The 144,179-nt window shown below is 40.0% G+C and overlaps 8 protein-coding genes, 1 long non-coding RNA gene and 2 pseudogenes across 14 annotated transcripts in view; 4 read left to right on the top strand and 7 right to left on the bottom strand.

Moving 5' to 3' along the window:
• Positions 1 to 295, top strand: part of LOC115667290 (NDR1/HIN1-like protein 3) — a 1,004-nt gene extending 709 nt beyond the window's left edge. The window contains exon 1 of the mRNA XM_030588890.2: positions 1 to 295. This exon is cut by the window's left edge and continues 709 nt beyond it. Coding sequence (XP_030444750.2) covers positions 1 to 80 — 80 coding nt within the window. The 3' untranslated portion in view covers positions 81 to 295.
• Positions 296 to 16,568: 16,273 nt separating this feature from the next.
• LOC115665106 (NDR1/HIN1-like protein 3) lies at positions 16,569 to 17,581 on the top strand. The gene has a single exon (XM_030586998.2). It carries the CDS (start codon positions 16,664 to 16,666, stop codon positions 17,363 to 17,365), a length of 702 nt encoding a protein of 233 aa, XP_030442858.1. The 5' UTR covers positions 16,569 to 16,663; the 3' UTR covers positions 17,366 to 17,581.
• Positions 17,582 to 54,525: 36,944 nt separating this feature from the next.
• LOC115687941 (cytokinin riboside 5'-monophosphate phosphoribohydrolase LOG7-like) lies at positions 54,526 to 59,191 on the top strand. The gene is made up of 7 exons (XM_030613652.2): positions 54,526 to 54,696; positions 55,817 to 55,914; positions 56,839 to 56,869; positions 57,261 to 57,360; positions 57,473 to 57,543; positions 58,441 to 58,584; positions 58,865 to 59,191. The coding sequence occupies exons 1-7, from the start codon at positions 54,565 to 54,567 to the stop codon at positions 58,958 to 58,960; spliced, it is 672 nt and encodes a 223-aa protein (XP_030469512.1). The 5' UTR covers positions 54,526 to 54,564; the 3' UTR covers positions 58,961 to 59,191.
• A 4,991-nt stretch (positions 59,192 to 64,182) lies between these two features.
• LOC115687940 (2-Cys peroxiredoxin BAS1, chloroplastic-like) lies at positions 64,183 to 67,371 on the bottom strand. The gene is made up of 7 exons (XM_030613651.2): positions 66,978 to 67,371; positions 66,051 to 66,125; positions 65,812 to 65,893; positions 65,601 to 65,680; positions 64,966 to 65,091; positions 64,648 to 64,761; positions 64,183 to 64,520 (listed from the first exon to the last, which is right to left on the bottom strand). The coding sequence occupies exons 1-7, from the start codon at positions 67,203 to 67,205 to the stop codon at positions 64,404 to 64,406; spliced, it is 822 nt and encodes a 273-aa protein (XP_030469511.1). The 5' UTR covers positions 67,206 to 67,371; the 3' UTR covers positions 64,183 to 64,403.
• Positions 67,372 to 68,552: 1,181 nt separating this feature from the next.
• Positions 68,553 to 75,187, bottom strand: LOC115687942 (synaptotagmin-2-like). 4 transcript variants are annotated; one of them, XM_056315083.1, is made up of 6 exons: positions 70,371 to 70,717; positions 69,615 to 70,101; positions 69,425 to 69,481; positions 69,216 to 69,290; positions 68,966 to 69,041; positions 68,553 to 68,847 (listed from the first exon to the last, which is right to left on the bottom strand). In XM_056315083.1, exons 2-5 carry the CDS (start codon positions 69,810 to 69,812, stop codon positions 68,991 to 68,993), a joined length of 381 nt encoding a protein of 126 aa, XP_056171058.1. In that variant the 5' UTR covers positions 69,813 to 70,101; positions 70,371 to 70,717; the 3' UTR covers positions 68,553 to 68,847; positions 68,966 to 68,990. The 4 variants fall into 4 exon arrangements, 2 of the variants coding, with proteins under 2 accessions (XP_056171058.1, XP_030469513.2); XR_008817280.1 differs by lacking the exons at positions 69,425 to 69,481; positions 69,615 to 70,101; positions 70,371 to 70,717 and adding exons at positions 73,307 to 73,439; positions 75,029 to 75,187 and having other exon boundaries at positions 68,558 to 68,847; XM_030613653.2 differs by lacking the exon at positions 70,371 to 70,717 and having other exon boundaries at positions 68,585 to 68,847; positions 69,425 to 69,526; positions 69,615 to 69,754.
• Positions 75,188 to 87,640: 12,453 nt separating this feature from the next.
• LOC130139104 (uncharacterized) lies at positions 87,641 to 93,150 on the bottom strand. 2 transcript variants are annotated; one of them, XR_008817328.1, is made up of 2 exons: positions 92,124 to 93,150; positions 87,641 to 88,621 (listed from the first exon to the last, which is right to left on the bottom strand). It is a non-coding gene; the product is annotated as an uncharacterized LOC130139104 (long non-coding RNA). The 2 variants fall into 2 exon arrangements; XR_008817327.1 differs by having other exon boundaries at positions 92,129 to 93,150.
• Positions 93,151 to 93,193: 43 nt separating this feature from the next.
• Positions 93,194 to 94,422, top strand: LOC115687946 (transcription termination factor MTEF1, chloroplastic). The gene has a single exon (XM_030613659.2). The coding sequence runs from the start codon at positions 93,364 to 93,366 to the stop codon at positions 94,369 to 94,371; it is 1,008 nt and encodes a 335-aa protein (XP_030469519.2). The 5' UTR covers positions 93,194 to 93,363; the 3' UTR covers positions 94,372 to 94,422.
• Positions 94,423 to 96,013: 1,591 nt separating this feature from the next.
• Positions 96,014 to 98,144, bottom strand: LOC115687947 (putative HVA22-like protein g). Its single transcript, XM_056315632.1, has 6 exons — positions 97,985 to 98,144; positions 97,733 to 97,831; positions 97,290 to 97,346; positions 97,115 to 97,178; positions 96,814 to 97,026; positions 96,014 to 96,423 (listed from the first exon to the last, which is right to left on the bottom strand). The coding sequence occupies exons 1-6, from the start codon at positions 98,014 to 98,016 to the stop codon at positions 96,196 to 96,198; spliced, it is 693 nt and encodes a 230-aa protein (XP_056171607.1). The 5' UTR covers positions 98,017 to 98,144; the 3' UTR covers positions 96,014 to 96,195.
• Positions 98,145 to 107,684: 9,540 nt separating this feature from the next.
• Positions 107,685 to 109,021, bottom strand: LOC115687948 (uncharacterized; annotated as a pseudogene).
• Positions 109,022 to 114,208: 5,187 nt separating this feature from the next.
• On the bottom strand, positions 114,209 to 118,900 carry LOC115687943 (uncharacterized). 2 transcript variants are annotated; one of them, XM_056315046.1, is made up of 4 exons: positions 118,796 to 118,900; positions 118,020 to 118,204; positions 115,677 to 115,790; positions 114,209 to 114,601 (listed from the first exon to the last, which is right to left on the bottom strand). In XM_056315046.1, the coding sequence occupies exons 2-4, from the start codon at positions 118,176 to 118,178 to the stop codon at positions 114,437 to 114,439; spliced, it is 438 nt and encodes a 145-aa protein (XP_056171021.1). In that variant the 5' UTR covers positions 118,179 to 118,204; positions 118,796 to 118,900; the 3' UTR covers positions 114,209 to 114,436. The 2 variants fall into 2 exon arrangements, with proteins under 2 accessions (XP_056171021.1, XP_056171022.1); XM_056315047.1 differs by lacking the exon at positions 115,677 to 115,790.
• Positions 118,901 to 122,540: 3,640 nt separating this feature from the next.
• Positions 122,541 to 123,619, bottom strand: LOC130139072 (ATP-dependent zinc metalloprotease FTSH 2, chloroplastic-like; annotated as a pseudogene).
• Positions 123,620 to 144,179: the final 20,560 nt, after the last annotated feature.

Genomic DNA, 144,179 nt, shown 5'->3' with positions numbered 1-144,179 from the left:
CTCTGAGCTCCTCGTCATCGGCCGCCACCACCGCCTTCCAGACCGAGAAGTGCGACATCGACTGGAGGATCTTTAGATGATCATTCTATGGGCCGATGCCTTGATTTTTCTTGGGCGTCTCTTAGTTCTTGGTTATGTTGATTGTATTGCTTACGTTATTCTTTCATTATCAGCGCATTAGGACGTTTGATTTGGCCGTCGCCTCTCATGTTCATGGTATATATACGGATACATACTTGTATTGATGTTCATGCTTTGGTATATAAATAAAGGAACTCACTGAGTTCGATTTTCATAGCATTCGGCTCGACTCGCTACGATGCCATGATTCGAAATTGAATGTCGTCATGCTTCTCATTCGTCAAGAGATAATGGAGGTGGAATGTGGGAGTTGGTGGTGGGGACTTCTTGGAGCGCCATTCGTCGATGTTTCCCGTCCATTATAGAATTGAGCGAATCGGACAAAGAGGAGAATTTGAGAGAGATAACGTTCGAATTTGGTAGCAAGAGATGTCTTTTGGAAGCTTCAATCGGGGACAAAGTCAAGTGACGATTGGACGTTCTCTAATTCCAGTGGGTAGAGAGTGCCTTTCGATTTTATTCTTTTAAGAGTAAAAACTAAGCAAAGTAATGACGTGGTAATCCGGTGGGCCCATAACTGCTGGGCTGAAGCGTTTGGATCGACCCCAACGCTATGCTCACAAGGCGCAAGGAAGAGCGAGACGGGACCAAGAGGAGAGCTAAAGAAATCACGCTTATTTATTGTTTGGTCTACCACTACAAAAAAACATGTAATTTGCGACGGAAATTTACGACGGAAATTTGCGACGGATTATATTTTCCGTCGCAAATTTGCGACAGAATTTGCGACGGATGAAAAATCCGTCGGAAATTTGCGACGAAATTTTTATCCGTCGCAAATTTCCGACGGAAAAAAAAACCGTCGCAAATTTCCGACGGAAAGAAGTTCGTCGCAAATTTGCAACGGAAAATAAATCCGTCGCAAAAAGTTCGTCGCAAATTTCCGACGGAAAAAAAAACCGTCGCCAAATCCGTCGCAAATTTGCGACGAAAACGAATGTCCGTCGCAAATTTGTAGTTTATCGGCCCGTGATATTCCAACACTATCTCTCTCTCTCGCTGTCTCTCGCTTTTCTCCCTCTTTCATATGTCTGAAATCAGCAAAATCCGCGCACGAACATATTAATCTCGGTGAAGCTTTTGTACCGGTAAGTATCATAGCTAGCTTCGTGACTATTCATCGTTGAATTGTAATTTCTTTTATTTTATATATGTTTATGTTTGTTTTTTTTTTCGTATCTGCATCACCGGATTAACGACCAGCGACTGGCGACACCTCGCCGGCCTTTGGATGAGGCCGAACGGCCAATTTGCGACGAATAAATGAAAATTTGCGACGAATAAATGAAAATTCCGTCGCAAATTTGCGACGGAATGAAGGATCCGTCGTAAATTTGCGACGGAATCAAGGATCCGTCGCAAATTTACGAGGGATGAATTCCGTTTCCATCGCACATTAAAAATTATTAAAAAATGATTCTTAAGTGATTATTCTTTTTGGGTATATGTCTAATTGAAGGTCTCGCAATCCAAGTGAACGTTGCAATTCTCATCAAATTGACCACTTTCTCCTACCAATATTTCTGTCAAATATTTGGGTAAGTCTTCTTTACATGGTAATTTTTTCTATTTTTGCAATTTCATATTAATTGTTGCGTGAATAACAAAAATTATAATTTCCAAAATTTTATGGTTTTAATTAAGAACAATAGATATGATATTTTAAATATTTTACCAGAATTTTTTATTTTAATACAGACACAATGCAAAGAGAAAGGGCTTGGATGTATAATAATAACTTACCTGGACGTCAAGGATTGCCAATTGAGTTTCGTACTGGGTTGGAACTATTTTTAGACTTTGCTAGTAGTAAATATGAGTTCATGGATGGAAATAAGTTAAGGTGTCCGTGTAAAAAGTGTGGTAATGGTAAATTTCTTGTGTGTGATCAAGTTAGAGAACACCTTACTAGATTTAGGTTTAGTCCGAACTATTATAATTGGACTTCCCATGGTGAACCATTTATATCTGATGAAGGATATGGAAGAAGTGACCAATTTTCAGTTTGGGAAAAATGTGGCTATTATGAGAAATTGAACCTATACGAGAGGATGGTGATTGATGCAGCTAGTTATAATTTTGTCACAGAATCAAATCATGCAAGTACTAGTTTTACTCCTACACGTGAACAAGTGGGTACTAGTCATGCTTCACAATTGGAAGATATAGGAGTAACGGGTTTTGAGGAGAATGTGTATAATGAAACTTTTCAATCTAATCAGTTCTGGGATGTCTTGAAAGCAGCAGATGAACCTCTATGGGCAGGTTGTGAGGACCACACTCAGTTATCGGTGACAGCCCGATTATTAAATATCAGGGCAGAGCATAATGTGTCTGCGGGATTGCTTCAACTCTTTTGTTGAAGTAATGCGGGAATCATTGCCTCGTGATAACAACATGCCAAGTGATTTTTATGATATGAAAAAGCTAGTGGATAACTTAGGTCTTCCGGTTGTAAGGATTGATGTATGTAGTAGGGGTTGTATGATATATTGGAGAGATGATGAAAATGCAGAATCTTGTAAATTCCAGAGCCAACCTAGGTACAAGATTAACAAAGCAGCCGGGTCGTAATCGAAGCGTAAACCATGCAAGCAAATGTTTTATCCGCCCTTAATCCCCGATTGCAAAGGCTTTATGCGTCTAAAGCCACTGCTGAACACATGACTTGGCATGCAAATCATGAAACAGAAGATGGTCTAATGTGTCATCCTTCAGATGCGGAGGCATGGCAACATTTTGATAGAACATACCCTGAGTTTGCGATGGAGCCTCGGAACATCAGGTTAGGTCTCTGTGCCAATGGATTTGCTCCATTTGGGAAAATAAGAAAAAGTTATTCATGTTGGCCAGTTATCTTAACGCCGTACAATCTTCCACCTGGTATGTGCATGAAGACACTTTATATGTTTTTGACATTGATCGTGACAGGGCCGCAAAATCCGAAAAAGTTGATAGATGTTTATATGCAACCATTTATTGAGGAGTTACGACGGCTATGGGTTGAAGGTGTCCCTACGTATGACGTTTCTACCGATCAAATATTTGTAATGAAGGCTGCCCTTCTTTGGACGATAAATGACTTTCCAGCTTACGGAATGTTATCTGGATGGAGTACAGCTGGGATCTTAGGATGTCCGATATGTTTGGAGAGGTCAAAGTCATTTAGATTAAAACATGGAAAGAAACCCAGCTATTTTGACTGTCATAGACAATTTTTACCGCCAAGCCATCCTTTCAGAAGGAATAAGAAAGAGTTCACCAAAAATAGGACTGAAAGAACGTGTCACCATTGAGGTTGACCGGCGATCAAATTTGGGAGCGTGTGCAGGACTTTCCAACTGTTGTTGAGAACCCGCACGGCACGACTTTTGCGTACGGAAGTACACATAAGTGGACAAAACGCAGTATATTTTGGGATTTACCATATTGGAAGGCCCATCTTATTCATCATAATCTTGACGTCATGCACATAGAAAAGAATGTTTTCGACAATGTCATAAATACTGTGATGTATGTCGCCGAAAAAACAAAAGACAACTTGAACGCAAGAAAAGATATGAGAGATATTTGCGATCGGCCAATACTAGCTGTGGATGCAAGTAGCAGGGGACCAAAACCGAAAGCAGTTTATACATTGGATAAGGAGCAGAGGCGAGTTATTTGTCAATGGTTGAAATCTGTGGGGTTTCCTGATGGATATGCTTCGAACCTCGGAAGATGTGTTGATTTGAATGAATGCAAGTTCACAGGTTTGAAGAGTCATGATTGTCACATCCTGATGGAAAGACTAATTCCAATAGCTTTGAAGGAAGTTCTACCGAACTTTGTATGGGGCGCCATTAAAGAGTTAAGCAATTTCCTCCATGATATTTGCTCGACAGTGTTAAAAGCATCGCACATGGAAAAACTAGAGAGAGATATTCCAATTATTCTTTGCAACTTAGAAAAGATATTTCCTCCAGCGTTTTTTGATTCGATGGAGCATCTCTTAGTTCACTTGCCTTATGAGGCCAAAGTTGCAGGTCCCGTCTAATTTTGATAGATGTATCCATTTGAGAGGTAATGTTTTTTTTTAAAATACAGTTCAAATTAGTTTATCATATAATATGTTCCGATAAGCTTCTTTCTATTTCAACTAGATTCTTATATCATTTGAAGAAAAAAGTAAAGAATAAGGCACGTGTTGAAGCTTCAATTTGTAATGCATATATTGTGGAAGAAGTGACAACATTTGCATCATACTATTTTGAGCCGCACGTTCAGTGCAAGAGGCGGAGAGCAAAGTGCAGAAATGATGAGGGCCCCATTGATCCCAATTGCACAAAGATTCTCTATTTTCAATTATCTCGGTCGACCAAGCGGCGCATGTCGGCTCGCTATTTATCGCCCGAAGAATTTCATGCAGCCCGTACTTATATTTTACTGAACTGCCCAGAAGTCGAGCCATACTTCAAGTAAGTGTAAATTTGCAAATATATGTTTTGTGTGTCAAATATTTGCTAATATTTATATGGTTTTTAATAATAGGATTTTCCAAACTTCAATGTTTGGACTACAACCAAATGAGTTTGACCGTTTGTGCGATGAACAATTTGCAGCATGGTTCAAGACATATGTAAGTTGCCTATGGACCAAAACCAAGTTATTAAAATTATATACATCATTTAGTATAATATATATTATTGACTTTGCATGTGTAACCTTAGGTTCACAGTAATTATGATGAAATTGGAGGGCAAGGATTGCTATATCATCTGTCATGGGGTCCACAGTGAAGAGTTCGAAGTTGGCCAGCATATTTCATAAATGGATATAATTTTCATACTCAAGAATATGGAATGGGAAAATCCACAATGAAGAGTGGTGTGTCTGTTCGGTCATCCAATGGTGGCAGTTCAGAAGATGATTTTTATGACTTGTTGGATGAAATCATAGAGATAGAGTACCCTGGACTATTAATGATACGGGTTGTGTTATTTAAGTGCACGTGGTTCAACCCCGTCAAAGGAATGAAGGTGCATACGAAGTTCAATTTGGTTGAAATAAATCACAAGAAAATGTATATGAAGTATGAACCATTTGTCTTGGCACAACAAGCAATTCAAGTATGTTATGCATCATATCCTAGTTTGAAACGTGACAAAGCTGATTGGTGGGTTGTATGTAAAATCAAAGCACAGAGGAAAATCGAGGAACACTGGAAGGATAGAGCCTACCAACAAGAGGAATTGTGTAACACGGTTGAAATTGAGGAATATAACATACCAACTTTACGAGATCCGTGTGGAGCAATGATAGATGTGGATCAAACTGAAATTTGCGAATTAAATGTACAAGAATGTTCAGAATCTGATTTTCAGACAGATGACGAAGACGAAGATGAAGATTAAAATTTTTGTCACAAAACACTACAGATGTGTAATTATTAATGCTACAAGTGCTATTTTGGCTGTTATCATTATTGTTCTTGTTATTATTGTTATTGTGCTTTTTTATTATTGTTATTGTCGATTATTCTTTTTATTTTAAATGATCGTCCGAAATTTTGTCCCTAAATGCCGACAAGTCAAATATTATTAACGTGCCCTAACATTTTCGATATTCTAATTTCCATTGCAAAATTTGAGATGCCAAAATTTTGGACTGAAAAAAAGACGTAGCAAATTTAGGACCCAAATAAATAAGATGCTAAATTTTTGACCGAAAAAAAGACGTCACAAATTTACAACGATCATGTAGTATGTCCATATTTGCGACGGACCAGTATAGTCCGTCGCAAATTTGCGACGGATTTTTATTTCCGTCGCAAATTTGCAACGGATTGTTTTTTACGTCGCAAATTTGCAACGGATTTTTTTTTACGGCACAAATTTGCGACGGAATTTTATTTCCGTCGGAAATTTTTTGTCGGTCGAAAAATTTGCGACGGACATAGAAAGTCCGTCGCAAATTTGCGACGGACTATAGTGGTCCATCGCAAATTTTGCGAGGGAGTTTTTACCGTTCGAAATTTGCGACGGATAATTTAATTCGTCGCAAATTTGCGACGGATTTTTATTTCCGTCGCAAATTTGCGACGGATTTTTATTTTACGTCGCAAATTTACGACGAATTTTTATTTCCATCGGAAAATTTTTGTCGGTCGAAAATTTGCGACGGACATAGAAAGTCCGTCGCAAATTTGCGACGGAAAGTGTAGTTCCGTCGCAAATTTTGCGAGGAAATTTTTACCGTTCGAAATTAAATTTACGACGGATTTTTATTTCCGTCGCAAATTTGCAACGGATTTTTTTTAACGTCGCAAATTTGCGATGGATTTTTATTTCCGTCGGAAATTTTTTGTCGTTCGAAAATTTGCGACGGACATAGAAAGTCCGTTGAAAATTTGCGACGGACTATAGTGGTCCGTCGCAAATTTTGCGAGGGAATTTTTATCTTTCGAAATTTGCGACGGATTTTTATTTCCGTCGCAAATTTGCAACGGATTTTTTTTACGTAGTAAATTTGCGACGGATTTTTATTTTCATCGGAAATTTTTTGTCGGTCAAAAATTTGCGACGGACATTAGGTCCGTCGCAAATTTGCGACATTATTACCCCCTCCTCCTCCTCCCCCCCTTCCCCGACGCCTCCCCAGCCCGATCTACGCATCTCCTCCGCCGCCGTCGCCGTCGCAGCCGTTGCCGTCGCCGTTGCCGCCCAGCCTCACAGCCGCCCCGCAGCTCCCCCCCTGTCGATGGTCGCCCCGCAGGCCCCCCCGCCCGTCGGCGGTAGAGGGCCGCCCGCCCCGTAGCCCCCGCCCGTCGCCCTCCCCTCCGCCGGTCGCGCTTCTTCGCCCTCGCCGTCGCAGCCTCGTCGCCGTCGCCGTCCGTCCAGCCTCGCAGCCTGCCCCGCAGCCTCCCCGCCCGCCGCCGGCCGCCCGCAGTGCCCCGCTTGTCGCCGGTCGCGGCCAGCCGCCCCCTGCAGCCCCCACGCCCGTCGCCCGCCCCCGCCGATCGCGCCCTCGCCCGCCCAGCCTCGCCGCCGTCGCGTCCGAGCAACGGCCCGAAGCCTCGCCGCCGCCGACCGCAGACCGACGCCGTCGCCGCCGCCTCGCCGCCTCGCCCGCTCGCCATGAGCCCCCCCACGCCGTCGGCCCGCAGCCGCCGCCGCCGCGCCGCCGCCCACCATCGCCCGACCGAGGCTCTCGCCGGAGCAGCCCCGCCCGCTGCCGCCCTCGCCGGAGCACAGCCTACCGCCGCCGGCCAACCGGCGCGACGCTGCTGCTACTGCCGCTGCGCCCTGGCCGCTCGGTGTCGCCGTGCCGCCGCTAGCCGCGGCCACCCGCTCCTGGGCGCGCGGCCGACGCTGCTGCTGCTCGATGCCGCTGCTGCTGCTGAAGCCGCGCTCGACGCTGCTGCCGCGCCGACGCTGCTGCTGCCCGACGCTGCTGCGCCGACCGACACCGGCTGCCGCTGAGCTCCGCTGCTGCTCGCCAGTGTCGTGGCCGAGCACCGGCCGACTAGTCACCATTTGGGCCCACGCCCGTGTCGGGACCGCCACTGTTCGATCGGCCGGTTTTTGTTGTCCTTGAACCAAGTAAGCAACTCCCTAAACCCTAGTTAGTATATTAGGTAATTAGTCGGACTTGTTTAGGAATTATTTAGGATAACTTTTCGTTGGCTAAGTTCCGGGTCGATTTCAGGATTGCATGTGGCTTCGATCGATGGTCGACTGGTTAATTTGTCTATTATGTGGATGATTAAGCGTTAAATGACGATAGGGTGATTGATTAAGCGTTTTCACAGAAAAATGCTTGAAAATTGAACAATTCTATAAAAAATCATGAAAAATTACGGAAAATTAAAAAAACGGTATATGTTGGCAACAAATATGAAATTTGACCGTAAAAGTTTTTTAAAATTTTTAAAAAACTAAAATTTCATAATATCACAAAATAGCAAAAATTAATAGTGACCATCCATTTTGAGTGAAATTTAGATTTTTTAACGTTCCGGGACAAAAAATATTAAAATATTAAAAATTTTCATAACCTTATAAAATGGCTTAAAATAAATGTGGTCACTCATTGTGAGGGAAATTTTTATTTTTTTTGGGTGAAAAAAAAAAATTTAAAAATATAAAATGTCAAAACTGCATAGAATTGCCTAGAAAACATGTGGCCATCAACTTGCAGTGAAATTTAAATTTTTGTAGGTGGCCAAAAAAAATTAGAATTTAAAAATTTTCAAAACTTCACGGAATGACTTATAATACCTGTGGCCACCCACTTTTAGTTATATTTAATTTTTTTAACGTGCCCTAAAAATTATTAAAATAAAGAAGGACAAAAATTTTGGAAACTTTACCTAATAGCTTAGACTACCTTTGGCCACCCAATTTTAGTATGTAAATTTTTTTTTATTTCACGGAAAAAAATTTATATTAAAAAATAATAATTTAAAATTCTAAAAATTTTTAAATTTCAAAACTTTACAGAATGTCTTAGAATATCGGTGGCCACCAACTTTTAGTGAAATTTTTTTTTTAGGTCCCAAAAACAATTTAACAATAATAACAATTTTTCTCTTACAAAACTTTACAGAATGACTTAGAATACCTGTGGTCACCCATTTTCAGTGAAATTTAAATTTTTGTACGTGGTCAAAAAAATTTTAATCAAAATGAATGCGATTCATATAGTGATGTTTGATACCCGTGGCCACCCATATCGTGCTCATATATTGATGTTTCATATCAAAATGAATGGGATTCATAGTATATTTGTTCGTAGGAAATTACACGTCATAAGCACTCGACATTGGCTCATTTCAAGGAAACATTTTCTCAGTCTTTCCATCAAAATGGTAAGCTTCGTCATGTACATCATTATGTGTCTGTAATACGTGTCAATAGTTCTTTACATATTCGCATAACCTTCCTACTTGTCAGTATAAACGTGGAGGTCATTCGTATAGAAGACAAGCCTCTTCCTCGTCCTCGTCCCCGTCCCTTTCCTCTTCCCCTGTCCCGTCATCTAACCCTCAACCACAATATGGTCCGTCACAATATGGACACGTTGGCCCTTCCTCCAACACTCAACAACATGTTACGGAACTTGGCCACATGCGAACTGAATCTCCTCCAGTTCAATCTCCTTTAGCTCCCTCTCCTTCCGTTCCACCCCATTATTTGGCGAAACAATCGAATATTGACGAAAACACAGGTCAAGAAGATAACCGATTCTTCATATGCCCATTTGGAGATTCGTAAGTACTTCATTTTTATTTTAGTATATGTAATATTTAGGGCTTTAGATATTGATGTCAACTGAATTGTCGATGTTGCACAATATCCGTATGATTGCGATTCACGGATGTCTGGTCTGTTGTGAGGGAATTGAACAAAATAGTAAGAAACTTTTGGATGGGAGAGTATATTACTTACAGAAGTGTTCCACAAGAAGTGAAAGAAATGTGGTGGAATGAGTTCAAGGTAAGTTTTACATATTTTATTTTCTCACCAATTAAGTTTGGTGTAGTATATTGATGGTCAAGAATGATGTAAAGGGACCAGAATAACTCTGTAGTTTTCGATACCTAAAAGACCAGATATTTTCCCCGACATGAACTTTACAAAATCTGTCTATATTTGTCTGGTGCATGGTTATGGATATGTGATCATCATAATAACTTTCAATTTGTGTTTTTATTCATTGCAGCGGAAGTTCAAGTGGGAGGAAGCGGAAGACAATGAAGTGAGAAGAATTTTCGATAAGAAAAACGGTGATTTTATGCGAAATGTCATGAATAGAGCGAAGATCAAGCAAGTGAAGCCGTCTTTCTTTATAGCTGACAATTGGGCGGCAATTAACAGATTTTGGGCATCTGAACAGAGTCGGCAACTCTGTGAGCAGAATAAGAAGAATCGATCTTCTAGTTCTAGTGATGGGTCAACCACATATGCTGGGGGCTCTATCAACATTGCGGAGCATCGCAAACGACTGGTAAGTCTGTTAAATGAGTTATAAGTTAATTTAATTCAATTACTCATGTTTACATTTTGTAGGCACAAGAATTGGGGACGGAACCGACATTTGCAGCTACATTTGAACGCACATTTCAAAAGAAAGATAAGACATGGACTGGTGATCGAGTAAAAGCTGTTAAGGTATGTAAGGTTATACTTTGGCTTATATGTAAACTATAATGAAAACCGTGAATGCTTTCAATATTTATGGTATATATATATAGTGATTTTATTTTCATCTACATTGTTAATGTAGGAAAAATATGATGAACTTTTAATGAGCAGTGCTAGTGGTAGTGATGATTGTCCTGAGTCTGGGCCATCAGTTGATAATATGACATTATGAATGGAGGCAACGGGTGGGGTGAAAAAGGGAAAATATTTGGGATGGGATCGTTGTCAAGGATGTACATGCCGAATAATCCTGGAAGTTCATCATCCACTGCGATCGGTCGAAGGAGGTCACGACAAGACGAGCAATTGACCCAAGAAGTGCATCGTCTGAATAATTTACTTGTTCAAAAGGACGAACAAATAAATAACTTGGAACAACAAATGAGACTCGTTATGCAACACCTTAACCTCAATCGCTATGACGATCCTCCTGTACCTCCAGCCAATCCAATAGGTGATGGGCACAATGATGACCAACACATTGATGCCGAGAATGCTGATGATGATTTTCTCCAGACTTTCTAGTTAAAATTCTCAAAATCGGGGGTAAGCTTGCTTCATAATCTTGGTTTTTCATAATTTCACTCATATTCATATGTAAGAACATTTATGTTCGTCCTGAAACGTATTTTTGTTAACCCTCTTGTTATTTTACACCTAGTTCTACATCCATGCATAAACGCTTCTTTTATATTCTGGACTGATTTATGTATCGACATTTCCTCAGGTCTCGACAAAATAGACTACTTTTGGTGTCCTGCCATCGTACCAAAGCTGCGTCTTCTTGTGTATGGTTTTTCTGCGTCTTCTATGGTTGTCCCGTCTCTTAGTCCATGTTTTGAATGTATTGTAAGATTGGATATCAAATAGCATCATGTCGACTCGCAACTTTCCTTCGCTTATTTGTTTCAATTATATGTCATTGTGGCTGGTTTGTCGAATCTATGGTTTGTTCGTTTTTCTGTTTCAATTATATGTCACTGTCTCCTTTGTTTGATATGGACAAGAATTTATGGCCGAAATGATGTAAAAATAGCGACGAATATTTTAAGCCAAATTTTGCGATCATTCAGGTATCGCTAATTTGCGACGAATACATTTTGCAACGAATTTTGCGACGAAATTTGCGACGAAATTTTGCGACGAATTTGCGACGAATTTTGCGACGAATGTTGCGACGGTTCGTCGCAAATTTGCGACGAAATATTTGCCACGAATTTTGCGACGGATTGTATTCGTGGCTAATTTGCGACTAATTTTGCGACGACGATTTGCGACGAATTTTGCGACGGATTGTATTCGTGGCTAATTTGCGACTAATTTTGCGACGAATTTTGCGACGAATTTATTTTCGTCGCAATTTTGCGATGAACTTTTAAATTTTCCGTCGCAAAATTTTGCGACGGCCTAGTAGCGACGGAATTTTTTCCGTCGCAAAATTCGTCGCTAATTCGATTTGCGACGGATTTTTCCAAATTTTCCGTCGCAAATTTCGTCGCTAATCCAGTGTTTTTTTGTAGTGTACCCTAAAATTGAACGATAGCTTACGGAAGGAATAAAGTGACAGGTTGCGATAAATTTTAAGACTTAAATGCACGAGATGAATAAGCTAAATAGTCTTTCAATTTAGACCAAAAAGATAAATAGTCATTCAATACCATTCAAAAGTTTTTGGAAAAATTACCAAAACAGTCCCAAACGTATTTCAAATGTGCCAATTCGGTTATAAATCATTTTTTTTGTCAATTGAATCTTAAGCCTTTTGTATTTGTGCTAATTCATTCCTTCCAGTTTTGTTGGACGACGTTGACATGAACGCCAGCCGTCGTACGTGGCGTGGCTGACTCTAATGTGGACAACTTTCAATATTATTTTAAATTTTTAATATATTTTTTTAATTTTATGTCTCTTTTTTTTTTCTTCCCTTCTTTCTCTAGATAGTCACCGGACCTCAGCTACAGGTTAGAGGCGAGGGCCGGCGAGGTCGACCTCGCAGGTCACTGGTGAGGGCGAGTCTCGCCTGACCTTGTTAAGGTCGATCTCGTCAGTGGCTGGCTAGGGTGAGCCCCGCCTAGTCATGGCGAGGCCAACCTCGCCTCGTGACGAAAATGGAGTCTTCAAGGTCTCAAGAAACACTAAGCGGAAGGGGGATTTTGGGGATGCCAAACTGGTGGCGAAGAAGCCGAGGACCGACAAAGACACAGAGGAGAGAAGGATCTAGGGTTTTCGAGATCGAAGCTAATGTGGTCGAGGACAGGGGGTTGAGGCACGCTAAGGAAGACGTGTGGGTTTTGCTTAAGGACGCTAGACTGGAGTTCATTTGTTGATTATTTCAATCTATCGACCTCGCCGTCGCCATGCCCTCGCCCTCATCCTCACTAGTCTAGCCTCATCCATCCATGGCGAGGTCGACCTCGCCGGCTCTCGCTGAGGTCCGACGACGGAATAGAGGAATAACAAGGGAAGAAAAAAAAGAAAGAGAAAGAAAAGAAAAGAAAAAGTAAAAAAGTAAAAAAAAAAATTCGGAAATTTTTTTTAAATGTTATTAAAAATTGTTTACGTCAGCGCTGGCCGGCGTCCATGTTTGCGTTGGCTTGCTAAAATTGGCTGGATGGATTGAATTGTTAGGACTCAATTGGCAAAAAAAAAAGGTTTTAGACTGAATTGACACAATTGTAATCGAGTTATTACTTTTTTAGTAATTTTCCCAAAGTTTTCAAAATATATTCGCCTAAATTTTAGAATATCTTTTCATTTCCAATCCATTTCATAAATCAACAAAGCATCGCTATCTTTTTATTGCTCCTTTACCTTTTTGATATTACAATAATTCTAGGTATATTTTATCTCATGATCTCTATAATACTAAAAATTGCAGCACTTGTGATAGAGAAGCAACTAATGGAAGGAGAATCTCTTAAGGAGAAAACAGGTGGTGAGACTATGCACTTATTCTTACGGAGAAAGGTGGACAGGGAACACAAATCTTGTTGCTTGAATCTCCCAGCTTAGGTTCTTCCTCGAGGTCTTTGAAATAAGGAAGAACCGGGCTAAAAACCGCTTTGCCAAAGAAGCTAAAGAGATTCAATCAAGGGAGTAATTCTTGCTCATTAATGATATGAATTACTTGATACTCCCATTCAAGTGGTGGAAGGAGCGAAGGATTGGGCTTTGGTGGCTAGCCTTAATAATCCACCGAGATATATATAAAATTTTTGAGCTGGAATTATCAAGGGTTGGGTACACCATTGACATTCCCGTCACTTAGAGCCTTAATGGCTCTTGAAAGGCCCAATGTGGTGTTCTTGATTGAGACGAAGAACAAAGAGACAGTAGTGGATCGCGATAGGTGATGTCTTCAATTCCAGAACTTTAGTGGTGCTGAATCCAATAAGATTTGTTGGAGGGATAGCCATTATGTGGAATGTAGAGGTTTAAGAAGTACAATCCAACACCGGGGAATTTATTGATGTGATAAGTAGAGATCTTGAAAGAGGAAGTTTGATGGAGATTACCTTTTTACATGCATTTCCAAATTATCAAGAGAGACTCCTACTATGGCAACGGTTACACATTATCCATTTCATTAACCATCTCCCTTAGGTTTGTATTGGTGACTTCAATGAAATTTTATCAGTAAGGCTGGGAAAAGAAAAACGGACCATTATAGGTTAGTTGCATTTTGTGATCTTTTGAATGACTCTTCCGTTATGGACATGGAAAGTAAAGGATGTGCCTTCACGTGGGCAAACAATAGAGATGAGGATGCTCTTGTCAAAAAAAGATTGGATAGGGTCCTATGAAATTTGGATTGGAATGTGATATTTCCTAATGTCAAAGCCTATGCTTTGCCAGCGATTTGTTTCAACCATAGCCCTATGCTTCTCTCTTCTTTTTTTTGGTTAAATCTATGCTTCTCTCTGTCTCCAGCTTCAGTGAAAAGGAAGAAAGAATTCAAATTCGAAGCCTTCTAGTTAGAAAATACAGAGTGTAGTAAGATTATTAGAAAGGTCTGGATGACCCAAATTTGAATCAAATGGATTTTATTGGCAAATCCAAAAAGATTTCCGATGAAGTGGTAGAATGGAGCAAAAGGAAATTCTCCAATGCATTGGTGCCAAATTGATTTTCTCAGGAAAAAACTTACAGATCTCACTCATCGCAAAACAGATGATTCGACCAAGGAGGCTACTCACAAAATCATAGACCATATTGATATATTATGGAGGTTAGAAGAAATGTAGTGAGAGTATGAGATCACGAATTAATTAGCTCAAATGAAGAGAAAGAAATACGAAATATTTTCATGCCACTACATTTCAAAGAAGAAAACGGAACAAGATTTCTCTGTTGAAAATTGATGACCTGAATTGGGGTCGCGAGCCTTGTATGTTGACACAACATATTGTCAGATTCTATCGGTTATTGTATGAATCTGGTGTAACGTTTTCCTAATGTGAGTTACATTAATTGAGATTGTTATTATCCGCTTACGGTCTGGTCTAATAAGTTTGGATATAAGGTTTCTTAATTGGTCAGATATGGGCCCGGCTTGTGTGGGCCGAGTTCGGCCCGGCCCGTTATGAGAGGGCCTGGCTGGAAACTTTATAAATAGAGCTGCAGGTCCCTCCTCTGCACCTAACTCTCTTCAATCTCTCTCAAACGCTCTCAAACTCACCTAAGGCTTCCATGAGTTGGCTGAGGCGGTCTCATAGCGCCGGGACTTCGGGGGTGACAGGGGAGAAGACCTACGGCACCGGTTCATCGTCATTTCCGCATCCAAGCCGATGGAATCCAAATCAGGTGCACAAATTCTATCCATTCTTTTACCGTATCGTTAATATCTCGCTATAGTGATCCTAGGGCGCTCGGCCGAGCCATACGGGCCGACCAACATCTGGGGGTCCCAAAAACTCAACCAGTCATTGAGCAATGTCCATGTCTAGTTCCGAAAGGTATGAATGGGGCTTTGATGACTCAGGTGAATTTAGAGGAAGTGAAAGAAGCCATGTTCCAAATGTGTGTGTCGAAGGCTCCAGGACCGGATGGGCTTGATGGGTAGAGTTTTATCATCATCACTGGAGAGATATTCAACAAGATGTGTTTCGAATGGTTCACAATTTCTTTGACTTAGGAATTCTCAATCTCAATCTGAACATAACCCAAATTGCACTTATTCCCAAAGTTTCAAACCCTGAGAATATAAGTCAATTTCGACCTATCAGCTTGTGTAATTATAGCTACTTATGGAAAATCGCTTGAAACCTTGGCTTCCTAAACTGATTGCTATGGAACAAAGTGTCTTTGTTAGTGGAAGCTAAATTCAAGACAACATCTTGATAGTTCAGGAAGTGTTGTACCAACTGGGGATTAGGAAAAGAATGAAGAATTTCTGGGCGATACTTAAACTTGATATGTAGAAAGCTCATGATAGAGTACAACGAGAGTTCTTGATTGCGTGCCAAAAAAGTCCTAAACATTTTGCATTGATGCCAATTTAATTCTAAACATAGGCAGCCTGATACCTTGAGATAAAGTAGTTTTATTTCGACCCAAAAAAAAAAGTGTCGGGCTTCTGCTTCACATTCCAACACGTAATGATTCTATCAAACTTTGAGATACAAAGGGTAAAATCTTGGTATTAGACCATATAAAATAAGAATTTTGAATTCAAATGATGTCGAGCGTAACCGAGTAAAAGATCAAACGGTTGTGATTTTTCTTTTATAATTATTCATGTCGGACTAATTTGATTTGATATGATGAACTAGGACTAGAAAAACGGTAATAAATACCGAAACCGAATCATAAAATTAGTTTACCAAACTCATCCACCGCTCTTAAATGAGAGCATTCAATGCCACGCGCCAATTCAATTTCCGGCTTTCACTTTGCAATTCATAACCCACTTTTAAGAGACAAAGATCCTCTACTCCACATGTTGTGTCCAAATTCAAATCGGTGATTAAAGAAACCTTAATTTCATAAATTAATGGTCGACATATGTGGAAGTACCAAGGTGTAACACCACGCGGGATAGACCTAGGTTGGTCCCACTTTCAACACAATCCTGCAGACAAACGAGTCGACGGAAGTTACCGCACGCCATCCTCCCCTCCTAAAACTCGCAGCCAAACCGCGTTGACGCGTGAAAAACTCCACCTACGAAACCAACACTACGGCGACGCAAAGTTCCCACTTCGCACTCAACCCCTATATATAAACCCTAGCCTACTCCATACTCATCCCTCATCTTCCATCTTCCATCTTCATCTTCGTCTTCATCTCAGTCCAGCGTCGTCTCCATTGTTTTGCTTTCGTCTGCAACTTCCTCCCCCATGGCTGAGAAGCAAGGCCACCTCAATGGCACCTACTACGGCCCCGCCGTGCCCCCCAAGCAGCACTCCTACCTCCGCCCTGGCCGCGGCGGGGGCTGCGCCTGCGGCTGCGGCTGCTGCCTGCTCAAGCTCATCTTCGACCTCGTCCTCACCGTGGTCGTCGCCGTTGGCCTCCTCGCCCTCATCTTCTGGCTCATTTTCCGCCCAAACCTCGTCAAGTTCCACGTCACCGACGCCGAGCTCACCCAGTTCAACCTCACCACCGGCAACACCCTCCTCAACTACAACCTGAAGCTCAACCTCACCATCCGGAACCCGAACCGCCGCATCGGGATCTACTACGACCGGATCGAGGCGCGGCCGTTGTACGCGGGCCAGCGCTTCGACTCCCAGTATCTGACCCCGTTCTACCAGGGCCACAAGAACACCACGACGCTTAGCCAAGCGTTCGAGGGCCAGCAGGTGGTGGTGCTCGGATCGGGCGGGCTCAGCGACTTCAACTCCGAGACGGCGGCCGGGGTGTACGACATCGACATGAGGCTGTACCTGAGGGTGCGGTTCAAGCTTGGCAGGATCAAGACGTTCCGCATCAAGCCGAGGATCAAGTGCGGGTTGAAGGTCCCTCTGAGCTCCTCGTCATCGTCAGCGGCCACCGCCTTCCAGACCGAGAAGTGCGACATCGACTGGAGGATCTTTAGATGATCATTCTACGGGCGATGCATTGAGTGTTTTCTTGGGCGTCTCTTAGTTCTTGGTCATGTTGATTATATTGCTTACGTTATTCTTTCATTATCGGCGCATTAGGACGTTTGATTTGGCCGTGGCCTCCTATGCTTCTGGTATATACGGATACATACTTGTATTGATGTTCATGCTTTGGTATATAAATAGAGGAACTCACTGAGTTCGATTTTCATAGCAGTCGGCTCAACTCGTTACGATGCAATAATTTCGAAATTGAATGTCGTCATGCTTCTCATTCGTCAAGAGATGATGCCGTGGAATGAGGGATTTCTTGGAGCGCCATTTGTCAATGTTTCCGACCATTAATTCAATCGGATAAGAGGAGAAGTTGAGAGAGATAACGTTGAAATTTTGGAGTAAGATTGGACGTTCTCTAATTCCAGTAGGTAGAGAGCCTTTCGATTTTTTGTTTTTAAGAGTAAAAACTGTTGGAAATATGGGATAAATTGATGGGTGAATGAATGAGAAATTGATGCTCAAAGAACACCCTTGAGTTGGAAGTGGGAAGTGAAAAAACACTATTCCCACGTCGGAAAAGAAAGAAGGCTATGGAGTGCTTTATATACAGTTACACTTATTTGAAGTGGTAATTATCATAGCACAAACTCTCTGCCTCGCGCGCAGGCGCAGGGGGGGTGCAAATCCGACGCCCGACAAGTTGAAACTTGGGCACGATTGCAGGACCGAAAAATGGGCCTCGCGACGAGTCCAATTTTGCCTTCTGATTTATTTTTTCAACTCAAACTGTCCGTTATTCGTATTGATTTTATAACGGCAGATTTAATCGTCCGTTATTCGTATTGATTTTGTAACGACAGATTTAATCGGCCGTTATTATTCCCGAAATGCTCTCCCCTGCGTTCTATTTTTATCGAAATCATTCTTCCTCTGTTTTTACACGCTCTCTGCATTTGCACTGTTTTCGGTAGTGTTCATTTCGAGTTTGTTCAAGTTCGCCGGAAGCTTGGAAGTGCCGTGCTCTCTTCTTCGCTGTCAACCGTTGTATCCTGGGAGACAGACGTTCACGAAACCTCGATCGCGTACTGGGAGGGAACGAATCTGTTTTAAGGAAACTGTGTCAAACACAGGCCTCGGTATTCATTTGTATCGATTCCAACTTTGTTATTGCAATTTCGTTTCTTTACAATACTGTATTGTTTGTAATATTTATGCTAATGCCGAGTTGAATTTTCGCAACAAAAACTAAGCAAAGTAATGACGTGGACATCCGGTGGGCCCATGACTGCTGCACTGGATGCCTTTGGATCGACCCCACCCCAAGGCTCCGCTCACAAGGAGCAAGGAAGAGCGAGACAGGAACAAGAACAAAGAGGAGAGTCAAAAGAAGCAAGAATCATGCTTATTTATTGTTGCACGAGATGAAAATTTTAGGATTCAAATTTATTATCGTAACGAGTTTTAGGAATCCCTTTGCAATTGCCCTTTCAAATTAACATGGAGAGAGGATGCTCGCATTTGGCTGGGAGTTTGCACTCGAAGACTTCTCTGTTGTATGCACCGCGAGGAACTATTTCGGTGAGCTCAACTCACCGGCAGTATTAGATCAAGTGAGTTGTACTTGGATCTCATCTCATCCAACGGTATATATGAGTTTGGACTCACATTCACTCAATGCAACAAAGCCAAATAGTCCTTCTATTTAGACCGAAGAGATAAATAGTCCTTTGATACTATTCACAAGTTTTCATAATACATTATTGCCCAAATTTTAGAACATCTTTTCATTTCAATCCATTTCATAAATCAACAAATCATACGCTCTCTTTTTATGGCTTCTTTACCTTTTTGGTATTACGGTAGTTCCAGATATATTTTATCTCATGATCTCTATAATAGTAAAAGTTGTAACACTTGTGATAGAGAAGCAACTAATGTGAGGAGAATCTCTTCAAGAGAAAACAGGAGGTGAGGCTTTCCCACTTGCACTTACGGAGAAAGGTGGACAGGGGACACAAATCTTGCTGCCTGAATCTCCCAACTTGGGTTCTTCCTCAGGGTCGTTGAAAAAAGGAAGAATTGGGCTAAAAACCCCTTTGCCTAGGAAGCAAAAGAGATTCAATCAAGGGAGTAATTCCTACTCCATTGATAATGATATGATACTTGATCCTTTCGTTCAAGTGGTGGAAGGAGCGAAGGATTGGGCTTCGGTGGCTAGCCCTAATAAGCCACCAAGGTGTTATATGAAACTTTGAGCTGGAATTGTTAGGGGTTGGACATAACCTTGACATTGAGCCTTAGTGGTTCTTGAAAGGCCCGATATGGTGTTCTTGATTGAGACAAAGAATAAAAGAGACAGTAGTGGAACGTGTTAGGTGACATCTCTAATTCTAGAACTTTGTGGTGATGAATCCAATGGGATTTGCAGGAGGGTTAGCCATTATGTGGAATGAAGAAGTTTCTATAGAAGTACAATCCAACACCGGGGAATTTTTTGATGTGATATGTAAAGATCTTGAAAGAGGAAACTCGATGAGGATTACCTTTTTACAAGCATTTCCAAATTATCAAGAGAGACTCCTACTGTGGCAATAGTTACGCATTATGAATTCCGTTAACCATCTCGCTAGGGTTTGTATTGGTGACTTCAATGAAATTTTATACCAATAGGAGAATGTTGGAATAAGAGAAATGACATTACAGGTTTCTGGTAATGAGCTTGGGCCTCGCCAGATTGGGCGAGCTCACGGCCTCTAGCGGCGAGCCTCAAGCTCGCCCTAGGTCGGCGAGGTTGGAGCTCGTCTATGGCCAGTCGCTGGCTAAGGAAGAAGAAAAAGTATATAAAAATTTTAAAAAAATGAATTATTTTGATAATTTTTTTTCATTACATTTTCTTACCAAATAATTGAAAATAGTTTCCAGGTTATTTTTTAGGGAAAATTACCAAAAAAGTCCTAAACCTTTTGCAATTATGCCAATTCAGTCCTAAACCTTTTTTTTTTTTGCCAATTCAGTCCTAATCCTTTTGCAATTGTGCCAATTCAGTCCATCCGGCCACTTTTGGCCGGCCGGCCGACGTGGCCGCCGGCGGCGTCCACGTGGTAATATTTTAATATTTTTTTTATTATTTTCAAATTTTTTTTCCTTTTTCCTTTTTTTTTCTTTTCCTTCTCCCCCCTGGCTTGTCCGGCCAGGGGAGGCTCGCTGCCAGCGGGCCCAGCCTCCGTGAGGCGAATCGGGCCCCGCCGCCGGGCGAGCCCGCCGCCGGAGCCGGGTGAGGCTCGCCTGGCCGACGGCGAGGGCCCACCTCGCCATGGCCGGGCGAGCTCGCCCTCGCCGCCGCTAGGCGAGCCTCGCCGACTGGGCGAGGGCGGAGCTCGCCAGCCTAAGGCGAGCTCCGCCGCCGGAGCCGGGCGAGCTCGCCTTAGCCGGGCGAGCTCCGCCGCGCCCGTATCCGGCGATGCGGAGCTCGCCTGCCAAGGCGAGCTCCACCTTGCCGGAGCCGGGTGAGCTCGCCATGGCCGGGCGAGCCCGCCCGCCCGTATCCGCGAGGCGGAGCTCGCCATGGCGTGGCGAGCTCGCCGCCGGAGCCGGGCGAGGCTCGCCTAGCGGCGGCGAGGGCGAGCTCGCCCCCATGGCGAGCCGGGCCTCGCCACCGCCGGGCGAGCCTCGCCCGGCCCGGGCGAGGCGGAGCTCGCCTGGGCCGGCGGCGAGGGCCCACCTCGCCGCCGGCCGGACCCTTGCCGGCGAGCCTCGACCGGACAGCCGTGGGGGGAGAAGGAAAAGAAAAAAAAAAGAAAAAAGGAAAAAAAATTCGAAAATAATAAAAAAATATTAAAATATTGCCACGTGGACGCCGGCCGGCCAAAAGTGGCCGGATGGACTAAATTGGCACAATTGCAAAAGGTTTACGACTGAATTGGCAAAAAAAAAAGGTTTAGGACTGAATTGGCACAATTGCAAAAGGTTTAGGACTTTTTTGGTAATTTTCCCTTTTTTTTTTTATGTTGTACCCAAACACTGGAAAATGAAAAAAATGACTTCCTGAAAAGTATTTTCCAAAAATGATATATTTTTTGCGAAACAAACGGAACTCGTATTAATGAAGAACACCCTTCTACACTGAACAATGCAATTTGCACTGACCCCTCTTAGGAATAATGGACCCACTAAAGTCTGAAATTGAGTGCTGCGATTTCTAAGAAAAAGAGAGCATGAGAGAAGAAGAAAAAGAAAAGAACAAAAATCAAAGCATGGGCATTGTCACTGACCAAGTGCTTGATTCAAATAAACCGATGGCAAGTGACAGTCCGTAAACACCGCAGTTCTTGGGTGAAATCGGGCAACCCGATGGTGTGATGGAGGACCCTGTTGGTGCGGTAGTCGTCGGAGTTGGGCCCACTGACGATGCAGATGAGCGGCAGGTTGTTGCTGTACGCGCCGGCTATCGCATTCATGATGCTGAGCCCGCCGATGGTGAACATCACCACGCAGGCGCCCACACCACGCAACCGTGCGTAGCCGTCGGCGGCTTACCCTGCGTTTAGCTCGTTGCTGCAGCCAACGAGGTTGAGGCCTGGTTCGGCGAGGAGGTGGTCATGGCTCATGAGGTTGAAGTCCCCAGGATGGAGGACACATCACCAACGCCGATCTGGTCGAGCCGGTACGCCAGGTGGTGGCTGAGGGTGGCCTCAGAGGGGCGTGGGAGGGTTGTATGGAGAAGGCCACGTCGTTGGGGGCCGCCAACGCCGTTGCATGGGGGCTTGCACGAATAGAGCGAGCCAATCTTGGTGTCCATGCTTGTTGGGTTGTTGACTTCGTAATTAGGTGGATTAGTGTTGGCTTGAGTGTGATCGAGTGGCATTTTGTAGGACGATGAGGGCGAAGGAAACAAGGGGCGTTAAGTTAAGAGGAAAACTCATGAAAATTCAAGAGAGCTATGCTATCCAAACACAATCGCCGTTTGTCCCATCTTAACATACTCTGATCTCAAAAAAGCTTTCTGATTCAGAGGATTCATTGAGAATGGCAAGTGGATAGTATGCTTGCGGGATTAGCTCATCTTTATCGAATCAGGTCTGAAATTCTAGATTTCTAATGACATCAAGCCTAGAGAAGAGAGAGATTTAGAAGAACATTGGAGAGGATATAAAAGTTCGGGAAATTTTCTGCACTACAAAAAAACACCGGATTAGCGACGAAATTTGCGACGGAAAATGTGGAAAAATCCGTCGCAAATCGAATTTGCGACGGAAAAAATTCCGTCGCTACTAGGTCGTCGCAAAATTTTGCGACGGAAAATTCACAAGTTCGCGCAAATTTGCGACGAAAAAATTGTCGCAAATTTGCGACGGCACATAGTCCGTCGCAAAATTCGCCGCAAATATCCGTCGCAAAATTCGTTGCAAAAATCGTCACAAATTCGTCGCAAATTTGCGACGAACTCCATCCGTCGCAAAAATCCGTCGCAATTTTGTCGCAAATTTGCGACGCACGTTTGTCCGTCGCAAAATTCGTCGCAAAAATCCGTCGCAATTTCGTCGCAAATTTCGTCGCAAAAATCCGTCGCAAATTTGCAACGAACGTTTGTCCGTCGCAAAATTCGTCGCAAAAATCCGTCGCAATTTCGTCGCAAAATCGTCGTAAAATTTGTGTCGAATTTCGTCAGAAAATTCGTCGCGAATTTCGTTGCAAATTAGTGACAAACTTTAATGATAGCAAAATTCGGCTTAAAATATTCGTTGCTATTTTTATATCATTTCGGCCATAAATTCTTGTCCATATCAATTAAAGGAGACAATGATATATAATTGAAACAGAAAAACGAACAAACCATAAATTCTGACAAACCAGCCACAATGACATATAATTAAAACAAATAATGTATGGAAAGTGTAGAGTCCGACATGATACTATTTGATATTCAATCTTACAATACAAAAAACATGAACTAAGAGACGGGACAACCATAGAAGACGCAAAAACCATACGTAAGAAGACGCGGCTTTGGTACGATGGCGGGACACCAAAAGTAGTCACTTTTGTCGAGACCGAGGAAATGTTGATACATAAATCACCCGTAATATAAAAAAGCGTTTATGCATGGATGTGGAACTAGGTGTAAAATAACAAAAGGGTTAACAAAAATACGTTTCGGGACGAACATAAATGTTCTTACATATGAATATGAGTGAAATTATGAAAAACAAAGATTATGAAGCAAGCTTACCCCTGATTTTGAGAATTTTAACTAGAAAGACCGGAGAAAATCTTCATCATCATCATCATCAGCAGCATTCTCGGCATCAATGTGTTGGTCATCATTGTACCCATCACCTACCGGATTGGCTGGAGGTACAGGAGGATCGGCATAGCGATTGATGTTAAGGTGTTGCATAACGATTCTCATTTGTTCTTCCAAGTTATGTATTCGTTCATCCTTCTTAACAAGTAAATTATTCGATGATTCACTTCTTGGGTCAATTGCTCGCCTGGTCGTGACCTCCTTCGACCGGCCCCATGGATGATGAACTTCCAGGACTATTCGGCATGTACATCCTTGATAATGATCCCATCCCAAATATTTTCCCTTTTTCGCCCCACCCGTTGCCTCCATCCATAATGCCATATTATCAACTCGTGGCCGGGACTCAGGACAATCATCACTACCACTAGCACTGCTTATTAAAAGTTCATCATATTTTTCCTATATTAACAATGTAGATGAAAATAAAATCACTCTATATATATATCTACCATAAATATTGAAAGCATTCACGGTTTTCATTATAGTTTACATATAAGCCAAAGTATAACTTTACATACCTTAACGCCTTTTGCTCGATCGCTGCCCATATCTCATCTTTTTTTTGAAATGTGCGTTCAAATGTAGCCGCAAATGTCGGTTCCGTCCCCAATTCTTGTGCCTACAAAATGTAAACATGAGTAATTGAATTAAATTAACTTATAACTCATTTAACGTAGACTTACCGGCGTTTGCGATGCTCCGCAATGTTGATAGAGCCCCAAAGATATGTGGTTGACCCATCACTAGAACTAGAAGATCGATTCTTCTTATTCTGCTCACAGAGTTGCCGACTCTGTTCAGATGCCCAAAATCTGTTAATTGCCGCCCAATTGTCAGCTATAAAGAAAGACGGCTTCACTTGCTTGATCTTCGCTCTATTCATGACATTTCGCATAAAATCACCGTTTTTCTTATCGAAAATTCTTCTCACTTCATTGTCTTCCGCTTCCTCCCACTTGAACTTCTGCTGCAGGTATTAAACATCACTATATGAATCGCATTCATTTTGATTAAATTTTTTTTAACAACGTACAAAAATTTAAATTTCACTGAAAGTGGGTGGCCACAGTATTCTAAGTCATTCTGTATAGTTTTGTAAGAAAAAAGTTATTATTATTGCAAAAAAATTTTGGGCCCTAAAAAAATTTTCACTAAAAGTTAGTGGCCACCGATATTCTAAGACATTTTGTAAAGTTTTGAAATTTTAAAATTTTAAGCATTTTTAAATTATTATTTTTAATATAAATTTTTTCGTGAAATAAAAAAATTTGTCCATACTAAAATTAGGTGGCCACAGTAGTCTAAGCTATTAAGTAAAGTTTCCAAAATTTTTGTCCTTATTTATTTTAATAATTTTTAGGGCACGTTAAAAAATTAAATATAACTAAAAGTAGGTGGCACAGGTATTATAAGTCATTCCGTGAAGTTTTGAAAATTTTTAAATTCTAATTTTTTTGGCCATCTAAAGAAATTTACATTTCACCGCAAGTTGATGGCCACATGTTTTCTCGGGCAATTCTCGTGCGATTGAAATTTTATATTTTTTTAATTTTTTTTCACCCAAAAACATTAAAATTTCCTCACAATGGGTGACCACATTTATGTTAAGCCATTTTATAAGGTTATGGAAATTTTTAATTTTTTAATATTTTTTCCCCGGAATGTTAAAAAATCTAAATTTCATTGAAAATGGGTGGTCACTATTAATTTTTGCCATTTTGTGATATTCTGAAATTTTTGTTTTTTAAAAAGTTTAAAAACTTTTACGGTCAAATTTCATATTTGTTGCCAACATATACCGTTGTTTTAATTTTCCGTAATTTTCCTTGATTTTTTTATAGAATTGTTCAATTTTCAAGCATTTTCTGTGAAAACGCTTAATCAATCACATTATCGTCATTTAACGCTTAATCATCCACATAATAGATAAATTAACCAGTCGACCATCGATCAAAGCCACATGCAATCCTGAAATCGACCCGTAACTTAGCCAACGAAAAGTGATCCTAAATAATCCTTAAACAATTTCGACTAATTACCTAATTATACTAACTAGGGTTTAGAGAGTTACTTACTTGGTTCAAGGACAATAAAAATCGGTCGATAGAACAGTGGCGGTCCCGGCGCAAGCGTGAGCTCAAATGGTGACTAGTCGGCCAGGTGCTCGGCTAATTAATCCTTAAACAATTTCGACTAATTACCTAATTATACTAACTAGGGTTTAGAGAGTTACTTACTTGGTTCAAGGACAATAAAAATCGGTCGATAGAAAAGTGGCGGTCCCAGCAAGCGTGAGCTCAAATGGTGACTAGTCGGCCAGTGTGCTCGGCCACAACCGGCGAACGACGCGGAGCTTGGCGGCGACTGCCGTCGGGCGGCGATGGTGTCGGGCAAGCAACGCGGGCGTGGGACGATGACGACGGCGTCGGCAATGCGACGGCGGCGGGTCGGACGACGACACTCCTCGACCGGCGACCGGGAGGCGAATGGCAGTCTGGTCGGCGGCGGCACAAGACACCTAAGGCCGGGTGGCGGCGATAAAGGACGACGGCGGCCGAGGCGGCGGCCGGGCCGACCTTGCGGGCGGGCGACGGCGGCGAGGGCAAGGCGACGGTGGCATAGTCGCTGGGGGACGCGACCGGCGGGGAGGCGGGCGACGAGGTGGAGCTAGGCGACCGCGGCGGGCGGGGCGACCGCCGGGGGGGCGACGGGACGGCGGGGTGGCGGCGAGGCGGGGGCGCGACGAGGTGGGGCGAGGGCGTGATGAGGCGGGGGCGGTCGGCGAGGCGGGGCGAGGCGCGACCGGCTGGGGCGAGTGGACGGGCGGGGCCGGCTGGGGGGCTGCGGGCCTGGGGCAACGGGCAGGGGGCTCGTGGCCGACCGGCGACGAGCGGCGACGGCCGGGCGGCGACGGCGACGGCTGCGACGGCGATGGGCAGGGGGGAATGCGCAGATCGGGCGGGGGGCGGCGTCGGGGAAGGGGGAGGGGTAATAACGATGTAAATTTGCGACGGACCGAGCAAGTCCGTCGCAAATTTTCCACCGACAAAAATTTGCGACGGAAAAATTAATCCGTCGCAAATTTGAACGGCAAAATTTCCCTCCTAAAATTTGCGACGGACTGTGGTTGTCCGTCGCAGTCGGTCGCAAATTTTGCGACGGACTAAGATTTCCGTCGCAAAATTTGCGACGGACTAAGTTGTCCGTCGTAAATTTGCGACCGATTAATTTTCCCGTCGCAAATTTGCGACGGATTAATTTTTCTGTCGCAAATTTAAACGGCAAAATTTTGACGGGAAATTTGCGACGGACAGATTAGTCCGTCGCAAATTTTGCGACGGAAATCTTAGTCCTTCGCAAAATTTGCGACGAACAACCACAGTCCGTCGCAAATTTTAGGAGGGAAATTTTGCCGTTCAAATTTGCGACGGAAAAATTAATCCGTCGCAAATTTGCGACGAAAATCTTAGTCCGTTGCAAATTTACAATGGATTTTTTTTACGCCGAAAATTTCGAGCGGTAAAAATCTCATCGCAAAATCAACTTTCCGTCGCAAATTTGCAACGGACTTTCTATATCGGTCGCAAATTTTGCGATCGACAAAAAATTTCCAGCAGAAATAAAAATCTGTCGCAAATTTGCAACGTAAAAAAAATTCCGTTGCAAATTTGCGACGGATTAAATTATCCGTATACAATTTCGAACGGTACAAATTCTCTCGCAAAATTTGGGACGGACATCTTGAGTCCGGCGCAAATATGCACATACTACATGAACGTTGTAAATTTGTGACCGTTTTTTTTCGATCAAAAATTTAGCATCTCATTTATTTGGGTCCTAAATTTGCTACATCTTTTTTTCAATCCAAAATTTAGGCATCTCAAATGTTGCAATAGAAATTAGAATATCGGAAATGTTAGGGCACGTTAATAATATTAGACTTGTCGGCATTTAGGGACAAAATTTCGGACAATCAATTAAAATAAAAAGAATAATCGACAATAACAATAATAACAAGAACAATAATGATAACAACCAAAATAGCACTTGTAGCATTAATAATTACACATCTGTAGTGTTTTGTGACAAAAATTTTAATCTTCGTCTTCGTCTTCGTCTTCGTCTTCGTCCTTGTCCTCGTCCTCGTCTTCGTCATCTGTCTGAAAATCAGATTCTGAACATTCTTGTACATTTAACTCGTAAATTTCAGTTGGATCCACATCTATCATTGCTCCACACGGATCTCGTAAAGTTGGTATGTTATATTCCTCAATTTCAACCGTGTTAGACACTTCCTCCTGTTGGTAGGCTCTATCCTTCCAGTGTTTCTCGATTTTCCTTCGTACTTTGATTTTACATACAGCCCACCAATCAGTTTTGTCACGTTTCAAACTAGGATATGATGCATAACATACTTGAATTGCTTGTTGTGCCAAGACAAATGGTTCATACTTCATATACCTTTTCTCTTGTGATTTATTTCAACCAAATTGAACTTCGTATGCACCTTCATTCCTTTGACGGGGTCGAACCACGTGCACTTAAATAACACAACCCGCATCATTAATGGTCCAGGGTACTCTATCTCTATGATTTCATCCAACAAGCCATAAAAATCATCTTTCGAACTGTCACCATTGGATGACCGAACAGACACACCACTATTCATTGTGGATTTTCCCATTCCATATTCTTGAGTATGAAAATTATATCCATTTATGAAATATGCTGGCCAACTTCGAACTCTTAACTCGTGGACCCCATGACGATAATGTAGCAATCCTTGCCCTCCAAAGTGTTCATAATTACTCGTGAACCTAAGGTTACACATGCAAAGTTAATAATATATATTTAACTAAATGATGTATATAATTTTAATAACTTGGTTTTGATCCATAGGCAACTTACATATGTCTTGAACCATGCTGCAAATTATTCATCGCACAAACGGTCAAACTCATTTGGTTGTAGTCCAAACATTGAAGTTTGGAAAATCCTAATATTAAAAACCATATCATTATTAGCAAATATTTGACATGCAAAACATATATTTACAAATTTACACTTACTTGAAGTATGGCTCGACTTTTGGACAGTTCAGTAAAATATAAGTATGGGCTACATGAAATTCTTCGCCTGATAAGTAACGAAACTGACATGCGCCGCTTGGTCGACCCAGATAATTGAAAATAGAGAATGCTGTGCAATTGGGATCAATGGGGCCCTCATCATTTCGCCCGCTCTCCGCCTCTTGCATTGAACGTGCGGCTCAAAATAGTATGATGCAAATGTCGTCACTTCTTCCACAATATATGCATTACAAATTGAAGCTTCAACATGTGCCTTATTTTTCACTTTTTTCTTCAAATGATATAAGAATCTAGTTGAAATAGAAAGAAGCTTATCGGGACATATTATATGATAAACTCATTTGAACTGTATTTTAAAGAAAACATTACCTCTCAAATGGATACATCCATCGAAATTGGACGGGACCTACAACTTTGGCCTCATAAGGCAAGTGAACTAAGAGATGCTCCATCGAATCAAAAAACGCTTGGAGGAAATATCCTTTCTAAGTTGCAAAGAATAATTGGAATATCTCTCTCTAGTTTTTCCATGTGCGATGCTTTTAACACTCGTCGAGCAAATATCATGGAGGAAATTGCTTAATTCCGTAATGGCGCCCCATACAAAGTTCGGTAAAACTTCCTTCAAAGCTATTGAAATTAGTCTTTCCATCGGGATGTGACAATCATGACTCTTCAAACTGTCAACTTGCATTCCTTCAAATCAACACATCTCCCGAGGTTCAAGCATATCCATCGAAAACCGCACGATTTCAACCATTGACAAACAACTCGCCTCTACTCCTTATCCAATGTATAAACCGCTTTGGTTTTGGTCCCCCGCTGCTTGCATCCACACTAGTATTGGCCGATCGCAAATATCTCTCATATCTTTTCTTGCGTTCAAGTTGTCTTTTGTTTTTCCGGCGACATCCATCACAGATTTATGACATTGTCGAAAACATTCTTTTCTATGTGCATGACGTCAAGATTATGATGAATAAGATGGGCCGTCCAATATGGTAGATCCCAAAATATACTGCGTTTTGTCCACTTATGTGTACTTCCGTACGCAAAAGTCTTGCCGTGCGGGTTTTCAACAACAGTTGGAAAGTCCTGCACACGCTTCCAAATTTGATTGCCAGTCAACCTCAATGGTGGACGCGTTCTTTCTCGCCTTATTCTTGCCGAACTCTTTCTTATTCCTTCCGAAAGGATGACTTGGCGGTAAAAATTGTCTCAGTGATAGTCAAAATAGCTAGGCTTCTTTCCATGTTTTAATCTAAATGACTTTGTCCTCTCCAAACATATCGGACATCCTAAGATCCCATGCATACTCCATCCGATAACATTCCGTAAGCTGGAAAGTCATTTATCGTCCAAAGAAGGGCAACCTTCATAACAAATGTTTGATCGGTAAAAACGTCATACGTAGGGACACCTTCAACCCATAGCCGTTGTAACTCCTCAATCAATGGTTGCATATAAACATCTATCAACTTTTTCGGATTTTGCGGCCCCGTCACAATCAATGTCAAAAACATATATGGTGTCTTCATGCATATACCGTGGAAGATTGTACGGCGTTAAGATAACTGGCCAGCATGAATAACTTTTTCCTGTTCTCCCAAATGGAGCAAATCCATCGGCATAGAGACCTAACCTGATGTTCCGAGGCTCCATTGCAAACTCAGGGTATGTTCTATCAAAATGTTGCCATGCCTCTGCATCTGAATGATGACACATTAGACCCTCTTCTGTTTCATGATTTGCATGCCAAGTCATGTGTTCAGCAGTGGCTTTAGACGCATAAAGCCTTTGCAATATGGGGATTAAGGGCAGATAAAACATTTGCTTGCATGGTTTACGCTTCTGATTACGATCCGGCCTCCTGTTAATCTTGTACCTAGGTTGGCTACAGAATTTGCAAGATTCTGCATTTTCATCATCTCTCCAATATATCATACAACCCCTACTACATACATCAATCCTTACAACCGGAAGACCTAAGTTATCCACTAGCTTTTTCATATCATAAAAATCACTTGGTATGTTGTTATCACGAGGCAATGATTCCCGCATTACTTCAACAAAAGAGCTGAAGCAATCCGCAAACACATTATGCTCTGCCTTGATATTTAATAGTCGGGCTGTCACCGATAACTGAGTGTGGTCCTCATAACCTGCCCATAGAGGTTCATCTACTGCTTTCAAGACATCCCAGAACTGATTAGATTGAAAAGTTTCATTATACACATTCTCCTCAAAACCCGTTACTCCTATATCTTCCAATTGTGAAGCATGACTAGTACCCACTTATTCACGTGTAGGAGTAAAACTAGTACTTGCATGATTTGATTCTGTGACAAAATTATAACTAGCTGCATCAATCACCATCCTCTCGTATGGGTTCAATTGCTCATAATAGCTACATTCTTCCCTAACTGAAAATTGGTCACTTCTTCCATATCCTTCATCAGATATAAATGATTTACCATGGGAAGTCCAATTATAATAGTTCGGAGTAAACCCAAATCTAATAAGGTGTTCTCTAACTTGATCACACACAAGAAATTTACCATTACCGCACTTTTTACACGGACACCTTAACTTATTTCCATCCATAAACTCATATTTACTACTAGCAAAGTCTAAAAATAGTTCCAACCCAAGATTTAAACTCATCTGTCAATCCTTGACGTCCGTAAGTTCTTATTATACATCCAAGCCCTTTCTCTTTGCATTGTGTCTCGTATTAAAATAAAAATTCTGGTAAAATATTTAAAATACATATCTATTGTTCTTAATTAAAACCATAAAATTTTGGAAATTATAATTTTTGTTATTCACGCAACAATTAATATGAAATTGCAAAAATAGAAAAAATTACAATGTAAAAAGACTTACCCAAATATTTGACTGAAATATTTGTAGGAGAAAGTATCAATTTGATGAGAATTGCAACGTCCACTTGGATTGCGAGACCTTCAATTAGGCACATACCCAAAAAAGAATAATCACTTAAGAATCATTTTTTAATAATTTTTAATGTGCGATGGAAACGGAATGTATTCGTCGCAAATTTGCGACGGAAAAATAGTATCCGTCGCAAATTTTGCGACGGAATTTTCCTTTATTCGTCGGAAATTTGCGACGGAATCAAGTATCCGTCGCAAATTTGCGACGGGTACTATGTGCCGTCGCAAATTTGCGACGGATACTATGTGCCGTCGCAATTTTGTGACGGATACTATGTTCCGTCGCAAATTTGCGACGGAAATAGTTTTCCGTCGCAAATTTGCGACGGATACTTAACTCCGTCGCAAATTTTGCGACGGAATTTCCATTTATTCGTCGTAAATTTGCGACGGCACATAGTATCCGTCGCAAATTTGCAACAGAATTTTCATTTACTCGTCGCAAATTTGCGCCGGAAACTATTTCCGTCACAAAACGGCGTGGCCGTTCGGCCTCATCCAAAGGCCGGCGAGGTGTCGCCGTCGCAGATCGTTAAACCGGTGATGCAGATACAAAAAAACAAACATAAACATATATTAAAAAAAAGAAATTACAATGCAACGACGAATAGTCACGAAGCTAGCTATGACACTTACCGGTACAAAAGCTTCACCGAGATTAATATATGCGTTCATGGATTTTGCTGATTTGGACATGTGAAAGAGGGAGAAAACGAGAGAGAGCGAGAGAGAGCGAGAGAGAGAGATAGGGTTGGAATATCACGGGCTGATAAACTACGAATTTGCGACGGACGTTGTTTTCGCCGCAAATTTGCGACGGACTTACAATGCCGTCGCAAATTTGTGATGGATTTTGCGACGGTTTTATTTTCCGTCGGAAATTTGCGATGAACGTTTTTCCGTCGCAAATTTGCGACGGAAAAACCTTCGTCGCAAATTTTGTGTTTTTTTGTAGTGCTGAACTTCTAACTCCTGGTTTTATGCAAACAACTACCATGCCATATATAGCTGACATTGGGGGCAATAGAGATATTTTACATTACTAGTGTGGCCGACAAGCTTGGCCAAAAGTAAGATAACAAATTCAACGATACAAATTATTTCACAGACAGTGAAGCTGAAAGATTACTCGCGGATTTAAAGTAAGATATTTTACTTTGGGAAGATATGTACAACATTAGCCTCTTGAATGATCTACCATGGGTCTGCATAGGAAACTTCAATGAAATCCCTTATCAATGGGAAAAAGTAGGGAAGCGCATGGCACGCGGAATACTATCGATTCAATGCTTTCCGAGACTTTCTCAATGCGTGTTCTTTGATGGACCTGGAAAGTAAGGGATGTGCTTTCACTTGGGCGAATAATAGGGGTGGAGATAATCATGTCAAGGAGGGATTGGACAGGGTATTGTGCTCCATGGACTGGCAAATTTGTTTTCCAAATGCTAAAGCATATCCATTACCGGCCATAGGGTCAGACCACAGTCCTATTTTATTATCTCTCTTTCCCAAGCCAGTGAAAAGGAAAAAAAAGTTCAAATTTAAGGCTTTTTGGCTTGAAGATGAGGAATGTGGAGACATCATTAAAAAAGTTCGTCATTCGGCAGAATTGGAGAATGAAGACTTGTTGAAAAGGCTGAAAGTAGTATCCTTAGCTCTATCTAAATGGAGCAAAACAAAGTTCTCCAATGGAAATAAGAAAATAGACCTTTTAAAGAGAGAACTTTTGGACATTTTCAACAACTGACACTTGCATTGTGAAAGAGAGAGGGTGCAGTTTCTGAAGAATGAAATCGAGAAGTTGTGGAGACAAGAGGAGATGTACTGGGGTTTGAGATCAAGAGTAAATTGGCTGAAATGGAGAGACAAAAATACTAAAATTTTCCACACCACAACAATTCGTAGGAGATACCACCGCCGCGCCTGCGCTGGCTTCGGGCTCCCTCCCCCACGAAGGGTAGGAGTTCGAATCCCAGCTACGGCGTTAGGGATTCTTAAGCGTGACGTCGTGGTGGTGGGTCCTGCGCTAGCGTCACCCGGGTTTACCTCCTCGGCTGTCGGCCGTGCGGGGAGTTCCCGGTTACCAAAAAAAAAAAAACAATTCGAGATGAGATAAAGGAACAAAATTTTCATGTTAAAAAATGAAGAAGGGGAATGAATTCATGATTTAACTCAACTAAAGTAGCAAACATTTGATTTCTTCAGCAATCTCTTTGAATCAGTTGGCTCTCGAAATTTCAAGCCAACACTAGAGGAATACCCTTGTTTAGTAGGGGAGGACATGAACAAGATGTTGACAAAGCCAGTGACACTAGAGGAAGTAACTGAAGCAGCTTACCAGTTGGGATCTACAAAAGCTCTAGGACCAGATGGTTTAAATGGCCAGTTTTATCATCATAACTGGAAAGAGCTACAGCAAACAATATTCAGGGAGGTACAAAACTTTTTTCACTCAGGATATCTCAACTCAGAGTTGAACAAAACATATATATCCCTCATCCCAAAGATCCCAAACCCGAAAAAACTGGAACAATTTCATCTCATTAGCTTGTGTAACTTTGCGTATAAGATTATATAAAAAAGTCTTGGCTAATGGATTGAAAATAGGCCTGCCAGACATGATTTCTGTAGAGCAAAATGCCTCCGTGAGTGGAAGACAAATTCAGGATAACATCTTAATTGTCCAAGAGGTGCTACATCGGCTGAGAATAAGAAAGAGAAAGAGAACGTTCCAAGCAGTGCTTAAAATTGATATGCAAAAAGCTTATGATAGAGTTGAATAGGATTTTTTGGAAGCTTGCATGCTGAAAATGGGTTTTTGCGATCAATGGGTGAAGTGGATTATGCAATGCGTCACTACTGTGTTGTTTAGTATCAAGCTAAATGGAGAGCCTCTACCCTATTTTCAACCATAAAGAGGAATTAGACAAGGTGATCCCCTCTCTCCCTATTTGTTCATCTTGGTGGGTAATGTGTTATCTTATTTGATGAAAAAGGCAATGGAGAACAGAAGTATAAAGGGGATCAAGCTCAATAGATTCTGCCCCACGCTATCTCACCTCTTGTTTGTAGATGACTCAATCTTTTTCCTTGATGGAACGACTATGGAATGCCAAAATGTTGCAGCTGTTTTGAATCAAAACTGCTTTGCTTCTGGGCAATCAATTAACTTAAACAAGTCGGGGGTATATTTTAGCAGGGATTGTCCATAGAGTTTGAGACAGAATATGACCTATGAGCTTAGAGTTCTAGAATTAGAGAAGACTGGGAAGTACTTAGGGATTCCTTTAGACTGTGGGGCATCAAAGAAACAATTGTTTGCCTGGACACTAGCTAGAGCAAACATGAAACTAGAAGGTTGGAAGGAAAATCTGATGTCAAAACCTGGAAAAGAAACACTCATTAAAGCAGTGCTGCAAGCACTACCACAGTATGCTATGTCTATTTTTAAAATCCTCGTCTCCATTTGCAGGGCAATTAAAAAGAAAATTGCATCTTTTTGGTGGAAAAATGGTGAAAAACAAGCTGGACTGCATTGGAGGAATTGGGATATGCTAAAATGAAGGAAGGATAGCGGAAGACTTGGATCCGGGGATCTAATGACTTTTAATGGGGCTATGGAGGAAAACAAGCAGGGCGAATTACTCAAAACCCATCCTCATTGTGGACTCATGTATTGAAAGGGCTTTACTTCCCTAATTGTGACTTCTGGCATGCTGGAAAAGGGACTTGACCATCATGGGGGTGGCAAACTGTAGTGATGGGGAGAGCATCCATTTGTCATTCCATTATGTGGTCTGTGGGTAATGGGAAAAAGATTAACATTAGAGAAGACAAATGGCTACACAGGAGAGTTGTTGGTGGTCCAGCTAATAGTGGAGAGCCTAAGAGGGTAGCCGAGTTAATTGTCCAGAAGGAGTCAAAGTGGAATGAACCGATGCTACAGCAGCTATTTGATGAACATATTGTCAATGAAATTCTTACAATCCCACTGAGGTCACATGACACTGAAGACAAACTGGTTTGGTTAAATGCCAAATCTGGGTCCTATACAATAAAGAGCGGCTATAACAGGAACAGAGACCTTGCGAAAAAACCAAATCCAAATCAGGTATCTTCTTCATATCAAACCCCCAAAGCTTTGTGGACTAAAATTTGGAAGGCAAACACAATACCAAAGATTCGATTTTTCCTATGGGCAGTATGTCAAAATGCCTTACCAACAAAGGAAAATCAATTCAAAAGGAGTATTGTACCAGAACTGAAATATAATTTATGTCAGCAACATCCCAAGACTGTTGAGCATGTTTTTCTTCTCCACCTGTGGATGAAACAAGTCTGGTCCAATCTTTCGCTGCAAATCAAGATTCCCAATCAAGGTCTCCCAAGAATTGAAGAATGGCTCTTGAACTTTAGCGTCACAACTGTACCTTTCGAGCTCCTTGTGACTGTCCTTTGGCTTATTTGGAAATCAAGGAACAATTTCATATTCCGAAGACTAAAACCAAATCCACAAGAACTGGTGTACTCAGCTCAGTTGACGCATAATGAAGCACGAGGAAGCAATTTAGGAAAAGGAAAAGCTGTTAAAGGTTAAGACTTACCTCAGATTTGGCGAAACTCGAAACCGGGAGTACTGAAGATCAATATCGACACTTCTTTTACTGAAGGTTCAACGACAGGAGCAGTTGCTGGTGTGATGCGAGATAGCCGCAGAAGAATTGTAGATGGATTTGCCAAAACATTGAGGGTCAGCTCTGCAGCTCAAGCCGAGGTCAGTGCTCTTATAGAAATGCTAGTTTTCTTCTCTGAACGTGCTATGGATTGCCTTCAATTAGAATCAAATTTTTTAGACATGGTAAGAGCTCTCATAAGTGCAGATCATTTCAAGTGGGATATACGTGTGCTTATCTTGAAAGCCAAAGATCTGTTGAAAAACTTTTCTAATATTAAGTTGGCCCATTGTAATAGAGAGTCCAACAAAGTGGCAGGCTGGGTAACTAAGACTCAAAGAAAAAATTCCCTACCATAGAATTGGACCCTCTACCCCCCTCCCAATCTTTGGAGTCTACTTTGTTTTGATGCTTTGCCGTTGTACTCGCAAGCTAAGACTTAAGATATGAATGAATATTGTTATTATGAACAAAAAAAAATGCTGCTTACAAACTTAATATTTTAACAAAACGACAAATCGACTTTAATCAAAGCAATGGCCGCACGAATTCTGAAGATTCATTTACTAGTTTCCTTTTCCTCAGACGAGCATTTCTTCTTCTACTTTTTTGATAAAGAGTAGCCATCATCATCATCATCTTGGCGATAGACAATCATCACACAGGCAATCAGTATCCCAATAGCAATGTCCTGTTTGTGGATTCTTGATATAACAAGTTGGAGAACCCTTCAAAGTCAAAAGACTTGATGAGCTTCCCCGTAGGACATCTTGCTGGTTTCTTATATGGTTGCATCATCAAGATGGCGGGGAAAATAGAGGGAGATTCCTCCTTTTCCTTTGAGCGGTCTTGATGGTTACGGTGCCATCTTTCTTCTTGGTGAACTTGGCGTCTACAGATTGGATCGGTCTGATGTTTTGACGAAGCTTTTCATAGCTTGTTGCCCGAGAATGGTGTAGGAGTTTCACCAATTTAGATATGGGCATCTGTCGGGGTGCATGGACATATGATGTTGTCCTGTTGTTCTCAACAAAGACCAGAAGGGCGTCTTCAGCTTCAGCCAAAATTAGATCAATGGCATGGTTCTCAATTTTGTATGCCACCAGGTAATGGAAGGTGGCTCCTATTGAATCTGGAGTGAGGAGCGCTAGTAATTTGAAACTGGTCTTTCAATGCCGGAAAATATCTTAGGTACAAAAAAGCCATACTGAAGTGAAGTTAGGGAACAAGGTGACAAACACATTGCCACCAATCAGGGATGCTTCGATCGTACCAATATAAGCCTACTTGTAGTCAAGAAAACGGGCATCAAGAAGTGCCATTCTTGCAACTACACGCAAGCCTTTTCTGCTATGGAAATTGAGAGCAAGACGAATTGCTCTAAAGTGGAGATAGGTACATCCCTATTGCATCCACGGTCGAGGAAACTTAGAAGGCATCCGAAGAGTAACAAATTATTCTTATTGGGTAGCAGGAATAGAGTGTTGATCAAATTTGGTGGATTAGACGTATTCCTTACCTTCCTTAGGAGTATGTCGAATTAGTTGCTTTATGGATTTAATGAGAGAAAAAGAAGCTGATTTAGCGAAAGTAGAGTGTGGATTTACATGGGTGAAGAGAAGTATAGATAGTTTTCTCATCTTTATTGAGAAAAGAAACATCATCAAAAAATGTAATAGATTTAGGACTTGAATACTTTTTATTGGTATAACAACTAACAATTCTCGAAATACTTTGTCGGATCAAAGGTTTAAACACTAGTTGCTTAGAGGTCTATTTCCCTCGTGGCCGACTCTAAGGGCGCGAATGATAATTATTATATTTTCCTATTTTTTTATTTTTTTGTTTACGGGAACAGGTCTAGAACAAAAATTCGTTTGATAAAACAATTTCATTTTTTTATTTCTGGGATAAATTTTGGCCCAGAAATAAATTTGGAACATAAATGAGAAGTTAAAATTGTATGCTTTTCTATTTCTTGAACCAAACAGAAATAACAACTTTCTTTTATTGCTCACCCTCGCCGCCCACCGCCGCCCACTTGCCAGCCCACTTGCCACCGCCCATCCGCTGCCACCGCCACCACTTGCCGGTCGTCCACCACCTCTCGCCCGTTGTCTGCCTCCGCCCGCCCACCGGCAATTCGCTGCCGCCGTCCGTTGCCCACCCACTGGCCATTTGCCTCCGCCCGTTGCCGCCCGCAGGCCATCCGTCGCCCCCCGTCACCACCGACCGGCTGGAAGAACATTAATTTTGTGTCGTTAGCAAACACTACTGTTGCTTAGAAACTCGTCTAGGGAATAGAAATAATTTTTTCTATTTCTAGCCAAAAATAGGGTCAAGGAAGAGAAATTTTATAATCCGCACCTTAAAGAAACCAATATATATGCTCTTATTTCTTTAGCATCTCGTGATCCCTTTTCGAAAATCCAACACCTCCAAAATAAATTACTTATATGAAGTGGGAAAATTGTCCAAAAAAACATAAACACATTGCATTTTTACCAATTCAGTTCTAAATCTTTCAATTTTTCCAATTTAGTCTTAAACATTTTGCATTTATGACAATTCAATCCGTCCGGGCAACACTGACATGGCAATTTTTTTAAATATTTTAATATAATTTTTTCCTTTTTTTTTCTTTCTTTTTCTTTTTTTTTCTATCCTTCTTCCCCTGGCCGGTCTGACGACTTGCCAAAGACGAGGGCCGGCAAGGTCGACCTTGCTAGCCTCCAGTGAAGCTCGCCCCCGCTGACCACTGGCAAGGGCAAGCCTCACCGTCGTTGGGCGAGGGAGAACCAGCAACGGTGGCCCTGTCTTGGCTGGGCGAGAAAATTCAATATATAGAAGCAATATAGAAGTCGATACCTCATGACTGAGAACTCATTGGAGGGAAATTAGGAAAAATTATCAAAAAAGTCTTAAATCTATTGTAATTGTATCAATTCAGTTCTAAACTTTTTTTTTTGCCAATTGAGTCATAAACCTTTTTTGCATTTGTGCCAATTCAGTCCATCCAGCTAATATTAGCCGATCGGCGTTGACGTGGCGCAACTGGCACTGCCGTGGTGCAACCAACGCTAACGTGGACGATTTTTAATAATATTTTAATATTTTTTGAATTTTGATTTATTTATTTATTTATTTTTCTTCCTTCTTTCTCTGGCCGGTCGCTAGACCGAGGCGACTGGCTAGAGGCAAGGGCCAACGAGTAACTTGCTGGCCACTAGTGAGGCTCACCTCATCGTTGCTGGGTGAGGGCGAGCTAGCGTGGCCATTGGCGAGGCTTGCCCTCGCCGGCCCTCGCCTCTGGCTGGTTACCTCGGCCTGGTGACCGGCCAGAGGAAGAAGGAAGAAAAAACTAATTGGTACTCCAACCACTTTGAATAACTTCTTCTATGACATTACTGATTTAACTTTAGGGGCATCGAAGGATAGACATCTAAGAAGGACATGAAAATTCCGTAGAATTACAAAAGATATGGGAAAAGAGACTTTTACTTGGCTAACGGTCTCGTCTACGATCAGATCAAAAGCAAAACGTTACTCGGGATGTTCGGTCTAGGTAATAGTTTGATAGTTCACTTGCCCAACGCACTTACTATAGCATTGCAGCGATATCGCAGCGATATCTCACTGCTAATGAGAGGTTGAATTCTGATGATTACCTATAAACGAGTATGCATAAAGCTATCATTTCTCTCTCTGTAATAGTAAAAAGCTTGCTTCACTTTCCTTTAAGTTTGAATTAGGAACACTTATTTGAGAAAATGAGAGTATTTCGGGCCCTTATTTGGAATTTTCTCATAAATTAATTGTACAAATAATGACGGATTCAAGAGAGTTCGTCTAGAGCTGTTATCTTCTAATTTTTTGTTGGATAGTGTAAGTATCAAAACCTATGAGATATCATATAATATTTTCATATCAGCCCCCTCTTTCGATAGTTGTATGTTGTGAATTATTTTTCATTTCGCCTATCCTAAAATTTATAAGCTTTTACTTCATCTACCATGGACATATAAGAAGTATGTGCTCTAGAGATACCTAAAAAATTCTCAAAGAACAAGTCGAGTTGAAAATATTTGAAGTTGACATTCACTTTGGCCTAGCCTAGGGCACAACTATTTAAATAAATTTATTTGAACAGTCACTTGTTTGAGCCGTAAACCAATTATAAATGAGCAAGAAACTACTTTTTGGGCTAGTGGAGCACCGTCATTAGGTGAAGTGACAGTGTCCATTAGCTTAGCAAAATAAATTTATTTAAACAGTCACTTGTTTAAGTTTTTAGATGCCAGGGTCATTAAGTAATGCCCAAAAAATTGTAAAATTAGGTTTATCATATCTTTTGGTATCAATCTTTGCATCCCTGACATCAGTTTTCTGATATCAATCTTTGCATCCCTGACATCAGTTTTCTTGAGAATTATGTAATTTACGAATAAATTATTATTTCTACTTTTGAATTTTCCATCTAAAATTTGAAAATGAAAAAAAAATGTATAAAACTTGTAAAAAAGGCTTAGATGACACCCTTTCCGTTAAATAGAAAGACAAATTACGAGAACCACCGGATTAAAAGAAGTAAAAAGTAGAAGTCATGCTTAACATACTTGAGGAAAATGGGGGAAAAATTCGAAATGTTTGTGAGTATGAATAGAGGGAAAATTAAAAATTGTTACAACTTTCTTTGCATTGGTCTTGACCCTCTAGGTGGAGCTCGGGATAGTTTAACAGATGGCTAGACGGCCACGAGTAATCCTCTCATCGAGGCAGCACTTGGATTTCAAGCGGACTCTCTGAAGTCTTACTTACCTCAATTGGATTTCTTATCATTGATTAAGGGAAACTAGATCTGCCACTGGCCTAATCTAGGCCAGTTAGGAGCCGAGTAAGGTGTGAGAGTCCCCCTTTCTATAATGTCACAGGATAGAACATTTATGACCGATGCAAAAGGAAATTTTATAATGTTCATACAAATTTCCCAAAAATGAATCAATGCTAAAGAGGGAATTAATTATACCAAATATTGCAAGTGTGATTTGCAAGGCAATTGATGTATTAAAAAAATATGACCAAAGAACATTCTCCATGTAACGCAAGCCTAAATCTAATACACTCGACCAAAAAAAAATCCAATACAATGGTGGCAGTTTTTTTTTATGTTTCATGCGTTTGCTTTCCTAAAAGCCAAATCTATTCTATATGATAGAATATGTAGGTTAAATCTATATGCAATCCTAAAGACATTCTTATTTTTTATTTTACTTTACGAAAATGCTTTCTAAATTATCAAGTATTAGATACATGAAATTTTTATTTTGTTTCTTTGATGCCGTGCAAATATGGAATTAACTAATGTGAAAATAGTAACAAGATAAATAAAAATAACCAAAATGATCATAAACAAGCATTATGGATCCGCCAATCCGGGGGAGCGGTAAAGCTTCATAGTATCTTTCTGTCCTGATGCAGATAGTCGAAACACATATTTATGGAAATCTCTAATGTTCTACATGATTTTCTACATCTTTTCTTTAAATGTCCTGCAAATGTGGAATTAACTAATGTGAAAATAATAACAAGATAAAATCTTGAGTAACTTGGAGTATGAAATTCTTGAACACGGACAGTTTACCTCAAACGGGGATGTCGTGCAAGGATGAAGAGGACCATGTCCAGGCTCGGCAAGAACGAAACCTCGAGGTGAGTTGACAAATCACCAAATGGATGACGAAGGATCCCCGGCTCGCTCACCCTAAAACCCTACGAACTGAACCTGAAATCTCTCTAACCCCTTGGTTTTCCTAACCATCTGAGCAGGTGATTTCATTAGGTGAATTTGAGGAAATTAGTTGAAATTCTTCGCAGCTGGAGAATGGTATCTGAAGCTCAAAATTCGGCTGAAGAGTGCGGAAATTCACAGTTTTTATGAAATTTGTCATGGCATTGGGCCCGTCTAGGCTAGATATATGGCATCAGGGCCGGCGAGGCCTGACTCAAACCGGGCGACAGGGCCCAGAAACACTAACTTGTAAAAAATTAAGAAATAAAAAAAATCCAAATATTATTATAATGATTTTTTTTTGCCACAAATTGGACCTCAGAATTTTGATCACAATTTTCAAATGATAGTGCAAGAAAACTACGGAGAAAAATTTAGGTGTCAACGACAATTTACACTCTCCTCACGCTTCCAAAAACAGTATAATTTTGATGGGTAGCTAATAATTTGTTCTTAGGTTAAGCATACACTGATGAGAGAGCCATATGAGTTTGTGGGAAGAGTTATATCGCGAACTAATTTAGGACAAATGATTTGACAAAAAGACATCAGCAGCATCGAAAAATGTAATTATTATTGGTTAAGAAAGACATCATTTCATAGAAAAGAAAAGTAAATCCCCTATTTGCTTTAGCTTCAATTAAACAGATCACTTAGATAACGGCAAAAGAAAGAGTGTCTAGGTAATGGCCTTCCTTATCAATCTAGTAATAACAACTCTGCATAAAAACTTATCAATGTCATCCGACGTGGACACCGACGTCATATACTCGATGCTAATTTGTGCACTATGGCATCCATATCATATCTCTCCCCCCACCCTTCAGTGTCTCTCTCAAATTCGAGGTGTGTAAACACAGATATAAAGGCTTCATGATATCGATCATATCCACGTACGCGCGCGTGCGCACACATATAGAGAGAAGGCGCTGCTATGGTGGTGTTGGCAAGGCAATATGGGTCAAGCACTGACTTTGACGATGGTGGCGCTGGACGGCTAGGACGGTGGCGACAATGACAGCGGCGGACTGAGGTAAAACAGAGAAGGGCGAAAAGAACAGGGAAAACACAGCAAAACAACTTGTTGACTCGAAAGAAATGAAATGACGTGTCAGTTCACGTCATTTTTGGCTCACCAAAGTGCTGAATTAGCATCCATTGTCAAACAAATAATGCATAACATGATGTTATATTCGATGAAGGGGCCACATTGAGAGAATTTCTCAAAGTTTACAAACAAAATTCAATTTTTTTTTTGGTCAGATAATCCGGGGCCAAATTGAACAGTTGAAAAAAGTTCAAGAATTACCGGTGCCATTCCTCCCGATACATATATTAGCATTGAATGACACAATGTCCACTAGAACTTATTTTCGATAACTGTCTATGTTGTCCAATAGCTTATTTTCCGTTTCAAGATTTATGAAAGTTGGTATTTTTTTCAATTTTGGAAAATTCAGTGTTTACTACTTTGCCAAATAAAGGGTTGTTGGCAAATTGGACTTGGATGCAAATTTGAAGCGAACTCTTTTTCCGTGCGTGATCTAAGCGTGGTATTGTCAATGAGCAATCATATAGTTCGGGGCACGGGAGATTGGATCATATCTCCAGTGAAAAGGACTTAAAGATTGGTAAATCATGAAGTTCCAAAGCTCTTGATGTTACTGATCTTGATATTTGTGTAAATTGCATAAAGTCTAACCAATCTAAAGAGTCCACCGAGAGCGCCAAGAGAAATTCTGAGACTTCAGAAAATCAAACAGGCTAGTATCTGCCGACCAAATACTGCCTGCCTCAATGGTCTGAGATGTTTTATCTTATTTGTAGATGACCAATACAGCATATGTATGTAGCTTTGTTTTCTATTTCAGAAGGACGAGGCGCCTTCAGGGCTTATAAAGCAGTGGAAAGGTACACAGGACGCATGGTGAGTCCATTTGCAAAGTTCCTTGAAGAAGGCATTATCAGGCAACTACAGTGCCTGGCACACCTCGATAAAACGGGATTGCCGAAAGAAGGAACTGAATGCTCATGGATATAGCGAGGAGAACGATGAGTAACTCCAGTCTGTTTGTATCGTTTTTGAGAGGCATCAAGCACCGCTGTGCGCATTTTAAACTGAGTTCCATCTGAGGCTTTTGCTCAGACTGTTAATGAAGATGAAAACAAACCAGCCCTCACAATTTTCTGATTTCGCAGAAAGAGAGAGATAGAATAGAAGACTGAAAATATTAACATTAAAGCAAAAAAAACCTGTCTAGAACAAGCTTAATAGGAACCTGTTTTTTTGAACTGCACACAAACGTGCAAAAACTGACTTGTTCCACTTCCTAGAAAATAGCTAACAAAGTAACTGTCTAACAAATCAAACTTGACAGCAAAACAGAAAAGACTAAAAAACGACAAGAAAAAAACAACAGCAGCACTGGGACACAGCTCCAACAAACTCCTCCTTGGACTGGTTGCTGCTGCAAACTCCAATTTTCTCCCTTAACACTCAAATCTTTCAACTTGAAGTGGCTTTGTGAACATGTCTCGCAAGCTGATCTTCCGATCTACAATAAACCAACTTAACTTCACCACTTTGTTGCACTTCACGCAGAAAGAAGAATTTGATCTTAAAATGCTTGGTTTTGCCATGGAAAACTGGATTCGTGATATTGCTAAAGCAGCTCGATTGTCCACATAAACTTCAATGCAATCACAAGAACTCAACCACGTATCCTTCATTATCTTCTTCACCACAAAACTTGATTTGCACCGCAGAGCTGCTATAAACTCAGCCTCTGCGGTGGACCGAGCTACAATCTCCCGCTTTTGGAACACCAGGGAGAAACAAGCGAGAACCAAGAGTGAAGCAAACCGGATGTACTCTTCATGTCATCTACCGAGCCACCACCACTATCGAAAAACCCCGCAACTTAAACTTCGGCCTTTCCTAAACTTCACACCAAAGAACAATGTTCCTTTGATGTATCTCAAGACCCTTTTTGCAGCGACCAAATGTAACCGACTAGGACTACTCATGAACCTGGATAAAACACTCACAAAGAAATAAAATATCTAGTCTAGTTGCTTGTGAGATACATGAGACATCCAATTAAGCTTCTATACATTGAAGCATCTACCGCTTCTGTTCCATCATTCTTTTGTAGCTTCTCCTTAGCAAGCTATAGGAGTGCCGACACTTCTACAATCTTCCATCCGAAACTTCTTCAAAATTTCCTTCATGTATTTCTTTTGGCGATGAAAATCTCATGTGAAGTTTGTTTGATTTCCGACCTAGGAAATAAGCCATCTTTCCCAAGTCCGACATCTCAAAAGCTGCAAATAGACCTTGCTTCACCCTCTCTATCAGCCCACATCATTCCCTGTCACCAACAAATCATCTACATAGAGTGACAAATTACAACACCGTGATTCACCTTCTTGACATAAAGAGTGAACTCACTCAAGCTTCTTACAAAGCCAAAATCCCGCAAATATCCTGTCTATCTTTCCATACCAAGCTCTTGGAGCCTGCTTGATCCATATAGAGCTTTCCTCAATCTGTATACCTTTTCTTCTTGCCCTTTGACACCGAAACCTTCAGTTGTTCAACAAAAATCTCTTCTTCGAGCTCTCCATTCGAAATGCAGACTTGACATCTAGCTGAAATATAGGCCACCCTTCTCTCGCCGCAATGACTAATAATAGCTGATTGTATCAAGTCTTGCAACAGCGCAAAAGTTTCGAGTAATCTACTCCCCATATCTCGAGCATAGCCTTTCACAACTAGTCTAGCTTTGTGTTTATTGACAGAACCATCAGGATTAAGTTTTGTTCTGAACACCCACTTAACCCCAATCACATTCTTGTCAGATGGTTTGTCAACAAGCTCCCATGTGTGGTTTTTCCGAATCATTGTCAACTCCTCCCGCATTGCCGCAATCCACTTCGATCCTCCTTAGCTTCCACAAAATTAGCGGTTCAAGCACGCCACATTGCTTCTTTCATAAACTTCAGCAAGTGACCTTGTGCCTCTTATCGCCATATCATCCATGGTATCTTCCAATCCATTCACAACTTCATCAACCCGTGCAGCTTGTTGCAGTTGTTGTTCCGTGATTTCTTCCGTTCTCGCATTCTTTTCTTCCATCCAATTCCACTCATCTTCCTCTAGAAAAACAACATCTCTACTTACAAATACCTTCCCCGTCATAGGCTGAAAAATCCTATAAGCCTTTGAATGTAGATCGTATCCAATGAAGACTCCAGTGCTCGCTTTTTTGATCCAGCTTTGTCCCTCTTGACCTGAGGAACATGCGTATAACACAAACACCCAAAAAATTTTAAATTCTTTACATAAGGTTTAACACCATACCATGCTTCAAAAGGTGTTGACCTCTCTAAGGCCTTTGTGGGCAATCTATTCAACAAGAACACTGCAGTACTAGCTGCCTCAGCCCAGAACTTCTTAGGTAACATCTTCTCCTGCATCATACATCTGGCCATTTCCATAATGCTTCGTTTTTCCTCTCACCGACCCCATTCTGTTGAGGTGAATAGGGGCGTTGAACGCTGCATAATGCCCGCTTCCTCACAATTTAACTTAAACTTGTGAGCGGTATACTCGAACCATTATCGACCGAGCATTTTGATTTTCTTCCCACTCGATTCTCAACTAAGGCTTTGAACTTCACAAACACATCAAGCAACTTCGACTTGGTTTGCGAAAGTAAATCCAACTCATCCTAGTCATGTCATCCGTGAAAGTAATGAAATACCTGTTACCATTGAGAGATGACTCTGACATAGGTCCACATAAGTCTGTGTGGACTAATTGTAGCTTCTCACATGCTCTCCAAATCCCTCCTTTGAAAGGAAATCCGGCTTGCTTGCCAAGAAGACAAGTTCGCACTGTGGAAATTCCTTCTCCAAACTTGGCAAATCATCTGCCAAGCTATTCCTCTGCATAAACAACATGTTCTTCCAGTGAACATGTCCAAGCCTTTTATGCCATAGCTCTGCATTTTCTTCTTTGCACTTCAAAGCCATTTGTTGCATTTCATGTGGCTTGAACAGGAAGCACTTGTCCTTCATTGGCATTCTCAACACTTCCTTGCTATTTGCATTATCAATAAGGCATTCCTTTCCTTCAAACTTCACCTTATAGCCCCTCTCAACTAATTGACCAACACTCAATAGATTCTGGTCAATTTTTGGCACAAAGAGAACATCTCTGATGAGCTTCTCCTCCTGATTTCCTTCAATAGCCACTGTACCCTTCCCTTGCACTTCGATATACTGTCCATTGCCAATTCTGACTTTGGACCTGACTGACCTGTCTAGACTCCTAAACAGCTTCAAATTGCCAGTCATATGATTGGTACAGCTTCTATCCACCAGCCATGCATCATTCTCAACAGGAGAACCAGAATAGGAAGCCACAAACAAGCATTCTTCCTCAGTTTCATTCACTGCTATCTGTGCTTCTCCTGCTTGCTGGTGATTGTTCTCTTTGCAGATTGCTTCCATATGACCTATCTTGTGACATCTTCGCACTTAGCATCGGCCTCCTCCAAAGATCTAAAGGACTCGATGAGTAGTTCCACCACGTGTTGACAAGGCTTCTTGTTCTTCTTCCATTTGCCGGACCCACTAGAACTTCCTTCTTTCCGCAAACTTGGAGTCACCTGCATTTCCTTTTGACGATTCCATTTCTTCCCTTTGCCTCCATCATTGAACTTCAATTTAGCTTGCAGTGCACCCTCTACAGGCTCTTCTCTTCTCATCAATCTTCTTTGCTCCTGTGCCTGCAGTGAACTTAACAATTCTGCAAGCTTTATGTCAGCTAAATCTCTTGTATTTTCCAAAGAAGCTATGGTTGCTTCAAACTTCTCTGGAAGAGACACCAGGATCTTCTGAACCAACCTTTCATCCTTCAAGTCAGTCCCTAAAACTCTTATCTTTTCAGCTATCCCAATCAGCCTATCAGAGTATTCCTTCACCGACTCGAATCCTTCATCTCGCCTGTCTCTCAAACTCCCTTAAGAGATTCAAGACCTTCATGCTTCTTATCTTCTCATCTCCCTCGTATTCATCCTTCAAGCAATCCCATATTGCCTTTGCGTAATCACATCTCATGATCCTTGTGAAAATAAGGGGTGAGACAGCAGCATATAGGCAAGACTTTGCCTTGGCCTTTCTTGTGGTTCTCTCTTTATGGAACTTTATCTGATTCAAGGTCGGATTGTTTGGAAGTGGAGCAATTTCATAATCATTCTCCACAGCCTCCCACAAATCATGACCCTCCAAGAATGCTGTCATCTTGACAGCCCAAACTTGATAATTTTCCCCAGCGAATACTGGAGCAGCCATTGCAGAGAATCCACTTGATCCTGCCTCCATCAACTTTGTCTTTGCAGGCTCGCTTACCCTCACTTCACAGTCCCTTAAGATCCCACAGTAGCTCTGATACCAATTGTTAATGAAGATGAAAACAAACCAGCCCTCACAATTTTCTGATTTCGCAGAAAGAGAGAGATAGAATAGAAGACTGAAAATATTAACATTAAAGCAAAAAAAACCTGTCTAGAACAAGCTTAATAGGAACCTGTTTTTTTGAACTGCACACAAACGTGCAAAAACTGACTTAAAAAACTGACTTGTTCCACTTCCTAGAAAATAGCTAACAAAGTAACTGTCTAACAAATCAAACTTGACAGCAAAACAGAAAAGACTAAAAAACGACAAGAAAAAAACAACAGCAGCACTGGGACACAGCTCCAACACAGACTCCTTGATCTGTGGAAAGGATGGAAACCGAGTTTAAGCCACTTCCGGTTATAGGGTTGTCCAGCTGAAGTGAGAGCTTATAATCCTCACTTAAAATAATTGGAACCGAGAACGGTTAGGGTTTCTAATTTGGGTATGTCATGAACTCTAAAAGATACAGATTTGATTGTCCTGCATGTGCACCTAGAATTGTCGAAGCAAGGAGTGCTAATTTTCTTGAAGATCTTGAACAAAGCCGGAGTATTTTCCCTCGAAAGACAGAAATTGAAGGAATTCAAACTCAACATGAGGAATCAAATGATAATGTTGGGACAATTCTTGTTCGTTTTAGCCAATCTTATCATGCCACTCCATCAAGAACAAGTTCATTCAGATACTGATGTTTCTGATTCACAAAATGAATGGAACTTTGTGGCATTAAGGAGCTCTCCCTGATGATTTTCTTGTATACTCGCAAGAGTCTGACTTTTGTGTTGGACCTGAAGATGACCCTAGCTCGTTTTCACAAGCCATGATTACGTGATGACTCCTATACTTCGGTGTGATGCCATGAAAGAAGACTTGGAGTCGATGGCTGAAAATCAGGTTCGGGGTCTCATTGATTTATCTAAAGGGCTATAACCATTCGTTGTAAATGGATCGATAAGACTCAAAGCTACCTTTGACAATGTCGAGACATATAAAGCCGACCTACCTCAACTTTGACTAAGAGCTACCTTAAATGGACACGAAAACACCTTTTCTAAACTGAGATCTTGAGGGAGAAGTAAACTTGAATCAACCTGAAGGTTTTTCAAATGAAAGTCAACTGGTCTACAAATTGAGAAAGTCAATATATGGACTAAAACTACCTTCCAGATATTGATACTCTGATATTCACATTCACAATGAAATTACCTTGTGAAATCAGGTGCGTATCTTGAGGTCAGTGTGAGCAAACTAATTTTCTTAGTCCTGTGTAGTGACATTTTGCTTGCCAGTATTGATTTGGGTATGCTATCTGAAAGAAGATTTTTCTTTCTCAAATTTTTAAGATGAAGGACTCGGGTGAAGTCTCTTGTGTCCAATTGGCACAGAGATTCATAGAGAAAGATCTACATCATTAGGAATGTCTCGAAACGGCCTTTGTTGAACCAAGGATTCTTATACGAAGCTATCGGAACTCCGATCACCTTGAGGTGGTTGGATCACTAGTGGCCGTGTAGATGCTAAACCTTAAACCTTTGGACTCGTGTTTCATCATGCTAGAGGCATTGCGTCTCGGAGAAATCACAAGCTGCGTAAAACTGTTGCATCCACTGTCGAAGATGGACATATTGCCTATTGTGAAGCTACTTCACAGGCTTTACGGTCAAGGAACTTCCTGTATGGGCTGAAGTACGTCGATTTCATTGCAAACTCTCTAAAGGTTTGCTATGGTAACTCATTCTCAGTGTTCTTTCTAAGATCCGCAACGTTGGGCATCGCGGCAAGTTTATCGTGATAAAGTATTTTGCTGTTAGCGATTTGAAGTGGATATTCATCGTGTTCACGGTGGACTGATTTTGTGGATCTCATATGACCTAAAGATTGCCGGCTATATATAAAGTATAAGGGTCATCAGGAGCATATGAAAATTGTTAATTCATTCAGTATTCGACATGCTTTTCTGATCTTAAAGACGTTATTTCCGCCTTCTTAGAAATATAGTCGGGAAAATTACCAAAAAAGTCATAAACATATTGTATTTGTGTAAATTCAGTCTTAAACCTTTTAATTGTACTAATTGAGTCATTGACATTTTCATGTTCTGTCAATTGAGTCCATTCGACCAATTTTGATTGGAAATTGCTGACGTGGATATTGACCATCTTATGTGGATGTCGACCATCTTACGTGGCACAACCGGTGCTAACGTGAACATTTTTTAATAATATTTAATATTTTTTGAATTTTATATAATTTTTTTGGTTTTTCCTTTTCTTTTTTGTTTACTTTTTTTTATCGAGTGCTAGCGAGGGTTGCTGGCCATAGGCAAGGGTCAGCGACCCTCATCGACTTTGGGCGAGGGTGAGGCTAACCCTAACTTGTGGCTGTCGAGGACAGCCTCGCACGAGTAGGGTGAGAGTGATTCTCGCCTAGGGGTGAGGGACAGCCTCACTTGTGGTCAGCGAGGGCAACCCTCATCCAGGCGTAGCCCTCTTCGACCATTACCGGTGGTTGGTTACCAGCAAAAAAGAAAGAAAAAGCTTAAAAAAAAGGAAAAAAAAAGAAAAGAATTTAGAAAAAATTTAAAAAGTTGTCCACGTCAGTACTAGTATGCCACATGAGATGATTAGCGTTGGCTGGATCACCACGTCAGCATTTTCCGATCAAAATTGACTAGATGGACTCAATTGGCAAAACGTGAAAAGGTTTACGACTCAATTGACACAATTGAAATGTTTAGGATTGAATTGGCATAAGTACAATAGATTTATGATTTTTTTGGTAATTTTCTCAAATATAGTATATTCCATTTTTGTGCACATAAAGCGAGAATGGATAAAGTTTGCTGGACCCTGAATGAACTATAGTGTTTCGTCCATAAAGTGACCTAACTCATAAAGTGCTCGTTGGAAGGTGTCGTGCATTGTAATGCATGGAAGGGAGCATTCTATCAACGACGGCTATGATTCGTGTTGCATCCCTCTACACGAGTGACAGTTTACTATAGCTAGATTATTTGATGGCCATAGAAAAGTACTATCGCCATTGTCCGTTGGTCATGCCACGTGGACCGAGTGGGAGAATGTTAGATATATGTCACCATAAGATAACTTAATACGGTCCGCTTGCCACAACTCTAGCATCTCAAGAACAAGCTAAAGATCTAGAGTAATGTGGGCGATTATAGGGTTAAGCCCTTATCCATCTAGCTATAGATAAAAGTTTATATGTTAGATAATGCTCTCTTGATTATGCATCCGTGCTTCCATACTCGAAGTCGTCCTTAAAGTTAGATTTATGGTTGCGACATCTAAAACTTACTCTCGGACATCGGTATGCTTATTCCAATGCGTATTTGCGAGTAATTAATATTTTTCTTGTCATAAATATTTGCCAATTTGTGGAATTTCCTTTTTCTAGTTAAGTCATGCCCATTCCTTCTTATTCATTCTCACCTCTCCCAAACATTAATGAAAACATGGTAATGGAGCCTTTTCCATCCCCGATATCCGTTTTTATTCCTTATTATTCCAAGTTACCAACCACCATAATGAACAAAACTAAGGTCCCATTCCACTCTTCTCATTGATTAGAGTCATGGTCGTTGGACAGACGACATGAGTGACATAGCTCGTCATGCAACTCGACACCTCTCTCGTATGTCAATCATCCGATGATGGCTCTGTCGACTGTCCTTCGCACAATAAGTTTATGTGACAAAAATCAATTTGGAACGTGATCAATAGAAAAATGCATGATACAAACATTTCATATCAAACCAATTATCCAAAAAAAAAAAAACTCTATGAAGCTTTAGCCCGCGAGTTTCATCCTTTTTTTTATTAAGTCTAAAAAGAAGATATCTATTAATTCATGTTAACATCAAATATAATGTAGAAGAGAAGAGTTTACTCCTCCTTTATTTAACAAAAAATGAATGATTTGGAAAACATTTTTCTATAAATGGTCGCTTGTATCGCACAAAAATATTTTAACAAAAAATATTTTCATCGTCCACGAAAATATTTTAAATATAAATTGTGATTGATAATGAAAACATTTTTCATTGACTAATGATTTCAAGCGATACAAGCTATTATTTTTAGAAATATGTTTTCTAAATTATTCATTTTTCGTGAACAAACGGAGCCTTAAACAGATTCCGCTATTATTAGCTTTACTTCAAAATCAAATTGACGATAAAGATATAAAGTCGAAATTTTACAGTTTTGGAATATTTTTATTTTCTTTTTGTATCAAACTAGCAAAAAACCGAAAAAAAAAAAGTCAAGTCAAAATATTAGTTGGTCGTCCAGATTAGTTTGGAGACAAATTGAAAAACATAAATTCGTTAAAGAAAAAGTAAATATTTGAAAACTTGATTTATATGTACATTATAAGATAAGAAATATTTGAATTTAAACTTTCAAAGTGGTAGAATTTAATGAATCACCTTATTGTTATCTTAACCAATTTTGAATTTCCATATTCATCATTTGATCTAAATTTGTATACTTATGATTCATCTTAACAATATTAAAATAGTAGGGAAAATTTAAAACCTATGCCGAATTTTTGTGTCAATAACAATTAGGATCATCTATTTTTGAAAACACGACTTTGTACATTCGATTATATTATGCAAAGATGCACCACCAAATGATAAATTAATCACACTGGACCAAAAACTCCCGAAATACCATAAGCTCAAACCAAAGAGACACCATACATCTAACCTTACTATAGGTCCGTCGCCTTCCTCTGCCACCTCTAACCACCGCGACCTCGGATCAAGTTGTGAGTTCGTGATGTCGACGTTGTCTGTGGTCATCATGGTCTTTGCAATGTGATCTCGAAGCTGTGCCGTTGCTTCAAGGCCACGGTGGCGGGCAGCAGGTGTGAGGTGCTATGGTGGCTCGAGCGGGGAATTTGTAGATTAAGGTCGTCGGTACGAAGGAAAGGGAGAATAATTTTCAAAAGAAAAATTGACAATGATGTAAAATTTACGGGCACAATTTAGCAAAATTTGTGGTCCGACCTTGTAGTTTGAAAAATAGAGGAATGGTAATTGTATAAAAAAGTTTCAATCATGCAAAACGCGAGAAATATAATCAATGCATCTTAACCTATATAACTGTGTGTATTTTCCTATAATAGTCATGTCCACTTATTGATATTATTTCACATCCTTACAAGAATATCTCGATGTGATTATAAAGCGATTGTCGGTAAAAATAGATGAAAACACGGTAAAAATAGATGAAAACATGTTGATTTGCATCGGTTTCAAATTATGTCATGTCGTGATGTGTGGAGTTCAATCGAAATTGTATATTCGTGTCGTGTTGGGGGGCTGTCGGCTTTAGGGCTGTCAAACCATATCGGTTCTATAAAAATAGGTTTGGTTCCGGTGGAAAGAAGTTTGGTTTCGATTATAAATTCTTGGAACTGATATTGTGCGAAAAGGTTCTAAGTTTTAGGTCCTAAAAAAGCTTCCATAAAAAAAAAAAGAATTTTGGAATACAAAATTTGGGGGTATTCGTAAAAGGAGGAAAGAAAAACTTTATCTTTAATTTGTGGGTTAGGAGTGTGGGTACTAGCACATTAAAATAATAAATATAGACCTATCAGCTTGTTAGATATTTACACTTGGATAGACGAGGCCAAACAGGAAGTTTAGGATTGTTTTTTAGAGATTTTTTTCCTTTTTCCTTTTAACAATCCCACTAAATCGAAGTATCATAATTTCTTTTCCTATTTCTGTAGATTGTACGTACCTTGTTTGTCAATTTTTATTTTCGATTCCACCTTTCCTTCCAAATACTATATAACTAGACGAACACACGCGCACTTCGTTCCCATTCCCAACCCTCCCCTCCTTTCATTTCTTTTCGCGCAGAGGCACAGAGAGAGAGGAGAATGACAGAGACGCGGTCGTCGGCGTCGTCATCGTCGTCGTCGAGGTTCAGGAGGATCTGCGTGTTCTGCGGAAGCAGTTCAGGGAAGAAATCTAGCTATCCAGAAGCCGCTATCCAACTGGGACAAGAACTGGTATTTCTTTTTCATCAGACCCACTTGTCGATATCTCTTTATTTCCTCTCTTTCGTCTTCTGGGTCTTCTCATCTTCCTCCGAAACGCAATGGGAAGCCTTCCCTTTTCCTGTTTTCTTCTTCTTTATGCCACTTTTACTGGTTCGTTTTGGTGGGGGGACTTCCGACCATCAACCAAGCGCAAGGCAGTGTTCAGACTCCATTGGTGTGTCACGAGTTTTTCACACTGAAATCAGACGTTCTGCTGATGTCAAAATCGTTCCTCTCTCACTCATCGTATCTGTAATTCTAAGCTTCTTTAAGGTTTTGTTTGTTTTTACCAAGAGTAGGAGCTAACTCGGTTCTACTCTCGATCCCCCACCCTTTTTGTCTTCGTTCATCTCGTGCTCATAAATTATTGTTTCGACTCAATTCTTTTCCTCTAGGAATAACCAAAAACCTCAAACTTTATGTCTTCATATGAAAAGATTTGTACACCTCTCCAACGTGGGGCTGATGATTGTAATGGGAAATTACACGGGAAGGGTTGATTAGGTTTTGAGGTTTTGGGCATGAGGGGGAATGCTAGCTGGAGCCTGCCTGTCAGTTGAGCAGCCTTCTTGCATGATCTCTCTCGTTCCCTGTAAAAATTTTCCTTTTCTCTTTTTGCCATTTTCCTTGTTGAAATTGAATAATAGCTGTTAAATGTTCTTTTAAGTTGTGTTTTTTTTTTAAGAAAAATTATCACCCATGCCTTTGGTTGGGGAACCAAACGTGCTCTCTCGGTATCATGAGTCGTGTGAGCGTGTTGGCTCCTATCTTGGGCAATTCCACCTATCACCCATGAATTTTTTAATTTTCCAATTTTTTAAAAAAGAATTCGTGGGGTTCCATAAAAATATCCATGTCCCTCGCGAGCCTCTCCTCCTGTAGGGGGGGCTTCTTCACACTCGCACACAGCGACACCATTCCAAGCTCAGTGTTTGTTTGTTTGTTTAGTTTAATTGTTGTCATCGTGTTTGTCTCTTGGAGAAAGCAAAAACATGATTTCTTTCGTCCCGATGATGGTGATGGGCTCTCTGACACGTGTATTGATGGGTTTCTTTTTTATCTGTTTGTGTTAATCGATGAGGAAATGAAGGTGGAGAGAAGGATTGATTTGGTGTATGGAGGTGGGAGCGTGGGATTGATGGGTCTTGTTTCTCAGGCTGTTCATGATGGTGGGCGCCATGTTCTAGGGTTTGTTTTCTCTCTCTCTCTCACTCTCTCTCTACCTACACACACACAAACATCGAAGAAGGACATGAGCATATGCGGGTCTCGAGAGACATGCATCATTCATCACCCATTGTTGTTGTTTTCTTTTTTAAAGACAAAACTTCTCGAACCATGCAAGTTATGAACAACTTTTCATGTGGGTCTCATTCCAGCGCAAAGGCAAACATCATGGGATCAAATGCTGGGCTGACAAAAAGGAACAAATCATGTTCTGTCGAGCAACATTAGATACATTAATATTAACGTAGAAAATTAGTATACTACAGTAATATGTATGCCTAGCATTATTCTTGCAGTGCACTCTTTTTCAACTGCTGTTGGTTAAACTAAAGTTCATCTGGCCGACAGTCACAATACATCTAATAGAGTTGAGAAAAGGTTGCCCTCTTTTTACTGAGATATGTTGGCTTTTTGGAGCAGGCTTTGATCAAAAGTGAATCCATTTCGGTCCTTGAAAATGGCAGTAGTACACACTACTCACACTCGAGAGGCCTTCTCTCAAAAAGGAGGAGACGAAAGGACTCCGTAAGAATGATGAAACTTTTTTCCAGGATAACTGGGGCTAGCCCTGTCAAAACCATTGATTTGGTTTGACAGAATTTTACATGAAAAGGGCAAACACAAAATCGAGCCCCTAGTCTTTGTGTTCCATGATTACCAGTAGAAAGAATGAATTCAATAGGCTTGACATTTTGCTTGAGTTCGAGGGCAAAGGTTACATCAGTCAGTGGAATTGTAACTTGAAAAGTTTCTAAGCAAATTTTTCCGAAAGCTGCCGCTTTGTGGCCTCGATAAGCTGCTAATACTGTTCACACTAGAGAAAAACTGCCACTTTGTCTGGTTTGTGCTTCGTTTTTATTGATCTATTATTTGTTTATTTTGCAGGGTTATTCCGAGAACTCTTATGTCTAGAGAGGTATGAATATGTGCTTTATATCTTTTCTTTGTTTTCTGTTTATTGGTTGTGGTTGTTGCGTGAAGTGTACTAGCCGTAATGATGAGACATCTACTCAACAAGGGCAAATCAAACTGAACCGGGCATTATGCGATGGGACGCTTATGGCAAATGGCTCTGGCAGTCCCCGCTTCATTCCTCTTTCTTTTCCAAAAGTTGATCTTCCACTGCTATGACAGACCCACCAACAATAGAGAGGAAAAATCTCATAAGAGCAAATATCTTTCAAGAGTAGCAGAGAAAAGAAAATACATGCCCTTTTAACAAAATTGCTTTGAAGATTTTAGTGATCGAGGGTGGCGTTTGGTGTAAATGTCAATACGAGGGTTACAAATTTGAGTCTTTTTCGCAGATAGCTGGTGACACTATTGGGGAAATAAGGACCGTGTCTGACATGCACCAAAGGAAAGCCGAAATGGCCCGTCAAGCTGACGCATTCATCGCCCTTCCGGGTACTACTTTGAGTCATTCGCACCAACATCATAATCACAGATGAAACAAGATTTTAATTATCCTTTTGATCATACGATTCTTTCGTAACTAATTAAGTATGATTGTCATCAGGTGGCTACGGCACCCTCGAGGAGTTGCTTGAAGTCATTACTTGGGCTCAGCTCGGCATTCACCGCAAGCCTGTGAGACATTTTCCTTCTATTCTTTTCCCACCTCTGACATCATCATCTATAACTAAAAATTGATACTAAATTCATATTTGTTCTGCATTATTCCCTCCATGTTGGACAAATTCATGTCGCTGAAAAACGCAGCACGATAAATAAGCCAATTTCCTCTTGGATCCTATGGTCATGAACAAGATCACAGCATCCACAGGGAACAGCTGTATCTTACTTACATACACTTATAATCGATTTGGCTTCGTGATATTATAGTAAATGGTAAACATTAGTTAAATCATCACGAGATTATAAGTTGCTGGGCAACTTGTCGTTTGCATGTTCATGCACATTCTAGGGTTTCTTTTTTGCAAAATCTTTAGTTCTTTTGTTCTTGCGGATCTTATGACGTACTAATTTAATCTATCGAGCTGATCAAGATTTCCATATTCTTGGAAGGGAAGATAGAGCGAGGATTACATACTGGTCAATAGATCTTATCGTGTTGTGATAGGGCAAATGAAGGAGAATCAATGCATGTGTAGTTTCATTCGGTTCACGTGGAAAGATAGCACAAGATTTTGTTCATATCTCAGTCGTGGCCGTGCGTCGTGTGATTATTAGGAGCTCGATTGGAAGCATCTCCGTATGAATGGGAGAAAAATTATAGTCTAATTAACCATTGATTAAAGTAGACTTGTTGGTCAAAAGAAGGCTGTCCCCTTCTTTCTTTATCATTGTTGTATTTTTTTTCTCTCTAGCTAGCTCTTGTTTCTTCTAACTTTTTCTTGGGGGCCAATCTGGAGATGCATTTCGATTTTTTGTATGTGCATGGACTGTGGATAATGGTATATAATCACTTACTTTACACATGATTTGATTAATAATTTTTAATATAGTTGTTTGAATGTTGTGCAGGTGGGTCTTTTGAATGTGGATGGGTACTACAATTCTTTGTTGTCTTTTATTGACAAGGCCGTCGATGAGGGCTTCATCTCCCCTAGTGCACGTCACATCATCGTGTCTGCTCCCACCGCGAAAGAACTAGTCAGGCTCCTTGAGGTAACTAAGCAACTTAATTAATAAAAAATATAGAATAATGGGTCGTCAACTTTAGTAATTATGAGGAGATTAAACGTCAAATTACCTTACGTTTCTCAATCCGAAAGCGTCGAAAAACATTTGACTCTCGTCCCGCATTGAAAATGGTGTCCCTTACCGACAACCCTTTTGGTTCCAAAAGGGCATGAACATGAGTAACTTTGAAATTGGTGTTTTATTTTTTATTTTTTTGTTTAAGGAATTGAGGAAGAGAGATTGAATGTTTGAGTGGCTGTTTCAGGAATATGTCCCGCAATGCGAAGACGTGACGGCCAAGCTCGTGTGGGAGGAGGTGGACAGACTGAGCTACGTGCCTGAATCGAGCGTCACCACGTGACGAAAAAGTAATCGATGTGGAAACTATATTGTTTTACTCAGAAGGACTAAATATAATAAAAGTTGGCGGTGGCGGTACAATCTTCAGCACAGGACAGGTTACATTTTGTTCTTTTTGGGGGGGTTTGAAGCAGCGAGACTCTTGTCTCGAGCAATACGGTCTGTGGAAAGGATATTGTAATTTTGCCTTCCTTTTGTTTAATGTCGAAGGAATCATCATCAGTTCAGGCTTTTTGGCTTCTGTCTGCTCCATTCGTTTCGAGTGTTTTTTCTGTTTCTGGGTTGGGAGATGTTGCAGCATCCGAAACTGTGTTGCGTGTGAATGTTCCAAAAGCGAGAGGAAGGGACGGGATCATGCCTTATCACAGAACATAACGCTTAGTTCGCGTAGTAACGCAATCTCCCACGTAATTAAGCTTTCGGTCGGGTCGCTCACTCTCTCCCTTGCCCGTGATTCCTATGTCCCCTTTCCTCTCGTGTTTCGCTCTTACATTGTACTATTAAGTGTTCGCCACCCTGCTCGATTGAGGACTCGAGGATCTCGTGCAATCATTCAAGAGAGTAGCACTTCAAGATCACTTTTGCACACAAGTTTAGGATAAAGGAGTACCGCAATAATCAAAGAATTCAAGGGTTCAAAGCATAATTACGACTGTAGTGCAGCTATTTACAGTGTCACCACTGTTCCTAGTATATGAATGGTAGTACTGTATTTTAATATGGTTCATCCCCATACCTTAAACACACTTTGGCTAATCCCAAGTCATGAACCAGCTATGAACTTCAAAGACGACGTACTTGGACTTTGCTTGCTCTTTTCTCATTCATGTCTAGTCCTTCCATTGCACTTGTTCATGCATGCACATACTGTGTGCATCCCATGTCCCGCTCTCGTGCACTACACTCATATAGCTCTTGATCAGCCCGTTCCAAGCTCATAACACCTAGTTGACTCAGGTCATGACGCTATGGTGCCCAAATATATCTCGTTTTTCGAGATATTGGTGAAAGCTATGGGCATCTCCAGTACTCCACGACAATTCTTGCAGGATCAAAATCTATTGCTACTCGAAGAAGACGGCAGACAGTTCTTCGTGCTGAAGAGGACGGCGATGGCCGATGGTTTGGCTGTGATGACTTGCGTATGTTTGCTCTCCCCTTAGCCTATGTTTGGAAGAGTTTGGATGAGGTAAATGAAAAAAGTGAAGAAAGATAAGGTGAAGAAATTAATTTCTAATTTGCGTTTGGCAAAAGTAGAAAAATGAAAGTAGTGAAAGTGTTGGGAATTAATATCATTAATTTGATTGAAAAGTGAGGTTAACCGGAAGGAAAGAAAGTTCTTTGTGAAAAATTACTTATAATAGTCGACTCTACGTCGTGAATTTTTTTCTTAAATATAGCACGGTTTAACAAAAATGTTAATTTAATTTAATTTTTTTAAAATGTATTTATCGAAATATTTATCTTATCAAGGCAGCAATATATCTTTTTCATTAATTTCTCAATAAGATAAATTCTTTTGATTACATGGTGGGATGGACTCCTCTGAAAACCATTGGTGCACACGTAAACGGGGAGCTCTACCTCTCATACTATCGGTTTTTCTATCACATTAAGAACTAACATCCCATAAAGCGAAATATAATATTTACTATTTTAGAAAATAACTTTTCTATGATATCTGGTGACAACATGTCACTCCAAAAACAAAATTGGAGTGAAAAGAGATATACAAACCCATATATTTTCGTCGATTGATAAAAAAAAATAAAATGAATATCATGATAAAATGATAAATTGGGATATAACATAAATGAAAATTTGTCTATCAAATAATTGAAAATAAAATAGATGACATTGAAGAAACGAAAACTAAATTTTTTTGCCACAAAACTTGTTAGGGAGAAAATATCAAAAAATAAAAATAAAAAGGAAAAGGGCAAAAATATCACCTGAAAAAAGTGAATCCTACTTAGGTAGCTATACATACATATATACTTACTTACTTACAAAAATTCAAATCTACATTCATCCTTGTAGCACACATATACACGAACAAATATGACAATTCACATGTGATGCAAAAGAAAATAACTTAATATTAGTTCATCGTATTGATGATATAGTAATTATAAGTCAAAGAAAATAGAAATTATAAACTTACAATAGCATTTGACAATATTATTTTTTTGCTCAAAGATTGATTTTCATATGGCAATTAAAATGGAGAAAATGCAATAATTCATTTGGATTTGATTGTAATTATTAATAAAGGATTATTAACGTAAAAAGATCGAAGTTAAGAAGAGAAGTATCAACCCAAAACTCAAATGACTTGAGGAGATCTCAATTGGAAAGATACAATTCTATGCTTTAAAATTGGATGTGATATGAAATAGATTAAAAATTGAATATATCTTAAATTAGAGTGGAAGAAAAAATTTAAAAAGTAAAAAATGAAATCGTTGATTTGTTTAGGGTAAATAAAAGAACATGGAAAGAAAATAAAAAATAATACTGAAAACGAAGAAAAGTTCCATTTGTTTCTCGGAAAATGAATTATCTGGAAATTATTTTCCACAAAACAATCGCTTGTGTCGGTTATAAAAATGAGTGAGAGAAAAAAATATTCATCGTCCAAGAAAATTATTTAGACATAAATTATTTCCAATAATGAAAATATTTTTCATTGACTAATTATTTTAAGCGACACAAATTATCATTTTAAAAAATATTTTTTAAATAATTTATTTTCGCGAAATAAACGGAACTTGAATTGTGAATTCTAGACTTAATTATTTGAGTGTATGCTTTCAGCCTGCTAGTAGTGACAGTTGCCTTATCGCTAGGCTCCTTAACTTTCACATATGTGAAGTGGTAGCTTTATATATATTGTTAGCAATAACCAATCATTCATCAACTGGAATCTGTCATGTCGAGCCTCAATTCATTCCCCACCATTCTTTACCCGAGTTTTCTCTCGATCCAAAGAAAGTATCAGATTTTTTTTTAAGGAACAAATGTACTAATAGTGCTAAAACTTATCATGAAAGTGTAATTAAACCCTAAAAATTCATGAAAGTGCAGTCGAGTCCTAAAACTTTCAAAAAGTGCAATCAAATCCTAAAACTTATTAAGTTTGTGTGATCAAGTCCTAAAATTTGACAGCATTTTCTGTTTGTCAAGTTGAATGAAGTTAATGAAAGGACTTGATTGCACCAACTCGATAAGTCTTGGGACTTGATTACACTTTTTGAAAGTTTTATGACTCAACTGCGTTTTCGTGACAAGTTTTAGAATTTCAAGTGTACTTATTTCTTGTTTTTAAAAAGTTTTGACAAAAACAAACGGAGAGTTCCCTTTTTTATTATAAAATTACTTTTTTCTCTCTTGAATTTCAAATTTTAATCTTGTGTCAAGACATCCAACACAAGTATGTGTTCATATTTAGCTTTTTATCCAATAATTATCCAAACAAAGTACCTGATATTACAAAACCTTCTCTCTTCTTATCCTATCTGATCTGCTTCGATCAAATATTCCTGTCGATCAAAGACAGCTGCAATATACTAAGAACACCTTAATTAGTTTCAAATGTCTCTTAAGCCAAGAGCCTTTGGTTACCTCCATTTTCTCTTTTTAATTAGAAGGGTTTCGCTTGTTGAGATAATCTGTGTTCAAAAAAGTTCATTATGTGTGTTGTGAAAGTGGAAACTAACAGATAGTGTAATCAATATCAAACTTGATAAGGTGATGTTATTAGAGAAATTAACAAAAATAATAACTCCAGAAATTTATGGTCCGAATGTCATTGTTTGCCGAAAAGTCAGCCGCAAAAAATCCACTAGTCAATTAGAAAGTTATAGTCATAATCAATTGATCAATCAATCGTGTATTTCTCAATCCTGAGTACACAAATCCTCATAAGCTCTCGTGTTTTCAGCAAAGTTTTGCTAGAAAATCCTAAGATAAGGCACCTTTCAGCTGTGATCACCTTCTAACTAAATTAGGTTAAAATAAGACTTAAAAGCACATGCTTCCGAGGGCCAATCGTGACACTCGAGTGCCCGAAAGAGGGCGAGTATCGAACTGGTTTCTTGGAGCAGTTGCCGGGTGCTCGGCCCATGCCTAGTAGTTCTACTAGGCTGATCTGGGTGAACGCCCACGCCTTTGGCTCGGGTTCCCGATCCCCTTTTTCCCTACAACCCCGACGTCTCCAAGCACGAGTCCGACTTAACTTCGGTTCTCCGAGCTCGTTCCGACTAGGACTTGGCAAGAATTTGAGCCTGAAAATCACAATTTGTATAGACTGTGTTGTCCCCTTGATAGATAGACTCACTGTTTGCTGGCGTGTGTTTTGACTCTTCCTTGTTAACTTAAGTATTTGAAACCATCATATGAAACGTATAATCTCTTCCTCATTCTTAATATTATTACTTGAAAGAATAACATTCAAAATTTTATCCGAAAAGTGAAAAAAGTTGTTTTTTTTAAGGTCGGTCATCCGAAAGCGAAACTGGACAATGGGAATGCTTCGGAAGATATTATACATGCGAAACTTTCTACCTCTTGTAGTCAATCCATACATGCGAAACTTTCTAGTTGACGAAGTCTTTTCGCTTCATTCGCTTTTCACATGGGCAAAAAGACATGGAAATTGGAACTGGTCCGTGCCTCTTTGCACCAGCATTTCATACTGCCCTTCATCTAAGCTGACCCCCCTCCCTTTCTGGGTCAAAAAGGATAAGAAACGCAGAGCTAGTTCACCATGTAGCCGCATCCCCCCTCCTTCAAGGCATTCATTCCTTTCCTCTTCCCATAGAGTCATATCGCAATGATTCGCTTTAATTCATTTTTCTTACGCAGCTATGTTTGACATGGACAATCTTGGACGTCCTGAGAAATGTAGCTAACCTCGTTTAGTCAAGCGATCTGACAGATTTCAATAGTGTATCAAAACAATGAGACCCGTGAATTGGATGATTCATCTTGAAACACCTCTGGGAAATCGCCGCTTCAGTTAGTCAGTGAAATCGCTCAATCTTTTTGACTAAGTTCATAGCATTTACACGAGCCATCATCAACTCTATTCCTGTAGGATGGTGTACCACTTGCTAATGAATATTCATAGTTTAGAGACAAAAGTATGAGCTGACCGGTGTTATTCTGTGCAAAAGACAATTATGGGACTTTGTAGGAGAAACAGAACCAATTCAAGGCATATAGGGCAAAAGCTAAAAACTTGGCTACATTGATGCAGGGGTTTGACTCTAATAAATTTTAGTACAGAGGAGATGGAAAACACCTAGTCCGATTAAATTCATTCCCCAGCAAATGCAGCTAGAAAATTATTTTGACTGATAAAGATGCAACAAAAAAACGAAACAGCAAAGATGATACAAACTCTTTTACATCTCCGAACTAGGCACACCGAGGTTCTGCAACTATATGGCCGCAAAGTACTCCTTGCTGAGCTTAGGGTCTGGCTTCATGGACTTCTCCCCAGGCTTCCACCCGGCCGGGCAAACCTCGTCGGGGTTATCCTGCACGTACTGCAAGGCCTGCAGAAACGAAAATTCACAATGGTGAAGATGATATAATTTGAGCCTATTATGTCAGGGTGACCCTAACTACCATATCATAATAGAGCTGAACTTGGCAGGGCGCGGAGCCACCATATGAAGTTACCTGCAATGTCCTCAATGTTTCGTCAACGCTTCGGCCAATGGCGAGATTGTTGATGGTGGAATGCTGAATAATTCCTTCCTTGTCAATGATAAACAGTCCTCTCAATGCAATTCCCTGATACAGTGAGAAGAAGCTCGTCAGATATATATAATTCCACAAGTAGAACAAAGCAATAGATTTTATGCAGAGGAGATTATCATCTATTCTGGAGCAGCATCAACAAAGAAACATCCCTTTATTTTAGAGTTAAGACCAATCAATGATGCAATCCTAAGCATGAAAACAAACGCCACTTGAGTATCTGAATCAACATCATACCTGATCGGGGATAAGTACGCCATATGACTTCGAAATGGATTTGGTGACGTCAGATATAAGTGGATACTTAAGATCACCAAGACCACCGGACTTTCTATCTGTTTGAATCCATGCAAGGTGGGAAAACTGCAAGGAGGACAAGATTCCATCATTAGCACAAAATGGTACCTTTGCGCTAACATCACCCAAATTTTAATCACTTCAGAAGCCACCAGAGCAAGAAGTTTGGCCATTAGCACACCACAGGACAGGATATAAATGGTATGTACTGGAAATCCTAAAAATACTGATAAAGCATCTAGATGCATCAAGATATGAATACAACAAGAAACTTTGCTGTTCGGTATCACTTTTGGAGAGTGACAGCATTTCACAATCATATTGACATCTCAGTCTCAGGGTGGAAGAAGGAAATCACAACATATCATAATGATTTTGCTAATTTTCCCTCTTTCTGGTAACCACAAGGGAATTTTCACCTGTTCATGAGATTGCATATAACCCCACTTACTCTTGCTACAAGCAAACACTTCTAACAGCTCTAAGCAATTAGAGCAATACTGGAAATTTACCGTGCACCTTCATGTGCACATCAGCTATTTAAAGTTTCAACGTAATTCAGACGAAGAACTTACAACACTGTCAACAGAAACACCCAGTACTTCTGTGTTCAACTTTTCAAACTCCGCATGTCGGTCACTAAATGCAGTGATCTCTACAAGAAGAAGAGAAAAACGAAATTATTTGTAAACAATCATGTTACGGCCTAAACAAACCAAACCAAACTAAAATTAAATTAAATATATTGCAGAGATTAAGAAGCAGTTCTATGCTTCAGCATCTAACCTGTTGGGCAGACAAAAGTGAAGTCCAATGGGTAGAAGAAGAGAATCACATACTTCTTGCCTTTGTAATCCGACAGCTTTACCTAAAATGCAGAATACATATGCAAAATAAGAATAAGTTTCATGAGAGGCCATATAATTGATTCTCCAGGAATCTATCTATTAAATCTCACAGTTGTGACTGTAAAAAAACAAAAAAACGCTTGAGGACTTCAGGAAGTCTTGATTTGAATAACTTACATTGATGAACTCCTGATCAAAGACAGCCTCTGCCTCAAAATTTGGTGCTGAATTTCCAACAAGGGGAAGCTCACTCTGAACAAAGATGTGAGAAGATACATTCAGTTTGAATGCAAATTGAACGTAAAAAGTGAAAAGCAATGATATGGTCAATAAGTATCACAAAGTAAACAGGAGCAAAAATTACATGTGAAGTTTAGAAGTTTGTTTCAAGTTTGGGAAATCTGATTGAGTCAATAACAGGTTATCGAAAAACAATCACATGAGAATAGATTTAGGAGGTTCTGGCGATCTCATTGAGTTCTACACTTAGCCAGTGAGCTCCAACTAAGACTAACAGGCAGGCAGACAGAACTGTGCTTCAATTGATCAAGAACACAGAACCATGAACCTCGTCAATTCAGTAAAGGATAACCTTTGGCTCCACAGTAATGTCTGCACACATTATGAACTCTCATAGCAACTGGCCGGGCCCAATTATCCAACAATGTCCACATTTGAAGCTTAATACGATTACTCAAATCCGTTGTGCAGGGTCACACTAGGAATCTACATCTCTGCAGACCAGTTCAGCAGACAGATAGAGAACCGAGCAGGGCAACCTTATCTAAATGGTGATAAAACTACAACCCGAAAAGAACATACACATACACACACACACACATAGCACAGGGCTGATCACACCATAAACCACTAATAACAAAGAAAACCTCAACCCATTATTTTTTTCTCTTCCAAATGCGCTGATTCAAGGACGACAACCAGCAATCTACGGCAATCCCATAAAAACAAATCCCAGAAACTTCCATCATGACAACCCAAATGCACTCAATCACCCACAGCGGCACAGTCGTGACTCTACCAACTCACACAACCTTCCACCACCAGGACCAAAAAAGCGAACAAGGTTCTTGGAAAAATACGTACGGAGGCCTTGACGGAGAAGCCTCCGCGCCTGGAATTGGAGGCGCGGGAGGGAGCAACCGATCTGGGTATGCGAGAAGAGAGGAAAGGATTGGCGAGGGCGGGGACGGACTTGGGGATGGCGACGCTCCGGGGGGAGGACAGCATGACAGGGGACATGGGCTTCTTGGCCAAGGAGGAGGAGGAGGGGTTGGAGGAGATGAGGGTGGTCGAGGCGGCAGAGCAGGCCATCGTTCTTCGCTTCGCCTTTAGCTTCCCTTTGTCTGCAACAGAGAGAGACCCAGAGAGCAGGGAGATGAGGGAGGGAGCGAGCGATCGTCCGTCCCTTCTTCCCTCTTGGGTCAGTAGGAGAGTGGGTGTGGGAATCTAAGGTTGAGAAATGGTTGGTGAGATGGGGGAGAAGATAAAGTGAAGAAGGTTCTGGGCTTCTGGGTTTGGTGGGGTTTGATCTCGCGAGACCGAGCGTTGCGGCTCCACGCTTTCGGGGAGGACTTGGAAATCTAGGTAAAAGGTCTTCTCCTTTTTCACGTCCTGAGCTGCTTCCATGGCGTCAGCGGCTGGCCTGGTCTTGTTGGGCTTCCGGTTGAATTGTTGATCAGCCCAGCTCTAGGCCTTTAACCCAAATTTTCAAAGAGATGCTTTGACATGGAAAATGGAACAAAGTAACTCAGGTGGTGTGGATCCGAGTAGATCCTCATAAGGCTTTAATCTTAGATCTTGTCCGAATTTCGGGATCTTTTGGACATAAAACTTGCAAAGGGTATTCCCTCTCTCTATAGGAAGATAAAGATACATGGAGAATTGGAGGTGTAAGGCGCGATGACATCGGCATGATAAAATAAAGAACGCATCCATAAAGCCCACCCAACAAGATCGGGACAAGCCACAGAGGCTTCTGTAGGAGTTTTGGTTCCCTTTTCTTGGTGAGGTTACCTCTTAACCAAATACCAAGAATCCCAATAGAAACCCTGATTTTGTTAAGGTTAAAAGCGTTGTGGCTCCATACTTTTGGGAGGATTTGGAAATCTAGGTAAAATCTTCTCTTTTTTTTTTCATATCCTAAGCTTCTATGGCGCTAGGTAGGGCTGTAAACGGTTCGGTTCGGTTTTCTTGAAAAATCGAACCGAACCGAACCGTTAAGGAAGCACCTCTGAATCGAACCGAAACTCGCTCGAACCGAATTGAAACTGAACCGAAAAATTGATTTGATTCAGTTCGGTTCGGATCAATTTTCGGTTTCTTTTTCTTTTTCTTTTTTTTTTGCTTTTTATTCATGGCTCGATTTTCTATTTTTTCTTCTTCTTTTTTGCTTTTTATTCCTATAAAAATATTTTAGTCATTTACGCTATTCAACTATTTATAATTTCGATTACGTATCGCTGAATCGCCATTTCGAATAAGATGAAAGTTAAATAATTCTTTTTAATATTTAACGACATTTATTTCCTAGATTTGAATCTTTAATGTCAAAATGTGAACATATTCATGATATTCTACGTAAGAGAATCATCGATCTTACAAATTAAAATAAGTTGAGTGATTGTAAATATATTACAAACTAAAAACTCATTATTTAAAATTGAAAAATGAAAAAACAAAATCACATATTTAAACTAGGTTCCGACCAAAAAAGAAAAGTACAGTAGCGAATAGAACTTTCTTAAGATTCTGGGTCCTTGACCACCAAACTGAACTCCTCATTCCATTCAGGATTTAGATTGCTATGTTTGACTATTGTCTTCTTTGTGGATAACTTGTCTTCAGTAAGCTTTAGCTTCACATAAGGGTCTGACTTGCCCAGAAGGTCCTTCTTTTTAAGCTTTATTCCCCTCACGACCTTTCATTAAGAATCCCAACCAGTTTCTTTGCAGTTCTGCAGGAGTAAGCAAAAATCCATGTAGTTGGACCAGTCATAGAATTACCACCTTTATATTCATTAACTTGGCAGCACAAATTGAAGGAAGTAACAGTTTGTAAAGAGGAAAACTTACTTAGAAGGATCCAAAATAGGTACTTCTAGGTACTTAGGCCAGAGGTACATATTTGCAACTTGATCTTGATAAGTTCCTGAACACAAGCATAAATATAATACTAAGAAGTCTTATTACAATGTAATAGTTGGTAGTATTTTCCCAAACTATTTTACATCAGCAGTTTACATGGTTATTGCCAACAATTGGTGAAGTTGGAGAATGGAGAAATCTGTTCAAATTATCCTTATAAAAAAGGTAAGAGCATTACCTGGACAAATCTATAGAGGCCAGGAATGGACATAGCATCTGCTCCGAGAAGCTTCAGGCCAAAATCTACATGTGGCTGCACAAAGAAACATTGAATAACTAGACAGCAAACATGATTGGGGTCATCTTATTATGTTAGAACCAAATAGTTCTTGTAAATGCAGCTCCTCTAAACAAAAAGAAGTCTACCCTGGAAATTATTAGACACACCTTCTCCATTAAAGAGACAAATATCTTGGCAAAACAAGGAAAGGTTGGAACCAGAGGCTTCAGAGTGATGCACGGAGAAGCGAACACTTGCAAATCAACCACCTAAAATGCACCGAAATTGAGAGAGAGAGAGAGAGAGAGAGAGAGAGAGAGAGAGAGGGGACAGAATAAACTAGCTATTCATCGATACCTGAACAGTAGCCCTCAACCCGAATGCCTTAGCAGCAACAATGATGTTAGGATTCCCTGCCCACTTCATCGACAGCTCCATTATTAACTCCTTCTCATCAGTAAGACAGACTTTCATTCCTGGTGAACAGAGTAACATAGCATTAAAGATATGCCATTTGAGAAGATGAATGACAACTAAACAGGAAAATGTTATCATTCAGCCCATAGTTCACCGTGTAGTGCTAGGTAAATAAAGAAGCTGTCAACAAGAAACTGGATTGAGTGAAGCAGCTTCTCCCAAACATTCTGGCTGGTTCTTAAGATCCACATTAATGTGCCAATTATGACCCCGATTCCTACCCATTGGAAGCCATCCAGTTTTCGTGCCTTTAATTTTTATTGCAGCTATATCTCCAGCACCAGCCACATTGCTGATCAAGATTGAGATGAAGATACCCGAGCCATCAATTGTAAAATGAATCCCTCTCTCCTTTCTGCATTTGATCCTGCATAGTGACAAAGAAGAACTACAAAATCATATAATGGACTAGCTACAAAAAAGAAAACAGAATCTCCAGTACTCACTTGCTTTCTTTACACATCAAGGAGATGACTACTTCTCTTTTGTTCGTCAATTATCAAGGAAAACCAATATCGAGTTCAACTCCGCGGTCACAGTTGACAACTCTACATTAAATTCACAATAAAAATGAAAATTAAAGTATCTATTGCAATAGTAAATGATATAAAATATTTCACGATAATTTTTTCTCACCTGACTCAAAATTTTCAAGTTCTTCTAAGTCCTCCTCAATCGAAAGTGAAAGTGGTGCGGATCGTAGCCAATCTTGATCACATATAAGAGCCTCCACCATGCTTGGGGTCAAGGAGCTATGAAACACGTCAAGTACATGACCTCCTGTGCTGAATGCAGCCTCTGATGCTACAGTTGAGACGGGCACAGCCAAAATATCTCGAGCAATGGAAGAGAAGATAGGATATCTCGAAGAATTGACTTTCCACCAATTTAAGATATCAAAGTCGGCGCTACAGCGTTCACATCTTTCTTCCAAATACTTATCTAATTCGGATTTTTCTTCCAAATATTCTTGTCCCGTTTGGCTAAGATACATTGTAGTCATAATGTTCGCACCAACCACAGGAGACATTGACACATTCATTGTCTTGTACCCTTTGACCTCAAATTGCTTTGGGGGCATATACCGGTGCGGTATTGCTCGAACAATGACGTTAGAGATGATGTTACTTTATCTCGTAAAATTTCCGCCCGCTTGCTTTCATAAACTTGATTAATCATCCATTTCACATACTGCCACTTATGTCGAGGGTCAAGTATGCATGCAATGAACCATGTTAGATTGATGTTGTTCACATTGCCAAAATACTTAGTGAATTTGGTCTTCATTCTCTTGGCCATTTCCTGCAAACTCCTATCCTCATTCACACAATATCTATCAATCATCATAAAAATCCCGTAGACATCTTTCGCCATATCATTACTAGTGACATAAGAACAACCCGATACTTTTAAAGTCGTATCGTAGAACAACTTCAAGAAAGGAAGAAATTGACGGGCATATTCCCAATCATCACTAGTAGGCAACCCCCCTCACCTTGGAAAGCTCTTCAACAAATTTGCTATCCCGAATATCTAGTAAGATAAAAGCCTTCTGAAACTTCAAAGCCGCTTCCAACATCAGGTACGTTGAGTTCCAACGAGTCTCTACATCCAAACATACAAGACTTTTGGACTCGATATTTTCTAGCTCAATGTACTCCTTAAACAGTTGCAACCTCGCAGGAGAAGACCTCACATAACGTACAGTTGAGCGTATTCTAACAATGGAATCATCTATATCTTTCAAACCCTCTCTCACAATCAAACTCAATATGTGAGCACAACATCTCACATGGAGTAACTCACCCGACAAAATTAGAGTATTCCAAGAGTGGAGTCTTTTTTTAAAGTATTGAACTCCCAAGTCATTTGAGCTCGCATTATCCACGGTGATAGAAAAAACGCTTTTAATCCCCCAACCAGTCAAGCCTTTTTCCACCGCTTTTCCTATAATCTCAGCAGAATATCCCGGAATTTGACAAAAATTCAAGATTTTCTTTTGCAACTTCCAATCACCATCTACAAAATGAGCAGTGAGACACATGTAACTCATATTTTGAGAAGAAGTCCACGTGTCCGTTGTGAGACAAACCCTTGGAGATGTATCGAAAAAATATTTTTTTCAATTTGTATCTTTCCTCCAAGTATAACTTATAACAATCCTCCCTCAATGTGTTTCTTGAGGGGATTGAAAACTTCGGCTGTATCCTACTCACGAATTGCCGAAACGCCTCATTTTCTACAAACTTAAAGGGTAATTCACCAATGATAAACATCGCTGCTAGGTCTTTTCGACTAGTTTCTTGGTCAAATTTCCATGGACCAAATGACCTAGAACTACCAACCCCAACAAGTTGACCCGAGACACTTTTTTGCCTTTTCTCAACGTTCGCATATGGAAATTCCTTACATCTACCTAAATGATTATGCATCGCACTAGTCCCTTGAGAGGTAGAACAATCAATAATAGCCCCGCAATATAAACATTCAGCTTTGTCTGGATTTTCTGTCCTTTTATAGTGTTCCCAAGCAGTAGATCTCGTCCTCCTTTTATTTGTGCCACTAGATTCACTCATTGAAGTAGACATCTACCAATCTATGACAATTAAAACCTGAAATTATTATAATTCAAGTGGCTGTGTCAAGTTAACAAACTTTGTATCACAAGCAAATACTTAATCCAAATAAAAGCATAATAGAAGGGGTAGCCATTTAAGCACCAGGACAGAAGTTGCTAAATAGTTATGATAAATGAACGCGAAGCAAACTAGTTCAACAGAACAAACAAACACAAGGATAGAGTCATAATGAGAAAAGAAAAATACCAAACGAACAGGATGAATTATGAAAGTGACGGAATTACGTGCAAAAACAGATTGCGCATGCAAGAACACCTCTATTAAGCAAGTTTGATGGAATTGCTTTCCCACTTGGTCACAAATACCTTATAACATCCATGATCAATCCCATTAAGGAGTGGATTTTAGCAGCCTAGAAATGAAACTCCCATATATATCCTTTCATTGAAGGACAGAAAAGATGTTTTTGTTGGCAAACAGAAATTAAACTTTTGCACGGATTCTTAATAGAAAATCAGATGACATAAGCCATATGCTCATGCTTTGCTGATTCAAAGAAGTGGGAAGATAAATGATGTAGAATTCGAAATTCAAGATGCAATGCAAATTCTGAAGGTAATTCTTTCCCCAAAAAAAGTATTTGCATTCATCGTTGTTAGCAACCTTTGAAACACAAGGTAATATAGATTGCATATACCTCACTTCGCCTAAATCAGAACAAGTTAACATAAAATCCAGCTCCAAAACAGAGGAATAATAAAAACAAATGAAAACCATTGGACACCCATATAACAAGAAGCAAGACACAAACGAAACCATTGTCCTCGAAAAAAAAATTCACAATCCGACTCGCAATCTCTAAACCACAAAAACCCTCACCAAGCGGACACAAGAACCATCACCGAAGATCAAAGCCGAGATGTACACGAAGACAGAACTGCTGAAGCGAAACCAGTCAAAGACTTGACCGAGAGAAGACAACTGAGAACTCACCAATGGGCGAGAAGCCGGTCCTGGGCCTCTTTGGGTTTGTCGCGGCCGCGAATCAGCTTCGGAATCGTGCAGCAAAATTGGAGCTTTGTCGAACCAGGATTGCAAAAGTACAGGACCAAAAGTACGCCAATACCTGCAGTCAGATCACTTTTCAATTCAGCGAAACAACAATTCGCTATTAAATAAGTATATGAAAATTAGAAGTAATTGAAAATGCCAACTGAAAGAGCGAAAGAAGCTACCACATGCCACGAGATATGATTCAGTATCATTTCAAAGAAAAAAAAAATTAAGTAATGACGAATTTCTACTTCCAAAGAGAGCTGTCAATTTCTGATGGTTTCTCAAGACTGAAGCACAAATACTCAAGAGACAACGCTTTCAACACAACTTGAAATACTTAAAGTACAATGCATATCGACTTGAAGTTCTTGAACAGCAAAGTGACTCCACAAAAACTACAAGATGAACCCTCCCCAAAACAGTATGAGAAAAGGGTATAACACAGCATAAAGTAACAAGAGAGATGGTGGTAAATGTGAACAACACCAAAGACAAGGAGGCTATATAAGCAAAGGCACCTCTTAGTGGAAATTAGTTAATCAAACAACACGGGAAATGGGCTCAAAACCAAAAAACCAGCGTCTTGATTTTCTGCTAACTTGAGAAGACATGCAAGCAAAGAATTTCATCACACGACACCATTCCTCTCCTGAGACGAATGTAGACAAATATGACAACTTGTAAACAACATCAAGCAAAAAACCACGGGTGGTGGCAACAAGTGCACGCAAAATACTGAATTCCGCTTCCCCCCAAACTACCAGGCTATGTAGGACCAGTTAAAAGAAATAAACGAAGAAAGAGAGGAGAAATTATCATAATCTAAACTGCAGAAGAAGTCTCAAGATATTAGTGAGGTAAATGATCAATGCATAAAAATGCCAATTTGCTCATTCTTAGTCATATTCGCAGTTCTTTTGTTAAAGTCACTTTACCAGTGGATTTTCCCACCGTCCTAAAGAAGAACATCTAAGCTCCTGAACGGAAAGACTGGCCAAGGAACCTTGCTCTATTGGTTGCTTTTAGATGCAATTTCTCCCTATCACAACCAAAACAAGTAATAAATCTTATAGTTCCGATATGATATCATCGAGCACTTGCAAGTGTGTTGCAGTTGGTAAGCATTAGAAAGTTCTCCAAGAAAATAACATGTAATTTCTAAGACAAACCACAGTCTTCACAAAACAAGTATTGGAAGGATTGAAGGGGGATATCAAATACTAAATGGAGTTATCTCCCTTCAAAAATTACGCAAGATATTTTTGAGGGACTAGAGACCTAGTATCTGCTAACAAGAACAAGTCTAGACAGCACATGTGGCCCCCAAGCAAACTCACTTAGCCTACAGAATCCACCATTCACTAGAGCACTTGGAAACGGCTCTCAGTTGTACTCCGCCCTCTCGACGACAAGTACAACACAGATCCCATCGAGCCCGAGGCGAAACTACCACAGCAAGAAAACCCAAAAAAAAAAAAAAAGCCCACCCGCGAGAGGTTTCGGGAATTTTCAGACAAAAACCCACGAACAAACCAGCAATGTCGACTCCGAAATAGCAAAAGCGACGTCCTCACCCCATCGCTGCCGCTTGCGAGGAAACAAGATCATCAAAAACGAAGCATACCGCTCAAACCCAGGGCACAGACTACCGAAGCATACCGATTGCGAAGATCACACTCCTCCTCCGCCTCCCTTTTTCCGGCGAGAAGACGATCGGCTCAAACCCACGGCTCGGTCGCGCGGACCAGCGAAGGAAAACACTCGGCTCGGGCCCGTGGTCCCGGCGGGAGTTGCGGCCGGCGGAGGCTACGGCGGCGGGGCCGGAGGGGGAAGTCGCGAATTTCAGAGGCGGAGCGGCGAGGAGGAGAGGGAGAGAGGGAGATGCGAGCGCGAGAGATGGCGACTGAGTGGGCGACATAGGGCTTTTTAGGGCTAAAACCGAAGTTTATTTCAGTTCGGTTCGATCCGAACTGATCCGAACCGAACTGAAACAAATCGAAATAAAAAAAAAATGGTTAATTTTGATTATCCGAACCGAAATGGATGAAATTTTCGGTTCGGTTCGATTTGGTTCGTATGGTTCTAACACCCTGGCGTTAGGGGCTTGGTCTTGTTGGGCTTCTAGTTAAACTATTGATCAGCCCGGCTCTATCCCTTGAACCCAGTTTTTCAAATAGATGCTTTGATTTGGGAAGCAGAACAAAGTAACTCATGTGGTTAGCCTACTGACAAAGGGCTAATCGCACGTGCTTCGTTTATGAGATTACCAGTCCGGCTCATACATTTCGAAAAATCCTCTAACCTAAAATTATTTGAATTTTCCCAAAAATTTTCCCTAGAAGTCAAACCAAATGCACCACCCATTGAGCCGAATCTTCAACAGCTCATATTGCTTTGCTTGTCCATAGCATATTCATGCGAAGAAATTTCCCGACTGCAAGTATCTTAGTGAGGCCATGACGATGATTTCTCTAACCTCAGATCTTCAGGTCATGGATAGTGTGGAGCAGTTATGGCTTAATGTGAACATTTCGATTCCTATGAGATAATTCCCCGAAGTGATGAAAAAGTTGTATTTGAAAGTATATGCTTCTGAAGAACATGGTGCAGGAATTAATTATGACAACCCAGAACGTCACGCACTACACATGTCTTAATCATATTCTTATCTTTTATGTTATTATTTGCATGCGAAAGCGAGACAAAATTTTCATATCATCCAATTTATACAGTAACTCATAAACTTAATATACATACGCATCCATTATAACAATATTTTTACATCATAGTTTCCATAGCAAACATAAAATACAAACACCTAGGATAAGGGTGAGGTCTCCTACCTCCACTACCACACTCCTGTACTCAAAATCCTGTCTATACAACCGTCATTCCATCGCTATGGGTCGATCCCATCAGCAGGCCATCCATCATGGGGACTAGGAGGACCATTGAAATCTCTAAGTAGTCCGATCAACTCACCCTCCATGTTCATGTATCAAGCGACGTATCGGTGAGGGACCCATCCTACAGTCCTACGTGGACCTACATCGTGAAAGTACATTTGGTATTACACTATCTCCCACTCAGGTACAAACACATCCTCATATATGTAATCAACATGTATCGGGCATCCGAAAATCGGTGGCGGCAGAGGATCCATCTTACATGTTTGGAAAAATAAAGGAATGAGTCGAGGTCTAGTAAATGAAAGCTCTAAGTATAAGATAGAAATTCACCTTCGTGCTCACTTGATGTTAACATGCACAAGCAATCAAACAATACTTAAATGCACGAGCATACACATTTTTTTCTATCATGACATACACTATTCCATAACATGTTCATAATACACTAGTATCACTTAGTGCCTTATCATTGTGTGTGTGTGTGTATATATATATATATATATGAGCATGCATCATATTCATTATTTCATTGCATCATGATTCGCTCGTCTTCCCGAATCACAGGGCATCTCAACACCGAGGCATCCCTAATATCTGACAGGGCATCCTGATTCGCGAGGCATCTCAACTCCGAGGTATCATTGCTACGATCTCGTGCATGACGAAATATTTTCATATCATTATTTACATTTCTCATACACATAAATATATTCAAAAATCACATTTTACTCAAATGTAAACATCATGACTTTTCATACATTACTTAACATGTAATAAAACCCACTTATCTCTTGCTTATATATGGACAAAAATATTCTAAGAGTTAATACTACGAAAAATCTCAAACTAGTACACCTGTGACAAATTTACCCCAAACTAATATTTTGACCACAAAAAATCCCAAATTGGTACATCTATTGTAATATTTGCATTTTCTTTTGACCAAGTAAAAAAGTAGTGGTGGGACCCAATATGACGCCCTAGAACGTCACGTGTGACATGTGTAATTACCAATTATAATACATAACTAAAATAACGCATGCGGAAGCTCGATAAAATCTCTCCAACAAAATTCCACGCAAGAAAATCGCATAAGTATAATTAAAGTACATATGCCTCTTTATTTATATTGAACATCAGTTTAAACAACTTTACTACATTATTCAAGCAAAACACAAAACACCAAAGTTCTGGGAAGAGGGTTGAGTCAACTAGCGCCTCTACTCCCACATTAGCTCAAAAGAGAGTCAATATTTAACTCAAGGGTTGATGGCCTCAAGTATCATCTTGTCCCCTTAACCGTTCTATCCATCCTGCAAGCCACAAAATAAAGGAATGAGCCGAAACTTAATAAATGAAATTTCTAGTTTTAAGTTAAAAGAATCATCTTACCACTTCACCTGGCATCAACAAACTGCGTAAGTTCAAGACAAATACAAAATACTCATATAAGACAATGCGCGAGTAATTATTTTATCTTCTCACATCGATGAAACTCAATGATAGTGCTTAAGATCACCCACTCAAATACAAGCAAATGAGATATTCTCTCATATCGTACACACGATATCATAATGGCTCACCACTAGACACAGGAATATTTATGCCCTACTGGTCATGAAGCTTTACTTTAAGTTTATGCTTGTCATGAAGATCACCAACACAGGTAACTTCATACTGATCATGACCAGTCTTATACTCGTTGTGACGATACCAACTCGAGTCATGACGTCCCAGGCCGTCATAAAAAACTATTCGGCTTATTTATCAGGTTTGATGAAAACGCAAGCGGAAGACAACAATACAAAACAGAGATATCAGAAGAACATAACGGACAGCTTTTTATTTAACTTTTTCTTTAGGCGATAAGCATAATTACAACACAAAAGAAATGACAACTGAGAAGCGAGGATTAGTCTACTCCTTCTACCAACTACAAAAAGTCACATCCACGCCTAACTTGAAGCTGTCACACCAAAAGTCTTAAGAGACTACCAGCCAACGATCATGATGCAGCTCAAATAAAAAGGGGTTGGTGCACCAACACCTAGCCTGATCAACCACCGGTCGCAAACCTCCTCATACTCTCGCATGGGAAGGGAACGGCTCCATACAAGCGGCCATCTAAGCGGAAGTAGTCAGATACAAAGTGATACGGCAAACGACCCAAAGGAGTAAAGTAGTCAATCTAGACAGTGGTCGAATGGCGCTCCCACACCACACTAGAAACAACGGGATCGGGACACTCGACAAACAATCCCTCGATATCTAAAACCGAGCCATAAGTAGAAATAGGTTCAGTCGACGGAAAGAAAGCCATGCTAAGAGTCTGAAAAACATGAAAAGCAACAATAGTGAAATGAGCTCAGCAAGTAAATCAAGCCATGACTACTTAATTCAAACAGTTATATCACAATTAAAGAGTCTATCATGAGATCATCGATTGTCATCATGATATGAATAATGACAATATGTATGTGAGAATGCATATGATATGCCCATGAATTCCCCGCGAATACCACTCCATTCGTAACCATCAGTTTTAAGAACCGATCTTCTGCAGACCACACAGCAGCAGACATCTCACTTCTACTCCGAGGTTATGTGACTTACTTGTGCATCTGCCACTGAGACCACGAAGCACGGCCTCAAGGTATACGACCTCGAGCTTCCCGATTTCCCTCGCTGGCTCCCACGGGGTATCATCGGTTCGCCATCTGATAGTCCTTACCGTAATCCTCTCAATGTAATGTATATGTATGAAATGACGGAAATGCAAAATACCACTTCAATGCTCGACAATAATTATATTGATATCGTCAGTAAAATATGCTCGACAATAGTCGAAATAACCATCATACATAGCGTCCCCAGCTATGCTACTAACCGTACCATCTCAATCCCAACACCACCGAAATTCTAGTATTCATCACATCATTGTGATCATCACATCCAGCTCACAAGACATATAGAAAATTGTAAAAGCATATAAGCAATGAAGCTAACCATGCAAAGAAATTCACGTTTGTCTTTCATGCACATAACTATTACACGACCTTATTGTGTTGATTTAACTATGAAACGATTATTTTCTCTTCATCAAGATAAGCACCAGCCGAAACATCAACATGGTCAACTACCATCGAAATTTCCGAATCGACGGAAAATCACATCTTTCTACCGTTTCTAAAGCAAACAATCTCAAATATCATCATCAAAACTCAATCAATGCTACCCCAAATAATATCCAATGAAACATATGGATTCCAAATTTATCAATTGATATAAGACAAGAGCAATGAAGGGGAAGAGATGGGTTCGACCGAGTGAAAGGAGAAGAGAGAGAGAGGGAGACTTTCTTGGCAAAGTCCTCAATACATCTCAAATAATTGAACTCCAAATAATATCTAATGAAGCTTATAAAGTGATGAGGAGAGAGAGAGAGGGCCGGTTGGTCTTGGGCGTAAGAAGAGAGAGAGAGGTAAAAATGCTTTTGGCTTTGTCTCTTGAATTGAAATAATGGAGAAGATGACAATAAAGAAGCTACAATCAAATACAAGAAAGAAGATTGGTGGTGGAAAGATCAACGTGAAGAAGTGGTCAACGGATTCCAAATGAAAATCAAATTTGACTTATAAATGGCCTTTTTTTCCAAAATACCCTTGAAGTTTTCGAAAATTATGATATTGCCACCAAGTCGATATTTACAAGCTAATAAACATCACGAGCCAAAATGCAAGGCGCCATCATCACTAGGCCCTTTAGAATCCACGTCACAACAATAGGACTATATAAAGTTCATGCACCACAAAATCACAATCATCGCAAAATCGATAATTCACAGAAAAAAGGTAAATAAATTAGGAATTAATCACTCAGGATTATTCCTCGATAGCTAACGAGAAGTAGCATAACCAAATGTTATTCTCTGAGCATTAAAATAGATGAGCCAAAATAAGGATGTAACACTCGTGCTCCTCATTCGGTCAATCGGAGTTATTTTCGGGTTGTAGCTCAAATTTCGAAATTTGATGAAATTCAAGCTGCGTAGTTCGATTTTTGAGTTTTTGAGTGGCGTATTTATATAGAAATGGTAGTTTAGGGTGCTATGGGGCCATGGGATTTTACAGAACTCAATTTAGATTTACAGTTTGCCCGAAACGGATTTTTGAAGTTGGCCGTGAGTGGTGAATAATGCACGACAGCATCTTTCGTACTGATTTTCGTCAGTTTTTGGCTCGATTTTTGGTCGGCCAAGTTAGGGGTCTTGTAGTTCTTTGAATGGACTTTCTTTTGACTATAAACTTGCTTGGAACGGAATTCGGTGGAAAGAGTTTTGGCGCAATCAAGTTTCGCGCTCAAGCTCTGCGTTGGGAACGGTTTTGAATAATCGCTTTGGACGAACGATTTGTGGGCACCTTTGAGTTATTTTGTTAGCCTTTAAGTATCGTTTAGTCGTTTCGTAGTTATCGTAGTATTTTACTTGGTTCTGACGTCAATTCTCGTTTAATTGTTAGGATTATAGGATCGTCGTCGTTGTTTGATTTTTCGGGATCCTAGATAAGTGGTACTATTTTTTCTATGGATTTGTAAACTCATGTCTTGAAAGTGATAAGAATTTAAGTATTATATGAGTTATTAAAGTATGTTTGTTGCATAAAAACCTGGATTTGGCATTTGCTACTCTTTGATCATTTGAGAATGGTTTTAAGAAATATATTGCGAATTGATATATATGGGGAGAAGAACACTATAAGTGCCAAAACTTGTGTACGGTGCTCACTTTAGTGTCAAAAATTTTCGCCGATTTACTTAAGTGCCAAATCAGAGGAAAAACGATCACTTAAGTGCCAACGGCGAGAAATTTCGGCCAAATTAATACGTGACTTTTATAATTAAAATTTTAATCTTAGTTGGATTTTTTTTATAAAAAAAATAAGTCTACATGGCATTTTCATGTGTACATTTATATTTTTTAAATATGTTTTCTGATTTTTTTCCTTCTTTTCTTTTTTTCTTCTCTTTCTTCTTCTTCTACCTCTGGTCATCGGCGGTGACCGGAGGCCGGCCACCGGTCACGGCCAGCTGCCTGGCGTCGCCCGGACGAGGCCGTCGTCACCCGCCACAAGCTAGGCCCGGCCGACCCTCGCCTGGGCGAGCCCCGGCAAGGCCATGGCGGCCTCGTCGGATCTGGCGAGTGGAGCCCTCGCCGGGGCTCATCCTCGCCAGATCCGGCGTGGCCGGCCGTTGCCGTGGCCACAGCGACCTCGCGGGGCGTCGCCTTCCCCCGGGCAACTGTCGGCCTTGCCGGATTTGGCGAGGGTCGGCCTCACCTCGCCGGGGCGAGGGCTTGCCCCGGCGAGGTGAGGCTGACCCTCGCCAGATCCGGCAAGGCCGGCCATCACTCGGGGGAAGGCGACGCCCCGCGAGGCCGCCGTGGCCATGGCGACGGCCGGCCTCGCCTGATCTGGCGAGGGCAAGCCCCGGCGAGGGTCGGCTGGGCCTCACCTGTGGCGAGCGACGGTGGCCTCGTTCGGGTGAGGCTAGGCGGCTGGCCACGGCCGGTGGCCGGCCTCCGATCACCGGCGGTGATTGGAGGTAGAAGAAGAAGAAAGAGAAGAAAAAAAGAAAAGAAGGAAAAAAAATCATAAAAAAATATTTAAAAAATCCAAGTGTACATGTTAAACTATGTCGTTTTGATGTGTACATGCTGATTAAATTCTTTGGCGAGTCACATCAGCTTCAGAAATTAATAAAAAAAATGCCACGTCGGATTTCCGGCCAAATTGACCGGAGTTGGCACTTAAGTGATCGTTTTTCACAAATTTTGGCACTAAAGTGATCCAAAACAAACTTTTGGCACTAAAGTGAGCGCCGTACACAAGTTTTGGCACTTCTACTGTTCTTCACCGATATATATGTATTATGTTGCTAGTTTATGAAATGAGTTATAAATGATTTGAGAAACTACTATGAAATGTGCCATGACAGTTTACGTATATGTATTGCTTTGTGAACGGAATTTATGAAATGGTTATGAAAACTTGTTGTGATAAATGGGTTATGAAATGGTTTATGTATTAAGAATTGTGGATTATTGAAAAATGATTGATTGATGCTCAATATCGTTGTGAGTCTATTGAGGGGTATGCATATCAGGTTATGATATCCTTATGGACCAAGCCACTTGTTTTATAGGTGGAGACCTTGACAAGGGGGAATCGTGGTAGCCTTGTTACAAAGCGTTGTATCATGACCATGGTTTGATATTGAATAATAAATTGGTCGAGGACCATCGATGTATAATATGATATGAGATTCATTAATAGAAGAGACCATTGATGAGTGATTTGAAATTGGTCAATTGAATGGACCATTGACGTGATTTTTTATAGAGATTAATCAATGGACTTGACCATTGATGTTTGTCTTGTGATGGTGATTAAATGAGTAATTTTGACTTTCATAAAGTTTTTTTGAAATGAAACAACTCGTATTTGATTTGATATATGTTATATCTTTGGATTGAAGTATGAGCTTATGGTATTGTTATATACATATATATATATATATATATATATATATATGTGTGTGTGTGTGTGTGTGTGTGTGTGTGTGTGTGTGTATGTATGTATGTATGTATATATATATATGTATGTATGTATGTGTGTGTATGTATAGTGGCTGCTCGATCTGCTTAGAAGAGATACGCACTATTTACTAATATGTGGTTGCTCACTCTTCTCTTTCCCAATCTTTTCAAGTTTCTTGATTAGTAGCCAATAGAGCGAGAGCGATGTCGTGGGAACTTTTGGGAGTTTCTTCTTTGGTTGCGGGTTTAGGCTGCGTTCTTCGGGTGAAAAGACGGCCGTGTCAACCCCCGTTCTGGTAGGTTTCGGGGTGAGACATCTGTGACAATTTTACCCTCCGTTAAATTCTGTTAAATTTTATTGTCAAATTTCTGAGTTGGATGACACGTGACAGGTAACGAGTGTACCAATTTAGGGTTTTATCCTCCGTTTGTCCCGGGTATACAAGTTTGTAGTTTTTCATGGTATTAATCCAATTTAATGGAATGTAAGTTTGTCATAAATGTACCGGTTTTGGGTTTTTGGTGGTCAAAAAATTAGTTTTGGATAAATTTATCATAGGTGTTCTAATTTGGGGTTTTTCATGGTGTTAACCATATTCTAATGTACACCTTGGAATGGACAACATACTGAGACTAGAAATTGAAAACAAAAAGTAAATATTTATTTATTTATTTATTCTTCGGCTACTCAAAAATTCGGTAACTCAGAAAATCGGTAAATTTTTGCTAAATTTGGCAACTTTCCACAGAAATCAATAGCTTCATTATTATGACCCGATACTTTCTAGAAAAGTTCATTCAACTTATTTTCAACACTTCCAATTTGACAACTCCTCCATTTGTATACTTTTTCCATCAAATATTCTATCAATTCTTATGGAATATACTAGAATTCCTTAAAAATATGTAAGAACTTATCAAATTAAGTCAAATAAACATAATCTTTCAACACATGATCATGGCAACTTCTTACACCTAGCATTTGAATTCAAACTAAAATCTCAACCATCATACAACCAAGTCAAGAGTACTAAGTAGAATAACCTAACTTAGTTTCAAGATCTTTCACTTACCTTGAGAATGACTTGAGTAAAGATCGAGCTTAGATCCCTTCAAAGCAAAATAAATAAGAATAGAAATTAACAACTCTAACCTTTGAAACGATAAAACCCATTTATGGAAAGTAGAGGAAATTAATGATTTACCTCGTGCAACTTGAAAGATTGGGATTGAAACTTTAATAATATGAACATGGGACCACCGCTTTTACTCTTGAGAATTCAAAGTGAGAATTGAGAGAAAATGAGAAGTTGATTGGTGAAGTAAATGGAGTGGGGTCTTTGCCTTTGAAAGCTCTTTACCGAATTTAATATACTACTTCGGCAAAGAACGAAGGAATGAGCTAAATTAATCATGGTTAAAGTAAATAAATGTTCATAGGGTAAAATCATTAAACCTGATTGTAGAGATGTAAGTTGTTAATAAGAATGCTTCATGTGGTTCTAAGTAAGTAGCTAGGCACAAGTTGTTCAATAATATTAGCCATAAAAGAAGATATTCGGGAAGAATTCATCTCCATCGACCAAGTAAGGAGTGATTTATTAATGGCATTTATGAGCTTAGGTTAAATTAGATAAAATAGCACATTATGTCATCTACTTAGTCTCATAATAATCGTTTGACTTAAATTTTTATTAATTGCTTGACTTAAATCTTCACATGTGACATGAATCGAAACTAAATTCCTCCATATAAATGCAGGAAAATTTTTGGATATCACATTAACTCTCTTCTATGTAAGGATTTTTCTCTCTTCCTTGTAAGAGCTTTCCCTATCCATGGTAATAGCTAACCCCTAAAAAGACCTTAAATTTTTGTGCTCCATCTTTTCTCATGGCATTCAAATTAAACTTGAACCTTCTTACCAATCTTCCTTTTCATGGAATCCCTCCTCTTCATTGATTCTCCTCCCCTTTTCACCAATTCCCGATTTTGTCTTTTCCCTATTTCCTCTATCTTAGAACAAGAGCGAGGTACAAAACTTCAAATCCACAATACCCATTACTTCCAGCAACCACATTTGTCCCTAGTTTTATTCATAGCTCTAGACTCCCAGATTAATCCCAAATCCCAAAACCCTAACTCTTTTTGGGTCGCCAGAGCCCTGTTCCCTTTGCTTAGAGCTTCCTTCATCCATAGATTCTTTTTCCCTTTTTAAGTTTCTCAATCCCGAATTGGCTTGCTGCTTGACTGTTCTAGTAAGCTCGGGTGGGCGTCATGGGTGCTTGATCTAGCTCATGAGATAGAGGTTGTGCTGTCATTTGGCCCTTTTGCTTAGGACTTATCGTGTGTAGTAAAGTCTGGAATATCATAGAGGTAAGCTCCTACCACATAAGAGTAGTGGGTAGTATGGAAGGTGAGATTAATAAAGAATAAAGGCTTGATGCCCTTTGTAGACAACTAGGTAAAATGTGGTTGCTTCCTGAGGAAAAATTGAAAAAATGCAACTTCATTTTGTTGGGAAAACTTTACTTTAGACCAAATATATATTTTCAGATATTCCTATCTACAATGAGAAAAGCTTAGAAAATTGAGAACATGGTATATGACTAGATGGAGCCGGATTTATTTACGTTCACATTTAGCTCGAAAATTGATAAGAAAAGAGTTTTTGAAGCTAGTCTGTGGTCATTTTCAAGCAATTTGCTTTTCCTTCAACAGCTGAGGCCCAAGATTCCTGTTCACTATTTTGAATTTACCCATTGCGCTTTTATGGGTGTAAGTGTTTAGCCTTCCATTAGCGAGAATTATTGAGAATGTGATGCTAGAAGTGGCCTAAAAAATGGGGAAAGTGCTGGACTTTAAGTTAGAGGGGAAAAATGAAGGTCTGTGCAAAGTTGGAAAATTTAGAGTCCTTCTTGACCTTTCGAGCCCACTAAAGTCTCAGATTATGGTGAATTTTGACAAGATCAACTGTGAGTTGATTCTAAGTACGAACATTGCTATTTATGTGGAAGATTTGGCCATTACACTACCAGCTGCAAGGAAATGCCATATGAATAATCCGGGCCGAAGGAAAATGTTGTTGAAACTTTAGCTATAGTTAAAAGCGGAAGCGCGTGAGGCAAGCCCTATATGGAAAGTATTTTATGCGAAAGAATTTCATATTCTTGAGGAGGATGAAATCATAGCACAAACACCATCACAAGGCGATATCTTGGAGGATAAATTACCAATCGAAATTGACAATCAGCTACTGACTAAGCCAATGGAGATTCAGCAAGTTGAGTTATTAAAACATAATGATAAAGGAATAGCTGATGTAATAATGGCGACAAGGGAAAAAAGACAGTTAGGAAGGCAACTCTTGCTCTCATACTCACCCTGGATTGAGACACCATCTAAGAGCCCCACCGAATCTTCCAGGAAAAGCATAAAGGACCACAAAACTCTAACAATAAAGAAAATTGCACTCCTTATAGTGCCCATGGGGCTGACTCTAATGCTTTTAATGAAACTCCGCTTCTTGAAACTCCCAACTTGGTTAAGGATGGAATAAAGGAATGAGCTTTGGTGGCTAGCTTTAATAAGTAAGGTAAGCATGGTTCTGAGGTAGTACTTGAAACTTGACCGATGGGAACCTATAGGTTCTAGGTTCCAAGGTATGTAGGATAGGTTCTATGGGTCCTAAAACCTTAAACCTTAAACAAGTTTTTTGTGTTTTTTCTTGGTCTATGCCTTCGCATGATCTTGCGGTGTCCCATGGCGTTAGATGATGAGTGTATAATCTAGAACTACTAATATGAGCTTTCATTTTATGACTTGTTAATGTTTCATATTTTTCGTGTGTCTAATATAAGTTGTGATGAGTGGATCGTAGTAGCAAGTGGTGGTGATTAAAGGTGATGATTCACTATAATTATTTAATTAATAATACAAGTAGAACCTGAGTAGAACCTGAAACTAACCCTAGAACTTGTGATAGGGTAGGCTCCAAGTTCCAAGATATGTAGTGTAGGTTCCAAGTTTCAAAAAATGAGAAACATGTTGTATCGATACCGACTCGAGCCGTGATGTCTCAGGCCGTCATAAAAACTATGCAGCTTAATTATCTGATTTGATTAAAAATGCAAGCGAAAGACGAAAATGTAAAATAGAGATAATAGAAGAAACATAATAGACAACTCTTATTTATCTTTTTTTCTTTAGGTGATTAGTATATTTACATCACAAAAGAAATGACAACTGGGAAAGTAAGGATCTAGTCTACTCCTTCTACTAGCTACAAAACATCATATCCACGCTTGTCTTAAAGCTGCCATACAAAAACCTTAGGAGACTACCTGTCAGCGGCCATGATGCAGCTCAAACAAAAAGGGGCTGCTGTATCAACACCTGACCTGATCAACCACCAGCCGAGAACCTTCTCACACTCTTGCAAAGGAAGGGGACGGGTCCAAATAGGCAACCACCTATGCGGAAGTAGTCCGATACAAAACGAAACGGCATCCGTCCTAAGGAGATAAAGCAGTTGACCCAGACAATAGTCGAGTGGTGTTTTCACACCACTCCAGATACGATGGGATTGGAACGCTCAGCGAACGATCGCTCGATATCTAGTACCGAACCATATGTAGAGATGGGTCCAGTGGGTAGATGGAACGCCATGCTAATGATAAGAAAATCATGGAAAGCAACAACAGCGAGATAAACTCAGCAAGTAAATCAAGCTATGAATATTCTATTCAAACAGTTATATCACGATTAAAGAGTCGACCACAAGATCATCGATTTCCATCATGATATGAATAATGATAATATGTATATGAGAATGCATATGATATGCCCATGAATTCCCCGTAAATGCCACTCTCATTCGTAACCATCGATTTTAAGAATCGATCTTCTGTAGACCACACAGCAGCAAGCGTCTCGCTTCTACTCCGAGGTTATACGACTTACTTACGCATCTATCACCGAGATCACACAGCACGGCCTTAAGGTATAATGGCCTTGAGCTTCCCGAATTCCCTCGTTGGCTCCCACGGGACATCACCGGTACTCTAGCCGATGGTCCTCACCGTAATCCTCACAATGTAATGTATATGGATAAAATAACGGAAATGCAACATGTCAACTTCAATACTCAACAATTATTATATCAATATCGTAAATAAGATACGAACGACAATAGTCAAAATAATCATTATTCGGAGTGTCCATGACTGCACCATCAACCGCACCGTTTCAATCTCGTCACCACCGGAATTTTTTGAGTTCATCACAACTAACTCACAAGATATATTGAAAGTTGTAAAAGGCATGTAAGCAATAAAAGCTAGCCATGCAAAGAAAATCATGTTCGTCATTCACATATAGTACCACTACACGACCTCATCGTGCCGATTTAACTATGAAACACTATTTTCACTTCCTCTAAATTAGCACCAGCCGAATTATCAACATGAATGACTACCGTCAGAATTTCAGAACCAACGAAAAATCACATTTTTCCACCGTCTTTAAAGCAAACAAACTCATTGTCAAAAAAATACTTCATTTCGAAGCTTCCACCAACGTTCACAAGTTTTGCGCGACTACCAGTCGGCTTTACGTACAACGTACAATCTAAGCTCCGCCTCTAATCATAACATAAATGGTTGAAACAAAGAGAAATGGCGAGAATACTCGCCTTAGATACGATCGTAAAGCTTCTTCCTTTGTCTTTCTCGAGGTACGCCGAAACTCAAGCTTCAGCGAAGAGGAAACAAGTGAGATCTCAAGAAGACAAACGATGAGGAACGAGAGTAAAGAGAGAGCACGGTGGAGAGAGGTGGTTTGGTCGGTGAAGGAGAAAGAAAAAAGCCATAAAGTCAAGACTCATCATCATTTTCAATTAATGTAACTTCAAATATTATCTAATACAATATATAGACTTCAAAGATTATCAATTGAGACAAGACAAAAGAAATGAAGGGGAAGAGGGAGAGAGGTCGGCGTGAGAGAGAGAAAGAGAGAAGAAAAGATAAGAAAGACCTTAGCTCAAAAGTTATCATTATTCACACATAATTGGACTCAAAGCTTCTTCAATAAAGCAACATAAGAATCAAAGAAAGAGAAGAGAGATGGGGTTCGGCCATGTGAAAGGGAGAGGAGAGAGAGAGACTTTCTTGGCTAAATAATCATCACAACTCAAATAATTGGACTTCAAATTATAACAAATGAAGATTATAAAGTCATGAGGAGAGAGAGAGAGACAAAAAGATTTTTGGTTGTCTCCTTGAATTGGACTAATGGAGGAGATGTCAACTAAGAATCAACAATCAAAGACAAAGAAGAAGGTTGGCGGCGGCAAGGACAAAGAAAGGAAGGGGGTCGGCGGATTCCAAAGGAAAATAAAGTTTGACTTATAAATGACCTTTTTTTCCATAAATACCCCTGTAATTTTCAAATTTTACAATATTTCCACCGAGCCATTTTTACTTGCTAATAAACACCAGGAGCCAAAAATGCAAGGCGCCACCATCACTAAGCCCTTTAGATTCCACACCACATCAATAGAAATTATATAAAGCTCATGCACCTTAAAATCACGATCATCGCAAAATCGATAATTCACAAAAGAAAGGTAGATAAAACATGAATTAATCACCCAAAAACTATTCTTCAATAGCCATTGTGAAATAACATTTCCAAACGTTATTCTCTACGCATTAAAATAGGTGAGCCAGAATCAGGATATCACATCTGTTCCCATAGGTTTTAAGTGAAACCTGTACGGAATATGAAACCGCTCACCCTTACTAATAAGCCACCAGGGGATAGATGAAACTTTTGAGATGGAATTGTTAGGGGTTGGGCACACCTCTAATATTCTAGGCATTAAGAGTTCTCGTAGCTCAAAAAAGGCCTAGTATTGTGTTTCTTATGGAGTCGAAGGACATGGAGGAAGTAATGAGTCAAACGATGCGTTATTTTCAAATCTCGCATTTAGTATTGATCGATCTAGTATGTATTGTTGGGTAATAAGCAGTCTTGTGGAATGATGAGATGATAACGGAGATAGTATCCAAAAGTGGGGAGTATATTGATTTAGTTTGTACTATCCAAAGCAGTGACAAAGTCATGAGAATCACCTTTTTATATGCGCCGACGGGTTTACACGAAAGGAAGGCACTATGGGAGAAGCTAAGATGTATTCATTTATCCAACACCATCCTTTGGGTCCTTTGAGTGTGTTTGGGGCACTTCAATGAGATACTAAATCATTGAGAGAGATTTGGGAAAAGAGTTGCGGACCACTATAGGTTAGTTGCTTTCCGAGATTTTTCAAATGAATGTTCTTTGATGAATATCGAGCGTAAATGCTGCACATTTACTTGGACAAACAATATAGAATTGGAGGCCTTAGTTAAGAAAAAGGCTTGATAGAGCGCTTTGCAACATATGATAGAGGGTTATGCATCCTAGTGCTGAAGCGTTTGCATTACAGGCAATAAGTTCTGATCACAGTCCGATTATTCTTTCTTTAGATCTTGAGGTGGCGAAAAGAAGAAATTTTTTTAAATAAGATAAGTATACTGAAAGTTGTAAAACTTGTCATAAAAGTGCAATTGAGTCCTAAAATTTTGAAAAAATGCAACTAAATCCTAAAATTTTGAAAAAGTGTAATCAAATCCTAAAACTCTTAACGCAACACACGGTCTATTTTTTCCAAACTCTCTATACTTCTGGGGGGTCAAGAGACTTTCAACCAATACTAGACCGATGCCCTTGTCTAGTATGAGAGCATATGAACAAAGCTTTAGTGGGTCAGTCATCGTGGAAGAGGTGGAAAATGCAGTTTTTCGGTTGGGAGTGATAAATGCACCGATGGACTTAACGGCCAATTCTTCTAACATCATTGGACTGAAATTAAAGAGGATGTGTTCAAGGAGGTTAAATGTTTCTTTAATTATGGTATTTTTCATCATAAATTAAATAAGACTTATATTTTTCTAATCCTCAAAGTTCCAAATCTAGAAAGCTTGTCTCAATTCAGGCTCATTAGCTTGTGTAACTTTGCAAATAAAATCATCTCCAGGGTCATGGCTAACCATCTTAAACGTTGGCTCCCTGAGATTATAACCATTGAACAAAGTGCCTTTGTAAACAGAAGATAGATTCGGGATAATATTATGATTATCTAGGAAGCATTGCATCGGTTAAGGGTAACGAAAGGAAAAATTTTAAGCAATTTTAAAACTCGAAATGCAAAAGGCGTATGACCGTGTGAGATTGGACTTCCTAGAAGTATAGATGAAGAAGATGGGTTTTTGTGAGAGATGGGTGTCTTTGGTCATGGCATGTATAACATTGGTGACTTTAAGTGTAGAATTTAATGGAGAACCATTAGACTAATTCAGCTCTTAAGAGGCATTGGGCAAGGTGATTCTCTTTCTCTCTACTTATTCATAATTCTAGCTGATGTGATCTCTCACCTCTTGAATAAGGCAGTTGGACATGATAGCATTACACGAATAAAAGTTAAACAGGTTTTGCTCTACCTTATTTCACCTCTCATATGTGGATGAAGATGCCATTTTTTTTCTAGATGGAAAAATTAGGGAGTGTCATAACTTAGCAACAATGTTGAGCCAATACTAATTTAATTCGGGACAGGCCATCAACTTGAACAAATTAGGAATATTTTTCGGTTGGGGATGCTCGGAAAACATGAGCATGAACATGGCCTTAGAGCTAAGAGTCCCGGTGATTAACAATATGGGAAAGTACTTAGGAATTCCCTCCAATTGGGGACAAACCAAGAAGTAAATGTTTACTTGGATCCTAGCAAAAGTGAACATGAAGTTGGAGGGTTGGAAACATAAGCTAATATCCAAAGTAGGAAATGAAACATTGATCAAGACCATTGTGCAAGCCTCAATATGCTATGTCTATCTTCAAAATCCCATTATCTATTTGTAGAGCAATTGAACAAAGGATAGCTTCTTGTCATAGAAGTAGAATGATGTGAAGTCTGAGTTGCATTGGAAGAAATGAGAAATTCTCAAAACCAGAAAAGACAGTGGGGAGAGTGGCTTTCATGATCTTAATCCCTTCAACAAGGCAATGTTAGGTAAACGGGCTTGAGACTCTCACAAGCACCATCGGTCCTTTAATGCCAATTATTCCTAAAGTCCGAGTCTTTCTCTAGAGTGCATGCTAGAATGTCCACTTACCATAGAGAATCTTTACAAGAGAAAAATCTTACCTAACCTCATATGTCCTCTGTGTCACCAAGCGCAAGAAACAATGGAGCATATTTTTCTCATTTGCCACTGGACAACAACAATTTGGGCGAATCCAAGGCTAAAGCTGCAAAATTCAAGCCAACCCATCACTAGATTGGACAAATGGATCGCAATGCTTTGAATCAAATAGAAACCCGTTGTCCAACGAGGAAATCGCGGTCATTCTCTGGTTAATTTGGAAGGTGTGTAATACCTACATCTTCCAATCATGCCGCCAGGACCCAAGCAAGATTATTGATCATGCAATCACTGAGAATACAAGTTTCCTGAGGTGGAATGCGGGAACGAAAAGGAAAAAGGAACAACAAACTCAATTACCTTCTATTTGGCAAACACCGGTAAGAGGATCCCTTAAGATCAACGTTGGCTATTCAAAATCGGAAGGGTCGCCGGATTGTGCAATTGCCGGATTGGCTCGCAACTCCTAAGGTGTGTTGATTCATGGCTTCACAAACTCTATTTATGCTGAATTAGTGATGGCGGTTGAAACCCTAGCTCTGCTCCGGTGTCTTCAGTTCCTGGAAGAAGAAGCCTTTGATCGGAATGTACTTCGTGCAGAAGTGCTTGAACTGGAAAGTGATAATCTTACTTTGGTCAACCGCTTGCCAGCCAGTCGCTGATCAAGGCCCGTGGGATATCGGGTCCCGGAGTTATGATTGCAAAATGAAGCTGATCCACTCAGCTTTGTACATCCGACCCATTGTCCAAAAGAGGCAAACAAGCTAGCAGATTGAGTAGCAGAGGCCCAACGAAAAAAAGAACTCCCCTCTAATTCTCTGTTTCATCCCCCGAAACCGATGTTGGCTATTTCATGCTATGATGTTCACAAACTTGGCTTGAGTTAATGGAAATTTCCAGCATTTGCGACCAAAAAAAAAAAGGGTATTTGCCTCCTAATCTTAACTTTTCCACTTGTATAGGCCACACTTTTAGACATTCGACGCTGTTTCTTTTGGAAGGCCCATGGAAGTTGGACCGGCCCAAATACCTCCTCCTCGTCCTCCTCCCTCTGCGGCTGTGTGCGTCTCTAACTCTCTCTCTCTCTCTCATCTTCCAGGATTCTCCATTTTCATTGGATAATCAGAGGCAATCTGCAAAGTCAGGAAATTTTCATCCCCTTATCCTCACACCCCCACCAAAACAACAAAGCGTCAGCTCCCTCCTCTTCATTCCTCCTCCCCAAAGCCATGTAGCATCATCATGCAAGACCCACTCTCTCTCCATCTCACTCAACCCCATCACTTTCCTTTCCCTCCCCACCCATCAAGAACCCTCCGCCTCCCCCCCGCCGCCGTCTCCTCCAAAACCTCCGCCACCGCCGCCGCCGCCGCCACCACCATCTCCTTCCCTCCCAAACCCACAAAGGCCACCGTAGTCCCCTCCCCTCCTCCTCCTCCCCCTCCCCCTCCTCCCCCGCTCCCCTCCCATGCCGAGTTCGAGGAGAAGATGCTCTTCCTCGACTCCCTCGGCATCGACTTCTTCGCCCTCATCCGCCGCCACCCCGACGTCGCCGCCGCCCCCCTCCCCGACCTCAAGTCCACCCTCCACTTCCTCTCCTCCATGGGCTTCACCGCCGTCGAGCTCCGCCGCGTCGTGGGCATGTGCCCCGAGGTCCTCACCTCCCGGGTCGCCGACGTCCTCCCCGTCTTCACCTTCCTCCTCCGCGAGGCGAGGGTGGACGGCTCCGACCTCCGGAGGGTCGTCAACCGGCGGCCGCGGCTGCTCGCCTGCAGCGTCAAGCACCGGCTCCGCCCCACCCTCTATTTCCTCCAGAGCATCGGCATCGCCGAGGTAAACAAGTATACTTCTCTGCTGTCCTGTAGCGTCGAGGATAAGTTTGTCCCTAGGATCGAGTACTTCAAGAATCTCGGGTTCTCGCATCGGGACGCGACCGTGATGTTTAGGCGGTTCCCGCAGTTGTTCTGTTACAGTATAAAGGAGAATTTGGAGCCTAAGTTCAATTACTTCGTGGTGGAGATGGGCAGGGACTTCAAGGAGTTGAAGGAGTTCCCGCATTATTTCTCGTTTAGCTTAGAGAATAGGATCAAGCCTAGGCACAAATGCTGTGTCGAGAAGGGCGTTTGTTTCCCTCTCCCTACATTGTTAAAGACCAGCGAAGAACAGTTTCAAAAAAGACTGGACATTTGTTGTAACTCATCGATGCCCCTGTCCTCCTCTCCCTTGTGGTGTACAAATTGTGAAGTTTGATTGAATGTATAGAGGATATTGCGATTCTTGCAGCTGAAATTTTTTTCAAAACATGATGTGCTCGTGATTCTGTTTTTGGTCTACATGGTGAGAAAAATCAAAGAGCTGAATTGATTTGCTGTAGGGTGTTCTAATCACTGCATTCTTGAAATGCGAGTTATAATGTCGCAGCGCTTGCATTTGAGCTGGGTGTATAAGGTGCTTGGTGTTGTGTTATGTTGCATATCTTCATTTTCATAGTAATTGCTAAGTTAGGAGTTGATTGCTTCCGACTATTGTGACTGAAAGAAACTGAACGAAAGTGGCAGAGGCTCTCCTGCGGCCCAACATGTGAATGGTAAATGGTGCTTATTAACTAAGCTCAGAACATGTGTCATTCGACTTTAAAGTTCTTGTTTAGACTGTTGATTATGGATTTTAATTGTCTCAGTGACTAGCTATAGCCATTAGCCATGAGTAAAAGTCACCAGGAGAAGAGAGACAATCCTTCACGAGAGTGACAAAAGCCAAAGTTTGTGTGTTTTGGTGGCGTCTTTATTCGACCCATGTAATTGTCAGCTAGTACAACCCACCCCCACACTCCTCCCCCCCCCCCCGCCCGCCCCCCCAATCTTTGGCAGGGTTCTTGTAATTTGTTTTCTGATCTTAACTCACATCCAAACAGCTGCTGAAGTTCTATGCTTGATTGATTGGCATCTTATTCAAGTCAGAAACATCTTTAGTTATTCTCCTTTTTTCACTCTGAATACTAAGGACGCCTTGGAAGAGCAGATTGTCCTCTTTAAGTTATCCCACTGTTATTCCAGCGAGCCATATATTCTATCCAGGTCGCATATGACGGTGAGTTTGGAATGGTGTAAGTTAGATTGGAGCATGAAACCTTGTGGTGTTGATGGTTTGGATTTTGGCCATAGAGATTCCACTGACTTGTAAAAAGTGGTCCTAACCCTTCGGGATGTGGGCCTCTTATTTCATGTAATGTTTAGGAGGAAAACATATGAAGCAAGGGTCATCACAGGAGTGCAAGTTGAAATTTGTGCAGATTTGTTAATGGCTCTTCGAGCATTACACGTGCAGTAGTTATTCTTTCTTTAAAGGTACTGCTGTGTCAGATCATATCTGTTGAGAAGTATATAATTATTCTGTATTCTTCCCAGTCGTTTACCTGTTTATTCTTGCTTATTCCCATTACAGAAATTTTTAGTTCAGGTGTCATTTTTCTAGAAGAGCCTGGAATTGGTTTAGCAAATAGCTACGGCTTTAATTCTCCTAGTTTACACGATAGGAACTTGGTTGCTCCATAGTATTTGCTCTTGAAATTCTTAACACGCTGAGGTGCTTGGACTATTTCATCTCATTTTGGAGGAGAAATATCTCAATTGTAATTGTATGTTTTCTCCGGTGGTTACCATTAAAAAGGATGTGATGATGTCTCACGTTAGTGTAGATCCTTTTTGCAGTATGGTAATCTTGAATTCATGTTCCAGTTTGTGTATTGAGTCACTATTTTATGTAGAATAAAGAGCATGAGCTTGACTTCGAGCTTGAAGTTTAAGGTTGAAAATAGAAGTTGAGCAAATTGGGTTGCTTCAAGTAGGCCAGAATGTCTCATTGATCTAATCCCAAGTCTGTAAAAGCTATCTTGGTGACTAAAACTTCAAACTGTAGTATTTTTACTTGATACAAGCATTGAAAGATACATAAAACTATCTCACACTAATGAAGGAACAACATCCAAGAATTTTGACACTAAGGAATACAAGAAAAAGGTGTTTCAAATTGTGGTTTTTTTACAGTGATTTGTATTCTGCAATGGTGTGGCTCTCAGCGCCTATGATGAAGGTGAGGCAAGTGGAGCTTGCTGCCGAGATGAGATTCCGGTTCTTCTGGCATATTGTCGTCAATAATGTGCATGTACTCTGTTCTGGCATCGAGCTGTTCTTGAACAATGTTTGATCTCGGTGCCTCGTACACATTCTTCTTGGTCTTCCCTGGCCTGAAGAAAGTGGGGGTGTCGTTTGGCGGCGGTACGGGTGGGTTCTTCTTGTTCTTCTGCAAAAAGGTTGAGTTTAAGACATGATAGGCAATCTGGATTAAGTAAGCTATGATCTTCATTTTGCTGTTGTAGTTTCATAACTTACCCAAAGGAGATTCAAAACAGTGGCCATATGTGAGAGGGATGTGTAATGGAACTTTGGAAAATCACAATGCAATCTCGTTATTATATTCACAGTCTCACTCTCTACTCGAAACAACTTTTATGCCCTTATCGATTTCATGCTTTGCGAATGTAAATTCAACTCGATGAACTTATTACTAGCATGAAACAACTTACTACTTTGTTGATGCCATCGCATCAAATCAAATACTAGCATGACTGATGGGCAGTTGGAGCTTTAAGCAGACAACAGGAAAAGGATGAAGAGTAAAGAACAGTCTTACCTTGGTGATGGATTCTGTTTTCTTGCTAGACTGACCAGCCATGTACTCGAGGACTTGGAAGAATGACTGCTGACCCAACTCCGAGCAGTTCTGCCAATAGAAGATGGCCAAATCCCAGGCTTTGGCTCGCCACTGCGTCAACTTCGTCTCAAAGTCCGTCTCATGGTCCGTCAGAAATGGGCGCAGCAGCCTTTCGTAGATAAAGCCGCTTCCCTGCAAAAATAGATTGCTATGTAAGCTCCAAAGCCCACGCTGGATGCAAACAAGACCCATCAATTCCTGTTTGGTTCGGTTCGATTACCTTAGTTTTCGGATACCACAAGTAGATGATAAATGCCAGCTTGAGCTCGCCATACATCGGCACCCTGAGGGATCAATCACATATACATTAAGGAACAGAATCGTCACATCCTAGAACAGAGAGAATTCAGAGCAACCGCGTTATCACTAATCTTTCGAAGTCAGAATTTGCTTACCAGGAGACTACCGCGTCGGCGATTCTCTCCAATATCGTCAGAATTGCCATAATTATCCTGCGTAGTACCGCGAAACACGATCAACAGTTGACTAAAACTGAATCCATGTTTGATAGTCTAGTTAGCTACTCCCTAACCCCAATAGCCGAAATTTGTTTAGACAGGCCATGTACGATTATCATCCAGAGAAATAACTTCAACAGATCTAAAGCTCGTATTAGCAACAAAAGTAATCAGGTAGGTTGAGCTAATTGACTATAGATGACCAACAAATAGAAAGGGAAAACGTGGTGGTAGGATTGCCAAAAATTAGGCTGTTGCCGACCGAATTCGGAGAGGAAGAAACTGACTTTCTTCATAGGAACAAAACAATCCGATCCGATCCAATCCAATCCGCCATAACTACATCACGTAGAGCACGAAGAGGCGTTTCTGGGACTTACCAGTATTGACACCAGAAGCGGAGTTCGTCGTTGTGGGCTCTGCTTTTCTCCATCGTCTTGAAGCACTGAAATGCCGGGTAAGCGTACCCCAGGATCATCCTGCCGGCCCCAACAACACGGATTCAGAGAGATTGACTTGACATTTGCAATCTTCGAATCAGAGATTCGTGATCTCCAACACAAAAGAGAAAAAAAAAAAAAAAAAGAAGAAGAACCGGGGGCATTCAAAAAGTAGGCGAATTCACGACTTACAGTAACGATCTCGTGATGAAATCTTCCACCATCTTCTTCGGTCAGACCGGAGACCCTTTTGTCGAAATCTTCTCTTTATCTCTCTGTCAAAAGGAAGTTAACAAAGATTCTCAATTCAGAGTCACCATTTACTTTGCATAAAGGAATTGGAATTCCCCCAGAGACACTGATCTCCGTCTCTGTAGAAAGATACGCTAAGTTCGAGAGCAGAGTACGTGAATAAGAAAGAACAAATTACCAGCGACCCAACACGCGGTATCCGCCTCTCAAGATAAAAAAACCAAGAAGTCGCCCGGCAGACTCAAGCGGGTTGGGTTCAAGAACTCGTCTTGCTTGCAAAAAACAAAGAACAGAGTTCAGGACTTTGAAGGAAGGACCTCTCTTCTACGTTAGAGGAGAGATTGGAAATGCAGGGAAGGAGGATGTGGACCGAGTCACGGAAAACGAGGAAGATTTATGAAGCGGGGAGCACGTCAACCGGGGGAGGATGGTTTGTTTATTCTGCAATAGGACTAGTCTTATGCTCAAATTTCAGTCATATCTATATATTTATAGAGAGAGAGAGAGGGAGAGAGTCAGAGGCTGAATAAAGTGCCAAAGAAATGGAAGGAGGGGTCGGGTTTTCTTGGCGAGGACGCTTCGGTTTGTAGTTTAACACGCAATTCAGCGAGCAGAGAGAGATTACAAGACAAGGCAATTTCTTGGGGGATTCTTGCTTTTTCAAAACAGGGGAAGAAGGAGAAGACAGAACCGGGAGCAGTTGGGCCGTTCCGGTCCGAACCGGGGGGGCATTCCCGTAACTTCGCCCGTGGCCATGGTGCCACCTGTCCGCCTGCGTGCTTCAACATGTGTGCGCGTGTCTGACCATAATGACAAACTATGCATTAGGCTACTTATCGAAAGGGAACGGCATAATTACCTCTTGTTATGGTAAGGCGTATATCATGTTCCAATTATGTATACATATAAGTTGGTGGAGAGAGAGAGAAAGAGAAAGAGAGGGGGGATTCGTCTCTTGATTGGTGTTGGGTAGCCACGTGTCGCATATTCAACGGTCTCGATATGAAAACACGTGACTTGATCAATCCATGGATAAAATTTTCCTTCTCCCCTGCTATGCCGGTCGGGCGCGCCCTTAAGCCTCAAATTCGAAACTTACGACTAGAACATGTAGAGGTAAACTGGCTTACACCATGGTAATTGATCACGTCCCATGAAGTTTTACTCACGAAATGATTATCGCTCTCTTCTCCTCCAAGTGTCTCGAGCAACTTTTCTTTTTAGTTGCGACTCATAATAATAATGGATCGAAATCCTTTACACTCGGGAGATAAATCAACTCCTAAATAAATGACACATCAGTAGAGAAAACGAATCAGAGGACTAAGTTTGGTCAACGTCTCCAAATTAGTTTAACTCGCTAGAAACCCTAGCCCTAGCTCCTATTCCCTCCTTCCAACATATTCATTTATCTCTACTGATGACTCTTTCACTTCTCCAAACTCGCATTTTGTTGAGCTAATCACCGGTTAATTTCCGTTTCAGCATGCATCGAGCACAAGGTAAGAGTACAACCTTTTCCTTGAAAGTGACATTTCAGGAATTGAGGGTATGAACTATCCGTGAGTCTCGGTTCTTCATCAATTAATCCTATCGGGAAATTGAGTTTATAATTCGCGATTCTACATCAAAGCACAAGGTGAACATGTCCAATTCGACTTTGAAAACTACGTGATGATCATTGGCATTAAGTTAATCGCATAATCATCATAGTTAATTGAGAGAAATCATTCGACAAAAAAAAAAATTTGAAGAGAAATTGACCTGATCCACAGTGCTACTTTCCTCGGACTTTCTCCCTTGGCGGTTATTAACGACCGGTTCCCCGACCCGGTCCAGTCAATTGCTTTTGCTTGCGGCTTTTGTTTATTATTAATTTTTTTTTCTCCTCCTTTTAATCTTTATTTTAATTGCCCTTTCTTTTTGGGACTTTTGGGCTTTAGGTGGGAGTGGGACCCGCGAAAGCGAAGAAACGAAATTATTAAAGTACAATAAGGGCATAATAGTCAATTCAACAAGCCATCGCCCCTTACCGTGCCTTCGCACGGACGAGAAAGACACGCGGTGACCCCTAACTCGCGTTGCGTCAATTTTGGGGGACACCGAACTTTTAAAATTTCTCAGCGCGAGTAAAAAAATGGAGGGGCGGCTGAGAAACTTCATGGGTTTGGTTTGGTTTGGTTTTTTCTTCTTTCTTTTTTTGGGTAAATGCATTCAAAGTTCTAAAACTTGTCACGAAAGTGCAATTGAGTCCTAAAACTTTCAAAAAGTGCAAACAAGTCCTAAAACTTATCACGAAAATGCACTTGAGTCCTAAAACTTTAAAAAAGTGCAAACAAGTCCTAAAACTTGTCACGAAAGTGCAAATAAGTCCTAAAACTTTTCAAATTGATTCAATCAAGTCCTTCCATTGATTGTACTTTTTGAAAGTTATAGGACTTGTTTACACTTTTGTAACAAGTTTTAGGATTTGTTTGCACTTTCGTGACAAGTTTTAGGACTTGTTTGCACTTTTTTAAAGTTTTAGGACTCAAGTGCACTTTCGTGATAAGTTTTAGGACTTGTTTGCACTTTTTGAAAGTTTTAGGACTCAATTGCACTTTTGTGATAAGTTTTAGGACTTCTAGTGCACATATTCCTTCTTTTTTTTTGCCTTTGTCCTATGTATTTTCTCTTTTTTTTTTCCTTCTTTTCTTGCGTGTCGTCGAGAGAAAATCAATTTATCTAATTAGTAGGTAGTCGGCTTCAAATTGCCTAGATTTCGATAAATTAATCGTACGCCATCCATCGGATTTTCCCGTTCGGAAGATCGTCATCGTGCGCGTGTCCAGTTGCGCGGTCCCGTCCGGGCGCGCCCGGGAGGGGCCCGCCCCGCCCCGCCGGGGTCGCGTCTGCGTCCGTGTTTGTTGAGTATTTAAACGTTCGAGCGAGACCCCCCATCTTTGCTTAAGTCCAAAGAAAGAAGCTTCCATAGAGTTTTTACGCAAAGACAATCGGACTTAGAGAGGAGTTTGCTTGACTGCTGGGAGACGAGATGACTTCATTTGATTCCTCCTGTTGCATTTTTTGCTGGGTCTTGCCCCCTTAATTGTCGAATTTACTCCCTAGCCCCACAAATTTGTGTTTAACAGTAAGACAGGAATTAGAATATTAGGGTTGTTGTTCGAATAGGTTCGATGGTTGTTAAGGGGTCAACGAGGTCATCTTCTTAGTTCTTCTTTTCTTGCCTTCGTGCAATTTTGTTTGCAGCATGCACATGCAACCATGAGCATTGGGCAGACCTATAGAAGCTTCCTATAGTCTCGAATAAACCATTAATGTATCACATCTTTGACACATGCATGCATTCACAGTGGATTTCGTGCCCCGTAGTTTTTAACATATTGCAATATAGTGGGGGTAATGACAAAGATCAATATGCATTTGCTCTCGGTCAATATTCGATTTGGTTTTTGAACTTTGATTTTATTTAGATTTTGGTTCTTGTTCCCTTGAATTGAATCAATTTAGTTATAGCTCATGAGAAAAATTTTTTTTAGTTCTAGTCAATATGGTTCTTGTACCCTCATTTGTTGATGTGACTTTATGCACCGTATGCCGAGGTCTCAATGCGGGGGTTGTGGACCCTTGCCCAGTTGGGCGAGGCAAGCGGAAGCGCTCTTGTATTGTTGTTGCACCAACGTTTGCCACCACGGCGCAAGGGTCGACTAACTATCGCTTGGTGGCTGTGTGATGGCCGGCCGGAAAATTACAAACAAAGTTCTAAATTTATTGTTCATATGCCAATTCAATCCTAAATTTTTCAATTATGTTAATTCAGTCAATCCGGCCAATTTTGGTCCGAAATCGCTAACGTGGATGCCGGTTGTCATACGTGGCATGATCGACGTTGATGTGGACAATTTTTTTTGCAATTTTAAATGAATTTTTTGAATTTTTTTTCTTTATTCTTTTCTTTCCTTTCCTTTCCTTTTTTTTTTTATTTTCTTTTTCTATATTCCTCCCCCCGATGGCCGGGGCCTCAGCAAGGGCCGAGACGCCCTCACTAGCCTTTGGGGCAGAGGCCAGTGAAGGATAGATCTGGTGAAGCCAACCCGGCGAGCATCAGCTTCACCGGATTTGGCAAGGGCGACACTTGCCAGAGGCCAATGAGGGTCTGGCAAGGGTGACCCTTGCTTGTGGGTGGCAATCTCCGCTAGAAATATGGAGAAAAGAAAAAGGAAAGAAAATAAAAAACAAGAAAAAAGGAAAAAAATTGAAAAATTATCCACGTTAGCGCCAGTGCCGGCCATGCCACATTGGGCGGCTGGTGCTGATTGGACCATTATATTAGCGATTTCCGGTCAAAATTGGCACGAAGGATTACATTGATAAATTATCAAAATGTTTAAGACTAAATTAGCCAAGTTAAAATATTTATGACTGAATTGACATCCGTATAAATGTTTGTGACTTTTTTGATAATTTTCTCGATTGCTGACTACCCTAGTTGAAACCTCGGCGAGGGTCGCCAGCTCGCGCGAGTGAAGGCGGAACGACTACCTTTCTCCCCCGATTCCCCCCTCTCCCTCTCCAATTTTTTTTTTCCCCATTTCTCAAGTCTTGCTGATGTGGGTCAACAGAGTTTTCCAACATGACCAAATTGATTATACTTAGTAATTCGGTCTTGATTCAAATATTTTAAAGATTAAATAAAACCAAAGTTTAAAAACCAAATTGAATACTAAACAAACCAATCATTTGAATTTCCCCAATAATAGTACTGTCGATGGTCAACATCTCTGGCTATAAACCGAACATGATGGAGTGGTTAAGTTAGGTCGACAATTTGATCAACAAATCGCCAATGATCTTTAACATAAAAAAGAAATTTATAATTAGAGTTCGTACGGATTTTTAATTTTCATTAACTAATCCACATCGATTAATGCTCCATTTATTTAAAAAATATTTTCTTAAAAGCAATCGCTTGTATTGATTGAAATAACTATTTAATGAGAAATATTTTCAATATTGGCAACAATTTATATTTCAAAATTTTCGTCAACGATGAAAATATTTTTCATTTGTTCGTTTTTGTATGTGGTGCATGCGATTATTTTTAGAAAAATATTTTTAAAATTTTTTCATTTTTCACGAAATAAAACGGATCCTAAACATACATGAAAGTTCCTCCACTGTTCGTTCGAACAAAAATCGAAGCGATTAAGGTGGCTCTAAGGTAATCGGTCAACCATAAGACAACAACAACAACAAAATGCATTTTAAGGTAGACCAAGTCAAAATCAACATTAATGACGTCACCCCACTAAGTCAAGACAGTGAAAATTGATAAATTTTGGGTGCATGGTTGGGCTCAAGTTCAACCACTTGATTCCATATAATGGGTCGATGTGACGTGGAAATTTTATTTATTCATATAGTCAATTATCCTTTATTTCGTTTGGTCACGCAATCATTTTCTTGATTTTTCCACTTTATATTTTTTCTAATGAATAAGAGACGAGGAAATTAAGAACGCGGCTTGGACCGAATCAAAGAATCAAGGGCAAATTTGGCAGCACCGGCCGACTTTCGTAGAAACATTCGTATTCGGCAATTTTCGTGAGGTCTTGTTGTATAACCCAAGAACATTAGGACAAAAGAAGAATAATATTTATTTTTTTCCTAAAACTATGTCTTAAGCAATTAAAATTGCCCGGACCGACCCGATGCGACATGAAATTTTCGAGTCTTTTTGGGCCGGGTCTTCTTCATATTTATGGTAGTAGTTAAACAAATGGGCATCAAAATGGTTTCGCTTCGGCTCGGGCTATAAACCCGAAACCGAAGTGAAGCACATTTAAGTGAAACCAGGCGCGGTATCATCTGTCGCTCTCACCCCCAAGCCCTAGCCCCGCCCTCTTCACCATCTCCCTGCTCCTCGACCTCCTCAGTATCGTCGACCGCCCCCTCCTCCCTCCCTTCTCTCACGCCGGTCTCCGCCGGAGGTGCATCCTCTACCTTCATTGCCCTCTTCACCACCGCCGCCTAGAGCGGCGCCGGCGACCCGTGATTCTCGTTCTGAGCCAGCTGTGTTACTTACTTTTACTCTTCTTTTTCCCCGTGCTGTTTAGTAACTGCTATTTACTATAGTCAGCTTACGAAACTCTAGACCTTACATGGCCCTCAATTCAACCGTCACCCAACACGAGAAGCCCCACTCGCCATTATTGCAGCAGCTTTTAACTAACCATCCCTCCAAGATTGGAGATGCGTCAGCTTTAAAACATCAGTTAGTAACGTAAGCACAAAGCGCATAAGTTAAGAGTACTCCTGAATACAGTTCTTAGCGAACTCACAGTTGCAATACAACCATGATAATAATATAAGCCGGAGTTGAGATCGAGGCATGTGGGGCTGCATTGCCCGGAGATCAAATGGCCCCGAATTTTCTACGATGCAACGTCGTACCATACAACATTACTGTTGCCCAATCGTAATTGAGCACCGAACGTTGTCAAGCATTTTCTAATGCGGTATTTTTTTTTTTTTTATATTTACAACGTTGTGTTGCGTTTGATAAGGCGGAATGAAATGGAATCGGAAAATGGAACTGAAGTATGCTCTACCGTAAGAAATCCTCTTGTAGTGTATAATGGCTGTTAAAGCGGGGCCCATCGTCCAGCATGCAAACCGTGATTGCTGGTGCAATGACTTTTTTTCTAATGAATAAGAAACGAGGAAATTAAGAAGGCGACTTGGACCAAATCAAAGAAACAAAGCTTCGATGAAGGTTTGCTCGTGATTTGGGCAATTTGGCTACACCGTCTAGTTTCGTAGAAAACATTCGTATCCGGAATTTCCACGAGAGGTCTTCTTATATGTCCCGAGAACTTTAGACGGACGAAGAATATGTTTCAAAACTATGTCTTAAGTAATTAAGAAAACATTTTGCGTATATCATTTACACCACATATTACTCTCGATAGTCAAGGGGTAAATTGTCCAAAAAGTCCTAAACCTAATGCATTTTCGCCAATTCAGTTATAAACCTTTTAATTGTGCTAATTGAATCCTAAACCTTTTCACGTTTTGCCTAATTGAGCCCATCCGGATAATTTTGGCCGGAAATCGCTGATGTGGATACCATCTATCTTACGTGGTGTAACCGGCGCTGAAGTGGATAAATTTTAATAGTATTTTAATATATTTTTTTTCAATTTTTTTTTTTAATTTTTCTTTTCTTTCTCATTCCTTCTTTACTTTTTTCTAATGGTGGCCTGTGAGGGTCACCGAGCCCTCATTGGCCACGGGCAAGGGTCAGACGGCCCTCCCTCGGCCTTGCCCAGCCCTCCCGACCATTGGGCAAGGCCGAGGGAGGGCCCGACGACCGTTGCCGGCCACACCATCGTCGAAGCTAAGGCTCCTCCACATCATCTGTCATTGCTGTAGCGGCTACTCCATAATCTTAAATTCAAAGTGGACATCTTCGTCCACCATCAGGCCGATCAAGGAGGTGACGACATCAATTAGGGTTGTCCATTGAGGCAGCACTTGCATATTTTGTGAGCACAGTAACTGGTCGAGAGTGTAGGAAGTAAGTTTCGGGAGAATCAACTAACCTGTTCGATGCACGACGAACAAATTTTCCAGGAACGTACGTTGAATCACCAGCGAACGATAGACGAATCTACTTCACGTTGGTTCGAATACAATCACGAGGAAAGTATTCTCGTTCCACAACGTTAATGCCAATTGTGTTATCAAAGTAGATACGAAATCCTTATGCGTCGTTTTTTGATGAAGAGAGGAGAGAAAGAGAGAGAGTTCTATTCTTTAGAACTTACTTATCTCTTGTTAGGTTTTCATGTTGAGGAAGTTACCTTAACTTCCCTTAAGAAACTCCCCTCGCATCTCTTCAAAAGGTGTCTCTCCGACACACTTCTAATTAAGAGCAAATGGTGCCCCTTGGACACATTCATCATGAGCGGACCGACGAAATATAACAGAGAGAAAAAAGAGCATAGAGCTACACACAGCACAAACAACCATGTGGGTTGGTGCAAAGTTAGCTCAAAGAAGGTTGTACAAAGCTCAAGGTGACAAATAGCGAGCCTTGTTATTAGCAAGCAACAAATTAGAGAGAGATAGCGATTTTGAAAAATCCTATCGTTCGCCATCATCTCTCTCCCAAAAAACCCTCCCTCAAAGACATTTCACTTGCAGGCTTCTAAAATTGAGAGCTTGCTTTGCTCTACTTTTCTTTTGAGGCTTTGATTTTCTATTTGTTTCTCTCCCGATCTAATCTGGGAGTCTTTTTACGCCTCGTTTGGTGTCTTCTTTTGCTCATTGCTTCTGTTTTTCTTCACTCATTGTGGTAAATAAATCTGTTTGCAGTTGAAAACTTTGTGAGAATGTCGTCATCAGTCCAATCAGCAAGATGCTCAAGCCATGGTTCTATGACTTCTTTGAAATTCGAGCTCTCCTTTCCCGATTTAGGTTTAGATCTAAATTTGAGAGTTTTTCTCTCCTAATCTAAATCGAGATCCGGGAGTTCCTTAAAGGAGTTCGATCTGTAGTGGTTCAACATGTTATTGTTGTTGTTTCCGTCGTCTCCGTATGGCGATGGTGTTGAGGGTACCGAACCTAAGCTTGCACTGCAAGCCATAGTTTCTGGAGGTGAAAATCTTAGCGTGCACCCATCACTGAGGATACCGAGGATCGGCCACCGATTGTTTTTATGGTGTTGTGACAGATATGGTCTTTAGGAAAGAGAGCATGCTTATAACTACATGCTATATTCTCCTTGTTTTTTTTCTTGTTTTGCAGCTCTTTGGTATTCGCTTTGTTTGGACGCTTTCTATATTCCTCTATGTTTGATCTTCACAAATGAATGAAATTTTCTTTCGAAAAAAAAACCCTGATCATGTAGACTGCTCCGTAATTGGTGGAGCTGAGATATAGGCATAGTAAACTTAGTGAGAACTGACTAAATATCAGCCCGGGCGGTCAAGCCTTCTCTCTCTCTTCAATTGAATGGATAGGGAGATAGGCCCATCAATTTAAGAATGAGGCCCTAATCATTCTCTGATGCACGGGGCAGAGCTTCCCGTGGGCCGCTCATATCATTTGCTCGTGACCGTGATGATTGAGAAAACAGCCCTCACCCCACAATTCCAGTTTCACGCTTCATCCACAAGCAACCTCTTGATCACGCCCCAAAATGATCACCTTCTTTCTCTCTCTCTCTCTCTCTCTCTCTCTCCAACGTTTCTTTCCCACAGCTTGATTTGGATCTCTTGGAGAAAGATTCACATACATTGTGTCTTGAAATGCTTTAGGAATGTGTTATGGGCACTTGATAAGGTGGGGAATCGAACTTGTACGTGACGTGTGTGTAAACTGCAGACATAAGCCCGTTCTCTATATATCAAGCTGACACCGTAAAATTTATTAATCCGACGAAACCAAGATCAATAGGAACCATTAACACACCTGACCACCAAGGAATTATGACACTGTCTATATACTGATGCACAGTGGGACAGTAACTTGATGAATCATGATGGTAGCATGACCTCAAATTCTTGCATATTATCAGCCACCAAGGCTTCTTGCCTTCTCTAATGACACTACTCACACAAGCAAGGCTTCCTAATAAAAGGAATACTTGGCCTTAAGATCAATCTTATGATGAGCCCAAAAGAACAAAATAATAATTAGAGAATATATATACAAGATAAGTAATTTAGAGGAAACACACTCCCATTTGCTCTCTGTTTTTTTATCAATCGATCGCAGGGTGTACGTACAGTTTGTCCAAAGGGAAGAGAAAAAAAATATCGAAGATAGTATGAAGATCATTCATTCTCCTACTAAGAGGTAACTAAGAACAGCATTTAAGATGAATTTTTGTATAATTTTCTTCCTCGGTTTTCTCCTGTGAGAGTCAAGTCAACGTCAAGAAGCCTTGTTATCCAACTTGGGTTTATTCACAACCTTGGGTTTATCAGGCAAGATATTAAGCAAAACAGTGCTATTGCACTTGGGGCATTTGAGGTATACTTCCTCCGAGATCATCACGTACATGAGGCACTGTGGACACCCGACTAGCACCATCCGCGTGACTGCTGGGCTGTTATTGCTAGGGTAGGCGAGTGATGACAACTCATCCGAGTTTACCTCCAGCGACAGGCCTGAGCTTGAAGTCGGCGACACGGCTAAGGATTCAGTTGGAGACTCCATGATCGGGTTTACTGTTGGAGGGGAAAGGTTGAGCTTCAAGTCGAGTTCAGCTCCACCACTGCGGAAATGGCAACTCATATTCTCTCTAGCCTTTGTGTAATAAAACTCACCTGTCTATACACCAAGAAAGCGATTGACTTATGTATATCCAATACAATCTTGTAGAAAGATTACCAGTACATATATGAAAACTGAAATCTCCATTGACACCACGTGTCAAAGACATATATCAAATAATGATTGACGAGGGATCTACGTTCATGAAGAGAGAAATTTTCAGAACGTGCATATGAGGATGGACTAGTTGTGATAATTGAATCCCTACATAGATATCCTGATCAATTGGTGATGATGTAACACAACACATTTTTCTCCAATAAAAGTAGACCTAATAGGAAACCCAGGACACGAAGTAGCAAAGATGGGCTAGGTGGCTGTGCTATACCTTGAGATGAAGGAACTTTTGCCAGCCTAGAGGGAGAGGAGATGGCTTTTCTAGCTCTACATGCAAGACATCACTGAGTGATCGGCGAGGGTCTTACGACGCCGGTTAAGCTGAGGCCGCCACACGAACCGCCTATACTCGAAATTACACCGTGGACTTTTTAGTTTTGGTGGCTGAACTGAACATCTGTGGTCATTTTATACAAGAGAAGTGAGGAGGGAGAGAGTTGGTCTCTGTAAAAAGCTTAAACGAGAAGAGAGAGAGAGAGAGAGAGAGAGAGAGAGAGAGAGGGGAACAAGGAAGTGAAGGAAGGTGGCTTATTCATTGCATAATTGGGCGGGGCCTGCCGAGAGAGGAGAACCAAAGCCAACGGTTTCCACAACTGAACATTAATAATAAAAGTCCAACACCACCTAAAACTCCGATGCAAGACACCGAAGGAACTTTGAACGGTGCAACAGCCTAAACTAATATAAATATATCCACGAAATAAGTCTGCCTGACTCTGATCTTTTGCCTTCTGGATTTCTTTTGCGCTTATCCACGAAATAGGGGTACGACTACATATCTTGTATTAGGTCTCATCCTAATGTTACCGGAAGTTCCCCGGCAAGTATTTGATAGGCTAACTTAATCGATTTTCGAGAATATGTGAAACCTATGCTTGGTCCACGAAAAATTAGAAAAACTATATAGTCTCCGCATTGTGATTGGTTCTGTCCACCACCTCATCCACAGGCTGAGTCTATACATTATCTTCTCACCAGCTGAATTTTCTTGGTGATATCCAAGAGTTCTCTTTTCTTTTCTCGTCAATCTTAGATTTCACCCTTTATCAACCTATGAACAGTGACCACATATTCGCTTACCCAAAGTCGGGTGACATTTGATGCCATGCATGACACAAATGTAGTTCTATCGGTTTGAGAGTGTGCAAGCGAGTGTTTCAACAAATTGGTTTCTTCTAATCACTCTTCGAGAGAAACCCTAACTCCTAACTCCTAAAATGATGCATTCTCCGCAGATATTCTCAAGTCAAGAGGACATATGCCGCGGAAATGAGTATGTCTTTCATTCAATTACGACAATGATCAAGCAAGAGTGAGTTTATGGCGTGGGAAGAATTGCGTTGGACACTTCAAGGCTCCTGATAAACTGCCCAATTATGTGCATCGGAACTGAGTAATTCCAAGTTAATGAAGTAGCTGACTTCGTTGTCAAGGTATAGTTTTTCAACCGCTTTCGGCTGAAGGAATTACGTTGGTCGAAGAGTAAGTTGGATCCTTTCGAAATCTCGAAGCTAATGTACAGAACAAACTACAATCCTTTTCCATATTTTATGACATGCACGATCGGTCTATATTATGATTAGTTAATAATGCTAGAGATAAGGAACAGTACAACGATCAGTAATCCTTTTGAAGCCCTAGTAGCATCAACACAAAGATGACGATGCAGACGATTCCGGCGGTCATGAAATATTATTATAGCAATGAATTCTCCTCAGATATGATCGACTTTATTTACCCCATCGCGCATTAAATAGGAACACCTAACAACTTTTGTTACGTTGCGAACATTTCCAGCGCGTTCAACGTGTTTAGAGTTTATCGAAATGCCAAAACAAAAGTACAAAAACTATGTAGAGTTGCATAAAAATATTAAGCTTGATCTCTATGGTGGCAATAAAAAAAAAAAACCCATCCCACTGAATTTCAAGCTTCCCATATATTAGACGAAATAGTTAGCTGTATCGTTGACCTCCTAGACCTCCACTCGGTGCGGTTATCCATAGCAAATCACTCTCATCAAATCTTTGACCTTTCGATTTCATTGAAAAATAGTTTGACCCCTTTTATTTGTGGATCTCTCTCTAAGAGAATTGGCTATCAAGATCAACTTTTTGAATTATGCAATCAACATCATATCATGATAAATACATCCATCGAATTTTCTATGAGAAAGTCAATGAGTCTTAGCTACCTTTAGCTAATGGCTACGGTTTGATGTTTTGAAGTTGAAGTGATAATGCTTTGTAATGGGATCATTTTTCATTCGATACAAAGTTTTGTAGCCATAGGAATTAATGTTTCACGTGGACTTTTGGGGTTCAGAGGACAATATGCCCAAAAACGAGGGCTACAGTACAACTTGTCTTCCTCAATTAGTCATGTTTTTCAAAGGAGGTAATAAATGAGGGCAACAAATCGATGTTGAACAATGCAAGGATACGAATAAGTTTGTTTCAATCACTTACATCACTCTTCCAAACTACTCTAACCGATCCTGTTTGACTCTACTACATTTAAGGCACTAGTTGACGATGAAAGATGACCCAAGCCTTGATGCATCGATGTTTTATTTGGTTGTTTTTGCTGGTAAGGACAGGAGATCCCCACGTTGTTCTTAGATGAGGAGGAGCTGCATTTGCGAAATTTGCGAAATTTGTAAGATTTCACGAAAGCGGTAATTGTCGAGAGAGAGAAAGATTGGATGCCGGAGGCGTCACTGTGTTGTCCACCATCGGCGACGGTTGGAAGGAGTGAAAATCTTGATGTTCATTTGGTTATCGGGAATGAATCCGGCGGGATGGGAAAGGCCCGCTTCCCTTTCGTGAAATCATTTGGCTAATTAGAGTGAGATGGAATGAAAATGGGAATTGAGAATGGAATTGTGGTTTTGTTAGCTTTTCATTAACATGGGGGAGGTGGGAATGAATGAAGAGGAGTGAGAATAAGTTATTAAGAAGGTCAAGTAGATATATGGGTTAAGGATCATTAGCTATTGTAGGGGATAGATTTTGACATGGTAAAGACACTTGACTAATTTTCTTATAGATGTAGCAAATTGAAACCATACATTCAGACTCTAAAGAGATTGCATTCCAATTCCAATATTTCATCAAATACTGTAGTTTTTAAATTAATTCATCTTTTGATTTCTCATAAATAGTGTCTGTCTACTTAACATAATCATGTCCTATGTTGTCCTTAAACTCGGATATGTTCTTACTCTTGATGAGATTACTAAGTCCGCCTTTACCCTTCATCATGTGGATCTCATGTAAGGCCTAACTTGAGGGTTGATATGAATAGAGTTGATACGAAGATGCACCTACTTCATGCCATGATTTGTCTATTTTCGGTCATAACGTTATTATGTTTCTTCCATGCTATGTCTGGAAGCACCGTGAGAGAAGAAAATGAAAAGAAAACATCCATTATTTTACATTTACTCTCCCTTCTCTTCTCATAGAAATTTTAGAAAATTTTCCATTCAAATTCATTCTCTCCTTTTCCCCATTAAGGACACTGACATCCATATAATAACATTATTCACATGAGATTACACGTGAGGGATTAAGACGCTTGCTTTAGTACCATAAATTTTCAAGCGATCTCGTAACTTTTAGAAACTGATCACTTAAGCTGCGTCGGTGATTATCCATATTTGAAATCATTAATTTACTATTAAATTAGCTGACATTGCTCACCGAAAATCAATGCCAATTAAGATCTTCTAATAAAAAAAATCACCAAATACTTTTTTAAAAATTATTAAACTTAAATGATCCCTTGGCAAATTTTGCAAAATAATATAATTCCAATAGAGGAAATAGTAAATCTGCAGAAAAAAAAGAAAAAATATAAACAATTCAAATTTTTTTTAAAAAGTTGCTCATGTTAGCGTCTGTTGCGTCATGTAGAACGGCCAAAGTCTACATTAGGATTTCAAGTCAAAATTGGTTGGAATAACTACATTAGCCAATTATCAAAAGATTAAGGACAAAATTGACGATTGAAATGTTTGCGACTGAATTGGTATCCGTGCAATAGGTTTATGACTTTTTTAGTAATCATCCCTTCAAATTATGATTGCTCGTTTTTCTCTCTATTTTGCTAAAACAAATGAATCATGGATTTTAAAGACTCAGGAAAGAGGTCACTTTGTAATCACGAGAAACATCTTTTCCCCTTTCTAACATGTCCATTGTACACATTAGGCATTAATCCATCAAGAAAAAGTTTTACATCTTCTTTGGATCGTTTGAAAAGGGAGAATATTTTCATCCTACGAGAATAAGTTCATGCCTTTATTGCATTTGGCCCACATAAAAAACTTCGAGCATGATATTTTAGTTTACAAGTTCAATTATCACGACCCATTTCCACATTGAGATGTTATATATCTACTGCTTATACGGATGATGCATCGAGTGGCTTCGAAACAGTAAATGTTACAGCTATCAACCTTTACTTGGCTCCAAAGAGTCCTCCACTTTGCACTTAAGAGATGCTTATTTTACTTCGTTTTTGTTCTTTTGAAGTTGACCAAGAGAAGTGAACCGGTGAATAAGCACGCCAAGACGTAAGTGCCCACATTGAACTTTTGAAACTCTCTTCCTCCACCTTCCACACCCGCCTTCACTTCCCTTCGCCTCTATTCTTTACTAACAAAGCATGGCATAGCAATTCCCTTGGTACATCTGTATCTTTTACACATTCAGATAAGAGGTTTTGATAAGGATGAATGAAAACCGGTTCAAACCATCAAACAGTTCAAGTCTTCGGTAGAGATGCTTCATGAATTTCAAAGAGAATGAATAGCAGTACAGACTTGTATACTTGATAAGAACCCATGTCGAGGCTTGGAAGATGTTCATAGAATTAAGTCTTTGGTACACAGTGACAGAGCAAAAGGACATTAGATGGTATGCAACGACAGATGAGGGAGAGATTTTCACACGAATTTTCTCACTAGTTGATGGAATGGTTATTCGCGTGACAGTCTTTCAACTCCTTAGGACAATGCATTCAATAACAGATGGGACCAAAGTACGGAAGGTTACTGTTGGCCACAAAAGGATTAGTGTGGTCACTGCTATCTCCTATGATGCTGAGTTGTGTTTCAATTTGTCCAGTGAAGCCTTAGTAACGGCTTGCCATTTTCATAATAGAACTCCTCTAGGAAAGTACAGATTTTAACATGTGAAATCATGACATTTAGAACTGCAGACCTAAATTGTTCAAACTATGGATCTGCATTACATTTAAGAGATTGCTGATCCATGAAGGATTCCACTTGAGAAATGTCGCTCCACACTTTGACGAAATAAATAACACGTGGCAATAAGAGTTCATTGCACAAGCCAAATGACTCAGAGGACTCAACTGGAAAATGTAATAGGAGAAAAGTACTAATTAATGGACTAAAATAGATTCTCATTGTTTTTACCACACGATACAGTCATAGACAATAATTCCTTAGTTGATGAAGTGCTAGTGTAAACTTATAGAGCTCAAGTTTGACTGGACTTTAATACTCAACTGCTCTAACTCGACCAAGTAGTAGTCAAACAACAATCTGAATAGCATCAGAGGAGCTTGACCTTTTTTCATCTAAATTTGACAATGGAGCAGCTCTAGTATCTTACACCATTTATAAACTAGCAATATTCAAACCTGTTCGCTGAAAACAGAAAAATAAAACTCTGGAACCAAAATAACCGGTTTCAATCTACATATCACCCTCAAGATTGCTCAGCAAGATGAGGATCCGAAAATTAATGAATGTAGTTAACATACATTAGATTTTGTGGAAGCAAAATTGCATCAATCAACTCCAACGATGGCATGGTAAATCACACTCATACAAAATGCTTCCATAGAAAATAAATGAGTTAATTACTTACAATCATGAAGCTCAGTAATGATACATGACTAGTCCTCCAAGATTGGATGCCGATCAAGCTCTGTCAGTATTTCAGTTAAAGGACCAGAGGATCCACTGCTATCATTTTCGCCCCTACACTGGTGGAGCTGTTGGCGGAGAGTTTGGACAAGCTCATTGAGTTTCTGAATGGTTTTCTCTTGAGAGAGGATAATCTGTCACCAAGTTCAAGCAAAGATCAAATCAGGTAACATTAAATCAATAATAACCCTCTCCACAGCTAAGTGAATCCTTTCAAGAGGAGATCAACCTTATACTTTAATCACTCTACAAGTCAACCAAGAAGAAGGCGCTTAACAAATGTAAAAATCGATTGATACCATAAAACATCGGAACAAATCAACATGAAATTACAACATAGAGAGTTTCAATGATCGTATCAGTATTTTTTCCAATAAATCACGCAATCTATAGCACCAAAGCTATATTGGATGAAAAGACCAGAGAGTAAATAATATCGTCCATTAAATCATCACATTCTATGAAGTTATCCAGTGAAGCGGTTCTAATTTTAGTAATTCAGGTGAAGCTACAAGGTCGGTGTACACATCGTCATTTCTTCATATAACGCGGCAAGAGCACTATTTAACTTATGCTATGGTTCTCAAAATAAACTCTGTTATTCCTTACCAAAAAAAAAACTCTGTTACTATGGGCCAAAAGTTTCATAAGAAACTTGTACTCTCTCTATAACATTAACCATCATATGACGATTCAATTAATCAAACCTTACTTTTGCTAAAAAGAGAAAACTAATGATACCCAGCTCTTGCTATCCAAAAATATGAAAGGAAGAGAACAGAATGGATAGAAAGCACACTACCAAGTTTTCTGAAGAGAATATGAAAGGATAGAACTGAAGAGAATATCAAACAAATATCAAAATGCCCGAAAAACACAAAAGCCCAAACTGAACAGTCTGCACTGAACCCAGAAAGTCGGATTCCCCCCCAACCTGATTAGTTTCTGGGCCTATTTAAATTGTAGAATATCGGTTTGATAAACCCTTTTGCCAGAACTGAACAGATTAACTTATTAAGAAAAAAGGTCCCATGTTCTACCATATGTAAACAGTAATCAGCGAATCTAAAAACACCCAAAACTCACAATCACACATCACACCTCTTCCATCGTTGCCATCATCTTCTACACCCTATCATTCTTCTTCTATTTTCTACCTTAGCTCAGTACTCTCAATTCATCCTCATAGTAGGGTTCTGTAGCACTTGCCTTTGTAAAGTCCTTTCTTTGCGTTGCCGATTCAGGCTTTGCCTTCTTTTTCATCCTCTTCACATTCACAGTCGTCCTTAATCTCCACTCTATGACATTATGTTGACTGGCTAACTACAGAAGACAGCTTCCAAAAACAAAGGAGAGTTCCAGCTGGCAGTCCCCAAAACTAGTTGAAAAGCATTATTTAAGTTGGAAAGATTTGAGTTTATCTCCTACTAGTAGACAGTAAGAAAGGGTTGTTTCTCATAGAACAAAGTAGTTGGAAGGAAAATGGGAAGGGAGAGGCCAGGGGAGGGTAGAAACTGGTCAAAACTCACAAACCGAAGGACTGAACTGGTTCGATCAGTTCTGTTAGTTGAAGCGTTATCTCAAAACACTTGAAAACAGAATTTCACTGGGTATTCTTCCTTCACCCAAGCTTTTGGTGGAGCTTTATAACACGATGTTCATTATCCTTCATGTCCTAGGTCTATATCATGTCTGTTTCCACACATCTGTTGAATACAGAATTTCAATGGCCCTCATATTCATGTAATCTCTTTCCACCTAACAGGTTAAGCTCTCCAATAGGGCTTTCTAACACTATCTATGTCCTCGACATTCAGTTTAGTTCTGGGTTTCGAGTGCTAAATCCCTACTTGAAAACTTCAGCTCAATTCAATTCAAAGTACAGAACCAAATTGAACTGCCCATTTGCAACCCCCACATTAAGGCAATGGACTAGAAATAACCACCGCCCATGTACACTCAACTTTGATGCGTTTCGAATACCAAGCTTGCGCACAACCCGAACTGATATTCTCATTGTCTTGGACACAATCTATACAAACCGGCAAGTCATAAACATGCTTGTGTGAAGAGATGCAATTACAGACACAAGACTTCACTACACAGGCAAAACGAATTGAAAGGAAGTGAGCACAATACACCAAGAACTCACAGGAAGCTAATCATGGTAAAAAAATATGAGTTGTCAAAAAAAAAAAAAAGAATAAAGAAGATCATATGTTCATCTATGATCTACCCCAACACAAGAGTTTTGTCAAGTGTGCACGTGCATGTGCCCATGTCGGGAGTGGGAACCGAGAAAAATCTTATCACTCCTCATCAAAGTCATTGCTCTAAAAATAAAGCAAGAAAAAGGGAAGCGAAAGCCATGCAAACACAAATCCATTCCCCAACAAAGAAGGGAAAAGACTAATGACCGTTATTATTCAATTGTGGACCAAGAAAATGGAGAAAATATGTTATGTCCAGATCGTCCTGCTAGGTACCAGAGCTATCAATGTGCAATAGATACAAAGATATCCATCACAAAATCCACTAGATGCATGGATACGCACCAACAACGAAATGGCCATTGAAGGACAGAGAAGCAAGCACTGATTTATGTTAGGGAAAGAAATTTACAGGTTGAGTTATGCCAGAATTTCTAACTCTTTGAGGAATGCCGTTTCATTTCTGGTGGCAGCCAGCAGCTTCTGAGATCATTATATCATAGCACAAACAAAATGCAAGCGGTTCCATTATATGCTTTGATATGAATGAGATAGATGAATCCTTAATAATAAAGTCACTAATAGAACCCAAATTGAGGCATTCGAGGAATTGGTTCTTATAAGTTCTTGTAAACGCAGCATCAATCTTCTTCTCACTTGATGGTATTAAAAGAAAACACAGTGCATTTGGTGGTTTGCTGGAAAACAAAATGGGCTACCCGTCGTATGAGATATTACAAATGGGGAATGATTATCCATGGTTTGCTTTAGTTTATACCTTACCAAACCATTATTACATGGGAAAGAAATTATTCCAACAGCCAAAAGACGAAATTTTGCTTAATAGGTTTTCTATGTTTGCTATACGCTCTTCCTGAGAAAAAGAAATGTGCTACTTTTCATTTCCTGACGGTACTTCAAACTGATCATCCGTAATCTGCTTTGTACTCGTCATCAGGATAATTCCAGTGTAGATCATAGAGGATTTCTTAAACAATCCGCAAACCTATATTCAACTGAAGTTCCCTTAACCATGACTTTATCATATACGCAATCCTTGTTTTATTATGGTTACAGTGGTGGCATAGAGGGAACTACCCGGGCTAGGAGGTCTCATGGGTTGGAGGTCAAGCAAGTGGTGGCATCGAAAGAAGCTTGCCACTTAAATAGCGCAGGTAATTGTACAAAAAGAAAGAACTTTAGCATGTTTCTATCCGAAATCGAAATAAAGAAGATTCTTATAATAAATAATTGCAAAACGTGTTAAAAAAATCGTTCTCTGGTTAGTATTATGGGAATGTCAAACATACAAGTACAAGAGAAGCATAAATAGAGTCCTCACCTTTTCCTTCACGGTTTCTTCCCTTTCAGAAACATATTGCTCCTTCTGCGACTTGTTCGGAGTCAGGTCATTCTCATTACCGAATTGTTGCTTCCACTCGAACTGAGACGTGAACACAATCAGCAAAAGCAGGAAAACAAGGAGCCACGGCCTTGACATCCTTACAGCAACCTCTCATACGACCTGCACATGAAATCGAACACATCATTCACAAGTCTCCGGACTCTCTCGTAAAACAGTTCACTACGACCAACAAGCGCAAAATAACAGGGGAAAAGATGCATTCCAATTCCATAAGTCACAGCTAAATACTAAAAACCCGAAACCCGCGCATTCTTTCAGTCAACCATTAGGGACTGTGCATCCAGCTCATCCTCCTCGTGACCGGAGAACCATTCAAATGCAAAGTAAATAAGAACCCAGAATTGACCCTCACTTCTAGATCCTCCTCCTCCTCCCATATAGCAGGGAAGGAGATCATTCCAGCAACTCCCCAGTTCGAATTTGACCATCAATGATCAATCTAAAACAGCCTTTCAAGCAGAATTTTCAAAAAATTTGGAGGAGGAGGAGCAGGAAAATCGGATCCCATCCCCACATCAGCCAAAAACTGCAGAAAGAGAACCGCACTGAGAAGCAAAACGGGAGCACCCACGGAGCAGCACCAACAACCACGGCTTCGCAAACCCCTAATCAGAATCGTACCTAACCAAAGGCGGAGAAGCAGAGAGGACAACCAGAGAGGAAGGAACGAGAGAGGGGAGAGGAAATTTTCTTTACGCTTGCGAATGGGTCGCCGATCGTCTCCCCGGCATCTCTCGATCGGTGAAACTCCGGCCCCACCTTCAAGTTGCAGAGGGAAAAAATAGCGAAGGAAGGAGCGACGATGCTCGGGAGTCCCACTGGTATGCTTGTCCAGTCACGCTCGTGCTTCGTGGGCGTCTTAAACCGGGTTAGGTCCCCCCCACTCCTGTTTTTTTTTAAAGAAAATTTCAAATAGAAGTTCGAAGTGAGATCATTTAATAAAAATAAAAAAGATGAATTTTGCTTTAAATAAGAATTTGAAATGACGTATATAATCTCAAATAAGAGTCTGAACTCGCTTTGTCCGATGATTTTTTCCGATGATTGGAACAAGGGTAATCTTGTCCAAAAATTGGCAATTGAGTGAAAAATTGGAATCAATTGTCCAAATTGAGTTGGGATTAGTCTTCTTCCTTCCTTCTTCCTCTCCAGTAAATCGCTCCCAGCCGCTCCATGGCCCGCTCTTGCCGTTCCTCACCCAATACTCGTTGCGATTCAGTCCGTCATCTGCCGTAGTCTCAAGTTCCGTGGACCATGAGGTTCAAGTTCGTCATCATCGAGCTTCAAGTCATAGGGAAAATTCTCCAAAGTTAGATGAGATCCATCTGGGATACTTTATCGACGCTTGCTTTGTCTCCTATCGATTTTGGCAGTTGTCAGTAATTTTCGAGCAACCCAATTAAGAATGGTTTTTTTATGTTTCTTCTTAGCGCTAATGATATGATTCTCGGTTATCAGAGATCGCGGCCATTTTGTTTTGCGGGAAATTTACATTAGTTAAGCCGAAAATATAAATCTTTGGTCATTTCTTCCTCTCCAATTTCGGCGATTGCAAAAAATGGATTTGCATGTGATGGCAATCCTTTGGCTCCTAAAATTTTTCAATTTTCACGTTTTATACGGAATTACGAGCGTTTGCATACTTGGTGTTGCTATCGTTGACTGCTCAGTTATGTTGAGAGAAGCTTGCAGAGCAAAGCTTCATAAGAAGGTTTTAAATTGAGATATTGAGTGAAATAGCGATAGGAAAATAGGTTGTGTTTGCTAGAGCATTTGGTCAAAGTAGCTTGTGTTTGGTGGGAGTAATCTACTCATTTTGTATGGTGAGAGTGAACATTGCAACAGCCCTGTACTTTTCTCAAATATTAGAGTGTTTAGTCACCCGTTATAATTCTCTCCGAGTCTCCGCCGTCACGCTTGCTTCGAGGTACCCGGCAAGTGGTATCCGAGTCGCGCTGCGAACTTCACGTTGGTTGTTAAGAAGGGAAATGAAAAGAAATAGGTCGACCACTACTTTCTTCCTCCAACTTCTTTAGATTAAGCACCGGAAGGATTGACAGAGCACCAGGACTATAGATAGACCATTGCTTTCTTGCTCAGAGTGTCTTTGTGATTAAATATTTCATTCGATAATCAAGTATTTAGTTGATAACCTCTCATATCGGGACATACTGAAGTTGCTTTTTCTGTATTTGCAGGAGCAAAGTGTTGATTTAGCCACAGAACTTAATTCTTCGATTTGACAAGGCTTACTACATCCGAAACAGATGAGAAGGAAGGCCTTTGGATGCCTGCAAATTACGGTTTGTGAATGCTTTTTACGCTTGAATGCGGAGGTTTGCTTTGATTTCGCCCTTTAGTCGGAACGGCTTGTTTTTCTTATTTAGTAGTTCTGTCTTATTGTTAAATGGAGCTTTCCCTGCTTGAATTATGAAGTTTCCACATGTTAAGATCATATAAGATAGCTTCCTAGACATTTGGAGCTTCCCTTGCTGAGTTGCTAAACTTAAGTGATGGTCAATTATGCAGGTTAGAAGAAGTGTGTGGTACGTGATTTTCATGCAATCATTGGTGATTTGAACTCCCGCCGAGTCATCGCTGGGCTCTTGCGAAGGTAAAAACTAATTGAAGATCTACTATATGAGCGAACCGAAGATTATAAGTCCACCAAATACGATAGTCAATGCTTGTATTTATAACATGAGGCTCTTCAAACCGGACATTACTTCATTTCACGACTTTTTCTTTTTGGTCTGTACTTCATTTCACAACTTAATCAATGCTTTTGCAGCGTATCGGCTTCTTTTTTTCTTTTCTGACCATGGAGAAACATGCTCGGATGATGATATGCTTCAATACAATTTCCCCGTTTCTGGAAATTCTAAGGTGATCCACCAATGTGACGATGATAAAATGATCATTGCTGTCGTAAATGAACACAAGACCATCAACCGATTGCCCAGATTCGTGACTGTTGTAAATTTGAATGGCTTCGAATCAAAGAGCAATCAAGTCGGACTTTGAGGCGTGATATCACTTTCCTTAAGGATTTATTTGCCCCACAATTGTTGCTAATGGTCACCGGCAAAAATCCTCCAGGATACAACAAAGTCTCAAAATGAGAATACTAGATAGCAATTCTAGTATTTCTCCAGGGTCTCTCTAGGAAACAAAAGAAATGATGATTGTAGTTTTCGAAAGAAGACTTGAAGAAATTGATCTCTCTTTTCTTTCTTGCCAAAAACTGACATATATAGAAATCGGTCTTAAAGAACATTGGCAACTCTTCACGAAAGGTTGTAAAGCTAACAAAGATATTCCTTTGCAAGAAGTTGCAACTCCAGGGTCTCTCTAGGAAACAAAAGAAATGATGATTGTAGTTTTCGAAAGAAGACTTGAAGAAATTGATCTCTCTTTTCTTTCTTGCCAAAAACTGACATATATAGAAATCGGTCTTAAAGAACATTGGCAACTCTTCACGAAAGGTTGTAAAGCTAACAAAGATATTCCTTTGCAAGAAGTTGCAAACTGAATAGATGCAACCCTTTGGAAAAGATTGAAAACTGAACAAGTATAATCTTCCAAAAGTTGTCTTGGAAAAACACATATAAAATTCGGAATAAAATAAATAAATAAATATATAATTCCGAATTTTCATAATTTCGAAAATTACTTAATAAACAAAAAAAACAACCTTTCAAATAATAAAAATTAATAAGATAACCTTACGAAATAAAATAAAAATATAAAGGGATTAGTGCTAAGTGCGCCTAATAATCGCGCACCCGCACGCGGGTATTGTGTGGACTAGCACACACCCCATTGTCTTCACTCTAAAGAGCAAGAAGATATTCACAGTTATAAAGTGGCCCACTTTCTCAAAACTTTCATATGTGGGACAAAGGAAAATGCACTATTTTGTTTGTTTTACAAACAAACAACCAACGGTGACCACTTGGGCAAAAGCATTCCAATGGTATGCTGTCAAGTGAAAAGCTAACTCGAGGTTTTGCCATCCTCCTCGTGAAAAAAGACGGTGTCAACACGACAAAAGAAAATGTCATTTTTCCCCAAAAATTTCAACTCACCAGATGAAAAAATACACAAGCTGTATATAAATGGTTCATGAAATCCTATATTATTTATAGGCAATCTGTTCGTATTTGATGCTCAAAGTATACAGGTTCTTAACAGAAAAGAACAGCTCAATATATGAATCTTCTATCATCCGGGACATCATATGAGTATAATTCTGGCTTAAAAGCCAAAGGTCACTTTCCATTCACTAATCAGTTGATGATGTATGACGGAGTGTTGAAGGAAGTGCAGGCTGGAGACTGACTAATGCCACTTCATACAAAGACAGGAGATGGAAATGAAGGAGGAACCTGGTTCTCAGTAGGAACTTCGACAAACTCTGAGAGGATAGCGTGGAACTCATCCCCGGTCATTGTTTCCTTCTCGAGGACTTCCACAATCTTTTTCTTTGGCCTCCCGGTTATTCCTTATGTGACATGGTGCAATTTCGTACACGCTATCTGAAATTCTCTTCATGACAGCATCAATGTCTCTCACGAGCTGATAAAAGTCCATAGGAAGCAGCACAAGAGAAGCTGATGAAAGTTTTCTACCTGATAGGATAATGAAACAATTGCTTCTTCTAGTGCTAGCTAAATATTAACAATATTTCAGCAATCTAAATAAACAAAAATCAAATGTGCACTGGAATATCAAGCCAAGTAAAATAAATATCACAAACAGGAGATACCCATGCAAAAGAATTTCCCAACAAAGGATGGGAAGAATCCAGAAAAAGGATAGTTGCTAACATTGTCACTCACCCATGAATGCCACCAGACTCTTGCTCTTTCTATCTGTCATCATGGTTCTTCCATTCCAGCAACAATCCTGTCAAATGAATCATCAATCTCCTTCAAAGAGATTGCTGTCTTCCCCCATTGGCCAACCAATATAGCAGACTCATTCAAGAGGTTGGCAAGATCCGCTCCACAAAATCCAGGAGTTCTCATAGCTGTAACATCTAGTGATCCTGTCTGCATCAAACTTCAGAATTTCTGTTCTACCCCGGATATTTGGAACATCAACAGTTCTATGCATCGATACTATAAGTAAGCATATGCACCACGAGACTGGCTGTTCCACCAATACCATGCACAAGTATATGCCACGATACTCACTAGCTGAGAATAGACGTACATACCCGTCTGTCAAATCTTCCAGGACTAAGCAAGGCAGAGTCCAGAATGTCTGCACGGTTAGTCACCGCAATAGCAATGATGCCTGTATTTCCTTCAAAACCATCCATCTCTGTCAAAAGCTGATGAAGGGTCTGCTCCCTTTCCTCGTTTCCTCCTCCAATGCCAGTTCTTCTCTGCCGCCCAACGGCATCAATTTCCATCAACAAACGCAATGCAGGGAGCATTCTCTAATATCTCGGTAGTTGATCGACAACTTGCCCACCAAATCGATAACTTTCCCACAGAATCGACAACCATTCTTACATATCGACAACTAACATGTAGAATCGACATGAGTAGATCGACAAGTGAATATGTTCACTTGTCTGAGTATATTCATTTGTTTGATCATATTCGCTTGCTGAATATATTCACTGAGTATATTCACTGTTGAGTATTATTACCTTAATATCACTGCTTGCAACTTATATTTGATTCCTAAGTATGACTACACGTTGTTGATAAATGTGTGATCAAATAAGAAGATAAGGGGGCATATGTAATAAAGAGCATGTAATTGATTGTTTATCATCCATTGCATGAGAAAAGACAAATGTAGTGCATATAGCAATTGTTGGGTTATAATGATATGTACGGCTATGATGTCATGTGAGAAGGAGCCATTGATAAGTATGAACTCATTTGTGTATATCAATGAGTTTCATAACCCGAATGAAGTCACCAGTGTGTGTTGGTGAGCTTGAGTATATTAGTGAGCTTCATGACCAGTATGAAGTCACCCATATGTGTTGCTGAGCTTCATGACAAGTATGAACTTATTTATATATATGAGTAAACTTCATGACCAGTAGGAAATAAATATTCCCTATGTATAATGGTGAGCCACTAGGTGATATCGGTGCATCATAAAATATTATGTCATCCGCTTGTATTTGAGTGAATGATCTTAAGCACTGTCGTTATTGGCTTCCATCGATGTATCATGAATGAAAAGATAATACAATTACTCTTTCATTGTCTTACATGGGTATTTTGTATTTCTTTGAACTCACGTTATTTACATGTACCGCTAGGTTGAGTGGTAAACCGATCTCATACTTTAAACTTAAAGATTCCAATTATTAGGCTTCGACTCACCCCTTATTTTTCTAGTTTGTAAGATGGTTCCCTTGGACATGACCATGGAAGGGATGAAATGAGGCCTGAGGCCATCAACCCCCGAGCTAAATGGTGGTTTGGTTAATATATAGGCTCGCTTTTAATGTAGTGATGGTAGTTGACCTAACCCTCTTCCCAAGACTATGTATTTTATTGTTGTAATAACTCTTGATGTTTTTATAATGATGGAGATATTTATAAATTAAACTCATGCGATTTTCTTGTAAGGGATGTGAAAATATTGTTGTGTTTTCGCATGTGTAATTATAATTATGAATTATAATCGGTAAACACACGTGTCGCACGTGACATTCTGGGACGTTACAAAAGTCCATGTAATGTTTTTTAAAATGGGTTGTCAACAAACAACAAAACTATATGAGCAACATATGGATTTCACTAACTTAGCTAGTATCTCTATCTAAAGTATCATATATGAATGTTGTTACATAAATATTTAAATTATAGATTAATTAAAAGAAATATTTGAATTGATTTCCGTGCACCTAAATGTTGACTAGCAAGATGATATAGTATCCATTCTAAAGTGATAGGATTTTATGAATCGATTTGATCTATTTATAGGGAAAATTATCAAAAAAGTCAAAAGCCTATTGTACTTGTGTCAATTCAATTTTAAGATTTTCAATTGTGCCAATTTAGTCCTAAACATTATCACGTTTTGCTAATTGAGTCCATCTGTCCAATTTTGGCCAGAAATCACTTATGTGAACGCTAGACATTTTACATGGCATGACCGATGTTGATGTTGATATTTTTAAGTAATTTTTTTGAATTTTAATGGTTTTTTCTTTGCTTTTTTTTTTTTTTTGGACTAAGGGTTGGCATGGGTCATCGGTAACAGACAAGGGCCGGCGACCCTTGCTAGCACTAGGCGAGGGCATCATAGCCCTCGCTATGGCCGGCAAGGGCATGGCGGCCCTAGCCCGACACCCACACCAACCACAGCAAAGGCGTCAAGGCCCTCGATCGGTGAAGTTGGCCCTTCAGTTGCAAAGGGAGATGGCAAAAGCACGAAGGAAGTTGAGACCTACTCGGTTGTCAATGTTCTGCATCCTCGCATCCTTTTGCAACCCTTTTTTAGTGTTTTCCCTCTCAAAGGTAAGCTGTGCATTGACAGGTAGGATCAACATTAACCACAGCAGCCGTACCAATTTCAGCTTCTCAAGGCAGTGAAACTGAGCATATGATGTACAGATTGATTTTGTGGTCAGAAGAGTTAGGGGTGAGCATTGGAACCAAACTGAACCTAGAATCGGACTGAACTGGCTAATACTAGGGGATTTTCAGTTCCTAAAATTTGGAACTAGTGATTGTTGGTCCGATTTTCGATTCCAGATGTGTAAACAAACCACCCAGACAAGACCAATACTTTTTTTATTAGCAAATTAATAATACTTGATCATATTTTATCACACATTTAGTGTCTTTCTACCGAGATTTTTCATTTATTAAAGATCCAAAAACACTAAAGAATGAGATAGACTATTAGGGAATAGGAAAAGTAAACAAATTAAAAGATATCACCGCCGGTTCCTAAACCGACTTGAGAATCGAACCAGTCCCATCCGGTCCAGTTCGAAAACCAAATGGACCTGTTCCAGGTTCCAAAGTGGGAACCAACCCACCCTGAAACCGATAACCCCTAGGTAGAGTTGTTCGAAACTCGATTTACAAGTTGAAGATTCAGTGCTTCAGTCAATTCTCGATGCAAAGGACGGGCCTATGCTTTATACATATCGTCGGTCTTGGGCTTCCCAGTCGCACATTGGCGCCCACCTAAAATTCAAGCAGTGCGGGGGTTAGGTCCCAACCCCATCCGAATCTTTTTTGTATGAGAAAAATACCAAAGATTATGTACTCAAATGAATTTGAATTATCAGATTTGATGGGTGGGACCAACAGGTGACCCGCGATTTTCAATGTTCCAGGTTCGGCTTAGTACATGTGCTACATTATGTTATAGTTTCTCCATGTACTTTATTTTGTCGGCAACAAATATATCGCATTGCAATGTAGTGTCTATTTTAATCTGATTTAACATGCCCTAGTCAGAAACATAATTAAACATCGCAAATCCTATACCTGACATGAAAATCATAATTAAACACCAAATGACATGAACGGGACTAATACATGACAAAAATAATATGATGAAATAAGAAGTGATATGTGCGAGTTCAAACTCAAACATGAGATGATATATACCGATCTAAACGTAGCAGGAGCCATGAATCGCACTATTACGCACAAGATGACATGAATCACTTGACATACTATAGGACGTAATTAATGAATTAAATACACGAACATAAATTACATAATAGGTAACATATACGAATCTAATCGATGATGTAAATCGTATAATTACCTGCACGATGGCGCATTTTTGAATTATTATTTGTATAACACCTTTTCCTTGTTCTGCATTTTCAATTTGCACGTTCGAATTCTTATTTGCATAGTATTATTTACTTGCTAATGTTGATGATGTACTCACAGGAATCTTTTTCGGACAATATTTTTTTTATTTTACATAAGTTTTCGAAAGAAATCTCCTGGCAAACACGAAATCACCAGAAAATGCAAGAAATCAAGCAATTAGGGCACATCTCCCGTTACTTATCCTGTTGCAAAAAGTTTGAGAGGGCAAAACTTTGAAAGAGAATATTTCATCGCAAAAGGAAGCTTAACACGACGATAAATTTTCAAATGAGTTGGTTACTACTTCATTGGAATGCTGGTAAATTCTTAATAGTGTGGGTATTTTACTTATCGCAAAGGTAAAATGTCAAATGAGTTGGTAATTTATTACTTCAGTGGAAGGTCGATAGATCCTTGACAATGCTGATAATTTACTTATCGTGATGGTAAAATTTCAAATGAGTTGGTAACTATTTCATTGGAACATCGGTAAATTCACTCACCACAATGGTAAAGTTTCAAATGAGTTGGTAATTTACTACTTTATTGGATTGTTGGTAAATTTCTGATGGTATTGGTAGTTTACAATCGGTTTACCTGACGTTGGAGTTAGCTGTCATAAATTTTTTATCAATGTTACTAAAAGATTTACCATCCACTTCACAGATATACTAACAATTGAAAATTATCCTAACTTTTCTTGTGACTGTACGCTAGAATGGTCCAAGTTTGAGTTTGCATGCAGGAATTCGATTCATACAGAAAGTCTCCACCTTTGATGACTGGATAGCTAAGCTAAGCTAGCAGCATCAAAGAGAAAAGCATGCAAAGAAGGAGGTCTTGGCCAAGCTTGGTTGTTGTAATAGGGAAAGACAAATGAGAGGCTGCCTTTGGCTGCTCTCCACCTGAGGTAGTAGTAATAAGAGTAGAGAAGAGATGGTTGAAGTACATAAACCTGCTTAAGAAGAAGAATGCCCAGCAAACCACCGTCCGGAAGGAAGTAGAGAAGGGATGGAATGGCCCTGACAGAGTCTTTAGGAGAATGAATTGCGGTGGTGCTTGCTTCAGAACTTCGAAAGAGGTAGGTACTAGTGTCGAAACTCGGGTATTGGGGAAGGCAGAGTTGTCAAAGGCATTAGTAAGGAGATCAAGGTAGATAGTGCTGAAGTAAATGAAGTGCGGCTCCCAGAGAGGGGGTCATTCTTGTAAAGGAGAAACACCGGAAGAAGGCGATCTCCAAAGTCTGATTCAAAGGTGGTGTCCAATGTAAGTTATAACGTAATCCTTTTATGCGGCAAATTTATTATCTAGAATCTTAGATCTTCATGATTTTCACAATAAAAGGGATGAAGACATACCTTTATTCATAGCGTTTTCCTTAAAGATAATTGTTGCAGAAAACGGAAGAAACAAAGAAATCTGATTTCTCTCCCTTAACCCACTTTTCGCTTAATGTATCTTATTGATAGAGGATAAAAATACAACGTTTTTTTCGTACGTTATCGTGGGTGGAGAGAGGACCAGACTCTATTTATATATATCCCTTCAAGTGGTGCCTTCCATCAAAGCATATCCCACTTCATAAGAGTTGGTACGTTATCGTGGATGGAGAGAGGACTAGACTCTATTTATATATACCTCTTTAAGTGGTGCCTTCCATCAAAGCATATCTCACTTCATAAAAGTCGCACCTCTTCGGAGGAACTTTAACTTCTCAATAGAATTACACATTTTCATCTGTTTTTCATAGCCAATACGTTTTAGCACGTAAATATTTATTAAACCATTAATTCATAACATCATGTGGGCCACATTATTCTTACATTCTCCCACTTGGCCCATATGACCTTCCTTTCATGGTTTAATAAAGACCATAAAGTGCACAATAACATTATGCTAAAACCTTTCTTAAATTGCCTATCACATAATGATCACAATTAAATAAAGAAACTAATGCGAGTCATAGCGGTTGTATGCCATTAATCGACTTAGTCCCTTCCATGTACTACAACTATAGCTCTCTACTTAATATGATCCATAAATGAGAAGTATAGTAATGGTCCAACTATAATGTTTCTGTTAGAGACTATCCTGTTACACATTCATCTATTTCCATCATGTATACCAAATAGAAAACAGGAAATATCAGAAACACATAATTGAGCTCATAGTGTCAAATAAATAAACTTAATGCACTCATAATACAATCATTAATGACATTCAATAATACCCATCCTTTCAACATGTTCTTTAAATATTTTGGGCGGCAGTCCTTTTGTTAAGGGATCTGCAATTATAAGGTTGGTGCTCATGTGCTCAATTGACACTCTTTGTTTCTGAACTTCTTCTTTAACGGACAAATATTTAATTTCCATATGTTTAGTACCCTTGGAGTACTTGTCGTTCTTAGAGAAGAAAACTGCTGTAGAGTTATCACAATAATTTTCAGCAGCCTAGCAATACTGTCGACAATCACAAGCCCTGAAATAAAATTTCGTAGCCATATCCCATGAATAGTGGCCTTAAAGCATGCAACAAACTTAGCCTCCATAGTAGATATAGCAATAATCGACTGCTTTGCACTTTTCCATGAAATTGCGCCTCTAGCCAAAAGATACAAGTGACCAAAAGTTGATCTTCTTGTATCGGTACATCCAGCTAAGTCTGAATCTGAATATCCAATCACTCAAGATGATCAGATCTTTTATAAGTGAGCATGTAATTCTTCGTTCCTTGCAAGTATCTGAGAACTTTCTTTGCAGCTTTCCAATGATCTAATCCTGGGTTACTTTGATACCTGCCCAGCATTCCGACAGCAAAACTAATGTCTGGTCGGGTGCAAGTTTGAACATACATTAAACTTCCGACAACAGATGCATAAGGAATACTTTTCATTCATTTTTGTTCCAATTCACTTTTCGGACATTGCATAAGACTAAATTTGTCACCTTTCTGAATTGGAACTGCTCTTGCTGAACATTTATCCATATTAAATCTCTCTAAAATTTTATCAATATAGGCTTTCTGAGACAACCCTAACAATCCTTGTGATCTATCACAGAATATTTCTATTCCTATCACATACGTTGCCTCTCTCATATCTTTCATTTCAAAATTTTTAGAGAGAAAATTCTTGGTTTCATGTAACAAACCAAGATCATTAGTAGAAAGCAAAAGGTCATCAACATACATAACTAGAAAAATAAACTTGCTCCCACTGACCTTCATGTATATACACCGATCAACATTGTTTTCCTTAAATCCAAAAGAAGTTATGGTATCATTAAACTTAAGAAACCATTGTCAGGAAGCTTGTTTAAGTCCATATATTGATTTCTTTAACTTACACACGATGTGTTCATTTCCTTTAATTAAAAAGCCCTCGGGTTGGTCCATATAAACTTCTTCCTCTAAATTCCCATTAAGAAAGACAATTTTAACATCCATTTGGTGTAACTCTAAATCGTAATGAGCCACCAAAGCCATAATGATTCTAAGTGAGTCTTTCTTGGAGACTGGTGAAAATGTCTCCTTATAGTTAATGCCTTCTTTCTGAGTAAAACATTTAGCAACAAGTCTGGTCTTATATCGTTCGATATTACCTTTTCAGTCATGTTTGGTCTTAAGACCCATTTACACTCTACCTTTTTGCATCATTCAGGCAATTCAACGAGATTCCAAACTTGATTTTGATCTACAGACTTTAACTCTTCTTCCATGGCATTGAAACATTTAGTAGAACCATCACATTCCATGGCTTGTGAAAATGAACCTAGATCATTATCAATTCCTAAGTCAATTTCTCACTCTTGTAAATAAACCACGTAGTCATTAGAAATAGCCGACCTCCTTTCTCTTTAAGATCTTCTTAATGCTATTTCTTGTAGATCAACTACTGTAGGTTCAATATTGACATTTTAATTATAGAGTGTTTGATCATTAATTTGTTGTTCTTGATTATTATTGGGTTGAACTATAATATCAGGAACAACAACTTTAGAAGTTTTGGGTAGAGGAACTTCCACCCTAACTTCTTGAATGCAAACATCACGCATTCTTTCACTCCCACTAATGTCAACATTTTCAATGAACCTAGCATTTTCAGATTCAACAATTATTGTACTATGATTAGGACAGTAAAACCTATACCCTTTGGATTTCTCTGCATAACCAATGAAGTAACCACTAGTTGTTCTTAAATCCAATTTCTTTTCATGTGGATTGTAAATTCTTACTTCTGTTGGACAACCCCAAACATGCAGGTGTCGTAAACTAGGTTTCCTTCCCGTCCACAGTTCAAAGGGAGTCTTTGGAACTGCCTTACTAGGAACCTTGTTTAATAAATACATAGAAGTCTTTAAAGCATGCATCCACAATGATAAGGGTAGAGATGAATAACTCATCATACTCCTAACCATTTCCATTAAAGTACGATTACGCCTTTCTGCTACACCATTTTGTTGTGGTGTACCTGGCATTGTGTATTGAGCACAAATACCATGTCTTTCAAGGAATTTAGTAAATGGACCCGAACATTGTCCTGATTCATCATACTTTCCATAATATTCACCACCTTTATCCGACAGTACTATTTTCACCTTTTTATCTAATTGCCTTTCAACCTCTTTAATATACACCTCAAGTGCATTCACTGATTGAGATTTATCATGCAATAGATAAATACAACCATAACGTGAAAAATCATCAATAAAGGTGATAAAATTGAAGGGTTCATCAACGAAAAATGACGCAGCGGAATATAGAACCCTAGACAGGATCCATGTGTATATTGAAATCGAAAAGGAATTTCGAAACGTACATTTTGCAGATCAAAGATAAATCGACAACCGATTGTGTCTGGATTAGCGCTCCAAGTGTTGCGCCTCTACCGGTATCCACACACACGAACGGAATTCTCCAACGATGCACGTGCTAGCGAAAGATCTTGAAGTTCTTTTTCTTGAACGCCTTTTGATTTTCGATACTCTATCGAAAAAACCCTAGACAGAGAACGATTCTCTATCTATTTATACAGCCTCATTATCCAGCGGAATTAAAAGAAGTGGGCCGGGCGATTTGGGCCCGCCAAACCGTCCACCTTTAATCGTACGTTTAATCATTATCTCATAACGCGCACGACCGCATAGATAATTTAAATAAGAGAATAAATTAAAATCTACTTCTTAAGTAGATCAAGACGCACAGAAAATATTAAGTCCGTTCGCTAATGTTGCTATTGTGTGCGACCCTGTAAGTTCACTAAACATTAGCAGTGTGCTCAAAATTCTTTTTGGCCCACAAGTCATAAGCGGTCTCTAGCAAGACATTATGACTACCTAAGTATAGTGAATGTCGATTTTCCGACACAACCTAATCCACAACTAATATTAGAGTATCAACCTGATTGATTCCTAGGGCAAACCACTAACAATCTCCCACTTGCACTAGAACCAATCATATAAACTAAGTCCCTTTGTCACTTGATTTCCGAGTCAAGCATAAGACAGGACAAGTGTCATCCTTATATAGCTTAAACTCATTTTTCCGATACCGCAGTTAGACTGTCAAAACAAGTAGTTGACTCTTCAACTCACTTGAGCATGGCCATGCATTTCACAGTCTCAACTCTACGGGAGGCCAGGAAATCATACCCTCGTTATATGAGAGTTATATGAGAGGGACAAATCCCATCTTGTCTACTCACATCACTCAGCACGATTCATGACATGCCCAGCCATTACCTTTATAATCACCTGTTACGGCTGACGTTTGGCAATGTTGAAGCATGCCAATCCACGTCTAGGAAACCATGGCAGACTCAGGTCAAAGGACTATACTCTATAGTTGTGATGAGAAATACTGATGACATTATATAACAATCCTACAGTATTCTCATAGTGGGTCTGTCCAATACAACGTTCTCCAACATGTATTCCATGTGATCAAATTTATATCTCTATATTCATGACCCGTGAAACTTGATCATCAGTTGACTCACATGCTAGTCTCAAACACCATTTGCTTCCCAATGCACAATGGCAATTGACTAGGGACATTTAGAATATTAATATCCACTCTATTAATAGAGTTTCACGATCAAATCACGTATTTGATTATCTATTAAGGATATTCAATATTCAGGGGATAAAGATTTCGCATTCAACTATATACTCAAATTAAATCGAAATCGAATATAATATATATATTTTATTAATGAACAATGAAAATGTATATCACATATACTCCCGCTCAAATCAAGACCAATCACTAATGTGTCTAAGGCCTAAAGCGTTACAATGACGCTCATGCTTAGATTGTGGAAGAGCCTTCGTCAACGGATCAGCTGTATTCAACTCCGTTGCAACTTTGCACATCTTGACATCACCTCTTTCAATGAATTCTCGAATGAGATGATACTTCCTGAGTATGTATTTGGTCTTCTGGTGAGACCTAGGCTCTTTACCCAAAGCTATGGCCCCATTGCTATCACAATAGAGGTCCACTGGAAACGAACTAGTGGGACTGATTCCCAGTTCTTCTATGAACTTTCGAATCCAAACAGCTTCCTTTGATGCTTTTGAAGCAGCAATATACTCAGCTTCTGTCGTAGAATCTGCAAGAGTGTCCTGCTTGGAACTCTTCCAAAGACACCGCTCCACCATTCACGCAAAAGACAAAACCTGACTGCGATCGAAGGTCGTCTTTGTCGGTTTGGAAACTAGCATTAGTGTAACCATTTACAGTGATCTGTTCCTCACCTCCATAGACTAAGAATAAATCATTAGTTCTTCTCAAGTACTTAAGGATATTCTTGACAGCAATCCAGTGAGGTTCCCCTGGATCTGACTGGTATCTACTTGTCATGCTCAATGCATAAGTAACATCGGGACGAGTGCATAACATAGCATACATGATGGATCCCACAGCTGATGCATAAGGAATCCTACTCATGTGGTCTCGCTCATCTTGTGTTGAAGGACACTGAGTCATGCTAAGACTTATGCCATGTGTCATCAGGAGAAAACCTTTCTTGGAGTCTTGCATATTAAACCTATTGATGACTTTGTCAACATATGTACTTTGACTCAGTCCAATAAGTCTCTTAGATCTATCTCTATAGATCCTGATCCCCAAGATATAGCTTGCCTCTCCCATGTCCTTCATGGAGAAAATTTTTCCTAGCGATGTCTTAACTGACTGAAGCATAGGAATGTCGTTTCCAATGAGTAGTATGTCATCCACATACAACACTAGAAACACAATTGCACTCCCACTAGACTTCTTGTATACACAAGCTTCTTCTTTGTTTCTGATAAAGCCAAACTCTTTGACAGTTTCATCGAAACGAATATTCCAGCTCCGTGATGCCTGCTTCAATCCATAAATAGAACGTTGAAGCTTGCATATCTTCCCAGTGTTATCTGGTGATGTAAAGCCTTCAGGTTGTGTCATATACACATCCTCCTCTAGTTTTCTGTTAAGGAAAGCTGTCTTTACATCCATTTGCCATATCTCATAGTCATAATATGCAGCAAACGCTAGGATAATCCGAATGGACTTAAGCATGGCCACTGGCGAGAAGGTCTCGTCATAGTCAATACCATGAGTTTGTTTGAAACCTTTAGCTACTAGCCGTGCTTTATAGATGTGAACATTTCCATCCATATCAGTTTTCTTCTTGAAAACCCACTTGCACCCTATAGGTTTGACACCTTCGGGTAGATCAATCAAAGTCCAAACTTTGTTTTGATACATTGAGTCCATTTCGGATTTCATGGCCTGAAGCCATTTATCGGAGTCTAGGCCCATCATAGCTTCTGTATAGGTCGTAGGTTCGTCATTTTCTATTAACAATAGATGACGGTGTTCTGTCACGTGAAAACCATATCTCATAGGCTCACGATGTATTCTTTCAGACCTACGAACTATAGGTGCCACTGGAGTAGACTCTACAACTCTTTGTAGATCTAATTGAGGTTCCTCATGAATTGGAACACCTTCTTGTGGCACAAAAACTTCTTCGAAGTTTACCTTACTCCCACTGGTTCCTTTAGTAAGAAACTCTTTCTCTAAAAAGACACCATTTCGAACAACAAACACTTTGTTCTCTGATGGATTGTAAAAGTAATATCCTTTCGTTTCTTTAGGATATCCCACAAAGAAACATTTATCAGATTTGGGTCCAAGCTTATCAGAAAATAAACGTTTTACATAGGCTTCACAACCCCAAATCTTTAGAAAATACATACTAGAAACTTTTCATGTCCACATCTCATATGGTGTCTTCTCTACAGCTTTTGATGGACTTCTATTTAGTGTAAACGCAGCTGTCTCGAGTGCATATCCCCAGAAAGATAATGAAAGATCTGAATGACTCATCATTGATCGAACCATGTCTAACAAAGTTCGATTTCTCCTCTCAGAGACACCATTCCACTGTGGTGTTCCAGGAGGAGAGAGCTGTGAAACAATTCCACACTCTTTGAGATGGTCATTGAACTCTTGGCTTAAATATTCTCCTCCTCGATCAGATCGAAGAGCCTTGATATTCTTGCCAAGTTGATTCTGTACTTCATTCTGAAATTCCTTGAACTTTTCAAACGAGTCGGATTTATGTTTCATCAAGTAAACATATCCATATCTACTGAAATCATCAGTAAATGTAATGAAGTACTGATAAACTCCTCTGGCTATAGAACTTAGTGGTCCACACACATCAGTATGTCTAAGGGCCAATAATTCTTTTGTCCTCTCACTTTGATTAGTAAAAGGAGCTTTTGTCATTTTTCCAACTAAACAAGATTCACATGTATCAAATGATTCAAAATCAAATGAATTTAATAGTCCATCGCTATGAAGCTTGTGAATTCGTTTCTCGTTTATGTGGCCTAATTGACAATGCCATAGGTAGGTTGGATTCAAATCATTAGATTTAATCCTTTTTGTATTTATATTATAGATTGGCACATCAAGATTTAGAACATATATCCCATCCACAATATGGGCGCTACCATAAAATAATCCATTAAGATAAAACGAACAACTATTGTTCTTTATATCAAAATAGAAACCTTCCTTATCCAAACAAGAAACAGAAATAATATTCCTGCGTATAGCAGGTACATAGTAGCAATTATTCAATTCTAAAATCATACCAGAAGGTAAAGCTACATCATATGTTCCTACGGCTAATGCAACAACTCTTGCTCCATTTCCAACTCGTAGTTCCACTTCACCTTTTGCAAGTGTTCTACTTCGTTTTAGTCCCTACACATCCATACAAATGTGAGTACCACAACCGGTATCCAATACCCATGAAGTAGAACTAGTAGTAACATTTACTTCTATAACATAATTACCTGAATCGGATGTCTCACTTCCCTTTTTCTTCAGATCCTCCAAATATTTCTTGCAATTCCTCTTCCAATGTCCATTCTCACCACAATGGAAGCATACAGCATCAGTAGTTAGACCCGGTTTGGTCTTGGATTTGGGTTTGGGCTTAGTGCCCTTGGCCTGACCCTTGACCTTACCTGGCTTCTTAAAGCCTTTCCCCTTTTGAACCATGAGAACATTAGGGGTAGGGTCCTTCTTGATATTCTGCTCAGCAGTTTTGAGCATCCCATGCAGTTCAGTCAAAGACTTATTCAGATTATGCATATTATAGTTCATAACAAACGTGTCATAATCTTGAGGCAATGACTGAAGAATAATGTCAGTAGCCAACTCTTGGCTAATGGGAGAGCCCAGTCGCTCCAGGTTTTCAATATAACCTATCATCTTTATGACATGTGGGCTAACCGAGCTCCCACTTGCTAGTTTGCACTCAATTAAGGTCTTTACCGTTTGATACCTTTCGGTGCGTGCCGATCCTCGAAACAAATTTTTCAGGTTCATGATCATATCATAGGCATCCACGTTCTCAAACTGCTTCTGAAGGTCTGAGTTCATGGTAGCTAACATTAGACATGATGCATCCAATGCATCATCTTTATGCTTCTGATAAGCATTCCTTTCAGCATGGGGAGCGTTGGAAGGAGTTGCCTTATGAGGGAGTGGTTTCTCCAGGACATAATCCTTTTTCTCCTGCTTGAGAACAATTCTCAAGCTTCTATACCAGTCCAAGAAGTTTGAACCATTCAATTTGTCCTTCTCAAGAACAGATCGCAGTGAAAAGTGTGATGCAGAGCTATTTGCCATTATCTACAACAAATATGCAAAGTGAATTGTTCATTAATATTATTTATAATAAACTCCCACTATACTTTTATAATATATGTCCCAATAAGTATAGTGGACCAAGATCCATATTTTACCAAGACTCGAGTAAACTTTGGCTTACCGCTCAAGACTAAGTTATTTAGGTAGACAACTATTTGTCAATTGTATCGAATACAACTCTTGGTTGTTGTGGTTGACATCTCATATCTTATCCCCAAACACTATGCCTCAAGGCCCAAAACTGTTTTGATAGCCTCGTTAAGTAAACCAATCTTGACTTATGGATAACCATTATCCATCCTATTTTACTCAAATAGTTAAAGACACCCTGCTTTGGCAGGCCCATCTATTGACGATTCAAGTCTTAATAGGTGTATGATTGGAAAGGCATCATATTATTACTTAATTTTATTAGGGACTTTTAACGATGAATGCATGCATGTTATGAATATAAACAAAACATCACTTATCATAACAAAGATACATAAAGCATATGGGAACGACCAATTCCATGCAGGGGTCAAGGGGGTTGCGCCCCCTTGCGGGGTCGAGGGGCAGCGCCCCTCGTGGGGGCTCGGGGGTTCGAAGGGGCAGCGCCCCTCGCGGGGGCTCGGGGGCAGCGCCCCCGAAACCTAGACAGAATTCTCAATTCTGTTTTCCGAGGAGAGCCCCGAAAACCTAGATAGAATTCTCAATTCTGTGTTCTCGGGAGACTATCCATCGCTGCCACCTCCCGCGCCCTCACCGTACGCATCTGGCCGAACGCCTCGAGTCCTCGACGTGCCGGATGACCAGGCGCGCTGCCGTCTCCGCCTCGGGCAACAGACCCAGACGCGCCGCCGTCTCCGCCCGCCGTCTCCGCCTCGGGCAATAGCCCAGACACGACACCGTGTCCGCCTTGGGCAACAGCCCAAGCGCGAGCGGAACAAGATCGACCCATCCCTACTTCGTTCCTTCTCAATTGATCATATCAATTCGTATTTCAAATTCTTCTAACGCTAATTGAGACTCACTTCAGGCATACATCATATGTATCAACAATTAGGGTTTCCGATTCAACTTCAATATATCACAAGCAGCTCTGATACCACTGAAGGGTTCATCAACGAAAAACAACGCAGCGGAATATAGAACCCTAGACAGGATCTATGTGTATATTGAAATCGAAAAGGAATTTCGAAACGTACCTTTTGCAGATCAAAGATAAATCGACAACAGATTGTGTCTGGATTAGCGCCCCAAGTGTTGCGCCTCTATCGGTATCCACACACACGAACGGAATTCTCCAACGATCCACGTGCTAGCGAAAGATCTTAAAGTTCCTTTTCTTGAACGCCTTTTGATTTTCGATACTCTATCGAAAAAACCCTAGACAGAGAACGATTCTCTATCTATTTATACAGCCTCATTATCCAGCGGAATTAAAAGAAGTGGGCCGGGCGATTTGGGCCCGCCAAACCGTCCACCTTTAATCGTACGTTTAATCATTATCTCATAACGCGCACGACCGCATAGATAATTTAAATAAGAGAATAAATTAAAATCTACTTCTTAAGTAGATCAAGACGCACAGAAAATATTAAGTTCGTTCGCTATTGTGTGCGACCCTGTAAGTTCACTAAACATTAGCAGTGTGCTCAAAACTCTTTTTGGCCCACAAGTCATAAGCGGTCTCTAGCAAGACATTATGACAACCTAAGTATAGTGAAGATCGGTTTTCCGACACAACCTAATCCATAACTAATATTAGAGTATCAACCTTGATTGATTCCTAGGGCAGACCACTAACAAAAATAACTTTCTTTATCAAAAGATAGAACATCAAAAGTACCACATGTATCAGTATGTATAATTTCAAGAAGCTTTGTGCTTCTTATGACACCTTTCTTAGTGTGTTTTGTTTGTTTAACCTTAATACAATCAATACACACTCTAAGATCAGTAAAATCCAAATTTGAAAGAATTTCATTCTTCACTAATCTTTGCATTCTTTCTTTGGATATGTGACCCAAACGTTTATGCCACAAGTAAGCAGAATTCTCATCCACTAAACTGCGTTTAGTGCCAACATTATGATGCAAGGTCATTAAGGTCTCAGCAAAAGCATTATCAAATTTAAACTTGTAGAGACCATCACATAAAATTCCAGTTCCAATAAGATTATTATTCTTATACAAACTGAAAGATCCACAACCAAACTTAAAAGAGAATCCCGCTTCATCAAGTTTTAGCAAAGAAACTAAATTACGGGAAAAAGTAGGTACATAAAGGGTTCGAAACAAATCCAAATAATGCCCAGTATCTAAGAACAAACGATAAGTGCCAATGCCTTCAACTGGAGCTTTGTTTCTATTCCCCGTGAGTACATAATTCTCATTTGGCTTTATGGTTTGGATCGAAAGAAATCCCTGCATCATATTTGAAACATGAGTGGTGGCACCAGAATCAATCCATCAAGTATTATGAGGAACTTCAGTAAATTTTGATTCAAAACATACTAAAGCACAAGGCTTAACTTTCTTTTCGAACCAAGCTTTACGCTTCAGACAATCTTTCTTTAAGTGTCCAATTTTATTACAAAAGTGACACTTAATAAGATTGTGTTCCTTCTTGTAGATTTGAGAAGCCTTAGAAGAGTCATTCAGGTTGTGTAAACCTTTCTTCTTGCTCCTTCTACCTTTCCTCTTTGAATTCTTCTCAACTTCTTGATGACTTAAGAGATGAACAAAATGAGCCTTTTGATTATTTATCCTTGTTTCCTCTTGAACAAGCATACTGGCCAATTCATTTACATTCCACTTGTCCTTTATAGTATTGTAATTCATTTGAAATGGCTCATATTGTTCATAAGGCAAGGAATTAAGTATGAACTATACTAAAAAGTACTCATCCACGTTCATTCCCAAAGTCCTTAATTCTGCCGCTAAGTTTGTCATCTCTAGTACATGTTCATGCATGGTACGTGAACCATCATATTTCATGGTGGTCAAAGTACTCATCAATGTACCAGCTAGTGACTTATCAGCAGTTTGAGAACGCTCTTCCACAAATTTCATAAATTCCTTAACATTGTCAGTTTTGGAAAGAGTTGTCTTTAAGTTGTTTGCTACTGTCATTCGCATAAACATTAAGCTTAATCTGTTTGATCTTTCCCAAGCTTTATGGAAAGACTTTTCATTATCGCTGTTCTCATCAGTAATAGCAACCAGTTTCTCAATTTGAAGTGCTAAATCAAGATCCAAGACACCTAGGTGAAATTGGACTTGTTCACTCCAATCAGGAAAATTCATTCCATTGAATAAAGGAACCGACGAAGCATGCGAATGTAGAGAAACAGGTACAGATACTGCAAATATACAAGAATATACTCATACATTAGGTCTTTGAGAATATCACATTATCATATTCAAATTAAACATTACATGTATATCATAGTTCTCCTTTGAGTGATCCTATAATATACAAACATACAATAAACCACAATGATGCTAATAACTTCTATTTGGTAATTATAAATACACCCCATTAAAATTTATTTGATATATTTGGATATACAAACAAATTTAACAAGACATATTAATTACCAACTATTATGTTCATGAATTATAAGAAATTAATTAACCTTTGGGTCAATCCCTAAGTCCTTATAATAAATGAACTTCAGTATACCCATGACACCAATAAGGATATGTAATATATCAATTCCAATCATAGCATCAATTAATCATGGGTTATTGAAAGAAACATTATACAATTTCAAAAATTCAAGACATTATGGTTTAGCCACTTTGGTGACTAACAAACCACTCATAATTGAATTCTTGAAATTGTAAAACACTATAATTGTTTCATTCACAAACATTTACCAAATTGCATGATGAGGGTAAAACCGTAAATTAATGCGTAAGGGCAAAACTGTAAAATCAGAATCGATAAGGGGCAAAATCGTAAATTCAGCAACCAGTGGCAAAATGGTAAATAATTCGATCAATGGAAAAACAGTAAATAAACGGTCATGGGCAGAACCGTAAATAACTGGCGGAGAGACACCGCACGCGCCTTAATTGCCGGATGGGCGCGTGGGGCCCACGCGCCTATTCCTTCACCTCGTGCGCCACGCGCTTGGCGCGTGGATCCATGCGCCTACAACCACAACGCGCGCACGGCTTCCACACGCCTTCTTCATCGTGTCCATTCGTTTTTTTTTTTGTGCCCCATTCCGCCGCGCCTTCCATCATCGGGGTCTCTTCTAACAGCCCATCTCAGACCAAATTAACGAGTGGGTTTTGGAGACCACGTCGGCGTCATCACACAGGTCCAAGATTCGACGAAATGAATCGGAACAAGAAATCATTTCAACCACTTTATCAAATAACAAAAAGACCAACATGAATCTTTATCCCAGAAACCATAATCGGAAAAACCATGAGATCCTAAACCACGCTCTGATACCAACTGTAAGTTATAACGTAATCCTTTTATGCGGAAAATTTATTATCTAGAATCTTAGATCTTCATGATTTTCACAATAAGAGGGATGAAGACATACATTTATCCATAGAGTTTCCCTTAAAGATAATTGTTGCAGAAAACGGAAGAAATGAAGAAATCTGATTTCTCCCCCTTAACCCACTTTTCGCTTAATGTATCTTATCGATGGAGGATAAAAATACAACGTTCTTTTCGTACGTTATCATGGGTGAAGAGAGGACCAGACTCTATTTATATATACCCCTTCAAGTGGTGCTTTCCATCAAAGCATATCCCACTTCATAAGAGTCGCACCTCTTCAGAGGAACTTTAACTTCTCAGTAGAAGTATACATTTTCAACTATTTTTCATAGCCAATACATTTTAGCACGTAAATATTTATTAAGCCATTAATTCATAACATCACGTGGGCCATATTATTCTTACATCCAACTGATTAAAGGCTGAGGAAATGCTGCACTATTTGGATGTGCAGATTACCTGGTACATCAAGGAAAAAAGATGATGACCTTATGTGATTGGATGGAAACCCTCCAGCCTTTGTTAAAGATTGCTGATGTTAAAACCGTCCTCCTTTGATCGGGCTTCGTTGAATGAAGTACTATGATGTTTTCGGGCAAAAAAACAGACTACAACTGTTTCTTCATATGAACATGCATGGAGGTGATTTCGAAGACAATTGATGCGGAGCATTCACGAGTCGACGATATGGAGATCTTTCACCAGTTGTTTATAATTCTATCTCCATGTAAATCAAACTGTCATCCCCATCAACCAGAAGCACTCGCAAATTTTCTTGATCGACACAATTATCCAATTTCTGCTTACGGTCAAGCACAGGCCTTTAAGAAAACCACACCTGCCTACCATTGTGTCGAATATGACATTTTCCATACCTGCTGTGATCTTCCTACTGCACATTAAGTGTTCTCCTGTTTGCGAGAACAGCGCCAATAACCGTAACATACATTATCCCTATTACCATTTTGCAACTCTTGCAATCGATTAATAGCACGCACGGTCGACAAGAACGAAATTTGGTTAGGACAAAAGTAGTCAGTCAACAAGAAAATCGATATGAATTATCAATAAGAGCCCTCACCGGACTTAAGGGAAGTTGATTGACTAAGTCATCCACAACAAACTAGGGAAAATTACCAAAAAAATCCTAAACTTATTGCAATTGTGTCAATTCAGTCCTAAACCTTTTTTTTTTTTGCCAATTCAGTCTTAAACTTTTTTTTTGCCAATTCAATCATACACCTTTTATATTGGTGTCAATTTAGTCCATTTGGCCAATTTGGCCGACCGGCGGGGATGTGGAAGCTGGCGCCGGCGATCCGACCATGGCTGATGTGGATAATTTTTATTTTTTAGGAATATTTTATTAAATTTTTTTGTTTTTTCTTTTGTTTTTCCTTTTCCTTTTCCTTTTCTTTTTTATTTTCTTCCTTCTTTTTTTTTTTTGCCACAGTTGAGGGCAACCAAGCCCTCCCCATGGCCTCGCACCAAGCTTCGGCGAGGCAAGGGTCGGTCACAAGATTTCGGCGCAGAGAGTTCGCTTCCTCTCTGGAGGTGAGGCGGGTCAGCTCTTCGCCCTCCCAGAACAGATCTTGGTTCCCTGGGAATGTCGTGGGGTTGTTCACAACGTCATCCTCGTCACCCAATTCTTGTTCTTGGGCCTCCCAGGGCTCCTCCAAGCATTAGAGAGAATCGAAGAGAGAAGCAGGGCTTTGCTGGCGCGTTTCTTAACTAGGCATCATCATCTTCCTCTGGAGAAGAAGAGGTTTGGGACTGCTCTCATTACACAAAGAAACATCGACCTTCATTTGGGACTACTCTCATTACACAAAGAAACATCGACCTTCATTGCTCAACTCGAACCATCTCCTCTCTCTCTCTCTCTCTCTCTCTCTCTCTCTCTCTCTCTCTCTCTCTCTCTCTCTTTAAAGTCCGAGTGAGCAAGCAACCATTGCCTGGTGCTCAATGGCAAAAAGGATATGCTTTTATGCTCATGACTGACCCCCGCCTCGCCAGCCGTGAGCAAAGGTGGCTATGGCCTCGCCAGCCACAAGCGAGGCTACCCTCGCCTGCAACCCCCAGGCCTCGTCCAAATCTGGGCGAGGCTAGGCGAGAGCCGCCAAGTTGCTGGCGGTCCTCTAGAAAAAAAGAAGAAGAAAAGAATGAAGAAAAGGAAAAAGAAAAAAAATAATTAAAAAATTCAAATTAAAATAAAATATTACTTAAACTTATCCACGTTAGCGTCGGCCGGTAGGCTAGCCAAAATTGATCGGATGACTGAATTGACACAAATGTAAAAGGTTTAGGATTGAATTGAAAAAAAAAATGTTTACAACTGAATTTACATAATTATAATAAGTTTAGGACTTTTTAAATAATTTTCCCCGACAAACTATCCCCAATTTTGGCTAGGTGTTGAAACGGTGCAATTAATGAGCGGAGGCTAGCCAACGTATCATGGATGGCGGATTGACACAAGGACAGAATACTTTGCGGTCAAGCCAGTATTCTCGGGGATATG

This window comes from Syzygium oleosum, unplaced genomic scaffold (assembly GCF_021117445.2).
Source record: "Syzygium oleosum isolate NSW1041296 unplaced genomic scaffold, Sole_v2.1 Sole_v2.10, whole genome shotgun sequence".
Classification (NCBI taxonomy): Eukaryota; Viridiplantae; Streptophyta; class Magnoliopsida; order Myrtales; family Myrtaceae; genus Syzygium; species Syzygium oleosum.
Note: the sequence above shows the minus strand (reverse complement) of the source record. Positions and strands in the feature narration are given on the sequence as shown.

What these genes read in the sequence shown, in the direction of transcription:
- LOC115665106 (XM_030586998.2), top strand. Translation starts at nt 16,664, where the DNA reads ATGGCTGAGAAGCAAGGCCACCTCAATGGCACCTACTACGGCCCCGCC.
- LOC115687947 (XM_056315632.1), bottom strand. Translation starts at nt 98,016, where the DNA reads ATGGTGGAAGATTTCATCACGAGATCGTTACT. An exon ending in CGCTTCTGGTGTCAATACTG is followed by an intron (nt 97,347 to 97,732) that starts GTAAGTCCCAGA and finishes GGTACTACGCAG; the next exon opens with GATAATTATGGCAATTCTGA. An exon ending in AAACAGAATCCATCACCAAG is followed by an intron (nt 96,424 to 96,813) that starts GTAAGACTGTTC and finishes ACCTTTTTGCAG; the next exon opens with AAGAACAAGAAGAACCCACC.
- LOC115687943 (XM_056315046.1), bottom strand. Translation starts at nt 118,178, where the DNA reads ATGTCAAGGCCGTGGCTCCTTGTTTTCCTGCTTTTGCTGATTGTGTTC. An exon ending in AAGAAACCGTGAAGGAAAAG is followed by an intron (nt 115,791 to 118,019) that starts GTGAGGACTCTA and finishes TGTCTTCTGTAG; the next exon opens with TTAGCCAGTCAACATAATGT. An exon ending in AAAGAAAGGACTTTACAAAG is followed by an intron (nt 114,602 to 115,676) that starts GCAAGTGCTACA and finishes ACTTGGTGACAG; the next exon opens with ATTATCCTCTCTCAAGAGAA.
- LOC115687946 (XM_030613659.2), top strand. Translation starts at nt 93,364, where the DNA reads ATGCAAGACCCACTCTCTCTCCATCTCACTCAACCCCATCACTTTCCT.
- LOC115687942 (XM_056315083.1), bottom strand. Translation starts at nt 69,812, where the DNA reads ATGATAACATTTTCCTGTTTAGTTGTCATTCATCTTCTCAAATGGCAT. An exon ending in TTGTCTCTTTAATGGAGAAG is followed by an intron (nt 69,291 to 69,424) that starts GTGTGTCTAATA and finishes TTCTTTGTGCAG; the next exon opens with CCACATGTAGATTTTGGCCT. An exon ending in GCCTCTATAGATTTGTCCAG is followed by an intron (nt 69,042 to 69,215) that starts GTAATGCTCTTA and finishes GCTTGTGTTCAG; the next exon opens with GAACTTATCAAGATCAAGTT.
- LOC115687940 (XM_030613651.2), bottom strand. Translation starts at nt 67,205, where the DNA reads ATGGCCTGCTCTGCCGCCTCGACCACCCTCATCTCCTCCAACCCCTCC. An exon ending in CACTTTTGTCTGCCCAACAG is followed by an intron (nt 65,681 to 65,811) that starts GTTAGATGCTGA and finishes TTCTTCTTGTAG; the next exon opens with AGATCACTGCATTTAGTGAC. An exon ending in GTGTTTCTGTTGACAGTGTT is followed by an intron (nt 65,092 to 65,600) that starts GTAAGTTCTTCG and finishes TCCTCCTTGCAG; the next exon opens with TTTTCCCACCTTGCATGGAT.
- LOC115687941 (XM_030613652.2), top strand. Translation starts at nt 54,565, where the DNA reads ATGACAGAGACGCGGTCGTCGGCGTCGTCATCGTCGTCGTCGAGGTTC. An exon ending in TCCAACTGGGACAAGAACTG is followed by an intron (nt 54,697 to 55,816) that starts GTATTTCTTTTT and finishes GAGGAAATGAAG; the next exon opens with GTGGAGAGAAGGATTGATTT. An exon ending in GAACTCTTATGTCTAGAGAG is followed by an intron (nt 56,870 to 57,260) that starts GTATGAATATGT and finishes TCTTTTTCGCAG; the next exon opens with ATAGCTGGTGACACTATTGG.